Here is a 144179-nt window from a genome sequence, read left to right as displayed (position 1 = left end):
GGAGCAGGCGATGTGCTGAAAAAAGGTCGGCATCACTTTTTTCAGATTTGCCTGGTTGAAGTCACCAGTCACTATCGTCGCGGCTTCCGGGTGCTTGATCTGTTGTTTGTTGAGGTGGTCGTGTAATTCCACCAGCGCTTTGCCAGTATTTGCCTGTGGGTGGATATATACGACGGATATAATGACCGCGGTAAACTCACGGGGTAGGTGGTACGGGCGGCACAGGATTTGGAGATGTTCCATATCTGGGGAGCATGAACTTGAGAGGACATGTACTTCCTTGTGATTAACCCAGAGATTGTTCGTGAGGATGCAGACCCCACCTCCGATGCTCTTCCCAGAGGCTGCCGTGCGATCTGCTCTCAGGACGGTGAAATTGTCCGATGGAGAGACGCTGTTGTCCGGCGTCGCTGGCTTGAGCCATGTCTCCGTGAAACACATGATGTTAACGTCTCTCATCTCCCGTTGGAATCGGACCCTCGCTCTCAAGTCGTCCATCCTTCCCTCCAACGAACGTGCATTCGCCAGAAAGATGGATGGAATTGCTGGACGGTAAGCAGATCTTTTTAATCTAAGTCTGATACCGCCTCGTCTTCCTCTATGCCTCTTTCTGCCGTTTCCTTTGTTGCCGTTCTCCCGCTTGATTTCTGTTAGCCATTCTGGGCATAAAGTGTCTCCCAACTCCTCTTTGAGTCCGGAGTTTAGGTCCATAAGTGTCTGGCGGTCGTATGACATACCCGCCAGTGATGTTTTAATAAAAAAAAGTAGAAAAAACAAACATAATAGCTAAAAATGTGCACAATCGTCGCGGAGCTAAACCAAAGGCGACTGACCGGGGTCGCGCCATCTGTTTTCATCAGAGTGGGTGGTCGTCTGAGAAGGGCCCCGGACTTAACGGATGACGTCAAGTTCCCGATAGTTCTCAATAGCCGACACAAGGTCACAGAGCTCAACATAAAGAAATACGACGAGGACGTGCACCACGCTGGGGCAGAGAGAGTCTTAGCTGAGATCAGACGTCGCTATTGGATACTGCAAGGAAGAGAAGCAGTACGACGCTTCCAGCGGACCTGTCTAGACTGTCGCAAGTGGCGAGCACAGCCCAGTATACCCAGGATGGCTGACCTACCCCCCTGTCGCCTCCGACTCGGCGACAAGCCCTTTCACTCCACCGGTATGGACTGCTTCGGCCCGCTGTATGTGAAGAAAGGAAGAGGGACGGAGAAGAGGTGGGGTATTGTATTCAAATGCATGACCACCCGAGCGATACACATAGAACTCCTTCCAACCATGAGTACGGACTCATTCCTTATGGCCTTCCGGGGATTCACAGCGCGGAAAGGAAAACGTCTATATTATTGTCTGATCACGGGACAAACTTCAAAGGCGGAGAAAGAGAGCTGAGAGAGAGCTTCCAAGCTATGGGCCCAGAACTTAAGACCCACATCGCTCCCTCTCAGATTGATTTCCAGTTTAACCCCCCGAACGCCCCTCACTTCGGGGGAACCTGGGAACGAGAAGTACGTTCAATAAAGACAGCCCTGTACGCCGTGCTTGGGGCCCAGACCTTGGCGGGAAGAAGTCCTCACGACAGTCCTCACGGAGATCGAGGGAGTATTGAACTCAAAGCCCCTCGGTTACGTCTCAAGTGATGTAGCAGATGTCGACCCAGTCACCCCCAACACTCTCTTGATGGGGCGGCTGGACCCCGCGCTCCCACAGACAGTGTACAGACCTGAGGAAGCGAACGGCCGAAGAATGTGGAGGTACAGTCAAGTATTGGCTGACAAGTTTTGGAACAGTTTCCTCCTCCACTATCTACCGTCTCTACAGACCCGCCAGAAATGGGTAAAAGAAAGAGACTACTTGACGGAGGGCACAGTCGTCATGATTATAGACCAGTCACTACCCCGAGCTATGTGGCCGGCCGGCCGCGTAAGCAAAGTGATCACTGGTGCCGACGGAAAGGTCAGAGCGGCAGAAGTGCTCGTCCAGGGACGGACATACACCCGACCCGTGGCGAGGCTGATAGAGTTGCCAAGGCTACCTGATTCCCTTGATGATGACCATGACCCACTGACTTTGTGAATTGCCCTACTCCTCACAACGGACATTGAGTAGTGGACAAGACGGTTAATCTGTCTCTGCTTATCTAATTAGGTGCGGACTAATTAGGAGGCGGCTGTTACAAAGGGTCAGATTAAACCGAATTTATATATGTATTACTTGAGATATATTGTATAGAATTTGTATATCGTCTGATATCCCTTGTATATTCTTTGTACATATACACGGAATATCCCTTTACCTAGGTACAGGCCAGACCATAATATTCGTTCTCCTATTGGACAGCGACCCCTAGGCGCCAACGACCATACCCCCAATGTCGAGTTCAAAGCTACCGCTAAGACATGTCTCAACATGCCCAGGTTTGCGCAGTAATACGAGACAGAACTGAGGTTGGCACTAGATTATTCACCTTACGTATAAATACGGCGCAGGTGGATACAGCAGCACTTAGACCAAAACGTTGAAGCCTTCACCACGATACAACGTGCTGTGAAGTGGGCCCCTTTTGCCCCTAAATAGAGCCTTGAGAACCGTGTGCGAATTGATAGCTAAAGTGTCAGAGTTTAACGCTGTATCGTCGAGTTCGACCTATTCTATTATAAAGTAATAGTCTATTATTTATAGTGTATCGTGCGGCTACCGTTCTACAGTGACCAGCATTACCACCGGTTCGTCGTACCGAGCTAGTGCACTTATCCAGGCTGGGCGGCCTAACCTCGTGCCGCCATCCGAGGAGTCCTAGACGAGAACCGTGTGGATATGTACACCGGAGAACCTACACCGACGAATGCAGAGCCTTTTCCGGCTGGATTATATTGCTTTGGTACTGTGGCTGCTGGAGCAGAGAACCGTCTACCCCACTGCTGTGTGGGATCTACCCTGTGAGGAGCACCGTCGAGCCCGCCTCTAGGACCCACAGAGGCTGGCTAGCTTTCATCCATGCTGCCATGCATACCGGAGTATAGCTGTTGCTTTGTCTACGGACCAAAGGATTATTGCACCGTCTCCTGTATCTGGAGTCTCTTTATTCCTCGTTGATCCAGACTTTGCTCCCGACAATTCCTCTCCCCTGCTGGCTTACAACCGGAGGGAACCCCCTTAGTATCTCCAGCTAACTACGAGTGTGCCTTATATAATTCTTATGCTACAGGTGGTATTAATTATACCCATCGTAATATGCTCATGGACTTACGCTCTTGACCTACTTAAGTGTTCTTCGCCATATAAGCGCAATTCATAATTCTCAATATTGTAACCTACTATTGCTGCTCTGCTAATAAATACTTCTAAATATGACTTTCTTTGTTAAGCCGTATTATTGTGTGGGTGTTCACCATATATACCGTGTACTGTATGGCCAGTAATTAAAGTACATAACTAAGTAGTGGTTTAATGATACCATACTCTCAATACAGTCAGGGAATTGTACCCCTCAATTACACTAACCCTAACCCTAACCCCCTAATGGCAAGAAATAAACCACTATGGACGGTTTGAAAGCTAATATTGTTAACTTTTGTGTTAGAGGGTTTCAAAATCTAATCTTTTCAAATTCTGTGAATATATGGAAAATAAGCAAACGGACACAATTTCATGACATAATAATCAACACAGCCATCGTTGTACACAGAAACACAAAAAAATATAGGCAAAAAACACAAAATAGTCCCTAAGGGGGCAGAAGAGTTAAAAATAGATCTACACAGCCAGTATTTTTTCTCCTCTTCATAAGAGTTTGAGGTTTTCCTTTGTTATAACAGGTAAAAACAGCAATAAAAAGTCAAAACTTTTCTTTTTGTTGCTTTATAATTCCATTAATGCAATAAGTATAAAGTATAATAAATCGCAAATTACTTTGGCTATGCAATTGTCAGGCATTTTATGCTAAATGTGGGGTATGCTTGGGGATATATAAAATGTTATACACTGTGTTATCTTCATTTTAAGGGTAAATAGGTTGTGCAGCTCCCTGAGCATTTTATTTTGTGAGAGGGGGGAAAAGTGGCTCTTTTGATAGTAACGGTTGCTGACCCCTGGACTAGACGTATATAGGGAGGGCTGGAAATCTATAGTCCTCCCTCTGTCCTGTGGAGTGCGGCAATACGCCTAGACGCGTAGTCCGCCGGAAATATACAAGAAGAAGAAGAAGAAGACTAGACGTAGAGTCTGCTGTCACGCCCGCATCTCCACATCCCAGCCCCGACACGAATGAGGCAGATTGGGATCATGACAGACAGCAGAGACCCGCCGGTGCTGATAGCGGATATCCTTGAGCTCCCCCTAGTGACTAGGGGCCTCCACTACACACTAGTAAAAAGAATAAAAGAAATACGAAAAAAATATTTATATAATCAGATCCAGCGTTTACTTTCACAGCATCTATAGTGACTACTAGTATCATCTCATCTCTATCTATTTTTATAAAAATGTTGTATTGTAAATAAAAATATGATTGATTGTTTGATAATGAGGAGGTGAGAGACGTTGAGTCGACGTGACACTGACGTCCAGGTCCAGGGGTCACTGTCAGGTCAGGTCAGGTGACCACTGACTGCGAGAATTGCACTTGCAAGTTGATCAAGTAGGCTAAGACTCGAGTAGTACTGTATCATATGTGTTGACAGAGTCTGCTATGGGGCGACAATAATATGTTCATGAGGCATGGTTTCTATCTTTAGCCATTAACACATTAACTGCCACGCAGTTTGCCCCTCTCATACCACTCTCTGCCACCACTCTAAGCCTATGGAGATGTTCACTTTCTTTGCAGGGCTATAATTTTTTTAATTGTATTGCTAAATTGACATTACTATGGCCCATTCAACATCGATTATCTATCGTTCAGGATGTAGGAACGTTATACTTTTTCATTCATAGATTCATACGAAAATACCGTCTAGAATATAAATATGTTTTTATCGTTTTCTGCAGTAATTCCTAGAACGTGGGTTATAGGCATAAACGCATATATAGATTATCAACTGCCGTTTGTTGCCGATACACTCTATATAAAAAATGTCAACTGTACATGATCCTAAACGTTATGACTCATCATGCGCGGTTGAACGGGGGGGGGGGGTCGTTTATAATTCCGTGATCGTCAGTAAATGCTTTATGTAGTATGGGTGATATATTGATCAGAGCAGTTTGCATTAATAATAATAAACAATCACGCTGAAAGTAACGTTACTGTCCTCTTACGGTTCGCCAATGAGACTGGAGGAAAAAGATCCCACTTATTTGACGGCGATCGACTAGATCCATTTCCGGTTTGTATGTCGAAATAAACGCCCAAATCATATCGATTATTGAGTTATGGCAGCGATCCATATACACGGATGGGTCCGGTGGGGGCCGTCAAGATCGTCGTCTTCAGTCCCGCACTGTGCATGCAGCATAACATGCGCTCTTCCCAGAGCTCATAGTCCTCGGCTCTTCCGTTGAATGAGGGCCATTTGCTCTTTCCTTTTCTCGCCATCCTCTTGTTGATGGTAGGCGTAGCTTTAGCTCTTGTTGGCCTAGCGTCTAGCCATGCGGTGCTCCCGGTGCTAACCTAGCCTATACTTTAGCTAAACTTGCTACCCTTTATTATTTCGCCCCTGCGTGATCTGGGCCCATTACCTGTTGACAGAGTCTGCTATGGGGCGACAATAATATGTTCATGAGACATGGTTTCTATCTTTAGCCATTAAACGGCGTGGTTTATTTCACATAGGTCCACAGCAGTACATGAGACATCCTTCTCTTATGAGAGCGAAGGTGGAAGAGACAGAGGGGGAGTCGGCATCTCCTTATATACCCTCTACCTGGCGGCAGCATTTAACAGCTCCGCCTATAGTGCCCTCCAGTGGAAACAGTTATACATAGTTAGACAGTTACTCAGTTACTTGAAATCATGTATAACCTCTAACTTTAACAATATGAGACTCAAAAAACATGGATAAAAAAGTTAAACAGTGGGAAAGCGGAGCTGCTAAGTTAAAATCGAAACAGGAAAGGGACAGAAAGAGCGTGTTACTTCGGCAAAGCATACCGACTATCTCAACTTTTTTCACCCCGTCAGGTAAGGCTAGCCTGGCTAGCACTAGTAGCAGCAACGTTAAAGAGGCTGAGCCAGGAGCCGCGGGCAGAGAGGACGAGAATGCTAACGTTATTAATGCTAGCGACAGAGAAGAGGCAGCGGCAGCCTCTAGTTCAGCCGGCCCACCACTGGCTGCCACCTGTTTGTCTACACCCGCCGCATCTCCACAGCCCAGCCCCAACACCAACACAAATGAGGCAGACCGCGATGATGACAGCCCGCCACTGTGCGTGCATGCACGTGTATGTGTGTGTGTGGGGGCCTCCACAAGAGTCTGGCCCAGAGCAGGGGCGTATCTAGACCCAGCACTATACTGGGGCACAGGGGGGCACAGAAGTATATGAAGCGAATATTTTTTTGCCGGTTTTGGGCAGTTTTTGGACGAAAATTGGTGGATTTTGAAACTATTTTTTTTTTTTACTTTATTTCGGTTTTAGGGTTAGGTTAGGGTTATGTTATTTAATTATTTTGGGGAGCCAGCCCCCCAATCTCCTGAAATGCATAGAAATCTATGAAATAAATAAAACAATCTAACATTTATATTAAAAACCCCTAAAATTTTGGAACAGTTACTATATATATAGTCAAGAAAGCATTTAGTCATACTTAAAGTTTAAAGTGCTTTACTTCCATTGAACATTGCATTGAACATTGAACATTGAGGATACATCATTAGAAAGCACAATGTATGTTTCCATAGTTACGCAGATGACACACAATTGTACATCTCCGCTGAACCAAATTATCACACAGCTATAAACTCCATTTCCGCCTGTCTCTTAGCAATAAACAAATGGATGACAACTTCCTAAAATTAACTGAGGGCAAAACTGAAATCCTACTAGTCAGTCCTATAACAAAAAGAGAAATGTTACAGAGCAATATGGGGCAACTTACTCCTTGGATCAAACCCGAAGTTACAAGTAAGTAACCTACACTGGCTTCTGGTAACATTTAGAATTGATTTCAAGGTCCTCCTCCTTATATACAAAGTATAAACATTGCGATCATCTGCTACTGGTCTATTGAAGGTTCCAAGCCACAGTCTAAAGAAAATCGGGGATGCAGCCTTTGCTAACTATGCACCAAAGTTATGGAACACACTACCTATGGACATTAGGGAAGCTAGATCTCTTAATATTTTCAGAAATAAGCTAAAAACGTACCTCTTCACCATAGCCTTCTAATACACCCCGCTGTTGATTGTACTGTAGCACTATTTTACTCTGGCCATTCTATTGCATAATTTTACTATCTATTCTACTATTCTATTATTGCACTGTATTATTAGTGTGCAAACCAGTCAACTTACAAAAAAGAGCCTGTTGGAGGATTTCAACAAGATAAATGCGACAACAGTGCAAAATATTTCACTATAATATTTCAAAGCGAAGTAAAAAATATTATAATAATTATTTGATCATGTTAAATTATCATTTGATCATGTTAAAAAAGGGAAAATAAAAAATATAAAAAAATTTAAAAAAAATCTGTAGGGCACAGATGATCATCGTGGTCTAAATACGCCGATGGCCCAGAGGCCTCTGAATTCTTAATCTGGCCTTGACTGGCCTTCATACTTTTTAAGTCTCTCATTCCTTCAAAAGGTTGACAGAATGACACTCATCAATCAACAATCAAGAGGTTTTGTCCTAGTGACTCATTCTGCGCTTGTTTTGCAATTGCTCATGCAAAGGTCCTTTGCAGCGTGGACCTTAAGCTGCGATGCTGTGTTAAATTAGCGTTTTTTGTTAGTTTGCTGGGATAGCTTATAGCAAGTAGTAAGCATTTACAGGTTAGTTTCTTTGTTTGCACCGGTTTTTCTTGGTCCTAGCATGACCATTTCCTAATTATTACTAATTCTTACGGGGTACCCCTCTTGCACAGTGTTTCAGAACTGTAAAACCTGTGAAGTAAAACATGGTTAATAATTTACAGATGCCAGAATAATCTCTGTTTTCTCCACAGCCCATCAACTCATTGGGAGAAAACAATTAACTTCTCATGGCCCATTTATTCCGTCTGTCACCTTAGTCAGTCAAATACACTTTTGTCAGTCTATTAATTATTGCCCGTCACACTCCTGGTTCTCTCCTCTTTACATGAAATAGATATAAACAGTAGTGTGGTATATTTCTGTATCAAAAATGTAATTCCCACAAGCATCTTCAGCTACAGGTCGGGATTCTATTGGTAAGGAAGTACAGTCAGTTAGTTGAATGAACTAAAATCTAAAAAGGTGTCTCTCTGGTAACTATAGAGTTCACCCGAGGGCACATACTATGTAAATAACAGGACTCGGGGCTGCCAGATACAAGGCAACACACACTGTATTTAAATATAGTCAGGGATTCTGGCTTTCCTGAGACAATAGGAATACCGCCTTCAGGCTGTTTTGACTTGCCAGGTAAACACTAAAAACAGTAGGCCATTGAGTAACTATCCTTCCCCCGCTCGCATTTATGGTCAACATATAGAATTTACAGGAGGCCTTTTGCTACTTGAACAATTGGGGCTGACACGGACTCCTACATTTGAGTGTGACAGCCTCCCCCAGCTGCAGATCAAACAAGTTACTAGGAGAACATTTAAAGAACCACTACTGGCAATATGGCCATTCCCAGCCTGGCCAAAAATCAGTAAATTAGTTCTAGTTTAAAAACGTAGTTCTGTATCGTATGGCTCTCGCTCGGCGTCACTCTCTGCACTGTCCTCGCACACGTGCACGCGCACTGAATAAAGACCACAATGTACCTTTAATCCCAATATTTGTCTGACCACACCCCTATCAGCTTACCCATATAAGCAGGGGTGGGGCCACCCACTCGCCTCCTTCTCGCTTTCACCACAAGGAAGTGCCTCGGTAGATCCCCACTTGAAGTGATGTGATGGTAGGAGAAGAGTTGGAAAACAAGGATACGTTGACATCATATCTTTATTTTCTCTCTCACTATTTTTGAGAAAATACGCCGATATTGTCTTCGTACTGGAGTGTCTGGAAGATGATGATCATTCTAAAAATCCTCCACCGGTTTTCGTATTGGGAGTTCGCGCCGCTACATGCCTTTCCAACTGCAGTCCTTGCTGTGTGCTGGTTGCGGTAAAGACAAGTGAGAAGCGGTGGGTTCCAGGTTTGGTGAGTTATGTTTTGCTGGCAAGCTCCACTTGTCTGTTAGTGCTATGGGGGCTAGTTGACAATGTTTATGAAAACCGGCCCCAGACTAGGGTCCTTTGTTCAGCCTCTTAGGCGACAGAAGACCTTGGTCTGAAGCCCATTATAGTTTAACTAGTGGGCCACGACCATTAACACTGGTGATCCCTGTGTTTTCTGGATGAGTGGATGTTTTCTCTGTCACAGTGAGCCCCATCTTTCATATCCAAATGAGAGTATTCCTCACGAGGAAATATGGGCATAGATGTTCGGTAGCGGAAGATCTGTGTTCAAAGTCAGCTACAGGCCATTTGGGTATTGTGCTGGCTCCGTCGGTTGTTGGTAAAATCACCGTTGTAAAACTGTGTTAACATCTTGTTTCTCTTTTCTCTTAAAAAGTGAGGAGGGTTTCAGAACGGCGGCCTGTCTGAGTGAGTGTTATATCATTGTGTACAAGTTCAGGTGATAGCTGTTTAGCTTACATACTAGTGGTGGCCTACTGTTAGCCAGTCAGCTGTTAGCTGCGGCGCTAGCCTGCTGTGATCACTAGGTGGCCTACCTGGCTAGGCTAGGAAACGTTAGCTTGCTGCTATCAGCCGAGGCTCAGCGCGGGGTGGCTCCGGCCCCTCGCGCGCCGCCGCGGTTCCCAACTCCCCTCTCCCTCACGGGGAGAGGCGGGGGGGATTCGAAGCTCCCCTCTGGTTGCGTGCGCTGTTCGCTCGGCGTCTCGCGGGCAGGGGCGGTAGCGACCGACGGTTAGAGCGGCCGTTAGCTTAATGCTACTCTGTTGAACGTGCTTTGATTATAACATGTTTTAAACACTCTTGACTACGACGTCATCTTTGACAGAGGATGTTCGTCGAACCTGCCCTGGGCCAGGACGGCAAGGACTGCGTCAACAAGAGGGACCGTAGCGACGGGATGGTGCGGCGACGCTGCCCAGATCGACAACACAGGACGGCTGTGTTTACTACGGTGCCTTGAGACTGCACTTCGCTTGATCTACGCTCCGGGTAGGCAAGGTTTGGCCAGACCTTGTACACTTCTTCTGGCTTTTCCCTTCTAAATGTTTTGTAAATAACGATGTTTTCCAAAAACGAGTGTTGCTGCACTACATTTAGGATACGACGCGAGTTATGTGTGAATTGTCTTGTCACTGGTATTTAGCTTCTCCATGCAAATCGGGTTGTTGTTACAGATGTGAAAATGATCTGGTTTGTTGTGTTGAGAAACATCATGTGTGTTTATATGTACCGTGTACTCACAACTAAGGGGGTTAACTAACCTATAAAGCTATGCTTAGTGACAAATGAGTAAAGAATGATTCTTTTCTCAGCCTGTAATGACAATGAACAGTGTGTTCACATATTAACAGGTTTTCCTGTTTTAACTGGCCGTATTAAGGGTAAAGTAGGAGGATTGTGTTTCCCCCCGGTTCCCTGGGGACTTCTTCATCCTCCTCTCAGACATGTTGTTGCACTACATTGTGTCACTGTGTGGTAGGGATACGATGTAACCCTTAGCTTGATTGCTGAGGTTGTGCTAAAACAGCTGGAGAAACTTTATTTTCCTAAAAGAAAAGATTGTTTGGTCGCTTTCGTGTGTGCTTAGCAAGGCCTGTGGCCAATACTAATAGAGAATTATGTATTCTCTCATTATGAAAAACGGCGTACCTCTGTAGAGTGTTTTTGCCATTTTTTGTAGGTGATGATGGGTTGTGTGTGTCATGTGACCTACAACTGGGTTGGACTGGCCACAGAAGCACATGTGTAAGTTTGGTACCGGGGCTCTTGGAGAGCCCTCTCTATTCTGTGTTTTTTCCTTAGTAAAAATCAGATAGCAGGTTAGCTCATGTGCTGTGTGAAGCTGTCAGACGCTTCATAGAGCTGACTATGACTGTGTCATACTCTCTTTTTGTCATTACATCGTATCATGGGTGTGGGGTCGTAAAGGGGTGAACTGGTAACCTTTCCTTCCCCTTTTTTCTGTTGGTCAGGGGTAAACCCACCTGTCCTTCAAGGTTCCTGTCACGTTGCGGTTCGGCACGTTACAGGGTGAGGGGGGGGGGGGGGGGGTGGGGGAGTTTCCTGGTCCCACGGCCTGGAATATTGGGCGTATGCACCGCAGAAATTCCCCCGCCATAGAGTACGTCACTGTTGGTAGGACTTCCGTGTGCTGTTCAGGTCCATGTGATGGATCTGTTTCGGGGGGTGGTCAGGGCTCCTCCTCACCAAGCTCCTATTCGGGCCTTCTGTGAGTTGGGACTCCTTCCGTGAGGAGGGAGCCTCCTTCAGAGTACAGAGCCTCCTCCTCAGATTGTCAAGGTGAGTGGACCCTCTAGAAGGAGTCCTACTCTATTGTGTATGTATTCGATTCAATTCGATTATTGAGTGTGTATGGGTTCAGTGCCTCCTCCCCGGAGAGCCCTAAAACCAATTTTTTACATGGCTCAAGGTGCAATATATTCTTTTCAATCTGTACAGCTCGCATGGGAAGTCTCTCTGGGGATTCCCGTCTCCTTCCTATGGGAGGGTGGTGGGATGTAAAAATGTGAACAATTTTTACCCCCGGCTGTGTAGACTGGGATACATACTGTTGGTGCCTCCTTCTTTTCTACTAAAAAGAGTTGGAGTTAGGAAGTATCACACCCCTCTTGTCGTTCCCCTGGGCGCCTTGGGGATTCAATGACAGGTCTAAATAGCCTGTTCATTGATGTGGGTGTGTCCCGACGCACGTATAGTGCTAGCTCGGGGTGTTCTGTAAACAGGCGACTGACTGGCACGCCTTGGTTGCTTGAGGTTAAAACAGCGTTTTTATAAAGCAACTGGGATGGAGGTTTTTCCTCTTCCGACGACCAAATCCGACAACCTGGTTTGGTTATCGACGGATTCTCGTTCATATCTGGGGGATGATGACGGAATGGATCTGAACATATGTAGAGGGGTCTCACGCCCTGGGGGTGGGCCACCGGGCGCGGTTCGCCCGAACGTCTGGGTGGCGCCTTCTTTTCATGTGTAAGATCAACACGCATATCTGCCCCTTCTCCTGGAGTAGGCATGTCGGCGTGGTTAGGGCACGGGACTGGTTCTGGTCACGCTGGTCCGGATCAGTTGAACCCGTTGTCCGCCGGGGATGCAGATCTGCTGTTCTGGTACCCTGAGGGACTTGGGCTTTTTTCAGGGGGAAAAATGCCTGGTTGGTCCGGGTGTCACAGGGTTAAGCGCTATGGAGACCCTGGTTGGGTACATTTTTTACTCAGCACTGTCGTAATGGCTTACGGCCATGCCGACCTGTACACGCTCGATCTCGTCAGATCTCGGCCGCTACACAGGTTGGTCCTGGTTAGTACTTGGTTGGGAGATCGCCTGGGAATACCAAGTACGGTGTGCTTGGGGCTGGTTCTCCATTCTTTTTCGCTCCTCTCTCACGCATGGCGAAGAGGGGCCTGTTGGGGTGGTCTTTGACCTCCTCTGGTGACCCTGTGCTTCCCGTATCACCGGGCCCGGTCCGAAGTCATGTTTCGTCGACCCGTAGGCCTGGGTTAACCCTTTTTTGAAAACTGAAACACTTGTACTGCGGTATAGCCGGTTTGTTTTGGAGTTTTTTTCTTGAGGGGTTATAGGAACAACCACCGCATTGGGTAACACCAAGGTGGTTGGAGCAGTGTCAACTCCCGGGTTCACCGGTTGAGGGTGCCCCTGCACGTTCGTGACGTCTGCCAATCGTGTCAGCCTTCTCTGCCTCAACCCCTCTGGGTGGGGGCTTTTTGAATGGAGGCTTGGTCATGCAACAATGCCAGCTTACGCCCCTTCCGCTGGGGCGGCTGTGTTCAGCTGTCCCCTCGGGCGCCTGTCTCGTCCGCAGTCTCCAGGCTAGGGTTAACAGCCTGTTGCCTGGTTTTTCCCCGGTGCGCTGCCTGCTTCCGTTGGTTAACCTTTTTTGTGTGCTTACGGCCATGCTGACTGCCTGTTCTGCAGGGTCAGTGTGCCAGGCGGTGTACTATTGGGGGGACAGGGCCCGATCGGCTGAGGGGCCTTTGTCCGAATACGCTGGCGATGTGGGGGGCGGGGTCACTAAGTGCCCACCTGGTGGGGTCTTGATGCTGGCATCATGGACTTCTCCGGGGCCCCCGTTCCAGGGGGTCCAGTCCCTTTGGTGGGTCTGGGTCTTCCTTCGCGCTCCGCTGCTACGGCCTTGCCACAGGGTTGGGTTTGCCCTTGACCCTGTGATTCTGGGGGCAGTAACGAGGTTGTTCCCTCCGTTCGTTCCCGGGTGGCATGCGGGTTGTGCGTGTGTGTAGTCGTGGGGTCAAGCCACGGTCTGCTCACCCTGTGCGTTGAGTTGCTTGAGTGCCTCTTCGCACGGTTGGGTCCGTCGCCCTCCCGTGAAGCCCTCAATAGGGGGGGTGCCCTCCATTAGGGGGGGTCGGGGGGGCTCGGCCCTCCCTGTTCTGATGGTTCTGGGGGGCTTTCAGCGGGGTGTATTTGTCGGCCGATGGCTCTCGCTCGGCCTCCCTTGTGCAGAGAGTGACGCCGAGCGAGAGCCATACGATACAGAACGTTAGGTTATGACTATAACCAAGTTCTGTTAGTATGGTGACGCTCGGCTTTCCGACGCCGCTGCAGCCCTTGATCTCGCCTTGTGGTGAAAGCTTGGGAAGGAGGCGAGTGGGTGGCCCCACCCCTGCTTATATGGGTAAGCTGATAGGGGTGTGGTCAGACAAATATTGGGATTAAAGGTACATTGTGGTCTTACATTTTACATTTACATTTAGTCATTTAGCTGACGCTTTTATCCAAAGCGACTTACATGTTCTGTACGACAGAACATGTAAGTCGCTGGTCTTTATTCAGTGCGCATGCACGTGTGCGAGGACAGTGCAGAGAGTGACGCCGAGCGTCACCATACTAACAGAACTTGGTTATAGTCATAACCTAATGTTATGATGGTACTAGACACTTGAACTATACAGGAAAATAACCATAAAGTAGAGCTGGTCAGTTTAAAACAACCTAAGCAGTTTTTAGACCTGATAAAGTATATGTTAAATAAAATAACCTAATGGAAGTAGAAATAACTTAATGAGAATAAACTAAAAACATAAGAAAATATTAAGATAACCTTTTACTTGAAAACAGCAAGATAGAATTCCTTTGTGCTTGTTAAAAACCATAAATAGGGCTAAACACAGATTCTAGGCCCCAATTAAAATCAGGAAAAAGATACACTCATGATTATAGTATAGTCATAATTAATTCTTAATCTATTAGTCTGTCAAATGAAATGCTGTATGCTTTAAACACATTAAAACAGAACAGTACATTTGTGCTTAAAATAGCCAGGACTACCTCTGGATTCAAATTAAACTCTTTGGTGACTCAAAATGGTCGCTATATGGTTTAGCCAATCAGGACGTAGAAGAACCTCCCTCTGACGTATGAGTCCAGCGTATTCTAGAGGAGGAGTTTAATCTTTAAAACAGACTGCAAGATAGACAGACAGGAGGCCGCTTGAAACCATTCCATGCACAAACGAGACGGACGGAGCATTGCCTGAAGAGACGGAACGAGAATACAAATCCCTTTGTCTCCAGGGGCAACAAGGGAATCAACAACCAGACGCCATTGACGAAGACCATTCTTTTTAACTGCTTTTGATTAGTCTTGTGTTCGGTGGCATAGTACCGTAGCAAACTTGGATCATTGCACATTCCAGTTGATTGAAACAGATCATTTTTGTATAACTTTTTTTGTCTAGCATTCTATAGGCCTACTGCTTGGTGCCAGACTTTGGTGCCAGTTCTATTGAAACTTGTATTAGTCGCAATTGTCTGTCCCGCGTCACTCAGCTGTTTTTTTTGTTTTTTCTCGGATCCAGAGCATTGCTGGCGTCAACCTGTGACTGCCGCTTCTGTCCGTATCTCTGTTTACCTGTTTAAACTGTATCCCAACCCTGTTACCCGTTTCCCCCACGTCCATTCCTTGTACTTTATTTGTTATTTTGTTTTCTACCGCTGCTTGTTTCCCCCGTCCTCTCCTGCGCCCGTCCTGACTCTCTACAAACATTTCACGTCCTCACTTTCCCCCCTGCTCTCTGGACCTGCCGACTGTACTCTCACCGTTCCCACCATCACTGGATCTCAAACTGGACTACAAACCTCGCCACTGGAAAACAAACTCCCGGATCTACACATTTTTCTCCCTGACAAAACCTTACCTGTCCTCCGGACCGGTCCTGTGTGTGTCCCTCCAACTGCTCCTGGCTGTCTGTTGTCGGCTAAACCAGCCACCCGCTGCTGGCACTGCCTGCCTGGCCGTGCTATCCTACTACTCCCTTCCCGCGAGGGAAATACCACTCCCTCGCGCTGGTTTGCGGGTTCCCATCTCCTCGGGTGAGTGTCGGCGATACTACACTACTGCCCTCACTCTCCTCTCGGTCTTGGCTGTTGGTATGGCGCGGTCAGGTCGGCCCGCTACGCGGGCTTGGTCTGGAGCCGGCTACTACACGCTGCTCCAAAACAACAACACTCTCTCTCCCAGTATCCAGCTGCAACTCTGGAGTGCTCCCATTGTCCAGCTGCAGCCCCGGAGTGATCCGCTCAACATTCTACTCCAACTCTCCGCCCTCCAGCTACTACCAACTTTTAACCCACTCCTGCTCCTATTCTACACCCAACTCGGACTCCTGCTTCTCCTACCGTTTTCCCCTTGGATTCTCACTCCCCCCCCTCCCCCCATTTTTCACTGCCCCCCCCCCCCCACCCCCCTGCCGCCTCTCATATACTCCTGCTGATCTTCACTCGCTCAACAACAACTACCGCCTCCCCGCTGCCACTGCCACTGCTGCCAGAAACGCTGGCATTCACTGTCGCCGTCGCAACATCCACAGAGGCCCCCGCCTAAATTGAAACCGGACTCTCCACCTCCCTGACGGCTCATACATCCCCTCTTCCTGGACTACCTCTCGCCCCCCTGCCACACCCACCCGCCGCACCGCTAACCTCGATAACCTTCGCTCCTTCCTCCCTGCTCCCCCATCCATCTCCCTTGCTCTCCTCAACACCCGTTCTCTCTCTAACAAATCACCTCTGATCTATGAACTACTACTGGACAACAACCTTGACCTACTCCTCCTCACTGAAACCTGGCAACAGCCCTCGGACTTCTACTCCCTCAACCAAGCTACCCCCCCAAATTACAGCTTCATCGCCAAGCCCCGCCTCTCTGGCCGAGGGGGGGGTCTTGCCGTTTTCCACAAACTCTCCCTATCCATCACTGAACTGCACCTAAACCTCCCTCCCATGCTATCCTTTGAATACCTTGCCCTCTCCCTCCCCAACTCTATCACTGCACTACTCCTCTACCGCCCTCCAAAGCCTCATCCCTCTTTTCTAACTGAACTTTCTGATCTCCTGACCATAGCCTCCACTCTCTCCACCCGCCTCCTACTTACCGGTGACCTCAACATCCATGTTGACCAACCAAACTCAAACCTCACTCCTGACTTCCTCTCCCTCCTTGACTGTTTTAGCCTCACCCAGCACATCAACTTTCCCACCCACAACAAAGGCCACACACTTGACCTTGTTTGCTCTGCCTCCCTACCCATATCCAATCCTCACCCCATCCCATTCCCACTCTCTGACCACTACTGCATCCTTTTCGCTGCTCCTCTTCCCCCACCCCACCACTCCAACAAACGCACCATCTCTTTCCGTAACATAAAATCAATCTACCATCTCACACTGTCTCAGTCCATATCCTCTGCATTTCCCCCTGACTCCGCCCCCTCTAACCCCGACGACTATGCCCTCCTCCTCAACTCTACTCTCTCTGACTCCCTCGACTCATTGGCACCCCTGAAAACCATCACTGTCTCATTCACCACCTCCTCCCCCTGGTACACTCCGGAACTCTGCTCTATGAAGCAGACCGGCCGTCAACTAGAACGCCTCTATAAAAAAAACCCACCTCACCATCCATGCCGACCTCCACAAACAGCACGTCTCCTCCTACCGTGATGCACTCCAAGCTGCCAAATCTGCCCACTACTCCACCATCATCAACAGCAGCAACCGCAACCCCCGGACCCTCTTCTCCACTGTCAAGAAACTCCTACAACCCCCGGACAATAACTCACTCTCCTCCCCTGACCTCTGCAACTCGTTTCTCCTCTTCTTCAATAATAAAGTATCTCTAATCAACAGCTCACTGACTGCCCGCATCGCCAATTCCCCCACCCTCGCCCCTCCCACCAACATTTTTCCCCCACCTGACTCCATCCCTCCCACCCCTTTTACTGCCTTCGCCCCAGTTGACTCCTCCTTCATCATGGACCTCATGACCACCTCCAAGACCACTACCTGCTCCCTTGACCCCCTACCCACTACTCTCACCAAAGCCTGCCTCCCTGCTCTCATCCCCCACCTCACCGCCCTTTTCAACCAGTCACTATCCCTAGGCCACGTCCCCTCCCCCTATAAACTCGCCGCTGTCACCCCTGTCCTCAAAAAACCCACTCTTGACCCATCCAGCCTCTCCAACTACCGCTCCATATCCAATCTTCCTTTTTTCTCAAAAACACTGGAACGTATTGCTGCCTCCCAACTCCACTCCCATCTCCAGTCCAACACCCTCTATGAACCCCTTCAGTCTGGCTTCCGTCCCGCTCACAGCACCGAAACTGCACTGGTCAAGGTCATCAACGACCTCCTCATCTCCGCTGACTCCGGTGCCCTCAACATCCTGATCCTACTCGATCTCAGTGCAGCCTTTGACACAGTGTGTCACTCCATCCTCCTCCAAAGGCTGCACCAACTGGGTGTTGAGGGCACAGCACTTGGCTGGTTCTCCTCCTACCTCACAGACAGACACCAATTCATCTCCCTCTCCGGCCACACCTCCTCCCCCTCCCCAGTCACACAGGGGGTCCCCCAAGGCTCAGTACTCTTCATCTGCTACATTCTCCCCCTTGGTCACATCATCCGTAAATACCACCTCAACTTCCACTGTTACGCTGACGACACCCAAATCTACATCAGTACACAATCCCCCCACAGCCCACCCCTCAGTCACATCGAATCCTGCATCACCGAACTCCAAACTTGGATGACTCACAACTTCCTCAAACTGAACAGTGATAAGACTGAACTTCTCATCATTGGCACCAAAACCACCCTCACCAGATCCGGACCCATCACACTCACCATCAACGACTCCACCATCACCCCCTCCCCCCTAGTCCGCAACCTTGGTGTCCTCCTTGACCCCACCCTCTCATTTGACCCCCACGTCCGCTCCATCGTAAAAATATCCTACTTTCACCTCCGCAACATCGCAAAAATCCGTCACTGCCTCTCCCCCCCCGCTGCTGAATCCCTCATTCACGCCTTCATCTCCTCCCGCCTGGACTACTGCAACTCCCTCCTCACTGGTATCACCTCCCGCTCCCTCCATAAACTACAAATGGTCCAAAATTCAGCCGCCCGCCTCCTCACTAACACCCGGTCCCGCGAACACATCACTCCTGTCCTCCACTCCCTCCACTGGCTCCCGATCAAACACCGCATTAACTTTAAAACACTCCTCCTCACTTTCAAAGCCCTCCACAGCCTGGCCCCCCCCTACTTGACTGATCTCCTTCTCCCCTACCGCCCCACCCGTTCCCTCCGGTCCTCCTCCACTGCCTCCCTCACTGTCCCGACATCCAAGCTTAAAAACTTCGGAGATCGGGCCTTCTCTCGTACTGCACCCCGACTCTGGAACTCCCTCCCCCAGTCCATCAGAGACTCCCCTACACTCTCCACCTTCAAAGCTCGCCTCAAAACCCACCTGTTCTCCCTTGCCTTCAACCCCCCCCACCCCTAAACCCCCCCCTCCCCTCCAACCTGATTGATGTCTGTCTCCAGTCTTTTTTGTGCTATCAGGCTGTCTCCCCTGTTCCCCCCATGGTCTCATGTTCCTTTTGTTTTTGTTTCTTTGTTGTTTTTGTTTTTGTTTCTTTGCTTTCGTTTCTTTGTTTGTACTCCTGCTCCCGACTACTGTCAGCGACTTCGGGTTATTGAGAAGCGCTATATAAATTAAATTAATTATTATTATTATTAGTGTGGGTGACCTGGCGAAGCCAGGTTGCAACCCACACTATACATATCTATACTCTTTTTATTTATTTATTTATTCCACCGATTTTGCCAACACACTCGTGCCAGAGCGTTCGCGCCCCATACACGTGAAAGGTATCAAAACGAGCGGCTTGCTCCAACTCGATATGCTATTCGAACTCGTAAAGTTTCACCGCACCGTCTGGCTACGAATCGACTTTAAACGGTAAAATTTCGGAAATACAGTGCAATTTAGAGTTTCAAACACTTTGCACGTAAGCGTTCGCGCACCATACACGTGAAAGGTATCAAAACGAGCGGCTTGCCTATGGCAACTGCGGTCTTCGAACCCGTAAAAGTTTCACCGCACCGTCTGGCTACGAATCGACTTTAAACGGTAAAATTTCGGTCCCATTGGGAATGCATTGCATTTTAGAGTGTAGCAGCTGAAATAATCTTTTTCCCCCTACCTTGGGTGAATTGCGAGTGTGATCTCAATTTTGGACGTAGAAATAAAACAAACACATCAAAACGATGACACGCCTGTCATCCCGCTCACAAAAGAAAAATAAATGGAATTGGACATTTCTATCTCAACTGACGACCATTTGTTTGAAGGTTCTCCTCCCCATTGACCGCCATGCAATCGCCCTCTAGAAATCAATTTTTTTTTAGCCTTCTGTTCCGATCGCCGAAGGAGTGCCACAATATCGCACGAATGCCACAATCTCGCGCACAACCCTTCGCCTACTCGTTGTAGTGCTCTTGTGCGAGTCTCAACGCTTCATCTCTTATAGTTTTCTTTTAATCAACGTGACAATGCAGTCATGTAAAGAAATTTCAGAATATGCAAGTCATTGTGCTCATGGCTGATTGGTTCAGGCTTAACAGCTGTGAGGCTCAGGGCTCATGGCTGAGCTGACCTGCCAATGACATCATCCACTTAACCCATCATTGGCCATCACTGTGTTGCACTACTGAATTGCTGGACAGCGCCCTCTGTCTTGTGGGTTGTGTCATTGTACTCAGTAGGGATATCCTCTTTCATTTTTCATTGGTCCATGTTGACCACCTTTCATTGGTCGATGTTGACCACTCCCCCGATCCTTAGACCACGCCCCCTTAGGCCACACCCCCTCAGTGTATCTCTTGAACCGTTTGTCGTAGAGACTTGCGGATTGTGCCATTGGTCGATGTTGACCACCTTTCATTGGTCGATGTTGACCACTCCCCCTGTTGACCACCTTTCATTGGTCGATGTTGACCACTCCCCCGATCCTTAGACCACGCCCCCTTAGGCCACACCCCCTCAGTGTAACTCTTGAACCGTTTGTCGTAGAGACTTGGGGATTGTGCCATTGGTCGATGTTGACCACCTTTCATTGGTCGATGTTGACCACTCCCCCGATCCTTAGACCACGCCCCCTTAGGCCACACCCCCTCAGTGTATCTCTTGAACCGTTTGTCGTAGAGACTTGCGGATTGTGCCATTGTACTCGGTGTAATAGTGTAATAGTGTGTAATAGTGTAATAGTGTGTAATAGTGTAATAGTGTAATAGTGTGTAATAGTGTGTAATAGTGTAATAGTGTAATAGTGTGTAGTAGTGTAATAGTGTGTAATAGTGTAATAGTGTGTAATAGTGTAATAGTGTAATAGTGTAATAGTGTGTAATAGTGTAATAGTGTGTAATAGTGTAATAGTGTGTAATAGTGTAATAGTGTAATAGTGTGTAATAGTGTAATAGTGTGTAATAGTGTGTAATAGTGTAATAGTGTAATAGTGTGTAATAGTGTAATAGTGTCTAATAGTGTAATAGTGTGTAATAGTGTAATAGTGTAATAGTGTGTAATAGTGTAATAGTGTAATAGTGTGTAATAGTGTGTAATAGTGTAATAGTGTAATAGTGTGTAGTAGTGTAATAGTGTGTAATAGTGTAATAGTGTGTAATAGTGTAATAGTGTAATAGTGTAATAGTGTGTAATAGTGTAATAGTGTGTAATAGTGTAATAGTGTGTAATAGTGTAATAGTGTAATAGTGTGTAATAGTGTAATAGTGTGTAATAGTGTGTAATAGTGTAATAGTGTAATAGTGTGTAATAGTGTAATAGTGTCTAATAGTGTAATAGTGTGTAATAGTGTAATAGTGTAATAGTGTGTAATAGTGTAATAGTGTAATAGTGTGTAATAGTGTTTGCGACAGTGCGACAGTGGCTCGGGAGGTAGAGCAGTCATCTGGCAATCCGGAGGTTCCCGGTTCGATTCCCGCTCCTCCCGGGCAGCGTGTCGATGTGTCCTTGAGCAAGACACTTAACCCCTAATTGCTCCCGATGAGCAGGTTGGCACCTTGCATGGTTGCCTCCGCCGTCGGTGTGTGAATGGGTAAAATGTGAGTAACAAATTGTAAAGCGCTTTGGATAAAAGCGCTATATAAAAAATCAGCCATTTACCATTTACCATTTAGTGTAATAGTGTGTAATAGTGTAATAGTGTGTAATAGTGTAATAGTGTAATAGTGTGTAATAGTGTAATAGTGTGTAATAGTGTAATAGTGTGTAATAGTGTAATAGTGTAATAGTGTAATAGTGTGTAATAGTGTAATAGTGTGTAATAGTGTAATAGTGTAATAGTGTGTAATAGTGTAATAGTGTAATAGTGTAATAGTGTGTAATAGTGTAATAGTGTGTAATAGTGTAATAGTGTGTAATAGTGTAATAGTGTAATAGTGTGTAATAGTGTAATAGTGTGTAATAGTGTAATAGTGTAATAGTGTGTAATAGTGTAATAGTGTAATAGTGTGTAATAGTGTAATAGTGTGTAATAGTGTAATAGTGTAATAGTGTAATAGTGTGTAATAGTGTGTAATAGTGTAATAGTGTAATAGTGTGTAATAGTGTAATAGTGTAATAGTGTGTAATAGTGTGTAATAGTGTAATAGTGTAATAGTGTGTAATAGTGTAATAGTGTAATAGTGTGTAATAGTGTAATAGTGTAATAGTGTGTAATAGTGTAATAGTGTGTAATAGTGTAATAGTGTAATAGTGTGTAATAGTGTGTAATAGTGTAATAGTGTAATAGTGTGTAATAGTGTAATAGTGTGTAATAGTGTAATAGTGTAATAGTGTGTAATAGTGTAATAGTGTGTAATAGTGTAATAGTGTAATAGTGTAATAGTGTGTAATAGTGTAATAGTGTAATAGTGTGTAATAGTGTAATAGTGTGTAATAGTGTGTAATAGTGTAATAGTTTAATAGTGTGTAATAGTGTAATAGTGTAATAGTGTGTAATAGTGTAATAGTGTAATAGTGTGTAATAGTGTAATAGTGTAATAGTGTGTAATAGTGTAATAGTGTGTAATAGTGTAATAGTGCAATAGTGTGTAATAGTGTAATAGTGTGTAATAGTGTAATAGTGTTATAGTGTGTAATAGTGTAATAGTGTAATAGTGTGTAATAGTGTAATAGTGTGTAATAGTGTAATAGTGTAATAGTGTGTAATAGTGTAATAGTGTGTAATAGTGTAATAGTGTGTAATAGTGTGTAATAGTGTAATAGTGTGTAATAGTGTAATAGTGTGTAATAGTGTAATAGTGTAATAGTGTAATAGTGTAATAGTGTGTAATAGTGTAATAGTGTAATAGTGTAATAGTGTGTAATAGTGTAATAGTGTAATAGTGTAATAGTGTGTAATAGTGTAATAGTGTGTAATAGTGTGTAATAGTGTAATAGTGTAATAGTGTGTAATAGTGTAATAGTGTGTAATAGTGTAATAGTGTGTAATAGTGTGTAATAGTGTAATAGTGTGTAATAGTGTAATAGTGTGTAATAGTGTGTAATAGTGTAATAGTGTGTAATAGTGTGTAATAGTGTAATAGTGTAATAATGTGTAATAGTGTGTAATAGTGTAATAGTGTGTAATAGTGTAATAGTGTGTAATAGTGTAATAGTGTAATAGTGTGTAATAGTGTGTAATAGTGTAATAGTGTGTAATAGTGTAATAGTGTGTAATAGTGTAATAGTGTGTAATAGTGTGTAATAGTGTGTAATAGTGTGTAATAGTGTAATAGTGTGTAATAGTGTGTAATAGTGTAATAGTGTGTAATAGTGTAATAGTGTGTAATAGTGTAATAGTGTGTAATAGTGTGTAATAGTGTGTAATAGTGTGTAATAGTGTAATATTGTGTAATAGTGTAATAGTGTAATAGTGTTGCGGGTTGTGTCATTGCACTCAGTAGGGATATCCTCTTTGATTGGTCTATGTTGACCACTCCCCCGATCCTTAGGCCGCGCCCCCTTTTTGTATCCTTTGAACCGTTTGTCATAGAGACTCGCGAGAGACCCTCTCCCCCGTTGGCCGGCGGTGCACAGGCGTCACCCACACTTTCACAATTTCCCCCGCGCGGAATTGTCTAGGTTTAGTTATATTCGTTATTGTTTGTGAAAATGATAGAATCTGCACACGTCATCGTGACACGCCGTTTACCCAGCATGCAACTTTCAGCTGCTGGTTCTGTACATTCCTCATTCCTAGCGACTAGTGTACACTCCAGCACTATATATATATATTATTGTGTTGATAATGTTCTCCCCATCATTTATCTCACTAGAAACGTCTTTCTGGGATTTTGAAAAAAAAATTGGGGCAATCATGAGTGAACACGCAAAGCTGCAGCCGTGGTATAAATACTGCACCGACATTTTCATGTCATTAGGAGCGAGTGTCGTTTGCCAGGTCATGTCTTGAGACGTATAGCAAGGCAGTCGCCTATGTGGACGTGCATAGGCGGCTGATCCGAGCGGCTCACGGGCCGCAGTGGATCAGAGACCGTATCGTACGCTCAGATCCCCGCTAGCTGAGGGCAACCAAGGCCAGCAGGGATCCCACACGTGGTCGATGGGCGTGTGGTGCATGGCCTGCGCATTCAACACTGGCTCCAGTCCTAAATTACAATTGTACAAATACAATTTTATTTTAAATACAATTATCATTGTTTATTTAGGGCTTTGCACCAGCCACAAATAGGATATTTGCACATGTTTTGACATAGTGCTGAGTCTGCTGACATGACTCCCTCTAGCCCTTTTTTTTTTCTCCTACGGGACCACCAGTGGTTAGAGAGCATTTATTTTCACACAGTTTCAAACGACGACGTCACGTAAGTACACTGTCTACATAATTGTTGGTAACATTTTTACATTTGTATGACAGTCTATAGTGCTTCCGTGATGTTTTTGCAACGTTTTTGGTCATGTTGCAACATGGTTTTACTTCTGAAAAGCCTGTTTGTAAATCACACAGACGCTGGATTGTTTCCCCAGAGCGAGGGCTGTCTGACTTGGCACCAACACGAGGTCCCCTCCCCCAGCCACGGTAATTTTTGCTATGGCTGGCTAACTAAAGCTAGCGCTGTTTTAGCCACCTTATAGCATTTGTATGATAGACTGTAATGCTCCCGTGAGGTTTGTCTGGACGTTTTAGTAATGCTTTTCACTATAAAACATATTTCTAAAAAGTCCGGAAATGGCCGGTATTAGCTGTGTGCTAACGATTGATTGATTGAAAATTGTATTAACGGATTGCAGAATGGGTACAATACAGTACAGCTCAATACACACAATATCATATGTATATATTCTCTGTTAGGATCTATGGGTAACTACTGTATATTTGCATATCATATGTCACAAATGTAACTACTATATACCTGTGTATGTACCTATGCCATAAATGTCATGTATGTCATAAATGTCACTGAATTGAAAATGGGGGACCCTGATGTAAACAAGACAAACGTCTTTCTCTGGTCTGCATCCCCTTAACAATTGTGTGTATTGGGCGGCTACGTGGCGTAGTGGGCAAGGCGCTCACCACGAAATCTGGAGACGCTGGGCTCGAGTTTAGCTGGTCGTCCGTACTAATACACATTGGCCGTATTAGCGGGTGGGAAACTGATGGGTGGGGATCGGGCGTTGTGGACAGCGACTCCTACAGGTCGGTTGGTGCGCCTGCGCAGTAGAATCAGGAAGTGTCGGGGGCAGCGTGAGCCTCCCACGCGTTACTCCTCGCCACTGAGAGATCGAGCTGCGCAGGTGAAAAGATGCGACTGCTGTTACCTCAAGTACCGGAGGGGACTTGTGCTATGTATGACTTAGTCCACATTGCAGCCAGCTTGTGGGAGGCAAGAAACAGGTGACAGGGGAGGGTTGAATTGGATGTTACGAAATTGGGATGGGAGAAAAATATAGAAAAAATGGGAGAAAAAGTGGATCAAAATTTTTTTTTGTGTATTCAGCCGTACTGTATTGTACCCATTCTGCAATCTGTTAAATAAAGTTTTCATTCATTCATAGCTAGCTGTTGTGGACACTCACCTTTCCACAGCAAAACGGTAGGCAAGGCACCTTGGTTGAGAAATGCAGGTTTCAGTCTGTGTTGTAGGATAGACAGTCTATCTATCCTGTCTCAAGATGCACAATGAGATCTTCTTCTTCTTATTTGAATTTCCGGCAGTGTAGACGCATCGTGGCGTATTACTGCCCTGAGAGAATTGTTGAATATATATAGAACACAAATGTTCTAGAATGTTTGCTTATGACATCATACTGTGACATCCCAAATGTTCTAGAATGTTGTATTATGCATTATACTGTGACATCACAAATGTTCTAGAATGTTTGATTGTGACATCACAAATGTTCTAGAATGTTCTATTATGACATCATACTGTGACATCATAAATGTTCTAGAACGTTCTATTATGACATCATACTGTGACATCACAACGGAACATGTTTGAGTGTCATTTGAATAATATAAATAATGTGTTTGGTAAGGCTGTCCCCGAAGCCTGTTTTTGGGATTCAAACTTCATCAGGGTTCTTTAAGCGAAATGTTTTTTAAAACGCAAAGGACACCGCTTTCCTATCGTAGTAAGGTAGACAATGAGCTACAACCTTATTTTCACCTAAACGAGCCGTCCTCGGAGCTGTACAATTAATAATATTGATCTCTATGTGCAGTCGGCCTTGAGGCAAGTGCGCAGCCAGGGACCGTCTAAAAAGTGCAACACCGAAAAGAGACACTACAAAAAGATTCAATAACTTCACTGTCATACAATATGGTCTGATATTAACATTCAGTATTCAAGTAGAACAGCTAGCTAGCTGTTGTGGACACTCACCGTTCCACAGCAAAACGTTAGGCAAGGCACCTTGGTTGACAAATGCAGGTTTAGTGAGTTTGGTATTTAAGATATTTAATGTTTTTTCCTATACAAAATCCCCAGAATTATGAAAAAGCATTTTTTCCAAATCTAAGTGTTGTAGTATAACACTATAATATAATAGGATACCACTGATTATGTGTGCAGTGATTTTGGTGACACTATACACTGTATGACAGTGAAGTTATTGAATCTTTTTGTAGCGTCTCTTTTCGGTGTTGCACTTTTTAGACGGTCCCTGGCTGCGCACTTGCCTCAAGGCCGCGACTGCACATATAGATCAATATTATTTTATTATTAATTGTACAGCTCCGAGGCCGGCTCGCCTCGTTTAGGTGAAAATAAGGTTGTAGCTCATTGTCTACCTTACTACGATAGGAAAGAGGTGTCCTTTGTGTTTTAAAAACATTATTGACCGCGGAAATTCGAATCTGTGAATATCTTCCTAACTTTACCTAAGTCTCCCGATTCCGATACAATAAAGCGAGTCTTCCTCACAAATCATATTCTCAAAATAATCTGACGGGCAGATATTATTGCTGGCGGGCCTATTTCAGCCTGCGAGCCGCCTATTGCCGACCCAGGCCTGTACAGTGCGAGATATATATCGCACGTGCTACAGCAACAGCGGTCTGTGCGATGGATGGATTTACTTCAGTAGCACTGGTGCGATAGGGATTCGGTTCATATAGATACTCTTATTTTGAAAATCCTGTAGCGGGTCTCATTTCTGCCCACGCGCAGCTCCAGCTAGGCTCCGAAAGCTAGCAACGTTCAGGTGCATATGATAATCTTATTTTGAAAAAACTCTTGTGACAACTCGACGAGTCATATCCGCCCTATCCGTGCGCCTTCTGCAAGCAGAGCAGCGCGTTGGTCGGTTGCTGCGTTAACACAGCAGTGCGCCTACACGTCCCGAAATAAGTCCGTGGTGGTTTTTTTTTCTCGCAACAGGTCAAATGCATCTACATGCTTTGCACCGTCGCCATTCCTTTATGCGCACATCGCCCGAAATTAACGTTTATGTACCATTACAATCACTACAACGTTAGCAAGCTAACAAGCTAATCCTGATCAGAGGCAGAGCCAGCAGACACAGTGTGGAAAGGGAAATGGGGGGGGCACTCTCTCCCCTTCCCTGTGTGTGTGTGTGCGTGCGTGCGTTTGGAAAGATGATGAAGTCACTAGTCAGGACAGGAGTATATTATAGTAAACTGAGGATGGACAGATAATGTTGATATTCAAATAAACAAGTTTCGAGAGGAGTGGAAGTTTGAAGACAGACTAGACTACAATATGATGCAGGGGTGGTGAGTTGAAACAGTGTGTGTGAATGAATGAAAAACTTTATTTAACAGATTGCAGAATGGGTACAGTACAGTACGGCTCAATACACACAATTGTTAAGGGGATGCAGACCTGAGAAAGACGTTTGTCTTGTTTACATCAGGGTCCCCCATTGTGTGTGTGTGTGTGTGTGTGTGTGTCCCAACCGACCCCACTTCTATGTTTCAATAAATTATTTGCATTTAAAACTATTAACGCTGACTCATTCCTTCAGTCCACTCAAAATTATGCTAATATTCCTTATGTTGTTTATGATATTAATTGAAAATAGCATATGAGAGTATCATAGTAATAATAACACATGGCGATATACTAAATGACAGCCAAACATGGCACTGCAACTAAATAACACAAATACAATAGGCACATTTGTGACTGTTACAAATATAACACGTTTTATACTTGTGCTACAAGATTTTGGCCTGTGCTACAAAACTATCAACCTCTGTAGCACCAGTGCTATGTGCAAAAAAAGTTAACGTACAGCCCTGCGACCACTGAACTATATCTGTTGGGTAACGTGCGTTTAGACAACACTATTTGGGACAGACCATATTAGGCTATTACTTCACATAAAAGATCATGTCTAAATGAAATGCACAAAACAAAAAATGTATGTATCATAACGTTACCCTGGTATAGATCTGTATGCATGTATGCATATTCCCACCGGGAGATATGGGACCGGACGTTAGGTTGTCGTGAAGCGAGCGTATTAGCAGGTAGTTGTGTTGTGCATTACGAGGGAAGTATTAACCTGTAAAACCCATATTGAGCGGGAATTAAACCACCATATATACGAATACAACCTCTCCTCATTCTTCCTGACATTACTGCACCACAATACGTTCACTAGGCACCGAACAAACTACCGTAATTCCTCTAATAGTAACCGGGTCTCAAATACAAGCCGGGTCTCTATTAATAGCCGGGTGCGCTCTTGAGCTAAGCAATTATAAGCCGGCCTCCTAATACAAGCCGGGTTACTAATATACTGAGCTGCATACTGAGCTAGTTACTTGATTTCACTTTGAAAACGTTGAAATGACCAGTGACCACCTGTAATTGCACTGTTTACTATTTCATACAGTACTTGGTTTCAATAAATGAACCCAGTACATTTTACTGGGTTCAAACTGACACAAAATGTTGATTTATTCATTATGATCCGTTTGAAAATTTTAAATATAGGCCTCCCTCTTATACAGCTCCTCCTAATACAAGCCTGGTACCCGCTACAGTTGAAACAAATACAAGCCGGGGTTACTATTAGAGGAATTACGGTACATCAGTTGCAGCCTGGACATTAAACTTTGTCAACATCCACAACTTCTTTTGTTACCCGAGGATAAAAACATCTAAGTAGTGTAGGTGCATCGTGGCGCATTGTCAATTCATTAGTTAATGACTAGCGGCCACTAAACCTTAAGTTCTCCAACTAACTAAATAGTTTAAATTGTTCCTGTTAATAATAATTAACATAAGTAGCATGGTAATAATACGTAGGTTATTGATCAATGAATGTATTGATAAATTAATGGTGTACAAATGATACACCAGTAGAAGTCATGTTATTTGCTCATTGTCCTTGCTGTGTCGCCTCAAAAAATAGGATTGAGGCGATATTTAGCCAGGCGACAGAAGTTGCTCCGCGATCGTCGCTCGAAAATCTCCTGCCGTATGGGTTGTCTCATTCATAACAATGGACGCGATACAATTCTGTCGGTCGCCTGGCAAAAATCGCCCACTGTGTGCATTGGACTTTAGGATGAGGCTAGAGTGTTGGTGGTCTTTGTGTTACATTCTTTGAGGAACCGAAGGGAGAGTCACATGATGGGAGGGGGTGATGATGATGAAGAGGAAGAAAGGGAGCAGCACATTTCTCACGTAAGCTGCTGACTCGCATCACAACACAGGCCGCAGTTTCATAAGTGCTGCTATTATTGCAGTTCTAAACCCGGTGGTAACATGTAAAACAGTACCACTAAGTTTCATCCTCTCTCTTTCTCTCTCTCTCTTTTTCATGCCCTCTCCTTCTTTCTTTCTCACTCCCTCTGTCTCTCTCTCCCTTCCCCAGGGCCTGCACTTCCCTCTCTCCCACCTCCAGGCCCTTCGACAGCTCCAGGGGGCAGAGCGCCTCCCAGTGGCCCGGCTAGAGTTGCCCTCCGACGGGGACAAAGTCAACCTAGTCCTGTCCCTCTGGACCGAGAGCCTGCTGGAGGTGTGCTAGCAGCACGCCGGCGTGTTGATGGTGTACATCAATGTCACGTCGTGGAATTTATACACATTTATCATAAAGAAAGGAGAAAGAATTACACGTTTGTTGTCTTGCGTTCATATCAAACGGTACATTATTTTTATTTATTGGATTTTCAAACATTTCTGGTATACATAATGTGTGTATGTGTCTACAACGGTGGCTGGTTGATGATTATGTCATGAAATTGGGTCAGTTTGCTTATTTTCCATATATTTACAGGATTTGAAAAGATCCGAATTTGAATGGGGGACCCTGATGTAAACGAGACGAAAGTCTTTCTCTGGTCTTAACAATTGTGTGTATTCAGCTGTACTGTATTGTACGGAAGCCCTAAGAGGCCGTACATTCATACATTTTATTTACTCCGTTTTCCCAAGATAACAAGTTAATTTAATTTGTTTTCCCGTGATAACGGGATAATTTTCTCGAGAAAACGAAACGATAGTCTAGTATAATATTAAATCACTGCAGGAAACATCATTCAGTGTCGCAATGTCAGAGGAGCAGGTAGCCCTTTCGTGACTATGATGCACTCTGTGCATCACAGTCACAAAAGGGGCTAAGCAGGAGGATATTGATCACCGCGTCACATATCTCTTTAATCAAGGCCTGACAGAGGCTGAAATAGCTTTATGCCTTGCTGTTACAGATAATATATATACACATTAGTGTGCGTCAAAGTGCAATCAAAGTGAGCTCTCAAAGAGCACCTGGCTACGGGAGGCTGCAACTCAAAACTGGTCCCTGTATGTCCAAACCCCTCCCACCCTTTCCATGTACAGTTTCCTCCCCATCGTATGTATATTTTCTGTTAGGGTCTCTGTTTAACAGTACTGTATATTTGCATATCTTGTATGTCACAAATGTAACAGTACTGTGTATGCCTGTATGAATGTCATGTACCCCCCCTGAAATAAATTAATCCATTATCACGAGAAAACGGACTCAGTTTTCCCGTGATAATGAGATAATAAGTCGTTATCACGAGAAAACACTTTTAACGAGAAAATTATCACGAGAAAACAAATTAAATTAACTCGTTATCACGGGAAAACGGAGTAAATAAAATGTATGAATGTACGGCCGCATAGGGCTTCCGTAGTATTGTACCCATTCTGCAATTGTTAATAAAATGTTCAATCAATCAATCAATGCCTCTAAAAAATTTTTACCAACATTAGAGGAAAAAACGTCCCTAGTTGTTTATTTCTTGGCATTGACTCCCACGTTAAACGCTGTTTTTAATCTGCAATGATTAATATAATTTTCGATAAAATGTTAAAAATCCATTTCATGGAGAAAGAGGGAGCAGTCACCAGGTCTTTACACACGGTGGCGCCATTGTCCTATGTATGTTGCCCATGTGGCAGTAGGAGCCGGTCAGTCTGGCAGAGGCGGAGACGTTTGGGGGGGGGGGCGCTGTTGACTCAGCTGCTGTGTCTCGCGGCACTCTTCGTGGTGCAGCTGAATGAAATTGGATTACAACAAGCTCTCTTTCGGATTAAACTCCTAGCATCTGCTATGTTTCAATATAATAAGAATTATTATGATTATAGTAATAAAGTATGTCGCAATACTCTAATTCAGCCACTGGGTGGCTGGTGCGGTCCTCGTGGTCAGACCACTTCCGCGTGTATCCGGCACGGTCTGAATGAATTTAAGTGGACGGCCATCTTGTGGTGGCGGTACGCATTACAAAACAAACAAAACGGTGCAATAGCCTCTACTCAAACGGTGCAGGGTAAGTTTAGTTATATTCGTTATTGTTTGTGAAAATGATAGAATCTGCACACGTCATCGTGACACGCCGTTTACCCAGCATGCAACTTTCAGCTGCTGGTTCTGTACATTCCTCATTCCTAGCGACTAGTGTACACTCCAGCACTATATATATATATTATTGTGTTGATAATGTTCTCCCCATCATTTATCTCACTAGAAACGTCTTTCTGGGATTTTGAAAAAAAAATTGGGGCAATCATGAGTGAACACGCAAAGCTGCAGCCGTGGTATAAATACTGCACCGACATTTTCATGTCATTAGGAGCGAGTGTCGTTTGCCAGGTCATGTCTTGAGACGTATAGCAAGGCAGTCGCCTATGTGGACGTGCATAGGCGGCTGATCCGAGCGGCTCACGGGCCGCAGTGGATCAGAGACCGTATCGTACGCTCAGATCCCCGCTAGCTGAGGGCAACCAAGGCCAGCAGGGATCCCACACGTGGTCGATGGGCGTGTGGTGCATGGCCTGCGCATTCAACACTGGCTCCAGTCCTAAATTACAATTGTACAAATACAATTTTATTTTAAATACAATTATCATTGTTTATTTAGGGCTTTGCACCAGCCACAAATAGGATATTTGCACATGTTTTGACATAGTGCTGAGTCTGCTGACATGACTCCCTCTAGCCCTTTTTTTTTTCTCCTACGGGACCACCAGTGGTTAGAGAGCATTTATTTTCACACAGTTTCAAACGACGACGTCACGTAAGTACACTGTCTACATAATTGTTGGTAACATTTTTACATTTGTATGACAGTCTATAGTGCTTCCGTGATGTTTTTGCAACGTTTTTGGTCATGTTGCAACATGGTTTTACTTCTGAAAAGCCTGTTTGTAAATCACACAGACGCTGGATTGTTTCCCCAGAGCGAGGGCTGTCTGACTTGGCACCAACACGAGGTCCCCTCCCCCAGCCACGGTAATTTTTGCTATGGCTGGCTAACTAAAGCTAGCGCTGTTTTAGCCACCTTATAGCATTTGTATGATAGACTGTAATGCTCCCGTGAGGTTTGTCTGGACGTTTTAGTAATGCTTTTCACTATAAAACATATTTCTAAAAAGTCCGGAAATGGCCGGTATTAGCTGTGTGCTAACGATTGATTGATTGAAAATTGTATTAACGGATTGCAGAATGGGTACAATACAGTACAGCTCAATACACACAATATCATATGTATATATTCTCTGTTAGGATCTATGGGTAACTACTGTATATTTGCATATCATATGTCACAAATGTAACTACTATATACCTGTGTATGTACCTATGCCATAAATGTCATGTATGTCATAAATGTCACTGAATTGAAAATGGGGGACCCTGATGTAAACAAGACAAACGTCTTTCTCTGGTCTGCATCCCCTTAACAATTGTGTGTATTGGGCGGCTACGTGGCGTAGTGGGCAAGGCGCTCACCACGAAATCTGGAGACGCTGGGCTCGAGTTTAGCTGGTCGTCCGTACTAATACACATTGGCCGTATTAGCGGGTGGGAAACTGATGGGTGGGGATCGGGCGTTGTGGACAGCGACTCCTACAGGTCGGTTGGTGCGCCTGCGCAGTAGAATCAGGAAGTGTCGGGGGCAGCGTGAGCCTCCCACGCGTTACTCCTCGCCACTGAGAGATCGAGCTGCGCAGGTGAAAAGATGCGACTGCTGTTACCTCAAGTACCGGAGGGGACTTGTGCTATGTATGACTTAGTCCACATTGCAGCCAGCTTGTGGGAGGCAAGAAACAGGTGACAGGGGAGGGTTGAATTGGATGTTACGAAATTGGGATGGGAGAAAAATATAGAAAAAATGGGAGAAAAAGTGGATCAAAATTTTTTTTTGTGTATTCAGCCGTACTGTATTGTACCCATTCTGCAATCTGTTAAATAAAGTTTTCATTCATTCATAGCTAGCTGTTGTGGACACTCACCTTTCCACAGCAAAACGGTAGGCAAGGCACCTTGGTTGAGAAATGCAGGTTTCAGTCTGTGTTGTAGGATAGACAGTCTATCTATCCTGTCTCAAGATGCACAATGAGATCTTCTTCTTCTTATTTGAATTTCCGGCAGTGTAGACGCATCGTGGCGTATTACTGCCCTGAGAGAATTGTTGAATATATATAGAACACAAATGTTCTAGAATGTTTGCTTATGACATCATACTGTGACATCCCGAATGTTGTATTATGCATTATACTGTGACATCACAAATGTTCTAGAATGTTTGATTGTGACATCACAAATGTTCTAGAATGTTCTATTATGACATCATACTGTGACATCATAAATGTTCTAGAACGTTCTATTATGACATCATACTGTGACATCACAACGGAACATGTTTGAGTGTCATTTGAATAATATAAATAATGTGTTTGGTAAGGCTGTCCCCGAAGCCTGTTTTTGGGATTCAAACTTCATCAGGGTTCTTTAAGCGAAATGTTTTTTAAAACGCAAAGGACACCGCTTTCCTATCGTAGTAAGGTAGACAATGAGCTACAACCTTATTTTCACCTAAACGAGCCGTCCTCGGAGCTGTACAATTAATAATATTGATCTCTATGTGCAGTCGGCCTTGAGGCAAGTGCGCAGCCAGGGACCGTCTAAAAAGTGCAACACCGAAAAGAGACACTACAAAAAGATTCAATAACTTCACTGTCATACAATATGGTCTGATATTAACATTCAGTATTCAAGTAGAACAGCTAGCTAGCTGTTGTGGACACTCACCGTTCCACAGCAAAACGTTAGGCAAGGCACCTTGGTTGACAAATGCAGGTTTAGTGAGTTTGGTATTTAAGATATTTAATGTTTTTTCCTATACAAAATCCCCAGAATTATGAAAAAGCATTTTTTCCAAATCTAAGTGTTGTAGTATAACACTATAATATAATAGGATACCACTGATTATGTGTGCAGTGATTTTGGTGACACTATACACTGTATGACAGTGAAGTTATTGAATCTTTTTGTAGCGTCTCTTTTCGGTGTTGCACTTTTTAGACGGTCCCTGGCTGCGCACTTGCCTCAAGGCCGCGACTGCACATATAGATCAATATTATTTTATTATTAATTGTACAGCTCCGAGGCCGGCTCGCCTCGTTTAGGTGAAAATAAGGTTGTAGCTCATTGTCTACCTTACTACGATAGGAAAGAGGTGTCCTTTGTGTTTTAAAAACATTATTGACCGCGGAAATTCGAATCTGTGAATATCTTCCTAACTTTACCTAAGTCTCCCGATTCCGATACAATAAAGCGAGTCTTCCTCACAAATCATATTCTCAAAATAATCTGACGGGCAGATATTATTGCTGGCGGGCCTATTTCAGCCTGCGAGCCGCCTATTGCCGACCCAGGCCTGTACAGTGCGAGATATATATCGCACGTGCTACAGCAACAGCGGTCTGTGCGATGGATGGATTTACTTCAGTAGCACTGGTGCGATAGGGATTCGGTTCATATAGATACTCTTATTTTGAAAATCCTGTAGCGGGTCTCATTTCTGCCCACGCGCAGCTCCAGCTAGGCTCCGAAAGCTAGCAACGTTCAGGTGCATATGATAATCTTATTTTGAAAAAACTCTTGTGACAACTCGACGAGTCATATCCGCCCTATCCGTGCGCCTTCTGCAAGCAGAGCAGCGCGTTGGTCGGTTGCTGCGTTAACACAGCAGTGCGCCTACACGTCCCGAAATAAGTCCGTGGTGGTTTTTTTTTCTCGCAACAGGTCAAATGCATCTACATGCTTTGCACCGTCGCCATTCCTTTATGCGCACATCGCCCGAAATTAACGTTTATGTACCATTACAATCACTACAACGTTAGCAAGCTAACAAGCTAATCCTGATCAGAGGCAGAGCCAGCAGACACAGTGTGGAAAGGGAAATGGGGGGGGCACTCTCTCCCCTTCCCTGTGTGTGTGTGTGCGTGCGTGCGTTTGGAAAGATGATGAAGTCACTAGTCAGGACAGGAGTATATTATAGTAAACTGAGGATGGACAGATAATGTTGATATTCAAATAAACAAGTTTCGAGAGGAGTGGAAGTTTGAAGACAGACTAGACTACAATATGATGCAGGGGTGGTGAGTTGAAACAGTGTGTGTGAATGAATGAAAAACTTTATTTAACAGATTGCAGAATGGGTACAGTACAGTACGGCTCAATACACACAATTGTTAAGGGGATGCAGACCTGAGAAAGACGTTTGTCTTGTTTACATCAGGGTCCCCCATTGTGTGTGTGTGTGTGTGTGTGTGTGTCCCAACCGACCCCACTTCTATGTTTCAATAAATTATTTGCATTTAAAACTATTAACGCTGACTCATTCCTTCAGTCCACTCAAAATTATGCTAATATTCCTTATGTTGTTTATGATATTAATTGAAAATAGCATATGAGAGTATCATAGTAATAATAACACATGGCGATATACTAAATGACAGCCAAACATGGCACTGCAACTAAATAACACAAATACAATAGGCACATTTGTGACTGTTACAAATATAACACGTTTTATACTTGTGCTACAAGATTTTGGCCTGTGCTACAAAACTATCAACCTCTGTAGCACCAGTGCTATGTGCAAAAAAAGTTAACGTACAGCCCTGCGACCACTGAACTATATCTGTTGGGTAACGTGCGTTTAGACAACACTATTTGGGACAGACCATATTAGGCTATTACTTCACATAAAAGATCATGTCTAAATGAAATGCACAAAACAAAAAATGTATGTATCATAACGTTACCCTGGTATAGATCTGTATGCATGTATGCATATTCCCACCGGGAGATATGGGACCGGACGTTAGGTTGTCGTGAAGCGAGCGTATTAGCAGGTAGTTGTGTTGTGCATTACGAGGGAAGTATTAACCTGTAAAACCCATATTGAGCGGGAATTAAACCACCATATATACGAATACAACCTCTCCTCATTCTTCCTGACATTACTGCACCACAATACGTTCACTAGGCACCGAACAAACTACCGTAATTCCTCTAATAGTAACCGGGTCTCAAATACAAGCCGGGTCTCTATTAATAGCCGGGTGCGCTCTTGAGCTAAGCAATTATAAGCCGGCCTCCTAATACAAGCCGGGTTACTAATATACTGAGCTGCATACTGAGCTAGTTACTTGATTTCACTTTGAAAACGTTGAAATGACCAGTGACCACCTGTAATTGCACTGTTTACTATTTCATACAGTACTTGGTTTCAATAAATGAACCCAGTACATTTTACTGGGTTCAAACTGACACAAAATGTTGATTTATTCATTATGATCCGTTTGAAAATTTTAAATATAGGCCTCCCTCTTATACAGCTCCTCCTAATACAAGCCTGGTACCCGCTACAGTTGAAACAAATACAAGCCGGGGTTACTATTAGAGGAATTACGGTACATCAGTTGCAGCCTGGACATTAAACTTTGTCAACATCCACAACTTCTTTTGTTACCCGAGGATAAAAACATCTAAGTAGTGTAGGTGCATCGTGGCGCATTGTCAATTCATTAGTTAATGACTAGCGGCCACTAAACCTTAAGTTCTCCAACTAACTAAATAGTTTAAATTGTTCCTGTTAATAATAATTAACATAAGTAGCATGGTAATAATACGTAGGTTATTGATCAATGAATGTATTGATAAATTAATGGTGTACAAATGATACACCAGTAGAAGTCATGTTATTTGCTCATTGTCCTTGCTGTGTCGCCTCAAAAAATAGGATTGAGGCGATATTTAGCCAGGCGACAGAAGTTGCTCCGCGATCGTCGCTCGAAAATCTCCTGCCGTATGGGTTGTCTCATTCATAACAATGGACGCGATACAATTCTGTCGGTCGCCTGGCAAAAATCGCCCACTGTGTGCATTGGACTTTAGGATGAGGCTAGAGTGTTGGTGGTCTTTGTGTTACATTCTTTGAGGAACCGAAGGGAGAGTCACATGATGGGAGGGGGTGATGATGATGAAGAGGAAGAAAGGGAGCAGCACATTTCTCACGTAAGCTGCTGACTCGCATCACAACACAGGCCGCAGTTTCATAAGTGCTGCTATTATTGCAGTTCTAAACCCGGTGGTAACATGTAAAACAGTACCACTAAGTTTCATCCTCTCTCTTTCTCTCTCTCTCTTTTTCATGCCCTCTCCTTCTTTCTTTCTCACTCCCTCTGTCTCTCTCTCCCTTCCCCAGGGCCTGCACTTCCCTCTCTCCCACCTCCAGGCCCTTCGACAGCTCCAGGGGGCAGAGCGCCTCCCAGTGGCCCGGCTAGAGTTGCCCTCCGACGGGGACAAAGTCAACCTAGTCCTGTCCCTCTGGACCGAGAGCCTGCTGGAGGTGTGCTAGCAGCACGCCGGCGTGTTGATGGTGTACATCAATGTCACGTCGTGGAATTTATACACATTTATCATAAAGAAAGGAGAAAGAATTACACGTTTGTTGTCTTGCGTTCATATCAAACGGTACATTATTTTTATTTATTGGATTTTCAAACATTTCTGGTATACATAATGTGTGTATGTGTCTACAACGGTGGCTGGTTGATGATTATGTCATGAAATTGGGTCAGTTTGCTTATTTTCCATATATTTACAGGATTTGAAAAGATCCGAATTTGAATGGGGGACCCTGATGTAAACGAGACGAAAGTCTTTCTCTGGTCTTAACAATTGTGTGTATTCAGCTGTACTGTATTGTACGGAAGCCCTAAGAGGCCGTACATTCATACATTTTATTTACTCCGTTTTCCCAAGATAACAAGTTAATTTAATTTGTTTTCCCGTGATAACGGGATAATTTTCTCGAGAAAACGAAACGATAGTCTAGTATAATATTAAATCACTGCAGGAAACATCATTCAGTGTCGCAATGTCAGAGGAGCAGGTAGCCCTTTCGTGACTATGATGCACTCTGTGCATCACAGTCACAAAAGGGGCTAAGCAGGAGGATATTGATCACCGCGTCACATATCTCTTTAATCAAGGCCTGACAGAGGCTGAAATAGCTTTATGCCTTGCTGTTACAGATAATATATATACACATTAGTGTGCGTCAAAGTGCAATCAAAGTGAGCTCTCAAAGAGCACCTGGCTACGGGAGGCTGCAACTCAAAACTGGTCCCTGTATGTCCAAACCCCTCCCACCCTTTCCATGTACAGTTTCCTCCCCATCGTATGTATATTTTCTGTTAGGGTCTCTGTTTAACAGTACTGTATATTTGCATATCTTGTATGTCACAAATGTAACAGTACTGTGTATGCCTGTATGAATGTCATGTACCCCCCCTGAAATAAATTAATCCATTATCACGAGAAAACGGACTCAGTTTTCCCGTGATAATGAGATAATAAGTCGTTATCACGAGAAAACACTTTTAACGAGAAAATTATCACGAGAAAACAAATTAAATTAACTCGTTATCACGGGAAAACGGAGTAAATAAAATGTATGAATGTACGGCCGCATAGGGCTTCCGTAGTATTGTACCCATTCTGCAATTGTTAATAAAATGTTCAATCAATCAATCAATGCCTCTAAAAATTTTTTACCAACATTAGAGGAAAAAACGTCCCTAGTTGTTTATTTCTTGGCATTGACTCCCACGTTAAACGCTGTTTTTAATCTGCAATGATTAATATAATTTTCGATAAAATGTTAAAAATCCATTTCATGGAGAAAGAGGGAGCAGTCACCAGGTCTTTACACACGGTGGCGCCATTGTCCTATGTATGTTGCCCATGTGGCAGTAGGAGCCGGTCAGTCTGGCAGAGGCGGAGACGTTTGGGGGGGGGGGCGCTGTTGACTCAGCTGCTGTGTCTCGCGGCACTCTTCGTGGTGCAGCTGAATGAAATTGGATTACAACAAGCTCTCTTTCGGATTAAACTCCTAGCATCTGCTATGTTTCAATATAATAAGAATTATTATGATTATAGTAATAAAGTATGTCGCAATACTCTAATTCAGCCACTGGGTGGCTGGTGCGGTCCTCGTGGTCAGACCACTTCCGCGTGTATCCGGCACGGTCTGAATGAATTTAAGTGGACGGCCATCTTGTGGTGGCGGTACGCATTACAAAACAAACAAAACGGTGCAATAGCCTCTACTCAAACGGTGCAGGGTAAGTTTAGTTATATTCGTTATTGTTTGTGAAAATGATAGAATCTGCACACGTCATCGTGACACGCCGTTTACCCAGCATGCAACTTTCAGCTGCTGGTTCTGTACATTCCTCATTCCTAGCGACTAGTGTACACTCCAGCACTATATATATATATTATTGTGTTGATAATGTTCTCCCCATCATTTATCTCACTAGAAACGTCTTTCTGGGATTTTGAAAAAAAAATTGGGGCAATCATGAGTGAACACGCAAAGCTGCAGCCGTGGTATAAATACTGCACCGACATTTTCATGTCATTAGGAGCGAGTGTCGTTTGCCAGGTCATGTCTTGAGACGTATAGCAAGGCAGTCGCCTATGTGGACGTGCATAGGCGGCTGATCCGAGCGGCTCACGGGCCGCAGTGGATCAGAGACCGTATCGTACGCTCAGATCCCCGCTAGCTGAGGGCAACCAAGGCCAGCAGGGATCCCACACGTGGTCGATGGGCGTGTGGTGCATGGCCTGCGCATTCAACACTGGCTCCAGTCCTAAATTACAATTGTACAAATACAATTTTATTTTAAATACAATTATCATTGTTTATTTAGGGCTTTGCACCAGCCACAAATAGGATATTTGCACATGTTTTGACATAGTGCTGAGTCTGCTGACATGACTCCCTCTAGCCCTTTTTTTTTTCTCCTACGGGACCACCAGTGGTTAGAGAGCATTTATTTTCACACAGTTTCAAACGACGACGTCACGTAAGTACACTGTCTACATAATTGTTGGTAACATTTTTACATTTGTATGACAGTCTATAGTGCTTCCGTGATGTTTTTGCAACGTTTTTGGTCATGTTGCAACATGGTTTTACTTCTGAAAAGCCTGTTTGTAAATCACACAGACGCTGGATTGTTTCCCCAGAGCGAGGGCTGTCTGACTGGGCACCAACACGAGGTCCCCTCCCCCAGCCACGGTAATTTTTGCTATGGCTGGCTAACTAAAGCTAGCGCTGTTTTAGCCACCTTATAGCATTTGTATGATAGACTGTAATGCTCCCGTGAGGTTTGTCTGGACGTTTTAGTAATGCTTTTCACTATAAAACATATTTCTAAAAAGTCCGGAAATGGCCGGTATTAGCTGTGTGCTAACGATTGATTGATTGAAAATTGTATTAACGGATTGCAGAATGGGTACAATACAGTACAGCTCAATACACACAATATCATATGTATATATTCTGTTAGGATCTATGGGTAACTACTGTATATTTGCATATCATGTCACAAATGTAACTACTATATACCTGTGTATGTACCGATGCCATAAATGTCATGTATGTCATAAATGTCACTGAATTGAAAATGGGGGACCCTGATGTAAACAAGACAAACGTCTTTCTCTGGTCTGCATCCCCTTAACAATTGTGTGTATTGGGCGGCTACGTGGCGTAGTGGGCAAGGCGCTCACCACGAAATCTGGAGACGCTGGGCTCGCCTGTTCGAGCCCAGCGCTCCACATCTGCTTTCAGTTTAGCTGGTCGTCCGTACTAATACACATTGGCCGTATTAGCGGGTGGGAAACTGATGGGTGGGGATCGGGCGTTGTGGACAGCGACTCCTACAGGTCGGTTGGTGCGCCTGCGCAGTAGAATCAGGAAGTGTCGGGGGCAGCGTGAGCCTCCCACGCGTTACTCCTCGCCACTGAGAGATCGAGCTGCGCAGGTGAAAAGATGCGACTGCTGTTACCTCAAGTACCGGAGGGGACTTGTGCTATGTATGACTTAGTCCACATTGCAGCCGGCTTGTGGGAGGCAAGAAGCAGGTGACAGGGGAGGGTTGAATTGGATGTTACGAAATTGGGATGGGAGAAAAATATAGAAAAAATGGGAGAAAAAGTGGATCAAAAAAAATTTTGTGTATTCAGCCGTACTGTATTGTACCCATTCTGCAATCTGTTAAATAAAGTTTTCATTCATTCATAGCTAGCTGTTGTGGACACTCACCTTTCCACAGCAAAACGGTAGGCAAGGCACCTTGGTTGAGAAATGCAGGTTTCAGTCTGTGTTGTAGGATAGACAGTCTATCTATCCTGTCTCAAGATGCACTATGAGATCTTCTTCTTCTTATTTGAATTTCCGGCAGTGTAGACGCATCGTGGCGTATTACTGCCCTGGGAGAATTGTTGAATATATATAGAACACAAATGTTCTAGAATGTTTGCTTATGACATCATACTGTGACATCCCAAATGTTCTAGAATGTTGTATTATGCATTATACTGTGACATCACAAATGTTCTAGAATGTTTGATTGTGACATCACAAATGTTCTAGAATGTTCTATTATGACATCATACTGTGACATCATAAATGTTCTAGAATGTTCTATTATGACATCATACTGTGACATCACAACGGAACATGTTTGAGTGTCATTTGAATAATATAAATAATGTGTTTGGTAAGGCTGTCCCCGAAGCCTGTTTTTGGGATTCAAACTTCATCAGGGTTCTTTAAGCGAAATGTTTTTTAAAACGCAAAGGACACCGCTTTCCTATCGTAGTAAGGTAGACAATGAGCTACAACCTTATTTTCACCTAAACGAGCCGTCCTCGGAGCTGTACAATTAATAATATTGATCTCTATGTGCAGTCGGCCTTGAGGCAATTGCGCAGCCAGGGACCGTCTAAAAAGTGCAACACCGAAAAGAGACACTACAAAAAGATTCAATAACTTCACTGTCATACAATATGGTCTGATATTAACATTCAGTATTCAAGTAGAACAGCTAGCTAGCTGTTGTGGACACTCACCGTTCCACAGCAAAACGTTAGACAAGGCACCTTGGTTGACAAATGCAGGTTTAGTGAGTTTGGTATTTAAGATATTTAATGTTTTTTCCTATACAAAATCCCCAGAATTATGAAAAAGCATTTTTTCCAAATCTAAGTGTTGTAGTATAACACTATAATATAATAGGATACCACTGATTATGTGTGCAGTGATTTTGGTGACACTATACACTGTATGACAGTGAAGTTATTGAATCTTTTTGTAGCGTCTCTTTTCGGTGTTGCACTTTTTAGACGGTCCCTGGCTGCGCACTTGCCTCAAGGCCGCGACTGCACATATAGATCAATATTATTTTATTATTAATTGTACAGCTCCGAGGCCGGCTCGCCTCGTTTAGGTGAAAATAAGGTTGTAGCTCATTGTCTACCTTACTACGATAGGAAAGAGGTGTCCTTTGTGTTTTAAAAAAATTATTGACCGCGGAAATTCGAATCTGTGAATATCTTCCTAACTTTACCTAAGTCTCCCGATTCCGATACAATAAAGCGAGTTCCTCACAAATCATATTCTCAAAATAATCTGACGGGCAGATATTATTGCTGGCGGGCCTATTTCAGCCTGCGAGCCGCCTATTGCCGACCACTGAACTATATCTGTTGGGTAACGTGCGTTTAGACAACACTATTTGGGACAGACCATATTAGGCTATTACTTCACATAAAAGATCATGTCTAAATGAAATGCACAAAACAAAAAATGTATGTATCATAACGTTACCCTGGTATAGATCTGTATGCATGTATGCATATTCCCACCGGGAGATATGGGACCGGACGTTAGGTTGTCGTGAAGCGAGCGTATTAGCAGGTAGTTGTGTTGTGCATTACGAGGGAAGTATTAACCTGTAAAACCCATATTGAGCGGGAATTAAACCACCATATATACGAATACAACCTCTCCTCATTCTTCCTGACATTACTGCACCACAATACGTTCACTAGGCACCGAACAAACTACCGTAATTCCTCTAATAGTAACCGGGTCTCAAATACAAGCCGGGTCTCTATTAATGGCCGGGTGCGCTCTTGAGCTAAGCAATTATAAGCCGGCCTCCTAATACAAGCCGGGTTACTAATATACTGAGCTGCATACTGAGCTAGTTACTTGATTTCACTTTGAAAACGTTGAAATGACCAGTGACCACCTGTAATTGCACTGTTTACTATTTCATACAGTACTTGGTTTCAATAAATGAACCCAGTACATTTTACTGGGTTCAAACTGACACAAAATGTTGATTTATTCATTATGATCCGTTTGAAAATTTTAAATATAGGCCTCCCTCTTATACAGCTCCTCCTAATACAAGCCTGGTACCCGCTACAGTTGAAACAAATACAAGCCGGGGTTACTATTAGAGGAATTACGGTACATCAGTTGCAGCCTGGACATTAAACTTTGTCAACATCCACAACTTCTTTTGTTACCCGAGGATAAAAACATCTAAGTAGTGTAGGTGCATCGTGGCGCATTGTCAATTCATTAGTTAATGACTAGCGGCCACTAAACCTTAAGTTCTCCAACTAACTAAATAGTTTAAATTGTTCCTGTTAATAATAATTAACATAAGTAGCATGGTAATAATACGTAGGTTATTGATCAATGAATGTATTGATAAATTAATGGTGTACAAATGATACACCAGTAGAAGTCATGTTATTTGCTCATTGTCCTTGCTGTGTCGCCTCAAAAAATAGGATTGAGGCGATATTTAGCCAGGCGACAGAAGTTGCTCCGCGATCGTCGCTCGAAAATCTCCTGCCATATGGGTTGTCTCATTCATAACAATGGACGCGATACAATTCTGTCGGTCGCCTGGCAAAAATCGCCCACCGCGTGCATTGGACTTTAGGATGAGGCTAGAGTGTTGGTGGTCTTTGTGTTACATTCTTTGAGGAACCGAAGGGAGAGTCACATGATGGGAGGGGGTGATGATGATGAAGAGGAAGAAAGGGAGCAGCACATTTCTCACGTAAGCTGCTGACTCGCATCACAACACAGGCCGCAGTTTCATAAGTGCTGCTATTATTGCAGTTCTAAACCCGGTGGTAACATGTAAAACAGTACCACTAAGTTTCATCCTCTCTCTTTCTCTCTCTCTCTTTTTCATGCCCTCTCCTTCTTTCTTTCTCACTCCCTCTGTCTCTGTCTCTCTCTCCCTTCCCCAGGGCCTGCACTTCCCTCTCTCCCACCTCCAGGCCCTTCGACAGCTCCAGGGGGCAGAGCGCCTCCCAGTGGCCCAGCTAGAGTTGCCCTCCGACGGGGACAAAGTCAACCTAGTCCTGTCCCTCTGGACCGAGAGCCTGCTGGAGGTGTGCTAGCAGCACGCCGGCGTGTTGATGGTGTACATCAATGTCACGTCGTGGAATTTATACACATTTATCATAAAGAAAGGAGAAAGAATTACACGTTTGTTGTCTTGCGTTCATATCAAACGGTACATTATTTTTATTTATTGGATTTTCAAACATTTCTGGTATACATAATACAACAAGATCACCATAATAATATACAGAGTATAAACACCCCATCCCCTTTCACGACCCTCTGGTCTCTCCTACTCATCCTCCCAACCCATCCCACCCCCAGCAGGCTACAACTGTCCACAGCTGACCAGAATAATAACAATACTAGAGGAAATTACATAAAGGTGCACACAAAAAATAAACATACAGCTACACATATTGATCCACACATTCTTGCTTTCCTATGTAAAGAGAGTACTGTGAGTCACTCCAATGTGTTATCCCAGTAACTGTAGTGAAGTAAGCTATAGATGAGCTCCACATTTGACTGAACTCAGCCTTTTCCCTTTCAGAGTATGAGAAGTGGGTTTAGGATCTTTCCAGTTAAACAGGATAAAACAACGAGCAAGCAAGTAAAGTCGACTGCATTATAAATATTTTTGGATCAGGCAGCATTATCTGGTTTTACACAAAAAATGGCAGTCGGAGGATCTGGTTCAATTAATATGTTGTAGACTTAAACGGTAGGCTACATTCTATGCAGGAGGTTGACCCCCCCCCAACTGTATTCAGATTGCTGTGGGCTCCACGGCCTAAAGTGTATCAATGTGGGGGTCCTTGACATGAAAAAGGTTGAGAACCACTTTTGTTTTACTCTGTACTTGTACAATGACAATAAATGTAATCTAATTTTAGATATCAATTGTGCAGAAATACAGTATGATATAATCCGCAGACAAAGTGTGGTTTATCCATCAGAAACCTTTACAAATGTATTTATATATTGACCATTGTGACCATGCTGTTGAATTATAACGATGGCGATAAACACTTACCTAATGTAAGGTAATGAAGATAGGTGAGGCCTATGGCTTTCGATTACATTGATACATTATACCAATAGAATCCAACCAAAATGGAAAACGTTTGTCTGGGTGCTTGAGTTTACTAACTCTTCGTGCTTCAATACAACATCACCAACATCACAAAAGTCAAAGAATGTTACCAAAACACAACATATGTTAGAGTAATTTAAAAAAGAAGTTTAAAAAGACATATTACCCATATGGAAAAGATGTATACAAATCTCACAAGATTGTATATAGTCTAGATTAGAAGATCCACATGGATGGTTCTTACAAGTTTAGATAATGTGCCATATACAGTATAGTTGGGCAACCAGTCATTTAACATAGATATAATAGTATAAAACACATAGATGATGTGAGTATGGTAATGATATCTGAAGGCCAAAACTACTTGCAGTAATTTCCTGTGTCTGTTTTTGAGGATATTTGGGACTCAGAACTTAAGTTCTTCTGTGATGCATGTTATCTCCTGATCAGATCAGGAAGCCTGACTGAAAACCCAGTGCAGTCTTACTGCTCTGTCTCAAAAGGAATTGTTCATGTATTTGTAAATACATTAAAGAATGTAATACTGTATTAGTCTAATTTTAGTTATGTTCAAGTCAAGAGTTTTATTTGTCACGGCATACAGTGAAATGCGGGTGGTCATGCCCGCAGCGATTGTGCAATAATACAAGTAATAAGAATAAGACATAACAGGTATAATGTACATAAAGTTTAAAATGCAGACATGCTAAGGTCCTGCGATAGACAGTGCAATACAGTGTTAAGCTACAGATGAGGCACTGGGTCTTATGTACACTACTATACAATACTATACAGTTATACTATATATCCTTATGCTATCTTGCTATATATTGTTCAATATTGGTTGAGGTATTAAATGTGCTGTAAGTGGTATTTATTTTTTGTTAATATAAGTGGTCTACATGTTAAAATAATAGTTCTACATTCCGACAGCCATCCCTGATATAGAGTGTTTGGTCAGTAACATGGGTCTCCCAGTCCCTCCGCTCTGCACTAAACAGAAAATGTATTTTCTGGTATCCCATTCACACTTTATCCAATCAGGAGAGCGAACACCACACTGTAAAAATGGTCTGACAAAAACAAGAAATAAAAACTAGTTTTAAGCAAATATATGCTTGAAACAAGTAAAGTAAGCTGCCAGTGCAGTAAGACAATTTGGCTTGGCAAGATTTCTTAAAATAAGTATACAAATATTTAGGATTCTTGATTGGATCTTATGTGGGAACAGGATACCAGGAAATGTATTTATATCCCGGAGGGACTGGGAGACCTGACCAAACACTTTATATGAGTTATGGCTGTCGGAATGTAGAACTATTTAAGACTAGGGATGCTCGATATTGGCTTTTTTACCGATACCGATATTCCGATATTGTCCAACTCTTAATTTCCGATACCGATATCAACCGATACCGATATATGCAGGGTTTCCCCCCCCCAAAAAACGGAATAATTTCAGGTAACTAATAATTTCACTGTATATATATATAACAAATATTGTTATTGTTTTTTTCTTTTTTAAACCGATACCGATATTTTCCGATATCACATTTTACTGCCGATATCGGCCGATAATATCGGTCGGCCGATAATATCGGACATCCCTATTTAAGACTACAAAAAACACTTAACAGCACCTTTAACAAACTGATGTTATTGATAATTAATACTATTTACGAAGACTAGCTGGTCCATGAATGCCTTGTCTCAGTGCTTTGCTTTCAAATGTTTATTTTTCGGTAGGAGGGTAATTTACTTCCAGTGAGGGCTTCTACGGTATGGCAAAAATACCACCAGAAATGCTAAACTTGATTACACAGAGTCTATGGTGCAAAGGTGGAGCAATGACTGGGCTTGTTAGATTAAATATCCAACACTATTACGTGTAGGCCACGGCTGAACTCACTAGCATTCAGACACCAAATTGTAAAACAATAGTTTTTCAGGGTACTTGTGGTGTGAAGTAATGGATCTTGAATTCTACCTTTTAGTGTTTTGTTTATTATTTTTAGCTAATAAAAAGTGACAAATATAAGTGTATTCAAAGTCTCTTTTTCACCCTGTCTACATTAAATCTGTACACAGCTGATCCGTGTTGACAATTGACAATTAAATATTTTGATGGCAAATAATTTATTGAATTAAAAGTAGAATCTGTAATGCCAGCAAACAATGACTCCAGGCAAAATAGCCCTGCTTGTTTCCAGTTTTTGTTTTGGTCTGACGTGCAGGTTGGATTTGAGTGGAGATAGCGGGGGTAAAGGTTATGGTTCAGGGTTAAGGTAGGGGTTGGTTTATACATGAAATACCAAGTTTTTTAGGGAGTCCCCTTTCTCTATGGGGGGAGTCTTTGGGCTGGATGGACTCACCAAAGATGTATACTGCTGCTGCTGCAGCATTATGTCAATACCTGGTTGCTGGGGTCATGATCATCCACTAGTCTGATCCTATATAATCAGTATGATGACTGAAGGGCAGTGAAGGCCCTTGACAGATGTTCCTGTCAAGAGAGCAAAACATCATATGGGGATCCGTTTATTCATGTGGATCAAATAAAGTTATGAACTGCCAGGGGAGTATAGAGAAAGTCAGAGACAGAGAGGATATCAATTGGAATACATTATATCTCCTTTGTCATCATGCCCAAGCCAATTGGGTCTGCTGCAGTGTAACGTAATGTATTTGTAACTTTGGTGGATACGTTTAGTGTATACAGTAATATAAATACAGTATCAGATTTAGATTCAGATTCAGAATTTGTTTTCGCATCACATCCAGGGCGGAGCCAGCAGAGACGCGCTCCCCGTGGGCTGGCTGCTGCCTAGCAACGGGACAAACTTGAAGAGGACGTCAGCTTCAAGAAGTTTAACGTTAGGTTGGCAAATACATGTCTGGTTAATAGTTTATTATGTCACATACAGTAATTTAGCTAGCTAAGTCAATCCCACCACGTATTATTTGACGAAACGTAACCTCACCGTGTTTCTCCAGTCGCTGATTTTGCTACGCTAAGTTTATGTCTGTCTTTTTAGTCAACTTTAGCTATCTAGCTAACGTTAGCTAATTTGGCTCTCAATGTAGGATTTATTATTATCAGTAAAAAAAAACAATGGCCATCAGCAAAGTGATGTGTTTTCTTCACTTGTGGGACCATGGTAACAAGACGGTGCGCAGGCGCATGTTGAACTCATTTCTATCTCAACATACTGGGGAGACATGCCAGGAGCTGGAGCAGGAGTTCGAACAGGGCGCCAGTCTCTTCCTGGCTCGTCTCACTGCTTGGATGAGGCTGACGTATCCTCTTGTACTGCTTGATTGATTGATTGATTGATTGATTGATTGATTGATTGATTGATTGATTGATTGATTGATTGAACACTTGAATGGGTACAATACAGTACGGCTCAATACACACAATTGTTAAGGGGATGCAGCAGACCAGAGAAAGACTTTCGTCTTGTTTACAGGGTCCAACATTTTCAATTCATAATGACATTAATGACACATATACGCAACATACAGATATATATCTTGACATTTCTGACATACATGACATACAGGTATACAGTACTGTTACATTTGTGACATACAAGATATGCAAATATACAGTACTGTTATCCTAACAGAAAATATATACATACGAGGGGGAGGAAACTACATGTGGGAGGGGGGGTTTGTACATTTACGGGGGCCATACAGATATACAGATATATATCATGACAATACATGACATACAGGTATACAGTACTGTTACATTTGTGACATACAAGATATGCAAATATACTTATCCTAACAGAAAATCCTAACAGAAAATATATACATACGAGGGGGAGGAAACTGTACATTAGGAGGGGGGGTTTGTACATTTACGGGGGCCATACAGATATATATTGTGACAATACATGACATACAGGTATACAGTACTGTTACATTTGTGACATACAAGATATACAATATACAGTACTGTTAAGAGATCCTAACAGATAATATAGGGGAGGAAACTGTACATTAGGAGTGGGTGAGAGGGGGGGGTTTGGACATTTACGGGGGCCAGTTTCGAATTGCAGCCTCCCGTAGATGCTCTTTGAGCTGTGGGCGTTCTACGGCGTTGATGTGGCATAATTGCAAAACGCGTTTAGACCTGTTTGTGCCGAAACTGGGTTGAACATGATTTGTGGAACAACCTCTGGTGTTGTGGTCGTGGTATTCACTGACCTTTGGGAAGTATTTCGACATGTACATGGGTACCTTGGTCGTGTAGTGTATCTTGTAGACCAGGCCCATTGCAAGTTGCTGTACTCTGTCGTCTACTCTAAGCCATCCTAGGTTGTCAAAGTGGGCAGGGGTGAGGTGGGTTTTAAGGTCAAGCAGTAGTCTGACCAGTTTGTTTTGTGATGTTTGTAATCTTGTTTTTAGTGCCTTTGAGGTGCTTTGGTACCATGAGGTGCAAGCATAGTCGTAGTACCCTTGAATGAGTGCTCCTGCCAGAGTCTTCAGGGTATTCTTGTTTACCAGAGAGGAGATCCGGTACAAGAATCTTGTTCGTTGGTTCAGTTAACTTTTTTTATTACATTGGATGCCATTTTGTCACAGGAAAGATTTGCCTCTAGGATGGACCCCAGGTATGTAATTTCATTTTTCCTTGTGACAATATTGTCACCCACTGTAACTGAGAAGCCGTCGGTCTTGCTGAGTTTGTTATTTGATCTGAAGAGAATGGACTCTGTTTTACCCAGGTGTAATGATAGTTTGTTGTCAGCGAGCCAGGTGCAGATTCTGCCTAGTTCCGAGCTGAGGGTTTTTTCAACCTGTAACTTGTTCTTGTCAGAGACCAGCAGGGCTGAGTCGTCCGCGAACAAGAACAAGTTGCAGTCACAAGCTGACGACATGTCATTTGCATAAATTAGGAACAGTAGTGGTCCTAGTATGCTTCCTTGTGGAACACCACAGCTCACTGGGAGGGAGGGGATGCTCGTGTTCATTAAAGGAAAACAGAATACATTGTGCTATCCCAATGCTCTGGGACAATAGACAACGTTTCCCTGAGCTGGAAATCAGAACATCAATATATGTGATCAAGCGACACGTTTTTGAAGTTGATCCCTGACAATAAAACACTGTTTATTTGAGCTATTGCATCTGGATGGTTTTATCTAAACGTATGTTACGATTCAAGGTAGGAGTTGAGTTCCAATAGTAGAAGGTAATAAGGAGACAGAGATGTGGTTGCTCTTCTCAAAATGCGTGTTCTTTTTATTATCAGAATCACTAGAGCAAGATAATGTAACGATAACAAAAGAGAAGCCAGGCTTCAACTGAGGGCACTTAAGGCAAGAGAATTAAATAATATAAACAGCGACAAGAGAGTCCACTTGTCCTGTGACCGACTGCTCACAGGTTCTGTTTGAAGATCCGACAAAAGACAGAGAACAAGAGATTACTATATGGCCAATTTCCCAGCAAACCACACGCAGCAATTAGTGACAACAAACCACAGGTGACAATCAATCAGTGCTAATTACAGAGAACAGGGTGACATACTCCAGAATGGCGGTAGGGTTTCCAGTCCTGGGAGAGGACAGAAACCCAGAATGTTACACATGTACAGCTTTACAGTTCTGAATCAGAAAATATACCCACGATTCCAGCAAAATCATCATGGGTACATGGGTACTTGGACCCAATCAGTGATCCAAATGTTAACAAATGAGTAGCCCCACCACAAAGATAAGACATATTTATAATTGTATTTGCTGTATTTTGTGGCAGTAAAACCTTTGATTATGTTGGTAATGTTTGTAAAACAGACCTATATTATGATTTACAACAGGTTTAGATTATTCCAAAAAGCACTTTTTCCATCTACAGATCGTAAAACATTGAAAACGAATGAAATCATGACCCAGTCCTTTACTGAACACCCAGATACATGTTTGGAACATGCTTAGGTCTCCAGCTGAAAGCTATTGCCGTTTTCCTCTCAACAAACAAGTGAGTGTGATACGATTGTACATAACCTGATTATGTTAATCACACTGGTATGAAGCAACATAATTTTTTTTTGTCCTCAACCCCTCTTTTCCTTACCTGTCAGTCAGCAGTACCTCCTCCAGTTCTGTGAGGTTGGAGGTGTTCTCACAGTGCTGGAGGTCTTGGGCCAGAGAGGAGAGGGGAACAGGGCAGAGGCCCTCCAGCTGCTGCAGACCGTGGCCAACGCTGGACGCAAGTCCAAAGAGCTCCTCTGTGAAAGCCACGGTAGCTTCCATAGGTTTATTCTAGGGATGTCCGATATTATCGGCCGATATTGGCATTAAAATGTAATATCGGGAACCCCAAATTTTTTTATTTTTTTTTATTTAACCTTTATTTACCCAGGCAAGCAAGTAAGAACAAATTCTTATTTTATTTATTGTCAAAAGTATGCATAATGTTGTGTTAATTCCACAAGAGAGATATGTAATGTTAATTACCTGAAATGATTCTGTTTTTTTGGGGGGTAAACCCTGCATATATCGGTATCAGTTGATATCGGTATCGGAAATTAAGAGTTGGACAATATCGGTATATTGGTAAAAAAGCCAATATCGAACATCCCTAGTTTATTCCATAGCGTATACAATGTCTCATGTACTACACAGACCGTCCCATGACCCATGCAATTTCAGTATCGCACCCGTCATATAAAGGGAAGCTCTAGCCTCAAACTGAAACCATTTGTGTTCTTTGTATGACCATGGACAGTTCAGTTGACACTTGTGAACAACTTTCAGTCATCTAGAAACAAAAGAGGCAATACTCTCTTCTTGATGATGTCATATCTAGACAAATCCTGGAGCTTTTCCATTCAAAGTGATTGGGAGAACAACAGGTGATGATTTTTGGTGGAAGATATGGTCACATGTTTTGTTTCCTAGCCGTGAGCGCCACAACAAGGATGTAAAATCTCAAACAGACGTGGTACAGTATGAGTCCACAAAGTCAGTCTCCGTTTTTCTATTTGATTTTGGTCAATGGAGCAGCTGCCTACAGGTTTAGTCTCGTGACATCACAGATTACAGTGTGGGTTCCCCGGTTCCTAGCTTTGGGATAAAGTTATTAAATATACATTTAACCGACTAGCAGCATAATAAGAACAACGCATGGATTCTTCTTGTAACTAATTCTGCTTGCAGGCGTGAGAGCCATAGCAGAGTGCCTGGTTGTGTCAAACAACGCTGAGACCCAAGAGAGAGCACGGGCCCTGCTAGAATCACTGGCCCTCGGGAACCCCAAATACCAGAACCATATCTACAAAGGCCTGGTTGCCCTCTTGCCTTGTGCGCCCCCTACAGCCCAACAGTTGGTTCTGCAAAACCTACGCATTGTACAGGTATATAGCCCACCCATTATGGAGAAGTTGTATAGAAATCTCATAACCAGCGTGTCAGTGGGTAACCAGTGATCTAACACAGAATAGTTCAAAACAAAACATGAAATGGTAATGATATATGAAGGCATATCGCATAAAAAACATTGTTTCTTATATAATCCCTTTCTGTATGGATGTATGGACAGAATGCAACACATGCATTCTGTCATGGGGCGACGGTGGCTCAGGAGGTAGAGTGGTCGTAAGATAAGACATTCCTTTATTGATCCCCTGGGGGAAATTCGGTATCATAGCAGCATGGGGGAGGGGAGGTACAGGTAGTAGAAGACATACAGTTACAGGTCACAGAATTATAGTACAGTGGAGAATAGAGACACCTTCCAAGAAAAGGAGCATGTGTGCTCGTACTCTCAAACATTGCTAATCATTTGAATTAGATTATATTCATCATAGGGCTGGACAATACATGAATTGATATAATGTATCACCTATTTTCACCTGCTTCACTGTCTTTTTTAACTACTGTCTGTTGTTGTCATTTATTTCTGATTTTGTTTTATTGTGTTTTTATATTAAGCTGTAGTGTAAAGCACCCTGTGCATTCGTGCTGTGAAGGGTGCTATATAAATAAAAGTCATTCATTCATTCATATTTGAGTTATTGTGTTGTATATGAATATTTGAATGAAATGTAAAATGCAAATACCTTTGCACAAAATTATATCTAGAATATTTGAGAACATACAGTTTGACGGTGTATCACTTTTTTTTTTTTTATCCACTTTTTCTCCCATTTTCTATATTTTCTCCCATCCCAATTTCATATCATCCAATTCAACCCTCCCCTGTCACGGACGCTGTTTCTTGCCTCCCACAAGCCGGCTGCAATGTGGACTAAGTCATACATAGCACAAGTCCCCTCCGGTACTTGAGGTAACAGCAGTCGCATCTTTTCACCTGCGCAGCTCGATCTCTCAGTGGCGAGGAGTAACGCGTGGGAGGCTCACGCTGCCCCCGACACTTCCTGATTCTACTGCACAGGCGCACCAACCGACCTGTAGGAGTCGCTGTCCACAACGCCCGATCCCCACCCATCAGTTTCCCACCCCCTAATATGGCCAATGTGTATTAGTACGGACGACCAGCTAAACTGAAAGCAATGTGGAGCGCTGGGCTCGAACAGGCGAGCCCAGCGTCTCCGCATTCGTGGCGAGCGCCTTGCCCACTACGCCACGTAGCCGCCCTACGGTGTATCACCCTTAACAATTACCATGGAGACCAATATGATGAACATCAACTATAACATGTCATCTTCCTTACATAAGTAGATATAGAGATATATAAATTGATATTGAAGATGTCACTCTAAATATTGTAACCCTCCACCCCTCATCCCAACCATTGTTCCCTCACCCAGTCCAAATTAACTGCAGCCCATCCCAGCATTGTGGAACCTCTGCTGGATACGCTCAGGTCTCTGCGTGTGGATGTACAGGATCAAGGTAGGCACTAGGGCTGACCTTCGAATTTTTCGAAGGTCGAGATTCGATTTTAATTTTAAGCTTAAGCTTTAAGCTTCGAAATTATTATTAAATTATTATTATTATTATTATAATTAATTTTTTTATGTTGTGGGACTTGTACAGCACTTTGTTCAACTTTGTCAGTGCTGTAAAGTTTAAACCTTTTTAAATCTTAGACAAACTAAACACTTTGCTTTCATGAAATATTGTAAGCCGTCATTTGATGCTTTATAAAAGCAGCACAATGAACACAAATCTGTCAGTGCCGAGTCCGACCTCATCTTAAATAACAAACAACATTGCTTGTTGTAGTTAACCCTTTCACTGCCGCACTACCAAACGGTTACCCCTTTCACTGCGACAATACACATAGGGTTAACCATTTCACTGCCACAAACAGCCGTCGGTTGTGTGATAGTAAAGGGTTAACCTTCTGTTGTGTGGCAGTGAAAGGGTTAACAACGAGATGCAGAGTTGATTTTGCAAAAAAAGAAGAAGATATATATATTTCTTTTATTATTATTTTTTAATATATTCAAATGTTATTTTCCCATTAGAATCCCATGGCCATCGAACGAAGCTTCAAAGTATTTAAGACAGCCCTAGAACCTTCCTACTGCTCTTTGACTTTGAGACTCACCGTCTCCTCCTTATTTGTTTCTCCCGCAGCGATTGAGCTGATCTCAGACCTGTTGCAGTACGAGGTGGGACCACTGCTGCTCAATGGCCTGGTAGCTCTGCTGAAGCCTGCGAGAGAGGGATTAAAGCGGCACAAGACCCCAGACGGTGTCCTGTTCTGTTCTCAATGTCACCTGGCAACAATAATAATAATAATCACTGCCATCAGTTGGTGCTTTGTATTTGTATTTGACAGATTAATCTCACCATGATCTCAAACCACCAGATCCAGAGATGACCAAAACAACGGACTCCCTGCCTGTGTTTGTCCAACAGGGAGCAGCAGCCAAAGCTATACGGTAATAAAGTGTTAGTAGATATCGTAAACGTACAGACATTCCAGTCCATGCCACTTTGCTATGCAATAATTAATGGCACCAAATGTGTCCCTGCACAGTGGTTTGTGCCAGATGTCTGCATTTTCATTTTCCAGATTTGTCCAGATTGCGAAAGTACAGAATGTAAGCTTTCAAATGATGTGTCATATGTTGAAATCTGAGATTCTTTTGAACATGTGCTCATTTATATCTTGTAAAGCAGTCTGTTTTCTAGAACACTTAAGAGGAGAAAATGCTTCTCAAAGGCAGGCCACATTTTCACACTTCAGACAGTTTGAGCTGGGCGTCAACAATACCCCCCCCCCCCCCCAGCATCGCCCCTCGCTTAATGTGAATAGACCTGTTCGCTGTATACGTCAGACTCAGTGTGTGCGCGCATCAAGGGGGCAAAAGGAACGTAAGCCTGGTCAGAACAACGGGGCAGACTAGAACATAATTGCATTTGTTAGCCATGCTAGCCATCTAAACAATCAATCCATGCCAAGACATGTAAAAGGTGAAAGACTCAAACTCACAGCCATGCTGATTTGGCTAAATGACAGGTAGGCAGGTAGGGGGCAACTTAGTCACGTGACTCAGTTGGTATTGCCGATTGGCTCGGACATGGTATGTTTGTATACAGCGAACAGGTCTATTGAAACACATGTATTATTATAGTTTGAACTGTTGCTCTCATAACCTGAAGCTGTTGGTATTAAATACTACGCGTTTAATGTGTTGAAGCTTGCTGTCTCAGGGCAGTGAAGAGGTTTCTCAGGGGCTGCTCTCTATTGGTGTCGTCCATCATCTGCTGCACGCTATGGGCAACCGGGAGCTCGCCTGGGCCCAGATACAAGCCAGCCTGGCTCTACAGGTACACACAAACACCCTTCTTCATCATCATCATCATCATCATCATCATCATCATCATCATCATCATCATCATCATCATCATCATCATCATCATCATCAAGTATGATTGTTCACCTGGTGGGTCCTGGGAGTGAGAGATTGGCTGGAGAGGCTGATTTATTCTTAAAAGATTTGCACGACCTCTTCTGTCTCATCTACCTCTTCCACCTCATTTTTGCATTTTCACATTTTGTTCTTTCAGTTTGTACATTTTAGTTTAGTTTTGTATATTGTATATTTTGTATAGTGTTTGGTCTTTATTCTTTTACCTTTTACTGTACGAAGCACATGTTCAGGAGGGTCATACAGAACCAAGCATTTCACTATAATGTACATGTACCTTATGTTATCTGACAAATAAAACAAACTTGAACTTGAACTTTATCCTGGGCCCTATTCCCTGTACCTGGTTCAACAAGTCGATCAAAAGTCCCATTAGCCAGATTCAATTAACCCGATGATTGAAACCAGGCTTTCCCTGTTCCTCGAAGGCTGATTCACTCTCGTTAATTCGAACCAGACTTGACCAGACTCACCTGATAAGACAGCAGGTGTCGATCGCAGAAATCCTGATTTTCTAACAGCATTGATTGATTTATTGATTGATTGATTGAAAACTTTATTCATCATCATCATTTATTTATTCGTACATGGAATTACCACAGTCCAACAGTACATATTAATATAATCCACCAAATTCCATGGCCGAAAGGAACAGGAAGAAGAAAAATTCGTATATATACCTGCCCCTACACACATACAGCACACCGATAGACTTATTGCGTAAAACCAAACAGAATATACCCATTTTGCAAAAATGGAAACATCAATACAACTAAATTAAATCAACATAAATAAACCCATTTTGTGTATCTATCAGTCAGATTGTCTAAATCACTATGGCAACATATCAGACAGTTTGAACCTGCTCCAGCGCAGGGTTAAGTTCAGTTAGCTGGCTAACCTGCATGGCCACACCCTCGCAAAGAAATGCCAGCTCCCTTCCTGAAATAATTCTCAGTCTAGATCCCATTATACCATTCTGAATTATGTTTTTGTGCTTCGTTTTTCTAGAGGGGGCTTTTGAAATGTAAAATAATATACCTAAAATGCTGATAATAAATCATATTCAGCCTATAGATTTACTTTGTCCTAAATAATGCACGCCATATTTATACGGATACGGTGCTCGCACGTCACAATATGTGGTTATTTTAATAACGTGGAGCATTGCAAATGTGAATCCTGCTGCGATATTTTTAATGAATGAAACCTATCTGGCGTTTGGCTCTGATTAGTTTCATATTCTCGGCTGTTGATGTATTTGCTTAATGGAGCGCCCGGATTGTGTTTCATTCAAGCATAAATTGAAGCGTCTTTATCCGTGGACTGTGGATTATGAATTACGAGGAATCTGAATCTGTGGATTGTTGAATTGTATGACTGTCACTCACACGTTATTGGATATTGTAACTGGGATTAAAATGTCTGATGAGATGCGCTGTTTGACGGATTAGAGAAATTGAATGAGCCGTTGACATTTGATGAATGAATTTGAGAAAATGCATTTATCTGTTCAAGCACTGTTATCTGATGATGAACATGAGGTGTCACTGGTATAAACCAAAGGTTAATCAATTCAATGCATGTATGGATGATGTCCGAAACAGATTAAAACCTGATTAATAGTGAAACTGTATAGCCTCCCTCCAAGCCTCTCTGACACGTTATTTCTGGGGTTGCGCCTTGAAAACTTTGGGAACCATGTATATTTATATATAAAGTACATGATACCTAAGCCGAGCGTGCAGCATACAGTACAGATATCCTCATAAGTATCTATTAATTCGTATCAATTAGATACTCTTTGGGCTTGTTTGTATCTACTTATTCTGAAAGAGTTGAACTAATTATTTTCGCTAGCAATAGATCTCATTCGATTATTCATTCCTACTGCCAGCAGGCACATTTAAATAAATATAATCTGATTGATTGGGGTAATGAGGGATTTAACATTAGCCTATAGATTATGCATTTAACTTGTCGGCGAGGCTATTGAGCCGTACTGTATTGTACCCATTCTGCAATCTGTTAATAACGTTTTCAATCAATCAATCAATGCCGTTAGAAAATCAGGATTTCTGCGATCGACACCTGCTGTCTTTTCAGGAGAGGCGGCCGCGCACAATTATCCTGAGTATCAAGTCTGGTTCGAATGAACGAGACTGAATCAGCATTCAAGGAACAGGGAAAGCGCGGATTCAAACATCGGGTTAATTGAATCTGGATAATGGGACTTTTGATCGACTTAGTTGAACCAGGTACGGGGAATAGGGTTGGTCTCTCCCTTTGTTGCTGCTGCTTGTGTTTTGCAGTCTGTTGGGGGTATTCTCCAAATCTCCACACACACACACACACACGCACACACACACACACACGCACGCACGCACGCACACACACACACACACACACACACACACACACACACACACACACACACACACACACACACACACACACACACACACACACACACACACACACACACACACACACACACACACACACGCACACTTATTTCTGCTTCCATCTCTGTCTAGCACTTTGTCCACACGTACCCAGTCATAGAGGAGCAGGTATGCAGGGCAATGGACAGTACGCTGTTTGCAGCCTTCATGGTAAGAAGCTCAATATCATAACCAATACAATAAGCCTGTACTTCTGTATCTACTTTAGATTAGATTCACTTTATTGTCATTACACAGTACAAGACAAGTGCAATGAAATTGTGTGCGTCCAACCAGGATGTGACAATCAACAATCAGTTCCAATAAAACACATATAAATAAATCTGTACAGTAAAGTGCAATGGTTAGCACAATGTGCAATGGTGATATTTTTTTTTTTAAATCTACACAAGCTATGGGCTATATACACAGATATATAGTGAGGGAAGGAAAAGGAGAATGTTTGAATTAATGAATGGTCATTACATTTATATAGCGCTATGTGTCTAATACGACCGTCGCTTATCAATGACTTGTTTGCAGTCAACATTGACCAAACGGATTGTTTTTTAATCGGTTCATTTCCGTTGTATACCATTTTGAAAAACGCTCGTTTTTGGAAAGTTTCAGAAAAAAATAAAGATTCCACATGAATCACCCTTTACTGGAATACACAAAACATGTTGTCATTTTTCTGCCTATTTATGAATCGTTTTCAAATAAACGCTAGATTATCGATAGTATAATGTGTACTTATGCACGCTATAGAAGCGGGCTGAAAAATCTATTATCTTATTTCCTGATCGCACACACACACACACACACACACACACACACACACACACACACACACACACATACACACATACGGGACACGTTGAAAGTTGGTGAAAACAGCTCTGATTATCCCAAGACTGGTAAAATAGATTCCTTACCTCAGATCAGATGTTCTCCAAAAAGATTATTCCAATTCCTGATCGCCATTCCAAATATCGATCGCGTTTATTGATCCAACGCTGGGTGGTCGAAAGACATATTCCACGCTGTTCTGATGGTGGGCGATGACTGCAATAGGCTCGGATTACATGCCTGACAAGTAAAATGTGGAATCCGGACTTTTTTTCCCCCATGCGTTTCATTCAGTCCAATCCAATGGGGTGCAGTACCATCCGGAGAGACGATAGGGGGCGGTATTTTCCCAATTCAAGCTCAGAGAGAGTGCCAGTGGTAACGTGAGGCTGGATTGATGAAATATGAATGGAAATCGCTAATAAAAAAAATAACGATTAAAAAACGGCATACCTCGTTTCTGGCACTCAACGGTTACCATGAAATAACTAATTATGCCGTGGCTGGCACTCAAAGTGTTAAGGGGGAGGGATGATTAGGTGGCCTTGATGTCAGAGACCCGATTGGGAATTTGGCCGGGAACATTGGGGGTCCCCCTACTCTTTACGACCACCAGGTCCAGAGAACAGAGTGCCCCCTGCTGGACAACAACACCACTTTTTACGACAACGGCCTTGACCGGGGTTCGAACCGGTGATCTTCCGATCATGAGTCCGGAGCTCTGCTCATGTAGCCACGCTGCCAGACTGCATTCAATGTAGATGAATGCCTGCAGTGCAGTTGGCAGGTTTGTTGGTGAACGTGTTCATTTTGCCCTCCTTTCTCTGCAGTCCAAAGCTGAGAATCTCCACATGAACATGGATGAAATCCAGGCTGACATTCTGCGGTCAAACAAGATCAATATAAATATAATATAAAGGAAGGTAAACATTGGAACGGAATGATGCAATACTATAATTCTTCAATCTAATCTCAGTCTTAAATGCTAATGTTGTAGTTGTCACAAAACTCTTTCTTCTGTGCGTTCACTCTTTGCATTCCAGGTTTGGATCGACATACTTCTTGAGTGGAATGACAACTCATTTTCATGATATAAAATGACTCATGATTTAAATAAAAGAATACTTATTGCATGTGATTATTTGTCTCTTTGTTATGAATTTACATGGATATATTTGGAAAGACCTATTAGATCTGAATTAAATCCCCTCTAGTGTAATACAATAGGCTAGTCATCCATGGATCTAAGAAGTCTCTACTTGTGAAACCAAGCATATGGTTTGCTGTCTGATTTTGGTTATCTAGTTATTATTATTATTATAACTTTGTGGATTTTAATAAACCACTACTTTTGAAATAACTACACTCTCCTTTTCTTATTGCTGTTCCTCCGCCGTCCAACAACCGTGGGTCTTATTTAGTGATAGGTTTAGGGTTCTACAGAACACAACGCAGGGTAGGTTAGATATATGGTTAAAGTAAACCCTATCTCCTATTACGATAAATGGTGCACGTGACCCTCCCTGGTCCGCTAAATTTTTTCGACAAAACGAGCAGGCCGCTCGTTGGACATCGGCGCCTGACGGTCGGGATCATCACGACAACGTTCTGCAAATCTGCGTAAATCAGGTGAGTGAGATACGAGGCTGTGATGTTGGGATACAAAGCGTCCAGTTCGTCTGGGGTTGTGGTAGACCCCGCAATGACTTCATGGAACTCGCCGAGGCAGAGATGTCTGTCTGGGTGGAGACAATGATGAGGTAGCGGGTGGAGCGTAACGTTTGACATGTCATATTGTGCAGTGTCAATTTGAAGCGGGGATGTTCAGAATATCACTCGGTAATTGATGGAATCACACTGCGCCGGATGAATGGTATTTGATCGTTGCCAAATCATCCAAGGCGTTCGAGAAGTGCGATAGTAGTACATTCTGAATTAACAGACAGGCCACTTGTCTTCTTCAGGAGTTGTAAGGTATGATAGATTATTTTTTTCGTGTAAATGTACAGCGGGTGGGTATGAGGTGTGTAGATGCTTATGGAACATCAGGCCTCCGTCGAATGTCGCCTCTCAAACGGCAGACACGGGGGCATAGAATGTCGGCATGAACGCGATGGTACTTTCAGGCTTCAATCCAACCAGTGGCGGTTGGAATGCCCCACGGGCCCTGAGGCGAGATTGACAGCTCTTGACAGCTCGGGCCAGCTCGGGCCCCCCTCCCCCCCCACACACACACACACCACCTGACCCGGCACCGGGACATCCCTCCCTCCTCCCACGTGTGTGCAACACGCACGTTAATAAGAACGCTTCAATAAGGAAAGTCACGGAGCATGGAGGGTCATAAAAAAATAAAGTGATCAAATCGCTTTTGTCTTCTCTCTTCTACTGTGAAGCCAAGCTTGGTCATGCAGGTCTATCTCCCATCTCTCTCTCCTATGATCCCAATATCTCTCACACACAATTCTGGAAATTCCTGGAATAGTGGAATAAAACAGGAAAAAACGTTTCAGCACCACAGAGAGTGTTCTCTGCACTGCCGCGGCGGTATATAAAGCAGGCCCCAGGCTCGCCACAACAGTGGATTTAAAAGATAGCCACTTTTATAGATAATTCATTTGTATCGCAACGGAGTCACAGATCTAGTCGTGCCACGTAGCATTATGTAGACAAAATTCAAATAGAATAAACAAGTCTAAAATAAAGAATTTTAAATGAAGTTTAGCCTATTAAATCATTTTATAAGCGTTCGTTTATTTGCAGTCTGTGTGAGAACTGAGAAGCAACCATCTGCAGAACAGCCAGACCAGCTCTCTCTGTCCCCACGCTGGCTGTGAGGCCGCGGCAGTATATAAAGCAGACAGATAATAAATACTATTATAGAGAAAAGGGCAGTTTACTCACCTATTTGAATGGCATACGACGAGCCTTGCGTTGTGCAAAATCCTCGACAATGTCTTTAATGTCCAACTCCCGGGCTCTGGTGTTTTCAATGGACAGGATTGCAAGCCCACTCAGTCTCTCCTGACCCATGGCGCTTCGCAGGTAGGTCTTAATAAGTTTTAACTTGGAGAAGGATCGCTCGGCTGTCACCACAGTCACAGGTAACGTCAGGAATAACAGCATGGCAGTACACACCTCAGTGAACGAGGAAGTTACGGACTGATGATCCACAAACAGCATTTTTGCAAGTTGGAACCAGGGGCGGATTTAGGATTGTAGGAGATCCGGGGCTTAGCCCAGATGGGCCCCCCCCTTTTTTTTTTTTTTTTTTTTTTTAATTTTTTAATTTTTTTTTCTTCTTTTTTTGGCATGCACAGGGTGGTTTGGATGGGCTCAGGCACGACCCCCTCCATGACAGATTTTTTTTGAATTTGATGAACCTGTACATGCAATTTCCTGCAATATAGAGCCTTCAATCTTGACCAATAAAGCTGCTCTTTTCACTATAAAACTCAGTTAACCATAACGTAGTTATGGTTAGATTTATATATTGGGGGGGGATATATCATATTTTTTATATAATCAAAAAGTGGTGGAGCAAGATTATACCTTTGCTCCCCCAAGTTCAATAGTGGGAGAGCAGAGATGCTCCGAATGCTCTTATGGCCAGGCGTCTATGATTCAATGATACAAAATTTTGATTTACAATGATGAATTGTAAAAAAAAAAAAAAAAAAAAATATTTTTAAATAGATTCAGGGCTTTTCAGAATACATCCGGGGCTTGAGCCCAGGTAGCCACCCCCTAGCTCCGCCCCTGGTTGGAACACTGACGACTCCTTAGCGATCTCTTGTTTAAAACAGACCCTGAATGACAGGAGTTGAGTGGCAAAGTCATTTGCTAGGTCCCTGTTGTAGTGGTCAGATAGACGTTTTGCCTTCTCATATAGCTCATCGTCTCCTGCATGCTGGAGGGTCATGGGGTGGAGAGCCTCAAACATGAGAGAGGTCTCGCGCATACTACAGAATCCGTGGGACAGCTGGTTGATTATTATGTCCAGATTGGCATTGAAAACATTTACTTTGAAATAGCTTTCTGCATTGGATAGTCGCTCATCTTCACACAGCTCGTCAAAATGACGTTTCTTTCTTCTTACTCTTGTAGGGTCTAATTCGAAGGTATTATGAGCTCCCCATTTGTCTGCAAGCGTCTGTGCGGTTGTCTTTGCCTCATCAAAAGCATCCCTGTACTCAGACAAGACTTTTATCGCATTCTCCAGCAAGTTCGAGGCTTTCTGCATGTCCATGTTTGTGGTTTGGAGTAATTTAGAGACAGCATTAACACTCTCCAATATTTTCGTCTGGAGCATCACTAGACAAATGAAATTAAAATGTTCCATTGCTTTCTTCAATCCCGCTGCTTCATTACGCTCAGCCTTGTCACTAATTAGAGTTATTTTTGTCAGCGCTTTCATCACGTCCACATATCTGTAGCGTATAGCAGTAAGGGAGGTATGTCTAGAAGACCAACGGGTAGGGCATAATCGCTTCAACGTGATGCCTGGGTGAGATGAATCATCTGTGGAAATTATGCCAGTCAGCATGGCCCACCGTTTAATGCTGTGGCCAAAAAATGTATACACATTTTCTATGGTATCATAAAACAGTTTGAGCTCTGGAATGTCTTTAACTGCATCATTGAGTACGAGGTTTAGGTTGTGTGCTGCACAATGCACATATGTTGCAAGGGGTTCTTTTTCCCTAATTCTAGCCTGGACACCAGAATAAACCCCACTCATATTGGCAGCTCTGTCATAGCCTTGCCCACGACATTTGGAAATTTCCAGGCCATGTTTTGTAATGCTTTCGATTATTTTAATATCAACAGCTACGTCCATCGGATTTCTTACTATGGTGACGTATCTATATACTTGGCTTAGCTGGTCTCGCTTGGATAGATCTTGTGTAGTATTCATAATCACAGAAAAGAATGGTGCTTGGTTTATTTCTGCCGTAATGTCTTGCTGAACTCGCTGGGACAATATATATATTAGCTCGTTCTGGATATCCTTGCTAAGGTATTTAACTGAGCCCTCAGGCCGGTTGATCAGCTCTTTCAGCACAGTCATAGCTTGCCAGCAGCTGGATAATTTCAAGAAAATTCCCACTGCCCGGCTGTCCCAAACTTTCCCTGTGCCCCCGAAATGAAAGGTTGCAAATGGCTAGCATTAGTGTCACATTAATGATACGTTCCAGCACTTGTCTCCAAAAGAGAGCTGCATTATGCACATCCCTCTCCATTTGCGCATCAATTGTGCCACCATGCCTTTTCCACTGTTCATATATGACACAAGCTACAGTGTGCATTTGAGAGGACTTATGGGTTTTTATCTTGCTAGATATATTCTTCCAATCTTTGACTCCATTCACCCATGCGTTGTGGTAATGTGTTGAACTGCGGTCTCCAAATAGCCAGCATGGCTCGCAGTACGCACAATCCAGTTTAGGAGAGTAGCAAAGCCAGCTACGGGGCAGTTTTAAACCAGCTTGTGTTGTTGTATGGTAATGTGCCTCAGAAAAAGAACGGTTGCCTTTTTCATTAATTGGGAAAGGGCCTCTGGGTTTACAAGACCCTGTAACTATGATATACCATTTTATATCAGCTGAAACATTTTCATCAAAAAAGCCCCGGTCTGTGGGGTACTTCTGAAGTGGCTCGTTGTCCAAGTCCAACTCATCTTGCTGCTCCTGTTCCGATTCTGCATTGGAATTAGTGTCCGACTCCGCCGGTGCCACCTCCATTTCCTTCTCACTGTCATCGTCAGGCAGGTCAGCAGAACTTGGCTCTTGGGTCGAGCTTGGTGTGTTGACTGTCACTGTGACTGAACTGCTTGGCTGTTCTGAATCTGACTGGTTATGCCTGTAAAGTGCAAACAAAGGCCGATAAATGATCTCTAAAAACCAAGTATGTTACTTATTGTGACGACCCCCACTCTACCTGCAAATGGGGAGTCTTCTGACTCAAAGAGCATGGTGGAGTGGGTAGGTCGTTAACCCAATTACCCTCACCTGTGCAGTGCAGAGAGCTGCCTGCACACACAGTATATATGTTTCCCTTGTCTAACACTTCTGTCTGCTTCTCCCATCTGCTTTCCCACTTCAGATGCCACAGGTTGTATCAGCCACCAAGTGAACCATCTTGGGATCCTTATCCATTCTGATACATACCTATTTGTTTATGTTATTATGCTTTTGTTGTTTGATCAATTATTGTTTTTAGATAGGATTAAATAAATCATTGTTGTTGAATTGAACTCTCATGTGTTGACTTCCTTTATATGACAAACCTCTTATGGTTCGTCATATATGGGGGCTCATATATGGGGGCTCAAGCCGTTTGGAGGACCTTTTGTAGCACTTGATTTGTTTGTAATTTGGCCTAGTGTGGTTGAATTGGTATTTGTGCTTGATAATTTTTCTAGCATTTGGAGTTTGTAATTTGGCTGGCATTTGTGGTGGGTTCCTGTTGGGACGATTTGTTTGAGCTCTGTCTTAGTATAGAAGGGCTAATTAGGAAAAGTGATTAGGCGGCTTCTTTGGACTAGTGTCTGTGACCTGCGGTTTGCAGCTAGTATTTGTAGCCTGTTGGCTAGAATTTGTTTGTAGCCTAATTGTTTGTATGCCAGTGTTGGGGAAGTAGCACGTGATTTGTTCTTGGGGGTGTTTGTTGTTCGGTATTTGGGGGAAAGTAGCAGTTTGTTAGTGCAGATTTCTTGTGGTAGGGATTTGTTACTTTGTTTTGTTTTGTTATTGCTTGTGTTGAGGCTTTGGAGTTTGATACTTTAATAATACAGTCTGTGTGTTTTAGGAACCATACATCCCCAGGTAGGCAAAGAGGGCAGGTTTCCAATAGGGGGACTTGTCTTGGTGTTTTCTTTTTTAGGCGGCTACAGACGCAGGCAGAGACAGGCACTGGCATTGGCGCTTGTTGTCCTCTCGGGAGCACGTCTCTGGCTCAGAGGAGTGGCTGTATAACAGGTACTTTTCTGCCCAGAGAGTTTCAGTGCATTAGTACCCCCTGTATGTAGTAGTACGAAGATTGAGCTTTTGAGGTAGTTAGTTAGTTAGTTAGTTAGTTAGGCCCTGTAGCTAGTCAGGGGGAGGTTTCATTTGATCAGACTGTTTGTTTTAATGGTATTCACGCTTCATTGTCCCAGCATAGGTTTTGTTTGTTTTGTAGGCCTGTGTCGTATGGCACTTTGTTTGTGAGTGCGGCTCACTTTGTTTAGGCCAATAGTGCACTATGGCACTCAGTTTTGAGCGGCAGAAGGAACTTCTGTTACGGCAGCACAGACAAGAGTTCGCTTTGGAGGAGATTAGACAGAGGGCTGAGCTTGCCAAAATAGATCTGCAGCATAGGGTGCTAGATTTATTGTTTTCTCCTCGTCCAACGTTGTCTGTGTTCCCTATTTCTGTGCCTAACATTTCTCTCATTTCAGGTTTGGGAAGTGGTGTTATGCAGAGAGGTGTGCACGCTGGGTTGCCTGTTGATGGTGTGGACATCGAACTGGGTAACAGTCTTGCTGAGGTGCGGGTGTGGGCCGAGGGGCCTCTCCCAAGTGTAGTCACACAAGACTCTCCTAGTCCAGACTCGCAAGACTCTCCTAGTCCAGTCACCCAAGACTCTCCTAGTCCAGACTCACAAGACTCTCTTAGTCCAGACTCACATGACTCTCCTAGTCCAGACTCACAAGACTCTCCTAGTCCAGTCTCTCAAGACTCTCCTAGTCCTATGTTTGACGATGTTGACAATGACAACATATCAGATGTTGTCATGGACCATCCAGCCTGTGCAGTGACGCAGGAAATGACAGCAACGTGTGATGCGCAGGGGGCTAGCCGAGGCGCGGATGTTGAAGCTGTTCATATTGATTTGGTTCTGCAGACTACGCAGACTACGTTAGTCAGGAAGCAGGACAGTGATCCAGCTTTAGAAGAGCTGTTAGATTCAGCCGTGCCGTTTGAAAAGTTGAATGAGACTAATGTTATTGCCAGAGGCAAAAATGCAATATCCTGTGAACCTGTGAACCTCCTAACGGCCACCAACTTTTTCCCATCTAAAGGGGGGGGGGGATAATAGGGACTGCAATAATGTTTCTCTCTGTTCCACTTCTCCAGTACCCGTTCCTGAGCAGGGACTGCCATGGCTCCTACTGGCTTCCAGAGAGGTCGCCCAGGAGATCACAGGGTTTAGCCCTAATGACCTGAGGTTTGGTAAAAAAAATTGGTGGTCCCAATGCTGTTCATGATGAGACTATTCAGAGTGAGATGGTTGGGAAGGAGAAAATTAAAATGGAAAAAAAGAGAAAGGAAAATAGAACTGGAAAGAGAAAGAGAAAAAAAGAGAAGAGAAAATCTCTTTATGGTCATTGTGCTGAGGTTGTTGTGCCCGCAACTTTCCAGCACCTAATGACATGCATCTGGGCATGGTTGACCATTTAAGTTTATGTCTGGGCATGGTTGACCATTTACGTTTAAATGGTAGAGCGACCTTATAGGGTTGACTCCATTGTTTTGAGGTGCATCATCTTTTAACATTCTGTTCTTCGCGTCTCGTTTGTTCCCCAATCTCTTCTGTCTCTTGTTCTCTTAATTTGCTTCTTAGGATCCTATGTTGCAGAGAGCGGAGGCAGGAGGGTGAGGGAAAGGGTGACCGGTCAGCAGGGGTGTTGGAGATGATGTGTGCCTAAAATTGTGCTGTTTGTTTAAATTGATGTTGTTTATTTGTATAGACCAGGGTTTTTACATTGTAGAGTTCTGGCTATGAGGTTTTTGAACCAATGATAAAAATATATTGTTGGCAAATGTGTTGGATTGTGGACATTTGTATTGGTATGTGCTGTTATCTAATGTGTAACCCTTGTTTTGTCTGTTCCCCAATCCCTACTGTCTCCTGCTCTCTTAAAATTGCTACCTAGGGCCCTATGTTGCTGAGAGCGGATGCAGGATGGTGAGGGGAATGGGGATTTTGATTTGAATTTGGGAAAAAGTATTATTGTTACATTTGGGATTTGGGTTAGCTTGTTTGTAAATAAAACTGTAATTTAGTAATAGGGTAGAACCCTTGTCTTTAGGGGGAGGGTGTGACGACCCCCACTCTACCTTCAAATGGGGAGTCTTCTGACTCAAAGAGCATGGTGGAGTGGGTAGGTCGTTAACCCAATTACCCTCACCTGTGCAGTGCAGAGAGCTGCCTGCACACAGTATATATGTTTCCCTTGTCTAACCCTTCTGTCTGCTTCTCCCATCTGCTTTCCCACTTCAGACGCCACAGGTTGTATCAGCCACCAAGTGAACCATCTTGGGATCCTTATCCATTCTGATACATACCTATTTGTTTATGTTATTATGCTTTTGTTGTTTGATCAATTATTGTTTTTAGATAGGATTAAATAAATCATTGTTGTTGAATTGAACTCTCATGTGTTGACTTCCTTTATATGACAAACCTCTTATGGTTCGTCATACTTATTTACATTAATAAGCGCCATGGCTGCTGGGCCGGCGCCGCCCTAATAGATGTATAAATATAAGTTTATGGTAAACTGTAATCTCATTATCTGTCCAACAGTCCAAGGTTACCTGCTGCTGCATGGTAGTTGACACACTGCGGCTGAAGGCAGTGTCCGTGCCGGGCATGTTGTCGGGTGATCAGGTGGTGTTGAAGGGCTTGTTGTTGTTGTTGGGGATGGGGGGTCAGGAAGAGGAGGAACGTCGGCACGAGGGTGTTTCCCTGTTACTTTTATAACAAATGCGTCTAATTTAGGTAGCTTTGTGTTCTTCTCGTCCCGTTCTTTTTTGTCTGTTCTTTTTTGACGGACACATTTATGTTTGTAAGGCTTAGGCGGCATGGTTGCGGAATATGGATCATTCACTTTCACTCACTGATGATTTCACTCGCTGTAAGAGACAGACGTCTGCTGTTCGTTTTAATTTCCGCACCAGGTAAATTGTCTCATGACGCAATGACGCATTGATTGCTGGGTAATGTTGTTGTCCTCCAGTAACAAGTCAGATTTTGCACTGGAGGCACAACAGGAGAGACAACATTTCCCAGCAATCATCATTCTTTAATTTATTTTAGGCTACAATCGGGAAGAATAGGAGGGCCTGACAGCGTGGGGACAGAGAGAGGAGAGGAGAGGAGAGGAGAGGAGAGGAGAGGAGAGGAGAGGAGAGGAGAGGAGAGGAGAGGAGAGGGCTGGGCTGGGCTGGTGTTCTGCAGATGGTTGCTTCAGTTCTCACACAGACCACAAATAAACAAACGCTTATAAAATGATTTAATAGGCTAAACTTCATTTAAAATTCTTTGTTTTAGACTTGTTTATTCTATTTGAATTTTGTCGACATAATGCTACGTGGCACGACTAGATCCATGAATCCGTTGCGATACAAATAAATTATCTATAAAAGTGGCTATCTTTTAAATCCATCCACTGCTGTGGCGAGCCTGGGGCGAGCCTTTATCGCTACCGGGGAAACATAGGGGGAACATAGGGGGCCCGGGGAACATAGAACCCTTTTGGAACATGGGAAACATAGGGGGCCCGGGGAACATAGGACCCGGGGCATGGCGCAATGCAGTCTGTCATCCAGTCCCACGAACGGCAACTCCATTCAGTCCCGGGCCGGGCCCGGGCCCCTGACCCCCCGCGGGCCCTAAGGCGGCTGCCTCAGCAGCCTCGCCTATATCGCCGCGTCTGAATCCAACGCTGTACAACACGTGGGATCAGACGGTTATGTAGGAAAGCGCACATATGACGAGATCGTTACGGGTCGTGGGGATCTTAAAACGGTGGGAAAATAGACGAAAGGAGACCTTTCCAGGTGAGCATGTAGGCTTCGAGGTGCGGTCCAGGCTAGCCGGTACCCGGTGTTTTTTACGGGCGGGGCATTTCTCTGGGAGTAGCAGCTGTCCTAACCATGATCTAGCCATTGTTAGAGCTTGATTAAGGGGGAGCGGGGTTGCCTGCTAACCGTGAGGAAGTTAGTTAAAAAAGGCAATGTTCGGCAAATATCCCACAAGGGCGTGCTCGCCTGGGCGTCTATTTCACTGTTTCGGCCACGACAACAAATACAGTAAGCTCTTAGGAACAATTGTTTAATTTAGGCTGTATACAATGTAAATGTGCATTGCGTGTATTGTAATACGAACGCTCTTAGCGCGGTAAGAATGTGCGTGGGGAAACTATTGAAGAAAGTAACAATGCGTGGCAATGCTAATGCTAAGCTAGGATAATGGCTGGAGCTAACGGCTAAGCTACCGGCTGGCTGAAGGTCAAGATAGCTTTTTCGAAAACGGATGACAACAAAGACATTGAACCGGAAGTCGTTCTAAGCAAAAGCTAGAAAAATGGCGGATGCTAACGACTGGTTAGGTTTAGAGTTCAAACTAGCAATCACTTATCCGGCGTCAACAGAAGTTGACCCGGAAGTTGTTTGCGTATAAGATGTTTTTATATTTTTGTATCTGTAAAATAGCGCTTACATTGGATTAAAGTTCAGTTAATGGTTGACGTCATTATAACGCTGCCGTCGCGGCCTGCTATAGATGCTCGGTGAACGGAATAGACAGCCGTTTACGCTCGTAGCAAATGCTAAGCTAGGCTGGCTATAATGCTAAGCTAAGCTGCAAGCTAACGAGCGGTGCTGGAAGCTAATATAAGCTACTGCGACTACTGTTATAAGATGGCGGACGATATAGCATGGCTAACGGTAGCTAAGGCTACCTAGCGATGCTACATGCTGCTGGGACTATTCGATGCTAATATTGTGAATGAGTAATATTGTTGTGTGAATGGTATGTCAATGATATTAATGCGTTGTGTGTGTGTGTTGCATTTGCAGTGTGATTGTGTACTTTCAGTGTTGTTTGTCAATATGATTATGGTTAGGGGTATTCGATGAGCCGTAGAAAGGCCCGCGCATGCGTACTATGTTGTGAGTGAAATGTGTGTGGAGGATGAAAGCTGTGATGATCAGTAAAAATGGTATGTGGTTAGGAATGCACTAGGGGGCGGTGGAGCTATAGCTTAGGCTCCCGTTCTAGATTAAATTCAATTCTTCACCTGTTGTGTTATTTTCATGAGGTCTTATCTTTTAAGGTATGATGATTATATTACATTGATAGTAAATTAGATTAATAAGCAGTAGTGGTGCTTGATAATGATGCTGCTCTTAAGTGGCTGACTGCAAGACCTCACAGAGGCGTGGAGAGTGTCTTCCGGGGTAGGAGGATTTTGGGGATTGTGGTTTCATGTTAAGTGAACACGTAGGTTTGACGTTGCGTGGTAGTTTGCTGCGTGGTGACGCACTTGTTGTATGATGAGGTAGACACCTCCTACAGGACGTTGTGGATATTGTAGTGTAATGGGGGTGATGTTGGAACATTACAGCAGAGGGCGATGTTGCCTCTTATGTTCTAAGTCACTATATTTTTCTTTTTCCTCTCTTTATCCCCCCCTCTCCCTCCATCTCTCTCTCTCCCTCCATCCCTCTGTCCGCCCCCTCTCTTCCTCTCCTCACTCTTCCTCCTTCCCTCCATCCCTCCCTCTTCCTCTCTCTCCCTCCCTCTCTCTTTTGTTACTATAAGAGAGGTTTTGAACCACTGGTGAGCAGTGGAGGTGACAGAAACCAGGTTAGGTTCCCATCCGAAGCTGCTCTGGCTTTTCATCTTGTTCTTTCACTTATAATGTAATATCTTTACTATCACGGTAACTTAGGGGTTAAGGTTAAATAAGTTAATGGCTGGTTAGATTGTTAAAAATAGTTATTGATAGTATAGTATAGTCTGTTAGTAAGATGTGGGGGGATGTGGAATCCCGTCTCTTTCCCCCTCCCCCTCTCTCCCTCCCTCCCTCCCTCTCACTCCTCCTTCTCCTTCTCTCTCTCACTCTCTTTCTCTTCTCTCTCTCCCTCTCTTTCTCTTCTCTCTCTCCCTCTCTTTCTCTTCTCTCTCTCCCTCTCTGTCTCTCTCTCTCTTTTTCTCCCTTGTCACGTGGATGAAATTGGGATCTAAATTGTCTTGCTATTTGATGTTCAGTTATAGACTTATGTTTTTAATTTGGTGTTAATGAATGAGGTTTTAGGCTTGACTCTATATCTGTTCTAGGCAGTTATGGCCGGTTTTAAGTACTGGTGATGTTGATTCAGGGAATGGAGCAAGCATTGTTAAATTGATAGTATTGCGTTTAGAGTGGTTAGAGCGATGTGACCTGGAGGAGCACAGGTGTACATTTGGGAGTGCGATGAGGTACAGTGGTACGCGCACTCTTATTCTTACCCCTCCTTCTCCTCCTCTCTCTCCCTCTCTATTAATTAGGTTCAGTATGACTAGTGGGTCATACGAGTTGTGGGTACAGTTAAATTAAGACTAGGTTAAGTATGGGAGTTTACAATAATACGAGCTCTATACGCTCTCTCTTTCTCTCCTGTTCTCCTGTTTGGTAGATGCCTTTATGAAAGAGGCTTAGGAGTAAAGTGTGGACTTGTTTATTTGTTTATTAGTGTCTCCTGTTCATATACTGGATTAAGTAATGCTAAGTAGTCTGTAGATTAATTATAGTTATGGGTTAATGATACATAGGGTTAACGATACATAGGGTTAACGATACATAGGGTTAGGGAGGAGGTAGGCACTCCGAACCTCTAGCCCTAAGCAGGCGGCAGTGGAATCGGAAGATTCCCTGGGCACGTTAAATCACTATTATAGTAGCTGGGGAGATACTGAACGGCCCCCGTGTCTGGCAAGATGACCAACATCTTACTGTGTTACCGTCTAGTCGGCCCAGGAAACGTCGCATGTAAGTATATGTGGGCACTGGGTGGTACGTGGATGACGGTCCACACCTAGTAGCGGGGCAGTGCGCCGGAAGTGGCAAAGCACCTGCTGTGAACAGGCCAGGCCGGTGAAAACGGTCAAAGTTTCCATACCCATAGCTAAGTGGGATGGGGAGCAGACCGTAGGTTTCAAAACTGAGTGGCTGATAGGTACTACGGACAATTGGCCGCTTGGGGTCCTGACTTGATGATGGACTATGAGATCTCTATTGACTGCGTCACCGGCCGGTCATATGAGCATTATGACCTGATTGGCATAAATGCGTCTGGCTCAATGTACAGTCAGGCCACAGTAAGCCGAAACAGAATGCGTTAGTAGGCGAGTTGTGCTTCTGTGATCAGCAGGTTTGAAAAGAACCACTGGGAAGCAGAGGGGTAAGGGGTATCGATTCAGAGGAATCTGGATTGTCACTCCTAAGATTGGAACGGGACCCAGCCTAAAACTGCACCTGAAGGTAAAATAAGGGGACTTCTTCCGTTCATGAGAGGAGACCTTACCGCCGGAAGTGGAGGCCTGTATCCCTGTTGGGGGAGAGGGGATCCGGTGTAGGAGGCAAGGCGGCTCTGAAGAACCGGTTGTCCCACACTTTGCACCTCCTAAACTCATTTGGGGAGAGGTGCATCTAAGTAGGGGAAGGAGTGCATCCGAACGGGAGGCGGGTACTCTTAACTGGAAGGAGGTTAAAAGGGTCAAAGCGGTGTTTCTTTGTATTTAGAACAAGTTACTAATCCCCCCCTCGCCTAGTGGGGATTGGGATTTCCTTTCCACATGCAAATCTTCTCAAGTTTTAGCTTAGGTTTGTGTGTTGTTTTTGTAGGGGAAGATGTGTGGTAGTAGCGGTTGAGGGATGCGTTTGCGAATGGGTTTGGGCTTTATGCCATATTGTGTGTGGGTTGATTTTAGTTCAGGTTTAAGTGGACATGGTGTATATTTTTTCATTTTGACAAGGTGCTAGCTCACTTCTAATTTTTTAGCATAGGTTTGTGCAGGGAAGTGTTGTTATGGCGGATGTAGAAATCTGGGAGCCGGGTAGGCACTGCTCGTCTGAGTATGTGTATGGTGGGACGATATTGGTGATATTCCTTATAGAGGGAGCCGAAGTTTTTCGTTCAGGTTCGAAACTGTAGCGAAAGTGCTTTGGGCTGAGTGGTGGCAGGTCTTTGGAAGTCAAGGATCTGTGGGAATATTGCTGTAGTATAGCGCTGGGGTCTATGGTTTATAACATGGACAGCTGGGCACTGTGCAACGCACAGGGATTTAGTGGTATAAGCCATTTAAGATTCATTTTTCCTCGTGAGATGTTGGTGGATGTAGTCAACACCGAATTGTTTTGGTGTTGAGGGGGAGATGAGGTTAGTAATTATGTGAATAAATGTTATGTAAAGTGTGATGTAAGATAGGAATACATTTTAGACTTTCTCAGAAAGAAAGAAATAGAGCGACACATAGAAGGAAATGTTCAAATTAGATCTACACATAGTCATTAAGCTGTCAGTGGCATTTAGAGTGTTTTATGCGAGTTATATGACAAATACATTAAGCAAAGAAGAGATTTTAATCAACTAAATTACCATATCCATCACAAATGTTTAGAAATGATAGGTTGTAAAACTAATTCTGATTGTTCTAAAGGAGGACCAACCATACCGGAACAGAAGTGGAGATTGATGCAAAATTGTGTTCCTCAGAGATTCGTGTGAAGCGGTTACATGACAAGGGATTGGGAAAAATCCAGTTTTCCGATTGGACAACAGACAAAACGCAGCTAAGGCCGTGTCGTTATGTTCAAATAAATTTCACCAACTCTCTCTAAAAAGTGATATTAGTATAGAGATGCCCAACATTTCCATGCTTAAAGATAATAATGGAATGAAAAGGGAAATACCACTGCTAATTAGGTGTATGTGTTTTTGTCTTTCTTTCTCCACAGTTGCTCGGCGCGGACAGAGACAGTTCTGGCGATTCCAACTCCAAAATGGGAAAAATTGGCTATTGAAGCCTGGGTATAGTATGATAAGCGAATTATCGATTCCTGTCTACACCGGTAAAAAGTTTGGAAGTGTGAGGGAATTTACCTCAAGTTGATAGTTTTAAACACAGAGAAACTTGTTTTTCCAAACGGTAATATTACGAGTGCGTGAAGGTGAGTGTGAATGTTAAATGTAGAACGAGTTCACCTTGGTGAAATTTTGGTTAAGAGCAAATAGAAGTAAATAAGATAACAAAAAACGAGTGTTGACAATCGGTCTGTTTAAATAACCCGTAGTATAACAAATAGAAGCGATATAGAAATGGCCAACAGTAGTCAGGCCAATAGTGGGGAAATGCCAATAACCTCTGCAGACCCTTCACTGACCGAATTGAGCAGTGACATTAACCTGATTGATTTGAATATGACTGATTCCCCTCATGTGACGAGCGTGTTAGAAGGACTTGGAATGATGATTTTCCCTCCAACACAGGGGGGTCCTGCGCAAGAACAGCAACAAAATCTGAGGGGATCACCCTGGCAGCCACGGGGACAAAATGGAAACAGAAGAAGCGGATCGAATGGATCCAGGCCTCAGCCAGGGTCAATAGAGTGCTGGAATTGCGGAAATTTCGGACATATGTCTAGGGACTGTGAACAAGAATATCAACCCCCGAGGAGGGGAATATCGTTCTCAAGCCAGAGGAGGAGGACCTCGATGGAATAACAGAAGAAGAAGCGGAGACGGGCACAACCAGGGTCGGTGTCAAAGACAAAACCAAGGCCCAAACCAAGGCGCCGAGATGGAGGAAGGGGGGCCGACCTACAGACAACAGCTTCAACAGAGAGCGTTTATAGAAGCGTTCGAACGACATAAGACAGTTCATCGAGACCTGATGGAGACACAGCGGGCGATTGATCAAGCCGTGCACGAGATGAAAGTACTGGAGCAAAAACTGGCTAAAAAGAATGAACTGCTGAGTGGTGCGGTTTGTGATGTGATGCGCCGAGCGTCAGACCTAGGCCGCCGTGATCAAAGAATGCCATGTGCTCTGTTACCTGAACGGGGAGCTGAGCAGCGGGGGCATGGTGATGAGAACCGCAGGAGGGGTGAGTTTCCAGGCCCCTCCCAACAACAGGCTCGAAGGACAGCGGCTGAAAGGAACAGGTATGTGCCTTTCTCTCCCATGCAGCAGGACATGCCAGGAAAAGACCAAAGAGGTGTGAATCTGTCGGGAACTGTGGGATACCAGCCGACAGATTGCTGGAGTTGTGGTGAATTTGGTCACATGGCCAGATCATGTGGCAAAGGGGGGCGGGCCCAAAGATGGACCATTAGAGAAAAAGGCCGTGGTGAGCAAGGACAGACTCTGGGGCCGACAAACCCAGGGCCATCCGATTACAGGCGAGGGCCCCACAGGGCCCCACAACCAAGGGAACAAGGACAGGCTTGCTGGACGTGTGGAATGATAGGTCATTATCAAAGGTCGTGTCTGCAGAGGCCACAGGCTGAATAGAAAAATATAGAGAGATATTAATAAAAAAATAAAAATAAAAATAAAACGGAAATAAGAAATATGATTAAGATGAGTTAGATGATTAGATTATGTGTGCAAGTTACTAAATGGATGTGTGAGTAACGTAGGCAAGTGGAAGATGGTGTAATTGGTATTTGCATGGTTAATCATACTAACAACAAAATGGTAGTTAAACAGAAAAATGGAACATTTAATATTAGACAGAGTAATGATGTGACACTACTTCAGCTAGTGATCAGTAGTAATTATCCATGCTTGATCGATAATAGGATTGGTCAAAGGGTGGACTGCAGACTTAAAAAAAAAAAAAAAAAAAAAAAGGTCAAAAGCATGAGAGAATGTACTGAGTATTTTATTTATTTTTTATTTTTTTTATTTTTATTTCTTAGTGTTTACGGGGGTATTTATGCCTCTAGATGATAGGTTGATTCTGTTTGATGGGGGTGTTGCGATGACACTCACATTTTTCGCTTATTGTTTTGGAGGTTTTTCTTTGTTTTTGTCTCTTTTCTCTATTTTTCCTTAGGACCTGACGGGCTGGGAGAGCTCTCACCGGTCAGGGTAGGAGGATGGTGGCGACACAGCGGGACTGGTAGGAAATGTCTATATAATGGACTGGGAACGAGGTGGATGGACTAGAGCTGGTTCATAATTTTGTTCTCCGCTCATTAAGAGTCCAGGGCCCCGTTCCCCGTACCTGGATAACTGAGTTAGCCGGATAACTTTCGGTGAAGTCTGACTTAAGCCGGACTTTCCGGCTCCCCGTACCTGGATTGTCCAGATCACCATGACAACAGATCCAAAAGTTTGAGCCTGGTCGAAAGCAGGGTTTAAGTTCAAGTTAGCCGGATCAACCATCGCCACGCCCCCGCAAAGAAGTGACAGCCCGTTTCCTGAAATTATTCCCACAGTCTACGATCTGCATTATACCATTCTGAATTACGTTTTTGTGCTCCATTCTTCCAGAGGGGGCTTTTGAAATGTAAAATAGACCCAAAATGCTGATACTAAATTCACTTTGTCCTAAATAATGCACGTTATATATACCGTGGCGCTCGCTCGGTGCGATGTACACATTTATGTGGTTATTTTAATTGTAACTGGGATTAAGATGTCTGATGAGATGCGCTGTTTGACGGATTTGAGAAATTGAATGAGCCGTTGACGTCACATTAATGAATGAGGATAAAGAAATAAAACTTCATTCAAAATAAAGAATATTCTAAACACGGGTCTCTCGTTCATTAATGTATAAACAATGAATTTATCCCATCTGGCACAGTGGCTCAGCGGTAGTGCTCAAGCCTGCCAACCCAGGGCCAGCCGTGTATAGGTGTAACAGACTGACAGCCAATGAAATGGGTGCATTTGTCACGCTGTCCAAGGAGCTGAACTGCTCTCGTGCAGCAGTGTTCGAATCCCGGTCGGGGCAAAAGCCTGTCATACATTATCAAAGATAAACAGCTATGTTGAATCAATAAACATGAATATCACTAAATAAACATGAATATTGCACAGATTTAGATTATAATAGTAAAGCTATTATAATAGTTCGATGGTTGTGATGGCAAAGTTTGCGTCAGGTTCCTTACTGTATATTTGCATATCGTATGTCACAAATGTAACAGTACTATATACCTGTATGTCATGTATGTCCCTGTCATAAATGTCATGTATGTCATAAATGTCACTATGAATTGAAAATGGCAGACCCTGATGTAAACAAGACAAATGTCTTTCTCTGCTCTGCATCCCCTTAAACATTTTGTGTATTGAGCCGTACTGTATTGTACCCATTCTGCAATCTGTTAAATAAAGTTTTCATTCATTAATTCTGTCCCCGTCTCTCCTTGTTGCACATATTTAGATTATCATTAGATTGTAGCGGCAGAGGTTTTTGTCAACTTAAATCATGTTTCTTAATTTATGCACAGGACTGTGTGTGGATGACCACAGGCCTGTGGTCCCCAACACCTCTGGGGTCAAACACCATCTCCTCAGTCTTCTTAACATTTAAAACCAGACAGTTATTGTCGCACCAGTTTACAAACCACTGGATTTCCAAATAATAGTCAGCTAGGTCACTGTCATTCTTAATTAGAGCTAAAATGGCAGCGTCATCAGGAAATGTTCATATCATATCTGGTGAATTACCTAGCTCATGGAAGTCGGCCATGGTTCTCCCCTTGTTAAAGGGCGGAGACCCCTCTGACCTAAATAATTATCGCCCTATTTCCAGATTGTCTGTAATGGCCAAAGTCTTTGAATCGCTTGTAAACAAACTGAAAGAGTTTCTAGCTGACCATAATATTCTTAACAAGTCTCAGTCAGGCTTCAGATCCATAGTACTTCAGCGACTATGCTAGTCTCAAATGACATAATTGAAGCACTAGACAAGAAAAAACACTGTGCAGCATTGTTTGTTGATCTGTCTAAAGCGTTTGACTCTGTGGATCACGCATTACTGCAGTAATGCGTACTGCACTACTGTTCAATAAACAATGTGGACTAAACCTTCAACAATACACAGAAGGTTAACCCTTTCACTGCCACACAACAGCCGGTTAACCCTGTAAACCTTCTAGTCCCAAAACATTCTGTGACTAATTCAGTGCAGATTGTAATGTATTGTCATCATGCAGCACAAGTACAGTACAACTAAAAGAGGTTTGGCATCCAACCAGAGTGACTATGTAGCAGTAACGTGAAATAGTAATATACACTGTACAGGTGGTTAAACTGGGTATAACATATATAAATTAGTACTATGAGTACTACATGTATGTACAGAGTTGTAGTATTAATATGTACAGTGATACAGGTATAAAGACACTATGGTAGTAAGTCATACTGGCCAGCAGTGTAACTAGTAAGAGTAGGTAAGAGATATGTACAGAAAAAACGAACTCAGTCACTCGGAGTCTCTTTAAACAGCGGCAACACAAACCTATTGGTAAACAAACGTATTGTTGAAAATATACAATATGACTGCTGTTGTGACAGTGTTTAGGAATCGGATCTTATTTAGTAGTTTAAACTCACCTTCAAACATTAACAGGTTGAAAAACGCTACTTTCTCCAGCTCTGCTCTTCTTCTGTTCTTCTTCTCCTAAATGTGGATACAGCGCAGCATCCACAAAATCGCAACAGCGCCACTAGTGGCCAAAATAATACATGGTTTTGTAAACAGGGAGTGGATGGAAGTTAAGGGAAGGATCGTCGTTAAGACACACGAGTGAATGGACGTTAAGGCCAACTACTCCAGGGTGCCGCGCGGGGGCCAGCCGTGTATAGGTGTAACAGACTGACAGCCAATGAAATGGGTGCATTTGTCACGCTGTCCAAGGAGCTGAACTGCTCTCGTGCAGCAGTTCGACCGGTGTTCGAAACCCCGTGTTTCCAATATAATTTTTTTGAATATAATATTAATGATTATACGCCAAAGTAGCCTGGTTTTAAGTTAAAATATTATAAATCTACATGCATTGAGGATGTCATTCTTTATATAGCTCTCAACGTGCACCAAATTGAATTATTCCTATATTGCAAAAAGAAGGAAAAGACTAGGGTTTCGAACCCCGGTTGTCTGCGTGAAAGTCAAAAGAACAACCCGTTAGACCACAGTGGAGATAAGTAAAAGATCGACCACACATCAATCAATGGGTAAGAGAGCCGTATCGTAATTCTGTATAACAGTTTAACTAATTATTTTCGCTAGCAAGATCTCATTTGATTATTCAATCCAGCAGGCAAGTTTAAAGAAATATAATCTGATTGATTGAGGTAATGAGGGACTTAAAATTAGCCTATAGATAACGCATTTAACTTGTCGGCGAGGCGATTGAGCCGTATTGCAATCTGTCAATAAAGTTTTAAATCAATTAATCAATCAATGCCGTTAGAGAATCAGGATCTCTGCCATCGATACGTGCTGGCTTTTCAACTGAAGCGGCCGCGCGCATTTAGCCTGGGTCTCAAGTCTGAATCGAGTTAACGAGACTGAATCCACCTTCGAGGAACAGGAAAATCCCGGCTTCAAACATCGGGTTAACTGAATCTGGATAATGACATCTTGATCGACTTAGTTGAACCAGGTACGGGGAACGGGGCCCAGATGTAGAATCTGGGAGGTTGTGTCGCAAGTTTGTGGTGAGTGTTGGAAAAACATGGTTATCTGTACATAGATAAGCTCTGTAGGTTTTGGTCGCAATTGGCCAAATAGTTTTTGTGTAAGGTGTGGACATGTGCAATTGATAATTGGCTTATGGGGGACTCTGTGACGGCTGGTTAGAGGCTGGCAGAGTATGTGGAAGATGTGTGTTTAAGGCGACTGTGGTTTGTTGCCGTGCGTGCAGGATCTGTTGGAGGATGGGTCTCGTCAGAGCTGGCTGTCCGAGCCGAGGAAAACTGTCTGGAAACAGAGGTATGATTGTGAAATAATGATATTCCACACTCAAAAGGTGGTGGGGTACATTGTGTTGAACTTAAGACATTGGTCTAGTAATAGGGGTACAGCACAAAGCAATGAGAGATATGTGGTTTTAATTGAATAATAACGATAAGGAGCGATGAAATATATAGATAACTAATTTGGGAAAAATGTATTGTCAATACAGAACAGTAGAAATGTATCTGGCGGAGAAATGTGATCTTCCAATCAATTGTCTGTTGTACATAACAAATCCAAAAAGCAATAACAGGACAGAGGGAAAATTATTTTCCTTCTGTGGAGACTGGAGCAGTACCAAGGCTGCCCACAACCAACTGTGATTAGCACAAATTCAGAAGAATGTCCTCGACCACAACGAGTTATCAAGAGACCTCAGAGGTATAGATAGGGATAAATGGACAGTGAAAAGCTAACGATAATTGAGATCTCAGTGATCCATGGAGGGAGAAAAGTTTTATATATTTCTTGATTTTTACGCTCCCTCTTTTCTTAGAAATGTTTAATCTTTTTGAGCGATGCATTAATCTTTTTCTTTCAGAGTCAGACACACAAATAGACATTGGTTAAATACACGATAAGTATAGTATAATAAACAAAAAATCTGATAAATGGGACGATGTCTTCTTTGTATAGAGGAACGGACCTAGATTGGATGTCAACTTTCAATAACTGATAAATGTGTGTGAAAGTGAATAACGGGGGAGGGGGGATGAACTGTTTTTTTTTTTTTTTTTTTTTGGTGATTTTGCTAAGGTTAAAATGTTATTGTATTTGTGAGGTGTACGACCAGTTTGATTGATAAATTACTAAGGGGCATATGGGGATATAGAAATCCCCAACGGGGGAATGTGGTATATTTCTGTATTAAAAATGTAATTCCCACAAGCATCTTCAGCTACAGGTCGGGATTCTATTGGTAAGGAAGTACAGTCAGTTAGTTGAATGAACTAAAATCTAAAAAGGTGTCTCTCTGGTAACTATAGAGTTCACCCGAGGGCACATACTATGTAAATAACAGAACTCGGGGCTGCCAGATACAAGGCAACACACACTGTATTTAAATATAGTCAGGGATTCTGGCTTTCCTGAGACAATAGGAATACCGCCTTCAGGCTGTTTTGACTTGCCAGGTAAACACTAAAAACAGTAGGCCATTGAGTAACTATCCTTCCCCCAATCGCATTTATGGTCAACATATAGAATTTACAGGAGGCCTTTTGCTACTTGAACAATGGGGGCTGACACGGACTCCTACATTTGAGTGTGACAGCCTCCCCCAGCTGCAGATCAAAAGTTACTAGGAGAACATTTAAAGAACCACTACTGGCAATATGGCCATTCCCAGCCTGGCCAAAAATCAGTAAATTAGTTCTAGTTTAAAAACGTAGTTATGATGGTACTAGACACTTGAACTATACAGGAAAATAACCATAAAGTAGAGCTGGTCAGTTTAAAACAACCTAGGCAGTTTTTAGACCTGATAAAGTATATGTTAAATAAAATAACCTAATGGAAGTAGATATAACTTAATGAGAATAAACTAAAAACGTAAGAAAATATTAAGATAACCTTTTACTTGAAAACAGCAAGATAGAATTCCTTTGCGCTTGTTAAAAACCATAAATATGGCTAAACACAGATTCTAGGCCCCAATTAAAATCAGGGAAAAGATACACTCATGATTAAAGTATAGTCATAATTCATTCTTAATCTATTAGTCAGTAAAATGAAATGCTGTATGCTTTAAACACGTTAAAACAGAACAGTACATTTGTGCTTAAAAATAGCCAGGACTACCTCTGGATTCAAATTAAACTCCATATTTGGTGACTCAAAATGGTCGCTATATGGTTTAGCCAATCAGGACGTAGAAGAACCTCCCTCTGACGTATGAGTCCAGCGTATTCTAGAGGAGGAGTTTAATCTTTAAAACAGACTGCAAGATAGACAGACAGGAGGCCGCTTGAAACCATTCCATGCACAAACGAGACGGACGGAGCATTGCCTGAAGAGACGGAACGAGAATACAAATCCCTTTGTCTCCAGGGGCAACAAGGGAATCAACAACCAGACGCCATTGACGAAGACCATTCTTTTTAACTGCTTTTGATTAGTCACTCTCTCACTCTACACTCTCCTTTTCTTATTGCTGTTCCTCCGCCGTCCAACAACCGTGGGTCTTATTTAGTGATAGGTTTAGGGTTCTACAGAACACAACGCAGGGTAGGTTAGATATATGGTTAAAGTAAACCCTATCTCCTATTACGATAGTAGTTAATCAAGTGTTCCATATTCCTTCAGCCTCACCTACTATATATTCATAACATGATATCATTTCACATTCTCCCCTCCACAAAATGACCACCTCAATAGGTCAAATTGTGTAATGTGAAAAGTCCCTCTGACGCTTCCAATTAACACGTCACTCTTTGATGTGATCGGTACTGATTATCCTGCAATTTGGAAATCGACTCCCCCCAGCACACCCTCCTCTGCTCACCCATGACCGTGGCTTCGGCCGTGCCCCTGGAATCACAAAAAGTCTAATGTATGCCTTTGATTCAACAAACAAAAATGTATGTGTTGTTAAAAATGCGTAATATATACACCGTTTTAAATGTAGAAACGCGTTGTGTGTGTATGTGCCAACCCCTGTCCCACCGTTGAAAAGGACAGCTGAGGGATAATGTTATCGGCCGCAGTGCTTTACACCCCCTCCCCCTGTTGATGGCTATTACACCCTGATCTGTGGAACAAAAACAGGTGAAAAAATAAATAAAAAGGGGTCTTTTAAAATCAGGCCGGGACAGAGCTTACTGCAGCAGTCATGTTATTTTCCACAAATGCATGTTCACCCCCCCCCTGCTAAATGTACTGTCGTTCATATAATTGGCATGTATGCCCATACTGTAAAAAAATAAACGTTTTTTCACAGGAAATACACTGTATTATTTTTCAGATTACTTTAGTTTTTCTACTTTAAGTGTAAATACCATACAAATACAGTAAATTACCTTTTATCAAAATATTAACCATTTAAATAAAGGTTGTAATCTGTAAATGTATTTGATTTTACTGTAATTTGACAGTAAGCATTTGGCAACCATTTGACACTTACCGTTTTCGTGCAGCTTTTTCTTACAGTGCACCTAACGCCAATTTTCCCATGATGTTTGATAAGATAAGACATTCCTCTATTGATCCCCCTGTGGAAATATTGTTTATCATATTAGTTACGCTTGACTTGAAAAATGTCTCCTTACTGCTGCAGCAAGGCTCCGTCCCCTCACATGTAAAAAAAAAAAGAAAAAAAGCTTCTCTATTAAACACACTGTTTGTCTGTTTATACATCACATAAAAAAGGACTAGTGATGCCAGTAACCAGTTACTAAGTAACTAGTTACTCCAATCTGATAACTTTTTCAGTAAATAGCAAACTAACCTACTTACTATTTACACAGTTACTTTTCGAAGTGGCTGTGCATTACTATTTAGTTACTATCTCATAATGCTGATGATAAGAGAGCCAGGGGTACAATCAGCTAGACCTGAGATGGGACGTGCGCTCGCGCACGCACGCACATAGCCACATGTTTACATTTATAGCTGATTTTAGAATGGCTTCAGCATGAAGTTAAATCAACTATCCAGTTTGTTTTATAGTGTAATTTGGCTACTTGAGAGAGTGAGAGTGAGAGAGAGATTCATGTTACGCGCGACTTGCGGAGTACACACTGAGTCCGTTGTCTCAGAATGGATTTGGTAGAGAGAGAGAAAAAACAACAGAAGCCTGACACGTCTTTCCTCACTATGCACACAATGTCTGCCCAAAACAGCTTGTTTACACACATCGATCATCTGGCCTATAGCCCAGACGTCATGATTATTCGTCTATACATCAACCAATCCAACGCCATAGATAGATTGTACTTTATCCTTTAACTTCTTATATTTTGGCTATGCTCCAATTTAGTTCCTAGAATTTTGGTAGAGCATTGCCCTTTAATGTTTCATTAAAATCGTTGATCGGCCCTTTAATACAAATATATATATAGACTATTCTAGCTGTAAATGCTAGAAGATTCTCTATTATTTATTGACCCACGGTGATTCGTGCCAAAACAGTTTCTATTCTGCCATACACAATCACGAGGGAAAATACACTTTAGACAATTATTAATCTGAAATACACAGCCATGTTATACAATTATTATTTCAGGTTTTTGGCGTCTTTTTCTGTAAATAATATTCTTAACAATTCCAACAATGTACAGACAGCGCCAGTGTCCGAACGTGTGTACTAGAGAGAGAGAGAGAGAGAGAGAGAGAGAGAGAGAGAGAGAGAGAGAGAGAGAGAGAGAGAGAGAGAGAGAGAGAGGGGAGAGAAAAAAAAAAAGTTACCACCCGGCCTCTGTCGGTGCTGGCCACCCCCCATCGTGCAGGTCTATATATATGGTTCCCTACACTCAAATTGTCTGTGACCCTGTGATCAACTGTTGCTGAGTTAACTTCCTCGCTTCATTCCTGTCCTGATCACTGACCTTCTGCTCTTGAGCCCTGTGCTTCTCAACGCTGTGCGTCACATGTGCACAGAACAGAGCATAAGTCATGTCTAGCAAACCTACTGCATCTTCCAGTCTGTTCCTAACCGCTCCTGGAAGCCCTCTCATCACACTTTCTCTGAACATCGCTCTCTGCAACGGCTCATCTTCTGGGTTGTGCTCTAACTCGTATCTCCACTCCTTCAGTATTTTGTTCACATATGCACCTGGCCCTTCTGTCGGCACTATAGGGTTCCCTGCCAGTTTTGCCGGATTGATACATGCTGGGAATTGGTTTCTGAGTTTGTACCACAATGCTGCTCTGTGTGCGTTGAATATGTCTCCATCATGGGCCTGCGTGCCGCATGTAACCCGCATTGATGTCTCAGCCATAATCTCATGGCAAGCACCTATTCCTAACAAACGTATCAACAGGGACTTGACGTCGCCCACTGATAGTAAGAAAGGTGATGTAATTTCCTCAAACTGCATGATCCACCTGGAAGCTCCTTCTGTGAGGTCAATTCTGTCAGTATGTCCTCCGCTGTGAACTTAGCCGCCATCTTGTTTATTTCAGCTGGTGGTCCGGCTCTACCTAACTCAAACAGTTATGACAAGTTTGTGCATGTGTGGTGTTTCTATGTGTGTGTGATTGTGTGGTTTGTACCTAGTTATTTGTGTGTGTGTGGTGTGGGTATGTGTGTCTGTGTGTGTCTAACGTATCTGTGTGTGTGTATAGCAGGGCTATTCAACTGGCGGCCCGCGGGATGATTCTGACCGGCCCGCCAAAGATTACATGATAAAAAAAAAAAGAAAAAATTACTTTTTTCTTTTCATGTCAACGTTAACACGCACAATTGAGCCAAAAGTCACTCAATTAATGACAGATTTCATTGATAGATTGAGGGAAAACTTTGCAAGTCGATTTGATGAATTTGACATGTCCAGAGAATTGATGCATTTTGTGAGCAACCCATTTGCCAATGTAGCTGCTATTTCCACAAAAGGACAAGAGTTCCTTGCATCACTTCACATTGATGAAGGTCTCCTGCAACTTGAAATAATTGACATGCAAGCATCATCTGCTCTGAAGCAGGCACTTGAGAATGAATCCACCACAACATTTTGGATAAAGTGTATTCATGTCAAGACATTCCCCAAAATAAAAACGCTGGCAATATCTGTGCTAACAATGTTTGGCTCAACATACACCTGTGAATCCAGTTTCTCTCACATGAATGCCATTAAAACAAGCAACGTGCCTCCTTGACAAATTAGCATTTGCATCACTGTTTGCGGGTAGCCCTCACTTCCTATGAACCCTCTTTCTCTGCCATTGCCCAGTCAAAGAAGTGCAATCGCTCTCATTAGATGTGTGTATGTAGGCTAGGCCTGTCTGCCCCCCACCCCCCTGATGTTTGAGAGTTAAGAGTGGACAATAAGTGCTAATAAGATGCTGTGATTTGCTGTTGTTGCACAGACATGAAGCACTTTTTCATAAGCTCAGCTGCAATATAAATGTGTTTTTTTGTTCAAGTGTTGATGTTAGAATGTTCAGATGCACATCATGCACTTGTTTGTTTTTTATTTTATTTTTATATTGAAATGTTGAAGAGGAGATGTTGCAGTTGTTGCACAGTCATAAATGAAGCACTTTCTGCAGGAGATGTTGCAGATGTGGCACATAAATGAAGCACTTTTTTTGAAAAGTATACTACTTTTGCAATGTAGTTAAATAAAAGTTGTGAAAATGTGGTTGCGTGTTGTGTCAAGTGTACATATATTCATAGCACGGGGAGGCGCCGTGGCAGTCCGGCCCCTGGCCCCTTGGGTTTCTGACAATGTGGCCCCCTGAACAATTTAGTTGAATAGCCCTGGTGTATAGTATATTGTGTGTGGTTGTGTGTGTGTAATGTATCTGTGTGTGTATTGTATCTTGTGTGTGTGGTTGTATTGTGTGTGTGTGTGTGTCAAGTTGTATGTGTTTGTTGAATATTGACCTTGTGCTCTATCCCCAACTTGGAAGGATGTGTGCTTGCCCACCCGAAATGTTAACTGGATATCACTCAAGAACCAGACCGAGAGTCAAGAATGACGTTCTTTCTCCATTTATTGATATTCAAAGGTTTTTTGCATTCCTTACTACTTCAGCCATTTTTGGCCAGTAGATGGTCTTTATATGGTTCTACTATTTGCATTTGGCAATTAGCAATTCAGCAATTTAGGTAAAAACCTTGGAACAAAAACACAGACAAATACAAGAAATAAAATACGCATTGGAAGTTGAAATTAATTAACCTACTCCACCATTATGCATAATACCACTCTAAAATCTATGCATTGTACAAAGACTCTTGTGACTACTTTAAATGTGGGCTAGTGAGGCTAGTGTGGGCTAGTAATGTAACATACTTTAAAGCAAACACCTAAACCATACATAAATACATTCCCAACTTAGTCTTGTGTGTGTGTATGTGTTGTCAATGTATGTGTGTGTACTGTGGTAGCTATTTGTGTGTGTGTATAGTATATTGTGTGTGTGGTTGTATTGTGTGTGTGTGTGTGTATGTGTCAAGTTGTATGTGTTTGCTATATTTGTGTGCCTTTGTGTGCATGTTTGTAGACGTGTGTGCGTTGCATTAGTTCAGCCACCAGGTGTCAGTGAGATCCAGTTACGTGGACAAACACAGCACCCGGACTTTAACATACAAACAAAACCAACAAACTTCTGATGAGCAGCCAAATGCTATCAATTATCGGCCAGGCTCTAGTCCTATCTCGTATCCTTATCACAATTTGGTTGGACTTTACTGCTTGAGTAAACTAAGTTTTGAAATTGGCACGACGCCCAGAATTGTTTCGGTGGGGGCCGGTAGTCCTGGTTTCGTAAGATTACGTATCTGTTCTTTACACATCTTTTGGCTGCGGCCCCAAAACGCTTGTATCTGCCCAAAGATTCCGGATTGAATCCTACCACAGTCTATACAGTGTATAATTCAAAATAATTTTTAATGTAATGCTATTCTCTACAGGATATTATAACAAAATTGTTATGACCACAGACAGAACTGCCCTATGTCCTTTACCATGCAGCTTATGGAAGGTGCTGTCATGCAGCTATACAGGGCATTGCCCCAAATTAATACAATACAATGAGTCTCCTTCACAGTACTTTCCAGAAAAGTATATTTATATCAAATGTATTCAAGAATATATCTCATGTACATTATTCTGTTAATGGCTAAAAACAATCAGAGAACAGGGGCTTGTTCTTCAATCCATCATATGTATCACAAATGTATTCAAGAATATATCTCATGTGCATTATTCTGTTAATGTCTCTAAATGTTATGGTTTGTAAACAACCCCAACAGCACGACACAGACAGGTAGTTCAGAGTTAGCCAAAAACTATGGGCGTATTTATTTACAAACAGAAATGAGCAAAAAAACAACGTAAAAGCATTCAGGGGGAATGTCCTTAGCAGAGAAGGCTCTGCGGCTCTGCAGCTCTGCCCAGAGCAGAGTTGGCTCTGTGGCGCTGTGGCTCTGCGGCTCTGCAGCTTATTCAATATCCACTCTGGGAGGAACAGAAAGAAAAGAGAATGTCATTAATCGAACGTAGGGATTATGAGGCAGTCCAGTAACTAAGCAGAGTCCAGTACCAAAACAAGCGACACCTCTTCAGTGAAAAAATTTGGAAATCAGAGCATCAAAAATATACTTCCAAAAACTCACCAAGGGCAAAGTGAGATACGAGGCACAGGTCCACGGAGGCAGAGAGGGGCAACAGCGGCGACTTCCAAGGGCGCACTGAAGAAACAACACAAGAGGTAGAAGCAGCAGGTGGTGGTGACCAAAACGACCCGACACTGAACGTTCAGAAACCCCGTGTATAAAAGGGCTCCCTTCGAGCTGATTGGAAACTCCTTTCAGGTGCGTGATGGTAATTGGTACCTGGAAGCGCGCAGTACTGGGCCAGCCCTCACAGTACCCCCCCCCCTCCACGGGAGCCACCCGGCGACCTGCCCGGCCTCGGCTTCCCCGGATGGGAATGATGGAAGTCGGTGATCAGGGCGGGATCCATGATGAGCTGGCGGGAGACCCAGCTCCGTTCCTCAAGACCGTATCCCTCCCAGTCCACCAGATACTGGAACCCCCGTCCTCGGCGTCGGATGTCCATGAGCTGGCGGACCCTCCACTGGGGGTGTCCATCCACCATCTCGGGAGGAGGCGGATCTGGGGCAGGAGGCATCAGGGGACTAAGAGAGACAGGCTTCACCCAGGACACATGAAATACAGGATGAATGCGCATGGATGCTGGAAGCTTGAGACTCACCGCCGTGGGACTGAGCACCTTCCGGATCTCGAAAGGCCCGACGAACCGGGGGTTAAGCTTCTTGGCGGTGGATTGAAGCGGGAGATCCTTGGAGGACAACCATACCCTCTGCCCAGGTTGGTAAGTCGGCGCAGGGATCCGGCGTCGGTTAGCTCCCCGACTGGCGCGCTCCGATGCCCGGAGCAGCGCAGTCCTGGTGATCTCCCAGACACGACGACACCGGTCGAGATGAACCTGCACGGAGGGAACTGCCACTTCCGACTCCTGTGCAGAGAAAAGAGGGGGTTGGTAGCCCAGAGATACCTCGAACGGCGAGAGGCCGGTGGCGGAGCTGACCAGGGAGTTGATGGTGTACTCGACCCAGGGGAGGAACCAGCTCCAGGAAGCAGGCCTCTTGGCGGCAACACAACGGAGAGCAGACTCCATGCTCTGGTTCATTCTCTCAGTCTGCCCATTAGTCTGTGGATGGTAACCAGACGAAAGACTAACAGTGGCCCCCAATCCCTTACAAAAGGGATACCTGGGAAGTGAACTGGGGCCCCCGGTCCGAAATGACGTCCTGGGGAAAACCATGGAGGCGGAACACGTGGCTCGTCAGGAGGTCCGCAGTCTCGGAAGCTGATGGAAGCTTGGGAAGGGCCACGAGGTGAACCCCCTTGCTGAAACGATCCACCACTGTCAGAAGGACTGTTTCCCTGGGAAGGTGGAAGGCCAGTGACGAAGTCCAACGCCACATGGGACCAAGGGCGGCTCGGGATGGGAAGTGGCTGTAGTAGACCGGAGGGTGTCTGGTGAGAGGCCTTGCTGCGGGCGCAGACCGTGCAGGCCAGTACGAACTCCCTGACGTCGTTCCTCATGGTGGGCCACCAGAACCGACGAGCCAGAAAGGAGAAGGTGCGGTGGACGCCGGGGTGGCAGGCAAACCGGCTGGTATGGCCCCATTGGAGAACCCGGGACCGGAGTGAGTCCGGGACGAAGAGGCGACGATAAGGTACGTTGCTTGGAGTGGGATGGAAACGTAAGGCACGCTTGACCACGGTCTCAATGCCCCAGGTGACCACTCCCATCACCCTGACCTCAGGGAGGATGGGAGTCGGATCCTCAGTGGTTGGAGCCCCCTTGGAGTGTAACCGGGACAGAGAGTCGGCCTTCGTGTTGCGGGACCCAGGGCGAAAGGTCAAAGAGAAGTCGAACCGACTGAGGAAGCTGGCCCACCTTGCTTGCCGGCCGTTGAGGCGCTTGGATGATTTGATTTGATTTGATAGTTTATTTGGTAGGGACAACACACGTCAATGAACATCAAGTACAGAATACAAAATGTAGACATGCAGGGTTGTAGCAAGAGCTAATTTACACCCGTAGTCCCTAAACAGGAGACATAAAAAACTCTTTCAATAAATAAATAGCCTGCTTAAGGTAAAAGCATTGTGACAATCAATGATAAAAACAACAATAAAACAAGTTGCATTACTAAATTAGATAAAAAATTATCACAGTTCTGGTTTGCCTTGAGATGCAGTTTAAGATGGGTCTTGAACATGGAGTATGTGGGGCACTCTCTAATCGCAACTGGTAGGTTATTCCAGTAGTTACCACCTTTAACAGAGAACACAGTTTTTGCAAAGGTAGTATACCGAAAAGGCACCTTACAGTCCCCTCTACTGATGGCCCTGGTGGTAATGCCAGTGTCTCCTTTTTGTTGGATGAACTCATTCAGTGGGGGAGGGGCAAGTCCATGCAGAACCTTGTACATGAAGCAAGTATATTTAAAAACTTGGAAATTCGCAAAACTTAGCATGAAACTTAACTAAGATATTACAGTGATGAAATGAATTTGGTTTCCTATCAAATACTTTTATGGCTTTTTTGTAGAGTAATTCTATTGGTGTAAGAGTAGTGACATATGAAAGAGACCAGTTAATAAAACAGTACTCAATGTGTGATAGAATCATTGAATGCATGAACATCCTTGCAGCATTAACTGGTAGGCAGTTTTCTATGTTAAACTTGACTGTGTTTGTTACTTTCTTTACGTGACTTTTGAAGGTCAATGTAGAGTCCAATGTGACCCCAAGATACTTGAACTCCTTTACAATGTCCAGCTCCGCCTCTCCCAGAAACACATTAGAGTGAGTGACCTCTACTGGTGACTTTGTGAACATCATACACGCTGTTTTCTTGGTGTTTAGTGAAAGACATGATTTTGTTAGCCAGTTTTGAACATGGGTCATTGCAGATGTCAGAGTTGCAGAGGCGTCTTGTATTGATTTTGCAGATGTAAAGATTACACAGTCGTCAGCATACATTTGGACATTGGTGTTATGGCATGCATCGGGTAGGTCATTGATAAATAATGAGAACAGTATTGGCCCAAGACTTGAACCCTGTGGGAGGCCTGTATAACAGTCAAGGTAGGGAGATTTGACACCATCAACACAAACGCATTGCTTTCTACTGGATAGATATGATTTCATCCACAATAGAGCTCTTTCAGAGAAATTAAAATGTCTGAGTTTGGACAATAGAACCTGGTGGTTGACAGTATCAAATGCCCGCTTCAGATCAATGAAGACGGCACCAACACAGTAATGTGTGTCCAGTGAGTATTTCACTTTTTCTAAGAACATACAGTTAGCTGATTCTGTTGAATGATGGGCGCGGAACCCGAATTGCATGTGGTGCAATAGGGTACAGGTTTTATTTAATGTTCATTCAATAGTTTTACTACCCACTTCTCAGCTACTTTAAATATGACCGGGAGAATACTGATTGGCCGGTAGTTAGCAATGTCATTTTTTTGACCAGATTTAAAGATTGGGGCAACCGTGGCCACCTTCAATGCTGAAGGAACAGTTGATTCCCTGAAGGACAGATTGACCAGATGTGTGATTGGGGGGACCAAAGATTCTATATGGGTTTTCAAGAAATTGGTATCAAGCCCATAGGCGTCCTTCGCTTTGGAACTGTTTAGTGTACCAATGATATTGGTCACCTCCAGCTCTGTTATTTCCTCTAAATAAAAAATAGGTTGTGCATGATTAATAGTGCTATGGATGGCATCAGATGGGGTAAAACACTGTGTTATCTCCTGGACAGAATCCAAAAAGAAACAGTTGAATTGGGTGGCTAGAGTCAGTGGGGTTTTCACTAATTCATTATTAATTTTGAGTTCTAATTTTGTGTCGTTATGTTTGTCTTGTCTACCAATTAGTTTATTAATATGTTGCCAGATTATCTTTCCATTCCCTTTAGCATCTTTGATCATGTCCATAAAATAATTTGCTTTGGCCATTCGCATAGTATATATTACTTGATTCCTCATTGAAGTGCATTTCTGTCTGTCTGTCTGCCTGTCAGCCAGGCCAGAATTCAGAAATGTTTTGAGCAGAAGGTCTCTTACTTTCATCTGTCTCCTACATTCATCATTCAACCAGGGCAACGTGTCCTTATTTCTTCTCTTTTGACTCCTCATCTTGGTGAAGGAGGACACAACTTCATTAATTGTTGCCAGGAATGACTCGCAGCCACTCTCTATGTCCTTATTTAGGAGAGTTTCACTCCAGTCCTGCTCTTTAAGAGCTGCCACAAGATGGTGCTGTTGATGCTTTGGAACCGTGTTCTGATATACAGTAGGTCTAGTTTTGAATGAATTAGAGAATCGTTGTTTTGTTAGCTTTCTTGAAAAAAAGATTGCATTGTGATCTGATATACCGGTCAAAAAATTATAGGTCTTAGTTATTCTTTCGGGTCGATTGGTAAACAATAGGTCTATTCTAGTTTTTGAGGTAGAAGTTATCCTAGTAGGCTTTTCTATAAATTGAGTAAAACCCAAGTAATCTGTAATCTGTTTAAGATTTTTCCTTTCCTTATTTACATCCCAGTTAATGTTAAGGTCACCTACAACAATTATTTCTTTCTTAGAATCACAGTGATTGAGGGCGACCTTCAACTTATTATAGAAGTCTACCTTTGTTGAGGGTTTCTATAAATACAAATGACACAGAAGGACATTTCGGGGGAGAGTGAAATGTTCACACCAATACATTCCAAATCTACTTCTCTTGGCCATTCAATTAGAGTACATTTCAAGGAGCTTTTTTTTTTTTTTTTATTTATCTTTTTCCCCCTCCATTTTCCTCCGATTTTCTCCCATCCCAATGTTAGTCGTATGCCAATTCCCAATCCCCTTCCTGGTCGCTGCGCACGTACCCCCCATAGTCAGATCATCTAGGAGAGTGGAGGCTATCACGTGCTTCCTCCCACACACGTCCAGCCAATCAACCGCTTCTTTTCACCTGGCAGCCCGGATCCTCCCTGAGAGGGCGTAGCATGTGGAAGGATCAGACTATCCCACTCAGGTCCTATCCGCGCTTAGCAGGCGCCCTGACCGAACTGTAGGAGTCGCTGTTTACAACGACCCGGACCCACCCCGCCAGCTTCTCCCACCCTCTAATACAGCCAATTGTATTAGTGTGAACGGCCAGCCAAGCTGGTGACAACCCCCGGAGCTGTGAGCTGGATTCGAACAGGCGAATCCAGCTCACAGCTCCGGGGTTGGTGACGAACGCAATCTCCGCTACGCCACCTAACCGCATCATTTCAAGGAGCTTTTAATGCGCGGATGTACGTCAAGTTCTTATGGTCTGTCCAAATGGTGAAAGGTCCGGTAAAAGTTTGCAAAACCGAGGAAGCTTTGTAGCTCCTTCCGAGAAGAGGGCTCCGGCCACTCCTCCACAGCCTGGATCTTGCAGGGGTCGGCTCGGGTCTGGCCACTCTCCACGATGAAGCCAAGGTAAACGATGGAGTTGGAGTGGAAACGGCACTTCTCTGCCTTAACGAAGAGCCGGTTGTGGAGGAGGCGCTCAAGTACTCGGCGGACATGGTGGACATGTTCCTCGAGAGTCTTGGAGAAGATGAGGATGTCGTCAAGGTAGACCACCACAAACTCCTCGAGCATGTCACAGAGGACGTTGTTCATGAGCGCCTGGAATACCGCCGGAGCGTTGGTGAGGCCGAACGGCATTACCAAATACTCATAATGACCCCTGGGAGTCTTGAACGCGGTCTTCCACTCGTCGCCCTCTCGGATACGGACCAGATGGTAGGCACTCCGGAGGTCCAGTTTAGTGAAGACGGTAGCCTGGGTGAGGGGCTCGAAGGTGGAGTTCATGAGAGGAAGAGGATACTTGTTCTTGATGGTGATCTCGTTGAGTTGGCGATAGTCAATGCAGGGCCGGATACCTCCGTCCTTCTTCCCAACAAAAAAGAAGCCGGCCGCCACCGGGGAGGACAAGGGCCGAATGAGGCCTGCTGTCAAGGACTCAGAGATGTACTCCTCCATCGCTGCCTTCTCAGGGACGGTCAGACTGTAAAGGCGGCCGCCGGGAAGGGGAGCCCCTGAGCGGAGGTCGATTGCACAGTCGTAAGGCCGATGAGGAGGAAGGGCCTGAGGCCGGGACTTGCTGAAAACCTCCCCGAGGTCGTGGTACTCAGGGGGGATAGTTGAGAGGTCTGGGGGCGGCACACTAGGGGGACTCCGGGGCGACGGACTGGACGCCGCCTGAAGACACTGGGCATGACAGGAGGGGCTCCACCCCATAATGGTGCCGGAGGACCAGGCGATGTGGGGCTCATGCAGCGCGAGCCAGGGACGACCCAGAACTACTGGGACTGAAGGGGACCTGGTAATAAAGAACTGGAGTCTCTCAACGTGATTACCAGCAATGGTGAGGAGGACAGGACAGGTGCGTTGAGTGATGTCGGCCAGGCGGTGCTGATCCAACGCGAAAACCTCCAAGGGCCTCTCGAGGTTCTCAAGTGGAATGTTGGCCTGGGTGGCAAACTCAAAATCCAGGAAGCTCTCATCAGCCCCCGAGTCAACGAGTGCACCCACCGTCGCCCGCTGGTCCGCCCAGGCCAGGGTGACGCTCGTCAGATGGTTAGGTGGTGCATGGGTGTGGGAACAGGAAAAACGGCTCACCAGGATCTCCCGGGGTCCCAGCAAGCCTAGTCTTTTGGCCGGGTAGGACAATTGTAGATACGGTGTCCATCAAGGCCGCAGTAGAGGCAAAGGCCAGACCTGAGCCGGGACTCCCGTTCGGCCGGGCTAAGGTGTGTGCGTCCCAGCTGCATGGGTTCCTCCTTGGTCACAGGCCGGGAGGGAAAAGGACCACCAGTCGCAGAGGAGACAGGACGATCAGCAGTCCAGTCACGAGTGCGGGAGGTCTGGTGAACGGCTGGGGGTCCCAGTCGGGCTTGCTCGCGCCTTCTCTCCCGGAGGCGTCCGTCGATGCGGATGGCGAGGCTGATTAGGGCCTCGAGCTAATCGGGTTCCTCCCGGGTGGCGAGCTGGTCTCTCACAGCGTCGTTGAGCCCCTTCAGGAAAGTGAGATGAAGCGCCCGGTCATTCCAACCACTCTCGGTTGCGGCCAGTGTGAACTCCAGCGTGTAGTCAGTGACACTGCCACTGCCCTGCTGGAAGGTGCCCAACCGGGCTCCAGGGTCCTGGCCACGAGCTGGGTGGTGGAAAACCCTTCGGAGCTCTGCCACAAAATCTGTGTATGAAAAACAGAAGTCAGCCCTCATGGACCAGGAAGCAGTAACCCACTGTGCTGCTCGGCCAGTGAGCAGGTTAGTCATGTAAGCCACCTGGGCTCCCTCTGTCGTAAATCTGCTGGGTTGATGAATGAAAACTAACTCACATTGCATGATGAACGTGGCACAGTCCTCGAAGTTACCGTCGAACAGTCGTGGGTTGGAGAGATGGGGCTCCCGAGGAGCGGGGTCGGGAGGTGCAGGGTTAGTCGCGGCGGCGGGTGGTGGTCCGGCTGGGACTCCTGCCACTGGTAGGGTTAAAAGCAGGGTGTTAAATGCTGCACTGAGAGTCTGCAGCTGATGTAGAATATCAGCCTGCTGATTACCCTGTGCAGTCTGCTGGGTGGTTAGAGTGTCTAGAGAATTCTGGTTAGGCTGGACCTGGGCCCGGAGGTCCTGCACAGCAGCCGCAGCCGGCCCTAGCTGTTGGGTGTGGTCATTGGTCAGCTGGATCTGACCTGCCAAGGCTGCTCTAACACTGTCCGTGTCGGCTGGGGTCGACATGGTCGGGTCGTAATGTTATGGTTTGTAAACAACCCCAACAGCACGACACAGACAGGTAGTTCAGAGTTAGCCAAAAACTATGGGCGTATTTATTTACAAACAGAAATGAGCAAAAAACCTACGTAAAAGCATTCAGGGGGAATGTCCTTAGCAGAGTAGGCTCTGCAGCTCTGCAGCTCTGCCCAGAGCAGAGTTGACTCTGTGGCGCTGTGGCTCTACGGCTCTGCAGCTTATTCAATATCCACTTGGGGAGGAACAGAAAGAAAAGAGAATGTCATTAATCGAACGTAGGGATTATGAGGCAGTCCAGTAACTAAGCAGAGTCCAGTACCAAAACAAGCGACACCTCTTCAGTGTTTACGGAACACACAAAAAACAGAATGAAGGTATTGAGTCCAGGAAAAAATTAGGAAATCAGAGCATCAAAAATATACTTCCAAAAACTCACCAAGGGCAAAGTGAGATACGAGGCACTGGTCCACGAAGGCAGAGAGGGGCAACAGCGGCGACTTCCAAGGGTGCACTGGAGAAACAACACAAGAGGTACAAGCAGCAGGTGGTGGTGACCAAAACGACCCGACACTGAACGTTCAGAAACCCTGTGTATAAAAGGGCTCCCTTCGAGCTGATTGGAAACTCCTTTCAGGTGCGTGATGGTAATTGGTACCTGGAAGCGTGCAGTACTGGGCCAGCCCTCACACTAAAGACAATTAGAGAACAGGGGCTTGTTCTTCAATCCATCATATGTATCACAAATGTTATTCTTCCATTAGTTAAGAAAACGGCGGGTAGGCTTTACCTGGCAGGTGTCTTGAAAGTTGGCTACCCCCCTTTGACCAAGCAAAAAGAAGTTTCCAGTTTCAATAAATTATTAGATTAGCCGATGTTTTTTCATCTAGGAAAAGAAAGGGAGGTCAATTCCTGTATTTATTTCATTCTGCCTTGCTAAGTTGGCTTGCTACTTGCATCCAGACAGCGTGATTAACTAGCATTTAATCCTAATGCGGTACAGAGTATATCTGTGAGAACTGGAGTCTGGAGCACAGCCCAATTTCTGAATACACGAGAAGAGAAAGGAGCGGTTTCAAGGGTGTTTAATGGAAATCGAGCAACACATGAATTGGGGGGAAATAGAACATGGTTAATGTTCTGTCCTGTGGCTGCCACGGCGGCAGTGAGCGAGCAAGCGGTCCTGGTGCTTGTCGGGGGAGCTGCTGGGTGGCAGCGGGTGAATAGGTGTTCCTCTTCGGGAATAGGTGACGTCCAGACAGGGACGCTGGAGCTGCTGGGTGGCAGCGGGAGAATAGATGTTCCTCTTCGGGAACAGGTGACGTCCAGACAGGGACGCTGGAGCTGCTGGGTGGCAGCGGGAGAATAGATGTTCCTCTTCGGGAACAGGTGACGTCCAGACAGGGACGGCGGTCCTTTGGGGCACAGGAGAGAAACAGGTTAGAGTGAGCCAATACACGGAGGGTATCTAGCAGTAGAGCTTGTGGCAGAGACGTCGTACCTGGGCAGTGGTAATTAATACCACGACCGCTTCTGGTCAGCGTCGAGGTGCAGATATAGTCCCCTCATCAGGGGAGGATAGGGTGCAGCTGGGGAGAGTGGGGTGTTTGCCCGTGTGTGAATTAGGGGGATGGAATACAGCTGGGTGAATGAGGGTGAAGGAAGGGGTGACTGAAGAAAGAGAGGATGATGAGGAGTGCGCAGTGGATAGAGAGGGGGATGAAGAGGAGCGTGTGGAGGACATGAGGGGAAAAGGAGGGGGAGTGAAGTAGGCCCGTGCTGTGATTATGACAGGACCCCCCCCTCAACGGGCGCCTCCCGGCGGCCCAGGCTTGTCAGGGTGAGCCCGATGAAAGTCCCGGACGAGAGTTGGGTCCAGGATCATTGGCCGGGAGATGCAGCTCCGCTCCTCCGGGCCGTAGCCCTCCCAGTCGACCAGGTATTGGCGTCACCGCACGTTCAGCAACTCCCGGACCACGTAGGCCGGGTGGTCGTCTATCACCAGCGGAGGAGGGGGCTCTGGAGCAGGGGGAGACAGGGGACTGGAGACCACCGGTTTGAGCTGGGAGACATGGAAGGAAGGGTGAATGCGCATATGGGGGGGAGCTGGAGCTTGACAACAGAGGGATTAATGAGGGACAGGATCTTGTAGGGCCCCACGAAACGGGGGGTTAGCTTTCGTGAGACGGATTTGAGAGGCAGGTCCCGAGACGAGAGCCATACCATCTGACCTGGTACATAGGCGGGAGCCGGGGTCCGGTGGCGGTCGGCGAAGCGCCGGTTCTGGTCCGACGTCCGGAGCAGCGCAGCCCTCGTCCCCTCCCAGATCGTCCTGCAGCGACGGAGATGGTCCTGCACCGACGGTACGGCGATCTCCTCTTCCTGGGCAGGGAACAGCGGGGGTTGGTAGCGCAAAGATGACTCAAAGGGGGACTGACCTGTGGCCGCCGAAGAGAGGGAATTGTGGGCGGTGCACGCCAGGACGAAAGCGCGGGTGTCCTCTCTCATGGTGACCCACCATAAGTGCTTCTTCAGCAGAGATAGTGTCCGGTCGATCCCCGGGTGGCACGCGAACCGGGAAGCGTGAACCCACTCGAGCACCTGGGAGCGGACGAGGTCAGGGACAAAAAGCCGGTTAGGTGGACCGTTACCTGGGTCCGGCTGGGCACGCTGTGCCTCCCTGACGACGGACTGGATCTCCCAGGTGGCGGTGGCCACCAGACAGGAGGTGGAAAGGATGGTGTCGGGGTGTGTGGACCCCTCCTCAGGGACGAACTGCCAGGAGAGGGCGTCTGGCTTGGTGTTCTTGGAACCAGGCCGGTAGGTCAGGGTGAAGTTAAACCTAGCGAAGAACAGCGCCCAGCGAGCCTGGCGAGAGTTCAGGTGCGTGAGGGGAAAAGGAGGGGGAGTGAAGTAGGTCCGTGCTGTGATTATGACAATATCAGATCAGTTACTCCTCTCTAACCAGAATGCTCTAAACAACGTTCCGACTGTATTATACTAAATAATGGTTGCGCTGCCGTAAAAATTATCACAAACACCCCATAAAGGCGGGTTGCCGTAAAAGATTATCACAAACACCCCATAATGGCTGGTTGCCGTAAAAGATTATCACAAACACCCCATAATGGCTGGTTGCCGTAAAAGATGATCACAAACACCCCATAATGGCTGGTTGCCGTAAAAGATTATCACAAACACCCCATAATGGCTGGTTGCCATAAAAGATGATCACAAACACCCCATAAAGGCTGGTTGCCGTAAAAGATTATCACAAACACCCCATAAAGGCTGGTTGCCGTAAAAGATGTATCACAAACACCCCATAATGGCTGGTTGCCGTAAAAGATGATCACAAACACCCCATAAAGGCTGGTTGCCGTAAAATATTCATCACAAACACCCCATAAAGGCTGGTTGCCGTAAAAGATTTATCACAAACACCCCATAATGGCTGGTTGCCGTAAAAGATGGTCACAAGCACCCCAAGAGAGGTGGGGCAGAGAGGATATAGTGCAGGTCCGGCTGTCAGCATTGTCTCCGGCTTGGCCGGCCGTCATACTGGCTCAATTGGCAGAGTCAGCGGGAGGGAAGCCGGTGGGGTGGTATTCTGGTTGTTGTAAACAGCGACTCCTACAGGTCGGTCAGGGCGCCTCGACAGCGAAGGGAGGGAGATGGTGAGGGTAGTGTGACCTCCCACACATTACACCTCACCAATGAGAGTACGCGCTGGCAGGTGAAAAGATGCTGCTGGCTGTCTCCTATGTCTCGGAGGAAGGATCTGATAGACTTCAGGGCTCCCTAGACCGACCAGTGGGGGGCACATGTGAGCAACGACCAGGAAGGGGAGGGGGGGAATTGGCATAACGACTAAATTGGGATGGGAGAAAAACAGAAAAACAGGAGGAGAAAAAGTGGATGAAATTTCTTTTTTTTTAAAGGGGAACTATTTTACTATTTCTTTCACTATTTGGGCACTTTTACACAATTCCTGTGAGTTTATGTAATTTAAATTTTTTTTAAATTCATTGTTTTGTATTTCTAATCAAGTCCTCAAAAACCGCATTTTTCTACCTCAAGATCTCGAGCTGTTTTGAGGCTGGGCTCCTAAACCACTGTGTGGCCTTCGAAGCATCTGGGACATTAACATGCAGCGGTGTCTCTCTGACATCACAAATCAGCACATTTTCAGATGCCTCTGTTCAGTGAGGGTGAATATTGTGAGAGGAGAATTGGAAGAATGCGCAAATATGAGAATTAGAGATCATCACGTTCGTGCTTTCCAACGTTATAAGGCGACTCTCAAGGCAAATGTATTTCTCAGTCTTTGGTTTATTCAACAAGGGTACAGGCTGCAGTACACGAGCGACTCATCTCATATACATTCCCATGGCTCAAGCGAGCGCACCCTAGGTGCCACACCCTCTTATACCTTCCCCAGGTCAGACCGTGCACTCTCAACTCTGTCAACCCGTGGCTGGCGCGTCCGCCAGCACCGGGATGGCGGAGTGTTGTGTGACAGCTGAACGGAACAACCCGACCCAAATCCCAGGGTCGCTAGAATATTAATATAAGTCCACATAGCTAGGAAAAAATGCTAAACACTGAAAAAGGCCATTTATAAGATAGTTCCCCTTTAAAGAAATACAAGGGCTTGCTCACCACTTTGTATATATAAGCACACTAAGAAGTGCTTATTGACTTGCTTAAAATGCCTATAAACACACCCTGAAGGCGTCTTTGAAGTCTTTCTATGTCACAATTTGGATTTTGCGGAGGGATGAATGGTTTGGCGATTCATGTTGTGTTGAGAAGTGTCGTCGGTCCGTCTGGACTCAATGCTCGCTGTGTACTTTCTTCTGTTGTAGCCTCAATCGAAGGGTGAGTAATGAAGGGAGATAAGAGAAGACCAACCGTCTGCCTGGATTGATTCAGACCTGAACGGCCCTCAGTGTTAGCCTCCATGTTTATGTCTAGGTATTTTATGGTGCGAGGAGAGGGAGCATACAGAAGGGACATTGTATTTGTCTGAACTGAAAGCTGCCCAGATCTCTCCCAGAAGTTGGAGACTGTGGTGTCAGTAGTCAGTCTCACACTAAATCCCAGGGGTTTAATTCATGGCAGGACCAGCACTATAGTGTAAGACATATACCGACATTTCTGAGGCAGACCAAAAACAAAATGTCGAAATTGGAGTTTATTTTGCAGATAAGGGATGTGTTCTGTTAAAGCCCAGATAAAAGAGGGGAGCTACACTTCCACAGAGGTCTACAGGCTAAGGAAAAGAGTACAGAAAATGTATATGGAGCTACTGAGTACTGAAATAGAGTCATTGTAATGTATCTCCTGTTCCTTATTATTGTTATTGTTTCTTGTGTCTTTTTGATGAGTGATTTTAAATTATCCACACTACGTGGGTTGGGATTAGATGCATCTTTGTTTTTAACTGACTGTTTTTTTGAAAATGTGAACGTTAATTTATTGTCACCTTTTTATGGGGCACTGTTTGGAGCCTGGACTCTTTTTAAATGGTGCAGGATGGAGCCGACAACGTCACTGTTTTGGCTCTTGGAGGACTTTTTGATCCAGGGGGTCAGGTTGGACTTTCGGGGCAACTGCAGCCCTGGCCTACAACAGAGACTGTGCTCAGCTGAGACTGTGACAGCGCAAACACACCAGTCGTGCATGCAGGCACTTGCGGGTTCCGTGCGAGAACAGCGCGCGTGGCCGGGCACACCGAGTCTGACTTCAGAGCGGGCGAAAGTGCACAGAGTAAGGCACATTTAAATTGGAACAGCTGTAAATGCCTAGTCTATTGTGAAGTCAGTCCCCGTTTGAATATTTTTTTTTAAGATTTACAGTTCCAGTGTTCTATTGTCCATTTTGCATGTATAACCAGTTATTATATAATTAATTGGAATGTTAGAATTCATTTTAGAATGATGATCAGTGTGACTGTACTCCTGAAAAAGTATAGTAATATGGTTTATTTGTATTGGGAAAGATACAGACACATTAGCTGGTTGAACAACATCAATATGTGTGGTAATAATGCAGATATTGAGTGTATTTCTGTGAAAATACACGTGGCGCACGCCTCTGAATCAAACCAAAGTGGAAACGATCGCTTCCAGCCCACGAGTCGCGCACCCGCTTGCGGCCGGTGGGCACAGCTACGTCCATTAACATGGGAGCGAAAGTGAAGCGCTGGTCGCCCGCCCGCCTGCCTTCGCGCACGACTGGTGTGTTTGCGCTGAGGAGACTTGTGCGCGAGGAGATGGATATGTTGCAGGACTGCGCTTTGGGGACTGGGGTGCCCGATAGGAGGGATCCTTTCCCTCAGCTGGGTCTTGAGGTGGAGTTGACCGGCTTGACAGGGCCATTGCTGGTGTAAGATATTTCATTAATATCTAATATCTTCTAAGCTCTTCTATCTAAGCTCCTCTGGTCAAATCATGATAATTGTCTCCCCCACTTTGGAATGTGGATGTAGGGTCTGGTGACGAAGCCAAGCCAGGCACCCAGGCCATGCACCCAGAAATACTTTGACCTGATGACCTGTGTGACCTAATGTGAAATTCATAAGATTCATCCTTAGACTACCTTATATGCCAAGCCTGTCGGATCATCCATTATTAACCAGTGGCTCGCTAAATTTGGAACCCACATAGTATAAAAGCCATGGTTGTGTCATCATTCTGGAGCCATAGCCCCTTGGAGGCTGGACTGGATTGGGTGGATTGACTTCACCCTTGTCTCCTGAATCTCTGTCCAGCTGGCTCATACGTGATGAAAAGGACTTTTTATTTTGTAAGCGGAAGAATGCTGTATAAATATTGTGTGGTTGCCTTGCCAGTGCTTTCTATTTTTGCTTAGTTTTTGATGCTGTAGAGTCTGTGATGTTTTGTTCTTGTTGATTGTGAGATATATGTATTGATATGATTAGTTATTGGTGAATAAACGTGTTTAAAAAATCAAATCTCTCTCTGTGTCTCTCTGTCTCTCTCTCTCTCTCTCTCTCTCTCTGTCTCTCTCTCTCTGTCTCTCGTTCTCTCGCTGTCTCTCTCTCTTGCACGCTCCCACTCCTCTCTCTCCCCACACTTCCTCACCCGTCTCTCTGGCTCTCTCTCTCTCTGGCTCTCTCTCGCTGTCTCTCTCGCTGGCTCTCTCTTTCTCTCGCTGTCTCTCTCTCGCTCTCTCTCGCTGTCTCTCTCTTTCTCTCTCGCTGTCTCTCTCTCTTGCACGCTCCCACTCCTCTCTCTCTCTCCCCACACTTCCTAACCCGTCTCTCTGGCTCTCTCTCTCTCGCTCTCTCTTTCTCTCTCAAATTCATCCTCCTCTTCTGCCCTCGCTCTCTCTCTCTCTTACTGTGTCCAACCACTTTGTGTGCGGGTTAATGATCCTTTCCTCTCCTTAGACCCTGGTGTAAAACACTGCAGCTACTGAACCATAGACACACACACACACACACACACACACACACACACACACACACACACACACACACACACACACACACACACACACACACACACACACACACACACACACACACACACACACACACACACACACACACACACACACACACACACACACACACACCTGCACACACACACACACACACACACACACACACACTCACACACATGCATGCACACATACACACTCACACACACACACACACACAAACACACACACACACAAACACACCAAGCCATGCACACATACACACATAAATGCACAAACATACACACAAGCCCACAAACACACACACACACACACACACCTACACACACCTACACACACACCTACACACACACACACACACACACACACACTCACACACATGCATGCACACATACACACACGCACACACACACACAAACACACACACACACAGACACACACACACACAAACACACCAAGCCATGCACACATACACACATACACACATAAATGCACAAACATACACACAAGCCCACAAACACACACACACAAACACACACACACACGCACACACACACACGCACACTGTGCCTGTCTTGTCTACAGTACCTCTCTATCTATCCATCTCGCTCTCACTCACTCTCTCTCTCAACCCCACTCCATCTAACTCGGTTGTCTCCAACTGTTCTCTTTCCCGTTAGCAACCTCAGTGCATTAGTGACTAATCCTGCTGAATAGCTTGTGAATGGGGGGGGGGGGGATCAGGATATGACTGTGGTGTTGGTAATAATAATAATAATAATAATAATAATAATAATAATAATAATAATAATAATAATAATAATAATAATAATAATAATAATAATAATAATAATAATAATAATAATAATAATAATAATAATAATAATAATAATAATAATAATAATAATAATAATAATAATAATGTTAATAATAATAATGTTAATAATAATAATAATAATAATAATAATAATAATAATAATAATAATAATAATAATAATAATAATAATAATAATAATAATAATAATAATAATAATAATAATAATAATAATAATAATAATAATAATAATAATAATAATAATAATAATAATAATAATAATAATAATAATAATAATAATAATAATAATAATAATAATAATAATAATAATAATAATAATAATAATAATAATAATAATAATAATAATAATAATAATAATAATAATAATAATAATAATAATAATAATAATAATACTTTACAGTACGGAGCTGTGGTTTGATGAACGCCCGGGGGGTCAGAGTGCTGGGGGCCCTCACTGTGTTGTATCCACACAGATGGAATGGGTCTCATTCCCAAACGGATTTACAGACCACGTGGTACTGAGACTCTCCATTAAAGGGTCACTTCACACAAAAACACATTTATTTTGCACATAATCTCACACACACATCCAAAAACTCTAAACGGCCACCAGTGATCGGGGATGTTGAATCCTTGTCATGTTAATTACAGCTCAATGAAATGATAAGGAAGCAGTCCCTACAAGACCTGGTATTACTATTTCTTCATCTACATTTCATGGAGCTGTAACTTAAGGATTCAATGGGTCTCATTCCCGAACGAATTTACGACCAAAAATGTCCTCTTAGGCAGATTTCTGCCCATTTAAGACATATTAGGGCTGGTAGCGCGATTCCCCAAATTTTCCTGAGATCAGATTTGAGCGTGGCTGAGAGCAGATTTAAGAGTGCTGAGGAGCACTCTTATGATTGATTGACTAATTGAAAATGTTATTAACTTGACAGGCTGTGTTCTCATAGTGATTCCTTCATGTTAACGCTACAGGCCTCCTTGGAATTAATTACTTAATCATAATTAAAATAAATATGACAATATTTGTACGATAAGAAATTACGCATTTGATGTCGGAAAAATAAATAATATGGATTCATCTGATCACAGGGCAGCTGGATTAACCATATCTGAACCAGCTATTTTGGACAAATGTATAATTACTTTAATTACTCAGATATTCAAATACAATTATGCAATTATTGTGAAATAATTGAAAATAATAATTATTGAATGCCTTCTGTGGAATTTGTATTTCTTATTTGTTACACATCTGTTTTAATGATTAATTATATACATTTGAAAGAATGCAGGTCAACATGCAATATATCCCATTGATTGGTATACAATGGGACATACCTTTGTTTGATATAGCTATAAACCTGCATTCCTTCGAATATATCATTAATCAATTAAACTTATATTGAAATACACTATATAGCCTATACACCAACACTGAAATGACAGTGGATAAATAAATAAATAAGAACTAAAGCTAATCGCATGGAAATAGACTGCATTAATATTCCATAACAAGGCTTGTGTGCGCCAGTATGGCCTACGTGTCTAATGAACAGTATAGGCTTAATATATTCTAGTTACTTGTTTCATTAGGATTTAGCTATACTATATGCTCTGCCTCTGCCCTACGTACAGTATAAGTACAGACTGTACCTATACTGTACATAGGGCAGAGCATATAGTATCTACTAAATCCTAATGCAACAAGTCATTAATGGAATAATAAGCCTATACTGCATTCATTCATTACGCTGTAGGCATTAATGGAATAATAAGCCTATACTGCGTTCATTCATTACGCCATAGGCATTAATGGAATAATAAGCCTATACTGCGTTCATTCATTACGCAATAGGCTACAGTATACTGCGTGTGTGTGTGTGTGTGTGTGTGTGTGTGTGTGTGTGTGTGTGTGTGTGTGTGTGTGTGTGTGTGTGTGTGTGTGTGTGTGTGTGTGTGTGTGTGTGTGTGTGTGTGTGTGTGTGTGTGTGTGTGTGTGTGTGTGCGTGTGTGTGTGTGCATGCGCGCGCTGCGGCAGGTGTACCACGTCCACAAGCTGTACTATATATGATGACAATACATTAATCTAATCTCATTTCGATGGGTCGCGCAAGAATCGCAAGGCACTTCCGCATCCATTTCCACACAGCTGCGTCATTACTTTGCCTTATAAGGAGCTCTGGAGGCCATTGTTTTGTATGCAAATGACCTGAACGGGGACGCGCGTTCGAGTTTAAGACATAATGCCATTCCCCAAGCAGATATCAGATCATATCACAGGTGCGACCGTTTGAGCCACTTAAGACATATTACCAGCACGTTGGGGACTCAGGGTGAACTTGTCATTGATTCTGTCTCAGTCGGTTCCAAGATAAGTCTTCCAAGAGAACTCTTTGGAAAATGTTGGGGAATGAGACCCATTATCTACTACCCCGTTGTACGGTGCCTTGTTCTCTCTCTGTCTGTCTCTGTCTGTCTCTGTCTCTCTCTCTCTCTGTCTTGGTTTGATTCTCTGTCTGTCTGTCTGTCTGTCTGTCTGTCTCTCTCCTTCTCTCTCTCTCTCTCTCTCTCTCTCTCTCTCTCTCTCTCTCTCTCTCTCTCTCTCTCTCTCTCTCTCTCTCTCTCTCTCTCTCTCTCTCTCTCTCTCTCTCTCTCTCTCTCTCTGTGTCTGTCTGGACCCCTGTCCCCTCAAAATTATGTATCCAGTCAAGTGAAGGTTACTCCCCTGTAAAATCTCACATAATTTGTATTGCAATTTGAAGAAGGCGGGCCATTATCAAAACTAAGGCCATTTTTCTTTTTGTTGTGGCTATTTCAGATTCTGATTCAGATTCTGATTATTTTATTGCCACAGCTTTTTTAAATGTACATACATTCAGAAATTGTTTTAGTTTTTCCCGGCTCCTCAACCATAGTAGATTTGTAAACATAATATACAACATATATTCTATCTATACAAACTATACAATACAAGTAAAAAAATAAAACAGCGGATAAATAAATTAAAAAGAAATTATTCTACAGTATAAATAGCAGCAGTATGTGCATGTAATAAGTATGCTTGTGTGTAGTGTAAGTTACATATGGTGCTTTTGTGTGTATGCTCATGTGATAATTCATAGTCTATCCATCGGTATTCTGTTTGCCTGGTGGAAGTAGCTTTTCAGTGTTCTTTTGGATGTGGACCTGAGGCTTCGGTACGGTCTGCCAGATGGCATGAGCTCAAACTGTTTGTGGTTAGGGTGGCTGGTGTCTTTCAGGATCCTGTGTGCCTTGCTGACGCACCACTCAGTGAATATACTGTCTATGGTGGGTAGTTCTGGTTTGTGTTTCCAAACCATGCAATGGTGCATCCCGTCAGTATGCTCTCTGTGGTGCCTCTGTGGAAGGCCCTCAGGATGTGTGGCCCCATGCCAAATGTTCTTTGTCTCCTGAGGTGGAGACCCATCCTCACCACCTGTTGCCGATCCGACAGGAAGTCCAGGATCCAGCTGCACAGGTCTCTGAGTTTGGTGTCTAGTATGGAGGGGCCTATGGTGTTGAAAGCTGAGCTGAAGTCTATCTACTCACATAGGTGTTGGATTTGTCCAGGTGCATGAAGGCGTTGTGGAGGGCAGTGTCTATTTCATTGTCTGTGGATCTGTTTTGCCGGTAGCCTAATTGGTGGGGGTCTAGGGTGGGTAGTATCTCCTTGAGGACCGTCTTCTTTACAATCCTCTCAAGGCTCTTGCTCACTATGGGTGTGAGGGCGCCAGTCATTCAAATAAGTGACCTTTTTCTTCTTAGGCACCCTTCTTAGATGATGGTGAAGGATTTGAAGCAGGCTGGTACATGTGGTGAGGGAGAGGTTGAACATATGGGTGAACACGCCTGCTAGCTCTGCTGCGCATGCCCAGAGCACTTGGCCTGGAATTCCATCTGGACCGGCTGCTTTCCCGATGTTCATGCGCAGGATCTCTCCACCTCAGTGATGACTATGGCGGGGGCGGGCATGGCGGGCTGTAGCGGGTGGGAGGAAGGTTTTTGACCTTAAACCAGGTATAGAAGGTGTTAAGCTTGTCCGGTAGAGAAATGGCCAATATTCTGTTGGCCATTTCTCCACCTACAGCAGCTGTGAGCTCTCTCTGGAGTGTCACCATCTCCACAATGCTGATGGCAGTCAATCCCTAGTCAATGGACCTCATTCACCAACATTGTCTAAAGATTTCTCTTACGACAACCTCCTTGGAAGGTCATAAGAGAAAGCCGACAACAATTACCCCCGGATTCACCAACGCGTTGATAGAATGGCCCTGTTTTTCAATGTGTATATAATAAATATCTGCAGATGACAGCATCTACTCGTAGATCTCAGAGGAGGAGGACAAGAGCCAGAGTGTGTGTTTCAGAGCAGCAGGGTCATCGGCTGAGGTGCTTGAGAAGCCGTTGTTATGGTGATGAGATAGGGTGGGACATTTTGAACCATAGTTCGATTTGGGTCAAAAGTGCCGTTGCCATAGTAACAGTCACGAGAGAGAGAGAGAGAGAGAGAGAGAGAGAGAGAGAGAGAGAGAGAGAGAGAGAGAGAGAGACAGAGAGAGAGAGAGAGAGAGAGAGAGAGAGAGAGAGAGAGAGAGAGAGAGAGAGAGAGAGAGTTCGACATCGCGAGACTTGAAGACGGTAAGCTGTGAGTTCTTCAGAAGACTAACCAGAATATGACACGAGGCTGAGACGTGGACAGAGAGACCGAGCACTAACTAGAGGGTGGTGGGAGGGGCCTCCCCCCCCCCCTCCTAGGCCTCGAGGAGGCTAGCTCCGGCTAACAAGGAAGGAAGGTTTTGGCTAACGACGAGGCCTCAACCACCATTGGACTAATAGCAGAAGAGACGGTAGAGATAATGAATTCGAAATATTTTTCGAGGACCTTTCAGAACAGTTTTTCCATCTTGTGCAGAGTATGTTTATGAGATGTTTATACGTCAACACCAAGTATCCTGCTTCCTGTGTCTCGTTAATTGTTTTTGAGACGAATGGATCCACACGGTAGGAGAGAGGGAATCAGTCAGTACAATAAGAAAGAGATAAACACAACGCAGAAAACTTCACGGAACCACAGGTGACGAGGTGATACTGGCTGATTACCAAAGAATCCAACAACTAGAGGTTGTCTTAACCTGTTAAGCCCTATTTTCTGAAAATCCGCCTAAAAATCCATACCTAAGTAAATTAAATGAAATTGTTGGCTTTGTTATTACACTTCCTTGGTTGCGCCAAAACGATCAGTGGATTGTTTGTAGAGTGCAATGTTTATAATCCCAGCACTGTTTGCATTATGTCTTTTCCTCAAACGGAGCTACGCAATCTGACTCATGACTCCATTTGCAGGTGACTTGCCATGCAAAAATTCACCTGGCAGGTAATGCATGGCAGGTCACCTCAGATTGCGTACCTCATTTTGCAACCAAGGTAGTGTAATCACAAAGCCAACAACGTAATTTCACGCCTTTACATTACGTTGGGTTGGGCCCTACCAGCTAGAGGCAGTCATCATGAGCGTGAAGGGCTCTACATGCTACAGCAACTGCAACGCAACTGCAACACAACATCCACAACGCAACACTCTGCCTTTATGCTTCTGTGTAACGCTTGGGTTCTCTGGCACGCCTGAGAACCACCCATCATTCTGACACCTGTCACTGGGCTTCTCTGTCACTTATCTCCCTGTCACTTGTCACTTATTGTTTGGGTCTCCTGATTGGTTGTCACGTTGGAACGCTTGGTATGTCAGGAATGTGGTCGTACTTAAACCCCTGTCTTTCTACTTCCAGTTGTCGGATCTTCACATTCTCCTGCAGAGTACACGGCGGTACTGCAGAAACTGGACGTTGTTGTCATTATTGTTATCATTATTATCTTCTCTCCTAGACGCCCTGCGTCAGTGTACTATCTGTTGCTATTACTCTAGGTGTACTGTTCTACAATAAAGAGAACGACCGTTAACGAGTAAACAACCTTCTCTGCCTCTACTTATTACTCCACAACTGGAACCTACCTGTCTCCGTCGTAACACTTCTGCAACATCCACGCGCAGCCTATGCAACATTGTATCCCTGATGTAGCTAGGTTCCCTAGATAGATTAGGGTGACCATATTTGATTTCCAAAAAGAGGACATGCTGGCCCCAGCCTCGAGATACTTAATGATACTTTGCACAATCAAAGCGGGCATGGCTACCTTCATTTCACTATGTCTTGTGTATGTATGTGATAAATAAACCTCTTGAATCTTGAATCTCTACTCAAAGTTTACTCAAAGATGCCTTATTGTTTTAACCTCTTAATTTAACCTCTTAAAAGTTACTTGAACTTGAGGACTGCATACTTTTTTTGCAAAGCTTATCTTTATACTTTATGCTTATAGCACATGCATAAGCCTGGTCTCTTTCAAAAGATAACATTCTTAAGTTTCTTACACAATAAAGACAAATCACTTTTAGTGCTAATGAGTAACATAGGGCTGAACTTGAGTTGAATTTGAACTTGTGTACTCACGTTTTTGTGTAGCAGTTGCAATATTCCAAAATAATATATATATATATTTTTTTGTATAAGGTGGAAAACACCGCAAATCCATAGCCTGAAGTCTTATGTAGTAGGCTACAGGTCAAAATTTTATAAAAATCCGTTCAGAAATGAGTCTTCTAGAGGCATCCGGGTAAACCGTGTGCCAAGAAAAAAGCTCTCTATCTCTCCATTTTCTCATCCAAGTAAATTCATTCGGAATTTGTATCACTTCTGTCGTCTTCGATTGTCAATTTTCACCTAGATCCCTGATTCGCACAGGAAAGATATCACTGGAAAGCTACACTCATTGTTTGCTACAAGTTACAACGCTGACCAATCATTTTCGCAATCGGCGGATGATTGACTTCTGGAGCCTCGGGAGTCCGGGGTGATAATCTGATGTGCCCGCGTAAAAAGTTGCACGCCTGACATATCGGCATGTAACTCGAGAACCAAGGGACGGATTGATGTGGCATTCGAACGGCAACAAATATCGCTGTAATTCTGTCATTTATAAATGACGAAAAATGCAGCCCCAAGCCTTCAGATGCTCGCAAAATGTTTGTTGGTGTCTGTAGATTGTTGGTGAACAACTAACTTTAGGTTAGTTTTAACGTTAGCTAGCAGCAGGGATGGACGCCGTTGTGCAAATGCAGGCAGCTACAGGCACTCGAGGTCGAGGAAGAGCTGCTGAATTTAATCGGCAGGAGAGAGAGCTCGTCAAAGCCGCATATCACTGTGGCTGTGGTGCGGTCAAATCAAATCAAATCAAATTTATTTGTAAGGCCCGACAACACACGTTAATGTCCCCATGGGCCGGACACGTCTTCTTTAAACAAGTCAAGAAGAAACATAACAATAAGTCAAGAACATAGGCACGAAAGTGCAGCTCGAACTACCTTGTTGTATTAAATTAATTGATTGCTGTTTAACATGTCCGTATCCAGTCCTTTCGATTAGCCCCACCGTTCATTGTAAACAATGATGCATGTAATTATATTAACGTTACTGTGTTGTTGTAGCTATGTTAATAAATTCTAAATGGCATTAACGTTAGCTGGCTGGCTACAACGAATTCTCACAAGCTGGTGTGGTAATATTGACCTTGAATTCTATAACTAATATGTGTGAATAATTAGAAAACCATAATATTATGCCAGGTGTACCTTTCAACAGCAGAATGGATTTTCAGTGCTAAAGTAAGGAGCTGATACTGGTGTTACAGAGACAGCTAAGTTGAACAACAGGGCAGACCTGCTTAGACTTGTTGACAGTTGCATCAGATAACAGCAACACTAGAACAAAGGAACTGAAAAGTCACACCCAAATGTTAGCAGATGTCAGCACCGACAGCAGAGACCAGATAACTGGCTCTGATAAGTATAAGACAGGACTAAAGATCATTAATCAATAAGGACATGGTTCAAAGTTAAATGAAAAAGCATGATACTTGATTGGCTTTGATTGGATTGACAACTCTATAAAGAAATTAATAAAAACATCTATATAGATATTTAGAATTAAGAATCCTGGTATAGTTATCACAGTTATATGATCTGGTCAACAATGGTACACGAAGGAATGTTGATTCAGTCAGAGGAGACTTGAGCAGCCAAGGAGGGGGGTCATCAAAAGCGCCCTCCTCTATACTCATCAAAAGACCACACCGACGGGGGTCCCCTCTGTTTACTGAAGGAAGACCCACACAGGAACCACACCGACGGGGGCCATCGGCGGTCCCCCTCTGTTTACTGAAGGAAGACCCACACAGGAGATCGAGGAGGTGGGGGCAGCCATCCCCCACAGAGGAAACCAGGGGGAGGGGCGGACCGCCCTTCCAGAAGAACCAACCGGATTGGACCAAACGTATTATTAAAATGTGCTACTATTGGTGGGAAATTATAGTATTTAAGAGCAAAACAGTGTTAGTTCAGGAGCCCAGACCACCCCCAGGTCTGTGGCTCCCCGCACCACCCAGAGAATGCTGTTGGCTGATTTTCATGTAAGTAAGCTGGATGGTCCCAATGGTTGGTTAGAATAGAATGTAAAGGTACTTATCTTAGAAACCAGGCTTACTCATATGAAAAGGGGCTTACAGTAGATTCTCTATTTTCATTGATGTTAACAATGACATTGTATGTACATGTTGGGGTTTTGAGATGCAAACCTTGTTGATCTTTTGTACAAAACAGACATGTTAATGTATTCTGATAATCCTTGTATGTGAAAAGCAACCTTTTTATTCACTCTGGGCCGCAGAGACAAATAAATCCATGAGTTTGAATTCGAACTCTCCTGTCTGGACTGTACGTTTATTCCTTGCTGGCTATATTGGAAGTCAGATGAGGAGACCAAATTCTATCACTTATGACCCTTCCTTCCTCCTTCCAGATAGCGATCTCATTGTACTGTACAATAACCTTAGATATTGATAGGATTATACGACAGAAATGGTGCCTGTCTGACCCGCCCTGTTGTGCCCCCCCTGAAGATGTGCAGTGAGGGTTGTGTGGCTGGCTGCTCAGAGCCACGGCCCTGCTTGCATGTTGGGGACATCCAGGAAAAGAGCCGGGGGTTGATGCGTTTCATTAAGGGGTTTGCAGTGCAGGGTTTTGCTGTCTGGATGGAGGACCAGGGGAAGGATGGAGGCTGGTTGTGTAAGCCACTAGTTGGGGCCCGGGGTGAATATAGCCTTTGCGTACAGGAATGGTGGAGTGGTGATTAGGTTAGACTGTCCAACGGTAAAGGGATCGCGCTTGTTGTGCAGTGAATATACAATCATGTGCTTTTGATGTATTGTGTGGTTATTTAGACACAGGAGGCCGTTTCCGGCCTGTTCGCTTGAGGTTTATGGCAATAAGTACGGGCAGCGTATTTGGTGCCAGGCCCTTGCGGACAGGGGGATAGTACTTTTTTTTATTTTTGTTGAAAGTAATAGCTTACGGGGATCCAAAGCACTTAGGATAGTTTAGGTAAAATACTTGAGGGGACACAGCGAGGAGCGGTAGAACGTGGATCTTAAAGAAAAGATTATGGGTAAAAAGTATGATGAGTGTGTAGAGTATAGAGTACATTGAGACAGTTGTAGAGTCCAATGAGACAGAGTTACAGAGTATAGAGTACAGGGAACAGAGATTGCCTCATGAGATTCTCACCAGGACGGAGCAGCCGTCGGGGAGGGAGAGACTGTGGTAGGCAGGGTATGCGTGGCGATCGCAGATCATATAGGGCAGGAATGTCAGTTAAAGCGGGGAAGTCCCGGCCGGTCACTCGGTAGCTGATGGTGTTGTACTGCGTGTTGGCGTGTGGCTCTGATCGAGGCCACATTCGTCTTTGCGTTTGGGAAGTACGATAGGAATACGCACGGGATGCAAGACAGGCCGTGTCTTTCCGGTGAGCGTAAATTTGTGATGGTTATTTTTTTCGTGAATCTGAGCAGCGAGTGGACTGAGTGTACGACTTGCTGTGCAGACGCAGAACTTCCGTTCGTTGGCGCCTCTCGAGTGGCAGGGAACAGATTTTAAACGTCGGCAGGCGATGCAGATGGAATTTACAGGTTCTAAAGCCAACGCTGAAACAGATCTGCGGATTCAGGTGGATATGTAGAGGGCGCTGATATGATAGTGGTCGTCACGGGTCGTGAGATTATAAACGTGGTATGGTGAAATAGGTGGAGGGGCTAGTTCGGAGCATAACGCGTAGGCTGTTTAAAATATTACTCAGATAGCCGGTCACCTCGAAAATGTTAACGGGGAGGGGATTTTTTCTGGAAGGTCAGCCGATCTAACTATAATCGATCCGACATTAGGGTTGGTTAGGAGGATGTGGGGTTTGCTTGTCAACTCGTGAGACGGTTGATTACAGAAAGCAGAAGCCGCAGCAGATCCGATTAGAACGTGTTTAGCTTCGGCATTCTATTTCGACACGTTCGTCGTGGCAAACGGGGACAATAGCGCTTAACAACAGGTCGTTTCAGTATACTGTTTATAATGTAAATGTTCGTTGCATGTGTTGTGTACTAAGGCTCTTAAGCGCGGTGAAGATGAGTGCGGCGAAACTATTGAAAGAAGTAATGTAACATGCGGTAGATACAATGTGCAAGCACTGGAGAGTCATATTGGGAGTTGGGGCTAACTAGCTTAGCTCTGTGGAAGAGCCGCGGTAAATCTAGGGACGTTAAGGCGGCGAGGTGAGAGATTTGACGAAACACTGTGGGAGAAATTGTTGTTAAGAAGCGAATCGAGTGGTTTGTTGGTGTGATTGTGGCCGTATTAATGGTTATATTTAATGCGGTAATAAGTGTACAACAATGTTGTTATGGAGAAGCAGTCGCAGGTTGATGACGTCATATTGTGGGGCCTAGGAAGGGGAGCATCAGGCTGGCTAGGCTGTTAGCTTGCGTGCGACTGTTTTGTGAGTTTGCGGGCGACATGTGTTATGATTAGAGTTTTGAAAATGATGGTTAGGAAGTATTAGAGGACGCGTGGATGTCGTGGCATTGTATTAGGATGAAACGGAGTGTTTTGTGATAATAGTTGTACGTTGTCGCGGTGTACATCGGTTGCTGTGCGTTTTTGCGCTTCTGCGCATGCGCGTTACAACGCGGATCGCTGTTTTTTCATTTTCATTCGCTCTGAGGATGAATAACGGGTGAGGAAATATTTGGCATTGTGTTAAAATGTTTGTATTTGTATATTGATATTGTATGTTTGTGTAATAAGGGGAAGGGATGTGAAATGTATGATGGTTAGATTATGGGAGGAGGTCACGGTTTACTTAGACTGCGCACAATGCAGTGAGTGGATCAGTAATGAATGGATAGGAACATATTAGGCACAAGGGTATATTTTTAACCAAGGGGGGATTGAGTGATTGATTGATTAAAAACGGTACAGCTAAATACATACAATTGTTAAGGGGATGCAGACCAGAGACAGGGTCCCTCCGTTTTCAATTCATCATAACATTTATGACATACATGATATACAGATAGACAGTAGTTTGGGAGTAGCAATGGGCTGAATTTGGTGAACTGCTCTACACTGGAAATGACATATTGCTTGCATTGTATTTAATGGATACATCTACATTAGAATCATATGTCACCTATGTACCGAGTTAACGTTCCCAGAACATCCGGTTTACAGTTTTTTGAGTCTAAGCATGGGGGAACTAACCACTAAGGATGTCTAACCACATGTGTGATGCTTATATTTATGATGTGCAGTCTGTTTATGCTTGTGTGCTTTTTGTTAGAATTTTTAATAGCATTGTTAACTTAATTAGAGTCACACTGTTGAGTTGATAGTTGCTGCAAGTCTTTAGATCACGGGGAAACTGTTTAGGTTGTGTACATGTGTAGGGAATTGATATGGTGTTTATGTTTGTTTTAGATTGTGAAATCTTTAATGCCATTGGTTTACATAGGCTGTTGTTTTATATTAAGATTGATTGCAAGTCCTTGAGTCACATCAGGATAATTTAATGATGGGGACTTGTGTATAGGCTGTTTTTTAATGGTTATGATTATGTTTACAGTAGTTGAAGTGATTGTATTTATTCCATAGTTATCTGTAATTAGGACACTGTCTGTGACTAGGTGAAATTGCAAATAGGTGCTAATTAACCTCTGGGGGAGGGTGATTAACCTTCCCCTGGGAGCAGTAGGAATGTGTGTTTTATTCAAACCTAGGGGGCGGCTTGCCTCTGGGGAGATGTTTTGATTAACTTTTTAATGATTTACAGGGGGCCTATATTCAAGGAGTGGGGAGATAGGGTCTTTGTGTCATAAGCCTTTATGCTCAGGGGAGACTGTATGCATAGATCACAAAAGGGTTTTATGCTGGATGGAGGCGGTATGCAGAGAACCGCAGAGGGCAGTGCAGAATGGGGTTTTATTACAGGAGGGCTTGCATATGCCAGGGGACAATGGGGGTGTAAGGGCTTGCACCAGGTACCAGTGGGCAGAGAGACAGAAGTTGAGGGGGTTATATTGCCCAGGGGGGTAGGAATGCTTTGAGACAGGTCGCGGGAATCCACGGGGGATGCTAAAACCTGTTGTTTATGATCGCTGTTACACTCACGAGAGGGACCTAGAATATCTTTACAGCAGGAAGTTGATAACGTTATATGCCCAAGGGGGGTCAAGCGGGGCAGCTGTTGTTTACAGTGGCTGTTTTATGACAGGATGACGGAGCAGGCCTGGTCAGATTAGATGCGCCAGGAGAGAGGTCGCAGCTGGTGAAGATAGGGTCAGAGTGTGATAACAGATGACAGCTATTTTTACGACAGGGGCACAGGACGTGGTTGTAAGGGCTCAATACAGGATCAAAGGCATCATGAGGGCGAAAGGAGGTGACAGGAGGATGAGACAGGGGGCTAATTCAGGAAACAGCTGGAGGGCGAGCGATAAAAATCAATAAAATAATCATTAAATTGGTTTATGACTTTTGAATGGTGACTATTTGGTGAGGGAATAATTTGAAACTGCCTGTGCACTGGAATGCATGGATAGGTTTGAATTAAAGATGGATTCCAGTCCATCTTGGAAGTGAGGGTAGGAGTCTAAGTGAAGTATATTGGATTAGCCTCAGGTTGAGAGCAGGGAAAGCTGAGTGTGAGGCAGGAAGGGAACAACTAACCAGTGTCTTGTCCAAGTGTCTTGTCTGTGGTTGATTAACGGGTTGAGAGTATTTGTTTATGAGATGTGTAATATATGTTGGGGGGAGATGGTGGTTGAAATGATCTGAGTGACTGTGAATGATGTGTGTGGTCTGTTATTGTCTATGTTTTTTCTTTTTAGTGAATGATTGAGGCTGGGGATGACAGATAGTAGACCGAGTCTGTTATCTAGTTAGGCCTAACACTAGACAGGATGTTAGGTCTTGTGGTGAGCCAACTGACCACTTTTGGTATAAGCCATAGCGGTGTTTTAATTTTAATCACTGCTTTCATTCAAGTTTATTTCTTTTGAATGTCTTAGAAGTTGACAGCCACTGTTGTCTGTGGATGGGCGATTGGATTTAAATCATATCATTTTATTTGTCTATTTTTTAATCTGTACTTTTCTGGACTGAATGTGTTTGTATGGAGCCTGTGGAGCTGTCAAGTCACAAGGACATGTTTGGAACAGTTGTGTGATGATGATGAGTGTGAAACGAGTGCATGTGGGTCATCAGGAGTGAAAAGGTTGTGTGCATGTGAAGTTTGAAGCTTGTTGTTTTTATTCCTTTAATGATTTTCTTGGTATGCATGGAGCATTCACAAGTGGTCTGCCACGTGTGTAATAGGAGGATGTGTTTGGTTTATTTTGGGTGTTTCTTTTCTTTTAAAAAAAAAACTTTAATTTTAATGTTTGGTGCTTGTTATTTTTATTGCTTTGCTGTTTTAGGTGTGAATGGTGATTTCACATATGGAGATGCAAAATGTGTGGTTGAAGGATGTGTTTATTGGGATATTTTGTTAATTATTTGTCTTTTGTTTTATTTCTCAACTGCTTTTCATGGTCTGGGTGTGAGGGGAGAGAGCTGGTGGCAGGAGTAAGAGCGTCAGGACAGGTCGACGACAGCTAAGTAGTTCCACCACATTTGCATATGGATTAATGGCTTCCCTTAAAAGTATGTTGACATATTGTGTAATGGGATTTGCTTTGTGCTTTTGTTTCTTCAACAGCTCAGTCGAGGGGGGATTGCAGATCAACTCGGGGGGACACATGACTACATTACATTAACACGGTAACGTAGGATTTCAGCTTCCCTGTTTCTCGGCAGTCCAGCGGTGATCAGTTACCAAATTATGGTGGGAGAATTCTTGTATGCATTCGCCCCCGTCTTTACAGAACCCCATGCGGGTGGGGCCAGGTTGTAGTAACTGAACAGATGGGGTTTTGGGACAAATTTCCAGGCTAAAAGACTCATCTGACGACCAGGTTGTCATGGCGGGATGGATGACTGGACCTGGGGGCATGCCTGGCCTGGGGTGCGGAGCCGGCCTGAGGGCTGAGCTGAAAAATGTGGGGAAGAGTCTCTGAGGAATTATGTATGGATTGGACTGTGGGGGACAGGGAGGTTACTGGTCGGATACTGATGGGCTTTGTTTTGTGCACATGAGATTTGGTAGGACGCACAAACAATGGGCGGATAGATTAGGACACAATGCGGGGATGAGTAGAAGCATACACATAGGTAGGTTACGGTCAGAGTAGGAATGGGTAGTGAAAGAAATTTTTCGTTGAAGATCTGCTTTCCTCTACCGGACTGGGCTGTGGAAACCAAGGTGGTAAGGTTATGACCATTACATGTGTCATAAAGGGGGGAGGATGGATGGGAGAGCCAGTCGATGAATTATGCAGAAATGTGGTTGAACTAATTAGGAAAGAAAATAATTAGCAGTAGAAGAAAAAATGAATGTAAAATGAATATTGTGATACTACTGTATGTTTTCTCTCAACCAGATCATCTAAAAGAGTGTGGAAACAAACGTTCATATAGATTAAGGAAATGGGGTTTTAAATTTGTGATTTAATTTGTAGATTAAAAGAAATTTTGTATTGTTTTCAACAAGCTCAAAAGTTGTTGTTTAAAAGGTGGGCCTCTAGCTAATGAGCCTTGAAGAGCAAAAACTCATTGATGATATGTACCAAAGAATAATGAAAAAAAAAATGAGAAAAAAGAAAAATTGAGAAAAATTTGAAAAATTATGATTTTTGTTATTATGTTGTATGGTTAGTATGTATAGAAAATCAAGTCAATATACAGTTTATGACAATAATAATTGCCAACTTGAGGAATGTGGTAATATTGACCTTGAATTCTATAACTAATATGTGTGAATAATTAGAAAACCATAATATTATGCCAGGTGTACCTTTCAACAGCAGAATGGATTTTCAGTGCTAAAGTAAGGAGCTGATACTGGTGTTACAGAGACAGCTGAGTTGAACAACAGGGCAGACCAGCTTAGACTTGTTGACAGTTGCATCAGATAACAGCAACACTAGAACAAAGGAACTGAAAAGTCACACCCAAATGTTAGCAGATGTCAGCACCGACAGCAGAGACCAGATAACTGGCTCTGATAAGTATAAGACAGGACTAAAGATCATTAATCAATAAGGACATGGTTCAAAGTTAAATGAAAAAGCATGATACTTGATTGGCTTTGATTGGATTGACAACTCTATAAAGAAATGAATAAAAACATCTATATAGATATTTAGAATTAAGAATCCTGGTATAGTTATCACAGTTATATGATCTGGTCAACAATGGTACACGAAGGAATGTTGATTCAGTCAGAGGAGACTTGAGCAGCCAAGGAGGGGGGTCATCAAAAGCGCCCTCCTCTATACTCATCAAAGGACCACACCGACGGGGGCCATCGGCGGCCCCCCTCTGTTTACTGAAGGAAGACCCACACAGGAACCACACCGACGGGGGCCATCGGCGGTCCCCCTCTGTTTACTGAAGGAAGACCCACACAGGAGATCGAGGAGGTGGGGGCAGCCAGCCCCCACAGAGGAAACCAGGGGGAGGGGCGGACCGCCCTTCCAGAAGAACCAACCGGATTGGACCAAACGTATTATTAAAATGTGCTACTATTGGTGGGAAATTATAGTATTTAAGAGCAAAACAGTGTTAGTTCAGGAGCCCAGACCACCCCTCTGTGGCTCCCCGCACCACCCAGAGAATGCTGTTGGCTGATTTTCATGTAAGTAAGCTGGATGGTCCCAATGGTTGGTTAGAATAGAATGTAAAGGTACTTATCTTAGAAACCAGGCATACTCATATGAAAAGGGGCTTACAGTAGATTCTCTATTTTCATTGATGTTAACAATGACATTGTATGTACATGTTGGGGTTTTGAGATGCAAACCTTGTTGATCTTTTGTACAAAACAGACATGTTAATGTATTCTGATAATCCTTGTATGTGAAAAGCAACCTTTTTATTCACTCTGGGCCGCAGAGACAAATAAATCCATGAGTTTGAATTCGAACTCTCCTGTCTGGACTGCACGTTTATTCCTTGCTGGCTATATTGGAAGGAGACCAAATTCTATCACTTATGACCCTTCCTTCCTCCTTCCAGATAGCGATCTCATTGTACTGTACAATAACTGTAGCTAAGGGGCTACACAACCCTGACTGTATTAAAGATTGTTTAGATTAAACCACTACTAAAGAATATTAATAGCCAGACAGTACAGTTAGACAAAATGGCGGACACTCAATTGACTGCGCGGGGACAGGGATACCAAGTTAATAAGCATTTTAATAGTCATAGCAACATACATATTATTTAGTACGGTTATCCTTTAATAATAGAATGTCAGTGCAACAAAGTCAGCGCTAACGAATAGTTCCTAGACTACGGATACTCGACCGGTGGAGCTCTGAAGGGAGTGAGACGGAGCGAGGTGATACAGGGAAAGCAAGATGGTGGCTGGAGACGATGGTTTCTCTCTAGAGCTCCTGCTCCAGAGAAACTGTAGACTGGTCGGATAATCCTGTCGTCGCTGGAAGAAGGGGTCTCGTACGGAACCGGTCCTTGTAATCCTAGCGCCCGATGGCAGGGTTAATAGCTATTAATCCAAAAGCCCATTGGCATAGATGGTAGCTAGCTAGCTTCGTTTGTACGTGAAGCTAACCCGCAGACGGTCTCCAATGAGTAGTTATATCCAAACGGCGCTGGGTTTAACTATAAGTCTCTCCACGTTACTTTGCTTACACAAGTCACTATACTGTGCCAATAATGGCTCGACAATATTATAGTCGTATCTAAGTAGCCATTAGCTCTCTATAACGATACACCGCTGTCGGTCTGTGTACAACTGCACCAGACGTCTTTCACTCTCACTCTGCTAGTTTTCCTGTTATGCTGCTGCCGCTGCTGCTGCTTGCACCGTCTACACAATATACTCTATCTGGTCCCTATTGGGCTCAGCCTGTTCACCTGTACAGAATCAATGCGCTTGCTCTGGGCTTGTCTGAACATGTCTGAACATGTCTAGAAAACATGTCTAGGGGGCGCATCTCTGGCGCCTAGTCGTTCAGAATGGGATCTACCATAAGCGAATGGAGAATACTGTTAGGCAAACAGATGACGTAACTAGGGATGCTCGATATTGGCTTTTTTACCGATACCAATATTCCGATATTGTCCAACTCTTAATTTTCCGATACCGATATCAACCGATATCAACCGATACCGATATATGTAGGGTTTCCCCCTCCAAAAAACTGAATAATTTCAGGTAACTAATAATTTCACAGGATATATATATAACAAATATTGTTATTGTTTTTTTTTGTTTTTAAACCGATACCGATATTTTCCGATATCACATTTTACTGCCGATATCGGCCGATAATATCGGTCGGTCGATAATATCGGACATCCCTAGACGTAACGATATATATCTTATATATATAAACAATATATAAGTTATACAAAATAATAAACGCAGACTTTCAGTGTTAATCTGGACCTTCAGAACAGCCGCCCCCTAATTAGTCCGAACCTAATTAGTAAATAAATGTGGGGCACAGATTAATATTAAGGGTCAAGTCAACTTCCCCATAATGGGCTGGGGGGGGTTGGAAGTGATCTACAAAGTCGGTGGGTTATCGTCGTCGTCAGGGGGGTCAGGGAACGCAGGAAGCTCTATCAACTTGGCTACTGGTCTGGTATAACTCCGCCCTTGGACGATGACTTCTGCCGCTCTGACCTTCCCATCTGAACCGTTAATCACTCTGCTCACACGGCCGGCTGGCCACGTAGCTCGGGGTAGTGACTGGTCTATTATCATCACGACGGTACCCACGGTCAGGTTGTCCTTGTCTTTAACCCACTTCTGACAGGCTTGAAGGGAGGGTAGGTAGTGTAGGAGGAAGCGGGCCCAAAACTGGTCAGCCAGTACTTGACTGTGTCTCCACATCCTCCGTCCGTTCATCTCGTCCTGTCTGTACACCGTCTGAGGAAGGGCAGGGTCCAGCCGCACCATCAATAGGTAGTTTGGGGTGATGGGGTCGATGTCAGCTACGTCGCTTGAAACGTAGCCGAGGGGCTTGGAGTTCAGAACTCCCTCAATCTCTGTGAGGACCGTAGCCAGGACTTCATCGCCCACGGTCTGGGCTCCAAGTACGGTGTACATAGCAGTCTTTATGGATCAGACCTCTCTCTCCCACGTTCCCCCGAAATGGGGGGCATTCGGGGGGTTGAACTGGAAGGTGACCTTAGCAGGAGCGAGGCGGATCTTGAGTTCTTCACCCATGGTCAGGAAGCTCTCTCTCAGTTCCGTGTCTCCTCCTCGGAAATTTGTCCCTTGGTCTGACAATAGCACTGATGGGGTCCCTCTCCTCGCTTGGAACCTCCGGAATGACATGAGGAACGAGTCTGTACTCATCGACTGGAGGAGCTCAATGTGAACAGCTTGGGTGGTCATACACTTGTACACGATGCCCCACCTCTTCTCTGTTCCTCTTCCCTTCTTGACGTTGAATGGGCCGAAGCAGTCCACGCCCGTGGAATGGAAGGCCCGCTCGCCGAGTCGGAGGCGGCAGGGAGGCAGGTCTGCCATCTTCGGTATACTAGGCTGTGCCCTCCACTTGCGACAGGTCGGGCAAGTCCGTTGGAATCGACGTACAGCTTCTCTCCCTTGGAGTATCCAGAAGCGCCGTCGGATCTCCGCAAAGACTCGCTCGGCCCCCGCGTGGCACACCACCTTGTCGTACTTCTGGACGATCAGATCTGTTATCTTGTGTCGGCTGTTTAGGACGATGGGATGCTTAACATCCTCAGCCAAGTCCGGGGCCCGTCTCAACCGACCACCCACCCTGATGAGGTGCTGGGCGTCGATCTCTGGGGCTAAGGTGAGGAGTCGACTGTCTGAGGGGACTGGATTTTTCCCTCTCAGACAATCTATTTCTTCTGGGAAGGAGTCTCTTTGTGCTCTCTGTAGCAGAAAAAGTTCCGCTTCCTCGTAGGCAGATGCGTCGAGGTCTGTGGTGGGGGGGAGTTCCGGGTGGTGCCATAGGAATGTCCTTTTCTGAGCACTCTCCAGGGTTGGACAGTCGGCTAGGTCCGGGTCCGTTGGAGCCGGGGCTTGACTCAGCCCGCAGAACATAGACCTCTTTATTTCTGACTCGTCTTGGTTCGCCTCCCGTGGTGTGGAGATAGGCCACTTCTCCTCCGGGAGCTTGAGGAACTCTGGACCATCACTGTATGGGTTAGGATGGGTGAGGTCGGCTAGGGACATCCCCTGTGTGATGACATCCGCCGGGTTCTGCTTGATGTCAACATATCTCCAACCTGCCGCTCCTACCAGGTCTTGGATTTCGGTTACTCGGACTCCGACGAAAACTTTGTACCGACAGGAGGCGGACTGGATCCAGGTGAGCACGGTCATGGAGTCTGACCATAGGATGATCTCACGCACCGGTATGGTGAGTTCACTTTGTACCATTTTTGCGAGTTGCGCGCCTACCAGAGCTGCGCAGAGCTCTAGTCGCGGGATCGACTGCTGCTTGCGGGGAGCTATCCTCGAGAGGGCCAGGACGAAGGCTACGTGGACTTCTCCTCCCTCTTCTCGGGCTCTCAGGTAGGCCACTGATCCATACGCCACTTCAGAGGCATTGCTGAAGACGTGCAGGTCTATCTGACACGTCTCCAGCCGCACTGTAGGGGGGAAGTAACTCCGTGGGATGGCCACCTCGCAGAGTAAGACAAGTTCATCCTCCCACTCTCTCCATGTGGTAGCCAGGTGCTCGGGTATGGGGTCGTCCCAGCCCTGCTCCTTGTCCCACAGTTCTCTCACCAGCATCTTCGCCCGGGTGGTGTAGGGGAGGATACATCCCATTGGGTCGTACTGGCTGGCGAGTGTTCGGTACACACTCCGCCGAGTGGTCAGTCTAGTCGTGGACGTCTCCTGATCCGTCCTCAGAGGTGTGTGTCGGTAGTGAAGCGAGTCCGTCTTGAAGCGCCAGACGAGGCCCAGGGTCATCTCTTGCGCTTCGCCTGGGGTGTGCGCCATCCAGGTCTCGCTGCTTGCGGCCTTGGTCTCTGGGGGGAGGCGCCGGAGAACTTGAGGGTCGCTACTGGCCCACTGTCGGATGTCGAATCCACCTTTGGCTAATGAAGCTCGTAGCTTCAGTAGGATGCTCTCTGCTTCTTCTGGCGTGGATACGCTCTGTAGGCAGTTGTCCACGTAGAAACTTCTTTCCACGCTGGGTCGGACATCATCGTCGGCTCCGGGGTCTTCGGCCACGTGCTTCTGTAACGCGAACGTGGCGCAGCACGGGCTGCAGGTGGTGCCGAATGGGAGTACCTCCCATTGGTATATCGAGGGTTGTTCGTCGTCAAGCCTCTCTCTCCACAGAAACCTCAGTAGAGGCTTGTCTTCCTCCATCAGTCGGACTTGTAGGAAAATCCCCTTGATGTCGCCGCTGATGGCCACTTTGTCCTGACGAAAGCGTATCAGGACGCCGAGGAGGGAGGGTCCGAGTGTCGGGCCGGGCAGGAGTAGGTTATTCAGATTCTGCTGTCCAATCTGATAACTGCAATTGAACACGATGCGGTTCTTTCCGTTGTGGGTGACCTTGTGGTGGGGCACGTACCATGACTCTGTCGTTCTTTCTGCCTCATGGTCATCGATTTTCTTTATATGGCCGGCTGTTACCAGCTTCTCGATCTCGGTGCGATATATCGTTGCTTGGGGGGGATCCTTGGCGAGGCGCCGCTCAGTGCTCTGTAGGTAGTGGTGCGTCGCTCCCTTAGGCACATGCAGAGTGGGCATCCCTTCCCGCCTCAAGAGTGGGGTCGCGTATCTTAGCACTCCGTCGACCTCGATCCTCGTAGTCTTCTGCTCGAGTAGAGCTATGGCATACTTGTCCTCTTTGGATCGAACCATCTTGCGTTCGTTCTTGAATGGCAGTGAGTCTAGTGTCCATAGCCTCTCAACGTGCTGTAGGAGGGTGTTGTCTGTGTCGCTCACCTTGTTGTAAAGGCAGCATGTGGACGTTGGTCGGCTGGAAGGCCCGGAGAGGGGGCCCTGGAGCGTCCATCCCAGTCGGGTCTTAACCGCGGCTGGGCATCCTCTGGGTCCGATGTGGACCGCATCAGTTGGGACAATGAGGTCCGCGTGGTCGGAGCCAATGAGTAGGGTCGGTGTAGCGCCGCTGATGAGCAGTATGGGCAGTTGGCGTAGGTGGTCGTACTTTTCCCTCAGCTGTGGGATGGGGTAATCGTAGCGTGACAAACCTATGTCGTAACTTGTGAACGCCTTGCTGATGCTGTACCGCTTCTCAGGCTGGTCGATCGCTGCAATGGTGAACGAGACATTTTCACCTTTGATTGTCTTTAAGTCTCGACGAATGGTACGGAGGGTCATGGTCTCCTCTGGACCCTGCAGGTCCAACTGGGTCGCGGCGGAGGCGAGGAGGAGTGTCTTCTCCGACCCGTCGTCGAGGACGGCGTAGGTGTCGAGTACCTTGTCCCCGTGACTGAGGAGTACTCGTACCACCTTGAGTAGCACCCTGGAGCTCCCACTCTTCGCAGGGTCGATGTAGAGTACTTCTGCTCTCGAGCGCTTGTTCCATCATTTGTGCTTGTAGACAGTCTCGTTCCATGGTTTCTTGAGCCTGGAGGCGCCTCTCTTCCAGTCTGAGATGTATCGCGGCGTCAGCCTGGAGGCGACTCTCTTCCAGTCTGAGATGTTCGCGCTCACTCTCTCGTTGCGCCTGGAGGCGGGCACGCTCACCCTCTTGTTGCGCCTGGAGGCGTCTCTCTTCCACTCTGGAATGTTCACGCTCACTTTCTTGTTGCGCCTGGAGACGGTCTCTTTCCGCTGAAGAGGTTATCGTGGCGATCAGGACTTGCGCTAGCCTCTGGTCGGCCTCGCTTGGGGATGACGCTGATGATGGTGATTTGGAGTTGGCAGGGCTTGGCGTTGACCTGGTCTCCTCACGCGCTCTGAGGTCCATCTCGGGGACGCTGTACTTTGTCTTCTCCCGCGCTCCGAGGTCCATCTCGGGGGCGCGGTGCTCTTTACTCTGGTGCGCTCCGAGATCCATCTCGGGGGCGCATTCTTTACCTTCTTGCGCTCCGAGGTCCATCTCGGGGGCGCGTTCTTTACCTTCTTGCGCTCCGAGGTCCATCTCGTGGGCGCGGCGTTCTATGGGTATAGTCGAGTCATGCCCCGCTTGTTCAGTTTCACTTAAACTAGCTTGGGTCTCTACCTCTGGGGTTGACAGGTCGGTAAGGTTGGGCATACTTGAGCTACTAATGTTATCCTTGCTTAACGTCCTCGTAGATAAGCTAGGAGGTAAATCTACAGCGTAGTTCTCCAAGTGGGGAGGGGGCTGACGCTGGCGCCTAGGGCGCTCTAATGGGGGAGAGTCGATTGGAGAGTGTCCGCCGCTGGCCATATTATCACTAATATTATTATTATTACTGATACCCTCCGGCTCGAAGGACCAATTGTAGCTAAGGGGCTACACAACCCTGACTGTATTAAAGATTGTTTAGATTAAACCACTACTAAAGAATATTAATAGCCAGACAGTACAGTTAGACAAAATGGCGGACACTCAATTGACTGCGCGGGGACAGGGATACCAAGTTAATAAGCATTTTAATAGTCATAGCAACATACATATTATTTAGTACGGTTATCCTTTAATAATAGAATGTCAGTGCAACAAAGTCAGCGGTAACGAATAGTTCCTAGACTACGGATACTCGACCGGTGGAGCTCTGAAGGGAGTGAGACGAAGTGAGGCGATACAGGGAAAGCAAGATGGTGGCTGGAGACGATGGTTTCTCTCTAGAGCTCCTGCTCCAGAGAAACTGTAGACTGGTCGGATAATCCTGTCGTCGCTGGAAGAAGGGGTCTCGTACGGAACCGGTCCTTGTAATCCTAGCGCCCGATGGCAGGGTTAATAGCTATTAATCCAAAAGCCTGTTGGCATAGATGGTAGCTAGCTAGCTTCGTTTGTACGTGAAGCTAACCCGCAGACGGTCTCCAATGAGTAGTTATATCCAAACGGCGCTAGGTTTAACTATAAGTCTCTCCACGTTACTTCGCTTACACAAGTCACTATACTGTGCCAATAATGGCTCGACAATATTATAGTTGTATCTAAGTAGCCATTAGCTCTCTATAACGATACACCGCTGTCGGTCTGTGTACAACTGCACCAGACGTCTTTCACTCTCACTCTGCTAGTTTTCCTGTTATGCTGCTGCCGCTGCTGCTGCTTGCACCGTCTACACCAGTGGAGGTTTCTCTATGACAACACGTGAAACACAAATTCACTCATAATTCATAATTATTATTAATTTACATATACCTATAAAAAAAAAAAAAAAAAAAAAATATTTATATTTTTTTTAAAAATATTATTATTATTATTATTATTTTTTTATTATAAATGTTTTCCTCTGTAAAAAAATGCCAGTGATTTTTTTTTCTTCAAAAATGGCCAAAATGTACAGCTCTGAGCAGGCCTGCACTGCAGTATTGCCTGCAGTAATTATTCGTGAAGAAAACTTCACAGGTGTGACCCATTGTTAAATAAATAATAAATAACAGCGAATCAAAATAGGCTATTAACTTCATCTAAGCACGGTCTGTGCAGTTAAACTCTTGCCATTGAATGGAGGATTGATTGATTGACAGCCCTTGACATCCAATACACGGAGGTTGAATATGATTGGCAGCCTTGCAAATCCAATCAGAGATTTCTGCATTGCAAAGTCAAAATGGGTCCAGCTGCATGTGAGGAGGATAGGTTTAGCTCGGGCCAATCTCAAGTTTCTCAAGTTTCTTTATTAGTTGTCATACAGAAGTACAGAATACTTTTATACAAAATGTAACATAAAGAAGCATTTTGTATAAAAGTATTCTGTACTTCTGTATGACAAATAATAAAGAAACTTGAGAAACTTGAGATTGGCCCGAGCTAAACCTATCCTCCTCACATGCAGCTGGACCCATTTTGACTATGTGAAAGTTGAGACTATGAGAAAGTTGTTGTTTAGTAGTTAGTAAGCTGTACAGCTATAACAAGTCAGGCTAAATTAAACTTTGCGCCAACATTAGGACCGAAGTATAAACCAGCAACTGAGCAACATGAAGAAGTGGATTTATGCATCTGGATCAGAAAAAACGTTGTGGATGAAAAAGTAAGTAGGCTACAGTGCTTGTATGCTAACAGTAGCTAGGCAGCTTAGCCTACATCACAATGATAATCACCAAGCTAACTTACTGTACACACTGTAGGGCTGGGAAATTAATCGAAACAGAATCGCGATATCGATTCATAGACCTATGCAATCTAATTTCTAAGTTATGACTATTTTCTTTTATTAAAAAAAAACGTTTTTTTTTTTGTTTTTGTTTTTTTATTATTATTTTATCTGGGTTGAACATGATTTGTGGAACTCCCTCTGGTGTTGTGGTCGTGGTATTCACTGACCTTTGGGAAGTATTTCGACATGCACATGGGTATCTTAGTGGTGTAGTGTATCTTGTAGACCAGGCCCATTGCAAGTTGCTGTACTCTGTCGTCTACTCTAAGCCATCCTAGGTTGTCAAAGTGGACAGGGGTGAGGTGGGTTTTAGGAGTAAGGTCAAGCAGTAGTCTGACCAGTTTGTTTTGTGATGTTTGTAATCTTGTTTTTAGTGCCTTTGAGGTGCTTTGGTACCATGAGGTGCAAGCATAGTCGTAGTACCCTTGAATGAGTGCTCCTGTTAGAGTCTTCAAGGTATTCTTGTTTACCAGAGAGGAGATCCGGTACAGGAATCTAGTTCGTTGGTTGACTTAGTTTTATTACATTGGATCCCATTTTGTCACAGGAAAGATTTGCCTCTATAGGATGGAACCCAGGTAGGTAATTTCATCTTTCCTTTTAAGATAAGATAAGATATTCCTTTATTGATCCCCTTGGGGAAATTCAGGCATCATAGCAGCATGGGGGAAGGGGGGGGGGGGGGGTACAGGTAGTGAAAACAACACAAGCAGTGTAAACAAATAGGTCAATATAATTTACTATCTAACTAACTGAAATATACATTATTCATTATTCACAGTATCACAGTATCCACATAAGGTGCAGTATGCATAATGTAGTGTTATTGTCCTACTTGGGTTCCTATTAGTTCTAGGTCGATGTCTGGCAGCAGTCGCTGCCCACTGTTGTGGAGCCTGATGGCCACTGGTATGAAGGACTGTCCGAGGCGGTTAGTTGAGTGTCGGGGGGGTATGAGTCTGTGGCTTCCTTGTCACCTTCACCTAATATGTTTTGATCTGGTCAGGTGCGCTGTCACCTAAAATGTTTTGATCTGATCAGGTGCGCTGTCACCTAATATGTTTTGATCTGGTCAGGTGCGCTGTCACCTAATATGATTTCATCTGGTCAGGTGCGCTGTCACCTAATATGTTTTCATCTGGTCAGGTCCGCTGTCACCTAATGTTAATATGTTTTCATCTGTGTCCACTGACCACTGACACACAGTGGGGGATGTTTTAAAAATATTATTTAATATATAATATAATATAATAATTTGTGCTTCACCTAAAAATATGGTCAGCAGCCTCCACTGGTCTACACAATATACTCTATCTGGTCCCTATTGGGCTCAGCCTGTTCACCTGTACAGAATCAATGCGCTTGCTCTGGGCTTGTCTGAACATGTCTGAACATGTCTAGAAAACATGTCTAGGGGGCGCGTCTCTGGCGCCTAGTCGTTCAGAATGGGATCTACCATAAGCGAATGGAGAATACTGTTAGGCAAACAGATGACGTAACGATATATATCTTATATATATAAACAATATATAAGTTATACAAAATAATAAACGCAGACTTTCAGTGTTAATCTGGACCTTCAGAACAATAACCTTAGATATTGATAGGATTATACGACACTGTCATCGTAAAATATCAACACCAGCCATGGGTATACTGTTTACTAAATTGTGGAGGCTTTTAATCGTCAAGGTAAGAGGATTTGAAGGCGTATGCTATGGAAGTCCCCTCCACTTTGTTGAAATGTACATAATACGGGCTATAGAATAACCACTGGTTAATTCGTGATTTTTTTATTGGTTTGTCATGACAAACCAAGTACATAATCCAACATATGTGTAAGAAACTAACATATTCCAGTTAACAGTATATATTTTTAATGATTCGTTATGGCGAAATCAATACTTCCATTTGTGTAAATTACGTTAACTCGAGGATAGTATTCCTGCCTGCGGGACCAATATTATTATATGACAGCCCGCCCCCATTCAGTAACCAACCAATCACTGCTACGCAACATCAACGCAACTGTTGTTCAGATTCGATTTTGGGGAGAGGTACGCAACATGCTCGCAACACACTCTACAACACCCTCTGCAACATCTGCAACATCTGCAACATCTGCGTTGAAGTCGCGCTGATGTTGTGTTGCAGTTGTGTCGCAGTTGCTGTAGCATGTAGAGGCCTTTACACGTAGCACTAGCCGAGCTAGCAACAGTTAGCTTGTAGCATGGCGGTGTTGTAACACACAAACCCATTTCCTGTTGCCCTCATTTCCGGGACATTTCTGTTCCTTGCTATTTCGCAAGTGACTTTGTCAGTCCAATTAACATTAGGCAGCTTAGCCCAATTATCCTAACCAACAACTGTAAAAATATATACCAATGTTGTAGCCAATGCTATTTTAACAGTATAGGCTAATAAACACATTACAATAGCCCACATTGGTCATACATGATTATTTTTCAATAGTGAATGATGTAATTATCCACTAGGTCATGATCTTCGAAAGGTAAAAAAATTAAGACGTTTGTAAGAAAGTGGTGATATCTTATGAAGATATTCGGGAATTGCACTTAAGAAGATTCTTACGGACTTAAAATGTATCGTAAGAAAGTTTTGTGAATCCAGCCCTTGTCTGTCAGCTGAGCTGCGTACTCTTGAGTCGTTAACTACGTTAGCTTGTTTGCTAGCTAACTATTGTACAGTAGCTACTTAACTACAAAGTGGCGACACTCAGACACACACTTTCACACGTTATCTTACAGAGGAAAGACCTTCTTCATAGTGTCAGTATTCTCAGTATATTCATAATCTGACTGAGGTATTGATTATTTATTTCTTATACTGTTATAACCAATAAAGGTAAATGTTTTAACTTAATCTTTGAGAACATTTGTTTTATATCATAATATTTACTAATTTCCATGGTAACTACTATAGCACCCATAAGCTTCATCAATCTTTGACCAATCACAAGAGCACAACTACTTCAACGTTTGTTTCCCTTGTTTATTAATTGAAGCCATGAATAAAACATATTTAACATGAAAACTACAGCATTTAACAAACAAACTAGTCAGGTAATCATGAGCATATAACTCCATTAGTGTCTGTTTTTTTTCACAATCTTGTTTTTGTAAAGTCATCCTCTCAGCTCTGCAGCATTCGCTTGAGACTGGTCGGATCTCATTTAATTATGCTCAACCCTGTTGCCATCAAATGTCAGACCAATTTAATATGTAGAACCATACCTGCTACCTTGAAAATCCTATGGTAAAAGACCATCATAGGCTAAATGTATCCAGAACCAGACAGGTCTTCAAATGTTTCACGTGACTCCCCAGTTCTATAGAGGCCTTGCACGGAATAATAATAATAATAATAATAACTTTATTTGTATAGCACTTTTCATACAGAGGTTGCAGTTCAAAGTGCTTCACAACAGTAAAAAATACAGGCATAAGCGAGCATAAAAAGATAGACAGGTAGCAAGGTATGGCAAATCACAGTGTTTCACATTAGGATCTAGCATCCCAATAGGCTCTCCGCTTACAGTTTTCAGTAACACAAATAGTAAAAATAGTTTAAAATGATTCAGTTTAAAAATAGTCAAAAAATTATAAAATAGAACGGACATAAAAAATACAGGCATGAGCGAGCATAGCAAGGTATGGCAAATCACAGTGTTTCTCATTAGGATCTAGCATCCTAATAGGCTCTCTATTCAGTAATACAAATAATCACAGTGTTTCACATTTGGATCTAGCAAATAATAAAAATAGTTTAAAATGATTCAGTTTAAAAATAGTCATCAGTAAGAAGTAAAAAGTGCAATAACCCACACATGAATTTGATAGGCAGTGTATAAGAGTAGGCAGGGTAAGAATAGTGCAGGTAAATACAAGTTGTGTCAGGATATCCCTGATGTTTCCTCTTGCCACTAGGTCAGGGAGGGGCAACTGGCGGCCCGCGGGCCGCATGCGGCCCTCGCCGACGTTCCATGCGGCCCCAGGCCAATATATATAAAAAAAAGAAGAAATTATAATTTTTTTTTATTTTTTTTATTTTTTAATTTTTTAATTTTTTTATTTTTTTATTTTTTTTATTTTTTTGTATTGTATTCGACTAAGAAGAGTTGGCAGTCGACTATGGCTCCTTTCGATCGATTAGTCGACTATTTGACTAATAGGGGTCAGCCCTAGTGTGGACATATGAAACGCTGTTGAAAGTGCCGTGCAGCAATATAGGGGTTTTGATAAACTGTCGGCTGTTGTTACCGATGGAGCACCGGCAATGAAAGGAAAACGCACAGGATTCGCCGGGCTTCTAAGGCAGAGTGGCGTTGAGTGTCCAATGCTGCACTGCATTATACATCAGGTAAGTTCGCTAACATAATTTCCATCTATTGTGGGTCACTATAATGACCAATGCGAGTCGAGTGTAGTCAAATTATATGCGAGAGTCGTTAAATCGTTTTTCTTTTTTTTTATCTGATATAGGAGGCTCTCTGTGCCAAGAAGCTTGACTACTACAGCCATGTTATGGATTTGGTTACCAAGGTTACCAATCTAATTCGTGGAGGCAACAGGTCACTAAACCATAGAAAGTTTGTCTCCTTTTTGGAAGAGATGGACACTGATTATGGCGACTTGCAGCTACACACAGAAATCCGATGGCTGAGCCGTCGGAAAGTACAGGAGCGACATTGAAACACTGCAAATGCAATTCAATGATCGTTTTGAAGATTTCAACGGCATGCAGTCACGGATAGCGCTGTTTGCCGGCCCCCTCACCGCTATGGTGTCAGAGCAGCCCCCACCGTTGCAGCTTGAACTGTGCGAGCTACAGTCAGATCCTTTTTTTCAAGCAAAGAGAAATGAGAGGGGAATTTCGTTTTGGAAACTGCTACCTGAGCCCCGCTTCCCACTCCTCAGGGACTTTGCCCTCTCTATGGCCAGTATGTTTGGGAGCACATACATATGTGAGAGCAATTTCTCAAACATGAAGCACATCAAGTCAAAGGAGAGAAACAGGCTGTCGGATGAAACATTATTTCATCTGATGCAGATTGCATGCACAAACATTGAAGTTGACATTCCTGCTATTGTGCGCCAAATGGAGAGACCACACGTGTCTCATTAAAGACAGGGGGGAGGAGGAGATGATGAAGAGGTGTAGAGGGGGGGAAGGAGATGATGAAGAGGTGTAGAGAGGGGGGGATGATGAAGAGATGTAGAGAGGGGGGGGGGGAGATGATGGAGAGGTGTAGAGAGGGGACCATTATTATTATTATTATTATTATTATTATTATTATTATTATTATTATTATTATTATTATTATTATTATTATTATTATTATTATTATTATTATTATTATTATTATTATTATAACCATTATTGACCCACTGTGGTCAATGTCATGCCAGTTTGATAAAGGGTCAATGGGAGGCATGTAGTATTGCAGTGCTTCATATTCATAACATGCATTTCAGTGTTATAATGTTTTGTTTAGTAGCAGGATAAAAGTTTATACATTTAACAAAATCATTTATTATTGTACTTGTGATTTACTGTTGTAGTGAAATGCAGCAGGAATGCTGCTTTGTGTTTGTTGAGCAGTGGGCTTTAAGTTCATACATTTATTTTATTAGAAGCCTTAATTATAATTGATAATTTTTGTATATATTTGGGGTTACACAGCAATACTTTTAAATTCAGCTGTTTATAAATTCATAAAGTTGAAATTGCATTACTAAATGCATTTGAAATGGAATAAAAACAAAGTTACAACAAATTTTTATTGTTTATATACCGTGTGACTATTAGGGCTACTGGCCGGACTGCCGATAAACAATGCGGCCCCCCAGATTGATTGTGGACATTTTGTGGCCCTCACCATATACAAAGTTGCCCACCCCTGCACTAGGTGGTAGCAGATATCTATCAGTGAAATGCCTGAGCAAAGAGATAGGTTTTAAGCTTTTTTAAGTCTTTTAAAGATGTCTAGCGAGTTGGCTTCCCTGATGTTTTGGGGAATGAATGTGTAGTTCTCTTTCTTCCAGTATGGCTGCCTGTAACCATTGATAACCACTTTCAAAAGAAAATGCCTAATTTGTGTGCAGTGGTAGAGTAGAAAACACTGTTCTACTGTGACTTGTTTACAAGATCCAGGAATAAGACACCAAATGATTGTGTTTTTGTTGATATATTTTTCATACAGTATATCTCCACATAGTAACCATTGTTTTGCACATAGCAACCGTTGTCTCTTCCATTGCCATGTACAAAACAATGGTTGCTACACTATGTTACAGGCAGCCATGTTGAAAGACAGAGAACTATTACATGCCGTGCAAGGACTCTATTGTTCACCGGTAAAGAGGCGTGTTCCACAGTTTAACTGTCCCCCAAGGAACATTTGCAGTAACCTAAGTTCCTCTTGCTTTTGCGTTCATTAAATAAAAAAATTATAATAATTCGGGCCACAAAGTGAAATTCGTTAAATAAACAAATTATAATAATTCGGGCCACAAAGTGAAATTCGGTCTACTGATCGAGTAAACAGGCTTGCAGGCTACACGGTAGAATGAGTCTAGCGTGTCAATCACATATGTCAATCAGAACAGTCATGGGGGCGGGACAAATCTTTTGAACAGGTCAGTTTTGAGAAAGACACCACAGAGGCTATAAAGCTGGTTACACTAAGATAATGAACCTTTATAGACATGCAATACTTTACCCAGAAATTACTTGACACCTTACAGCCACACTAGTGTTTCTTCAGGTTTATGCATATGGAAGAGAGAGAGAGAGAGAGAGAGAGAGAGAGAGAGAGAGAGAGAGAGAGAGAGAGAGAGAGAGAGAGAGAGAGAGAGAGAGAGAGAGAGAGAGAGAGAGAGTGTGTCCATATTACCGTGATGTAGTCCTAATCACCCACCATAATCATCACTACCGGCTTCATTAGCATGGCAATCACTCTCTTACACAGAAACACAGAGAGAGAGAGGGAGAGAGAGAGAGCCCGGAACTCGAATTAGCATAAATGGAGATGCATATTAGTCACTCTGTGTAGTTGAGTCAAAGTGAGCGTGATTGCCCCTTTTCAGACTCGACTCAAGTTCCGTGGGTTAGCATGTCTTGGCAACTTGGGTGTAGGGAAAGCGGAAAAAAAGGGGGAAACGTTAAGATTGTGTGGGGCATCGTTGATTTTCTTTTATGTGCAAGTGCCGGGGCTTGCCGAACATTCAAACGGCGCAAATTGAGGGGGTTGAGTTCCTTGACGTGCCGATTCATGGAGCTCAAACACCATAGTTGGCCTGGGGGCTTGAAACCACAACTCCTAATCCAGTCATCTGTGAAGTTCACCCACCTTCCTGACGGGACGTCACTTCACTTCCCAAAGGATGCGAAAGAAGTGAGGCGTTTTTGCTCGGATTGAAAATGTTTCCGTTCGAGCGAGAGCTTCTATCATCACCACCGTGAAGCAAAAATGAGACCTATAAAAAAGACAACTCCAGCACACATGTAGTTGCACATCTTCCCTCCGGTTTCTCTTGTTTATCGTCCCAAGTCAATACGATTCAAACTAGCGCAAGTAAAGTGAGACTGTATTTTACGCCACATTCTGTCTGAATACACAGTAACTGGAACATAACTGGAACATAACAGGAACAATGATGAAATATACCACCACCATCAGCAGTACACCCACCTTCTCCACCACCACCATCAGCAGTACACTCACCTTCTCCACCACCACCATCACCAGTACACCTACCTTCTCCACCACCACCATCAGCAGTACACCTACCTTCTCCACCACCACCATCACCAGTACACCTACCTTCTCCACCACCACCATCAGTAGTACACTCACCTTCTCCACCACCACCATCAGCAGTACACCCGCCTTCTCCACCACCACCATCAGTAGTATACTCACCTTTTCCACCACCACCATCACCAGTACACCTACCTTCTCCACCACCACCATCACCAGTACACCTACCTTCTCCACCACCACCATCAGCAGTACACCCACCTTCTCCACCACCACCATCACCAGTACACCTACCTTCTCCACCACCACCATCACCAGTACACCTACCTTCTCCACCACCACCATCAGCAGTACACCCACCTTCTCCACCACCACCATCAGCAGTACACCCACCTTCTCCACCACCACCATCAGCAGTACACCCACCTTCTCCACCACCACCATCAGCAGTACACCTACCTTCCCTCCACCACCACCATCACCAGTACACCTACCTTCTCCACCACCACCATCACCAGTACACCTACCTTCTCCACCACCACAATCACCAGTACACCTACCTTCTCCACCACCACCATCACCAGTACACCTACCTTCTCCACCACCACCATCACCAGTACACCTACCTTCCCTCCACCACCACCATCACCAGTACACCTACCTTCTCCACCACCACCATCACCAGTACACCTACCTTCTCCACCACCACCATCAGCAGTACACCTACCTTCTCCACCACCACCATCACCAGTACACCTATCTTCTCCACCACCACCATCAGCAGTACACCTACCTTCTCCACCACCACAATCACCAGTACACCTACCTTCTCCACCACCACCATCAGCAGTACACCTACCTTCTCCACCACCACAATCACCAGTACACCTACCTTCTCCACCACCACCATCAGCAGTACACCCACCTTCTCCACCACCACCATCAGCAGTACACCTACCTTCTCCACCACCACCATCAGCAGTACACCCACGTTCTGCACCACTTCCACACCACTGCTACCCACCCGTCTCATTCCCCTCCTTCATCTAAACTCACTGCACACCATCCACCCTGCATCTGAGCAAGATGTAACTGACACCTTAAACAGGGCCTTAACAGACATTTATGAATGGATTGAGTGCAACAAGTTGGTGTTAAATATCTCTACGACAAAGGCCATTGTGCTTGGATCTAGACACATGTTGGGCAAGCATCCTCAGTTAAAACTGTCAATTGGCACCACACAAATTGAACAAGTGAACACAATAAAACTTCTAGGAGTTACTATTGATAGCTCCTTATCTTGGTCTGAACATATAAATAATATTGTCATTAAAATGGGAAGAGGGATTTTTATGACTAGGAAATGTTCTGCTTTTATCACTCCCTCCATAATGAAATCTGTTATTCATTCTTTGGTTTTGTCTCATTTAGAATACTGCCCTGTTCTGTATCGTTAGTGGCTTAGCTTGGCATCGCTACTGCACTATCTCGCGTACGTGCACGCGTACTGAATAAACCACAAATGTACCTCTAATACCAGTATTAGTCTGACCACACCCCTCATCAGCTTACCTTCATAAGCAGGTGTGTGGTCACCTGCTCTCCTCCTTCTCGCTTTCACCACAAGGAAGAGGTGCCTCGGTAGATCCCCACACTTGACACCATGATGGAAGAAATTGGATTAGGAACAGCTTGGGAAACAAGGATACGTTGACATCATATCTTTATTTTCTCTCTCACTATTTTCGAGAAAATACGGCGATATTGTCTTCGTACTGGAGTGTCTAGAAGATGATGATCATTCTACAAACCCTCCACCGGTTTTCGTATTGGGAGCACGCCGCTGCATGCTTCTCAACTGCAGTTCCTTGCTGTGTTTGTTGGGGTGAAACCTGTCAGGCCACAGCTGAACTGTCGGACATGCCGCTGTTGTGAGGAGCGGTGCGTTCCAGGTTGGGTGAGTAGTGTTTGCTGGCGGGCTCCACTTGTCTGTTAGTGCTATGGGGGCTACTTGACAAAGTTTATGGAAACCGGCCCCAGGCTAGGGTCCTTTGTTTAGCCGTCTAGGCGACAGAAGGCCTTGGTCTGGCGACCATTGTAGTTTTAACTAGTGGGCCGCGACCATTGACACTGGTGATCCCTGTGTGTTCTGGACGAGTGGATTCTCTCTGTCACCGTGTTAAGACCCCATCTTTCATATCCAAATGAGAGTATTCCTTCACGAGGGGATATGTGCATGTAATGTGCGATAGCGGCAGATTCATGTTCAAAGTCAGCTATACAGGCCAGTTGGTACTGTGCTGATTCCGCCGGACGTGGTAGTGTCACCGTTGTGAAGCGGTGTTGACGTCTTGTTTTCTCTTTTCTCTTAAAAAGTGAGGAGGGTTCAGAACGGCGGCCTGTCTGGGTGAGTGTTATGTCATTGTTTACATGTTCATAGCTTACGGTTAGCCGGTCGGTGGCCTGGCGCGGGGTAGCTTGGCTTCTCGCGCGCCGCCGGGAGCTCGCTCCTGATCGCGTGCGTCGTAGATCGGCGTCTCGCGAGCGGAAGCAATAGCACCCGAACGGTTGGAGCAGCCGTTAGCTTGATGCTTTTCTGTTGAACGTGCTTTGATTTTAACATGTTTTACACTCTTGACCACGACGTCATCCTTGACAGGGGATGTTCGTCGACCCTGCCTGAGCCTAGACGGGGATTGCGTCAACAAAGAGGACTGTAGCGACTGGTGGAGCGGCGACGCTGCCCGGATCGAACAACACGGGACGGCTGTGTTCTACGGTGGCTTGTGACTGCACTTCGCTGATCTGCGTTCCGGGCAGGTACGGGGTTGGCCAGACCTCATAACACGTCTTCTGGTTTTACCTTGCTAAATGTATTGTGAATAACGGTGTTTTTTCCCAAAACGTGTGTTGTTGCAATGCATTTGAGATACGTTGCGGGTTGTGTGTGAGCTGTTTTTGTCACTGGCAGTTAGCTTCTCCGTGCAGATCGTGATGTATTGATCTGGTTGTTGTGTGAGAAACATCATGGTGTTTATGTGTACCGTGTACTCACTACTAAGGCAACTAACCTATGAAGCTATGCTTGGTGACGAGTGAGTAAAAGAATGTTCTTTCTCAGACTGTAATGACAATGAACAGTGAGTTCACACATTAACAGGTTTTCCTGTTTAACTGGCCGTATTGAGGGTAAAATAGGAGGATTGTGTTTCCCCCCCCGGTTCCCTGGGGACTTTATCACCTCCTATCAGACATGTTGTGCATTAATTGTGTCTTTTGTGTGGTAGGGATACGATGTAACTCTCAGCTTGATTGCTGAGGTTGTGCTAAATCTGCTGGAGAAACTTATTTCCTAAAGGGAAATTGGTTTGGTTGCTGTCATGTGTGCTTAGCAAGGCCTGTGGTCGATACTAATCAAGAATGATGTATTCTCTCATTGTGAAAAAAACGGCGTTCCTCTGTTGAGTGTTTTTGCCATTTTTTGTAGGTGATGATGGGTTGTGTGTGTCATGTGACCTACAACTGGGTTGTACTGGCCACAGAAGCACATGTGTATGTTGGACCGGGGTTCTTAGAGCCCTCTCTATTCTGTGTTTTTCCTTAGTAAAAATCAGATAGCAGGTTAGCTCGTGCGCTGTGTGGAGCTGTGAAACGCTTCATAGAGCTGACTATGACTGTGTCATATTCTCTTTTTGTCGTTACGTCGTATCATGGGTGTGGGGTCGTAAAGGGGTGAACTGGTAACCTTTCCTCTCCCCATTGTTCTGTCGGTCAGGGGTACACCCCCTGTCCTTCAAGGTTCCCGTCACGTGGCGGTTCGGCACGTTACGGGGGGGGGGGGGGGGGGGGGGGAGGGAGTTCCTGGTCCCACGGCCTGGTATATTGGGCGTGTGCACCGCAGGAATTCCCCCGCCATAGAGTACGTCACCGTGCGCGTCTCTGTTGGTAGGACTTCCGTGTGCTGTTCAGGTCCATGTGATGGATCTGTTTTCAGGGGGGTGGTCAGGGCTCCTCCTCACCAAGCGCCTACTCAGGCCTTCTGTGAGTTCGGACTCCTTCTTCCATGTGAGGAAGCCTCCATCAGAGTACAGAGCCTTCCTCCTCAGATTGTCAAAGTGAGTGGACCCTCTAGAAGGGTCCTTTTCTATTGTATGTATATTCGATTCAATTCGTTTATTGAGTGTGTATGGGTTCGGTGCCTCTTCCCCGGAGGCCCTAAAACCAGTTTTTTACATGGCTCAAGGTGCAATATATTCTTTTCAATCTGTACAGCTCGCGTGGGAAGTCTCTCTGGGGATCCCCGTCTCTTTCCTATGGGAGGGTGGTGGGATGTAAAAATGTGAACATTTTTTACCCCGGCTGTGTAGACTGGGATACATACTGTTGATGCTTCCTTCTTTCTATTCCAGAAGTGTTGGAGTTAGGGAGTGTCACACCCCTCTTGTCGTTCCCCTGGGCGCCTTGGGGATTCAATGACAGGTCTAAATAGCCTGTTCATTGATGGGGGTGTGTCCCGACGCACGTATAGTGCTAGCTCGCTGTAAACAGGCGATTGACTGGCACGCCTTAGTTGCTTGTGGTTGAAACAGCGTTTTTATAAAGCACTGAGATGGGGGTTTTTCCTCTTCCGGCGACCACATCCCATGACCTGGGTGGGTTGTCGACGGATTCTCGTTCATGTCTGGGGGATGATGACGGGATGGATCTGAACATATGTAGTGGGGTCTCACGCCCTTGGGGTGGGCCACCAGGCGCGGTTCGTCCCTACGTCTGGGTGGCGCCTTCTTTTCATGTTAAGATCAACACGCATATCTGCCCTTCTCCTGGAGTAGGCATGTCGGCGTGGTTAGGGCACGGGACTGGTTCTGGTCACGCTGGTCCAGATCAGTTGAACCCGTTGTCCGCCGGGGATGCAGATCTGCTGTTCTGGTACCCTGAGGGACTTGGGCTTTTTTCAGGGG

General features: G+C 44.2%; 1 protein-coding gene across 1 annotated transcript; it reads left to right on the top strand.

Moving 5' to 3' along the window:
• Positions 1 to 49435: 49435 nt before the first annotated feature.
• Positions 49436 to 104814, top strand: LOC311239483 (armadillo-like helical domain containing protein 1; the record flags this gene model as incomplete). The annotated part of the gene is made up of 17 exons (XM_084327789.1): positions 49436 to 49620; positions 52252 to 52317; positions 52421 to 52581; positions 53499 to 53695; positions 55112 to 55196; positions 55887 to 56003; positions 56122 to 56194; positions 56957 to 57086; positions 61311 to 61366; positions 67366 to 67460; positions 67922 to 68041; positions 68601 to 68696; positions 69088 to 69119; positions 70054 to 70137; positions 77315 to 77459; positions 78356 to 78421; positions 104759 to 104814. The coding sequence occupies 17 exons, from the start codon at positions 49436 to 49438 to the stop codon at positions 104812 to 104814; spliced, it is 1764 nt and encodes a 587-aa protein (XP_084183915.1).
• Positions 104815 to 144179: the final 39365 nt, after the last annotated feature.

Source organism: Notolepis coatsorum (assembly GCF_963971535.1).
Source record: "Notolepis coatsorum genome assembly, chromosome: 13".
Lineage (NCBI taxonomy): Eukaryota > Metazoa > Chordata > Actinopteri > Aulopiformes > Paralepididae > Notolepis > Notolepis coatsorum.
This window is presented reverse-complemented; position numbering and strand designations above follow the sequence as displayed.